The sequence below is a fragment of the Mercenaria mercenaria genome, chromosome 15 (genome assembly GCF_021730395.1).
Source record: "Mercenaria mercenaria strain notata chromosome 15, MADL_Memer_1, whole genome shotgun sequence".
Lineage (NCBI taxonomy): Eukaryota > Metazoa > Mollusca > Bivalvia > Venerida > Veneridae > Mercenaria > Mercenaria mercenaria.
Genome location: NC_069375.1, coordinates 66,977,523 through 67,121,701, shown reverse-complemented (window position 1 = coordinate 67,121,701; position 144,179 = coordinate 66,977,523). Strand labels below are relative to the sequence as shown.

At 34.2% G+C, this 144,179-nt stretch overlaps 5 protein-coding genes across 10 annotated transcripts; 4 read left to right on the top strand and 1 right to left on the bottom strand.

The window, feature by feature from the left end:
- Positions 1-10,053: 10,053 nt before the first annotated feature.
- On the top strand, positions 10,054-14,979 carry LOC123562668 (uncharacterized). Its single transcript, XM_045355288.2, has 7 exons — positions 10,054-10,111; positions 10,523-10,594; positions 12,896-13,321; positions 13,518-13,694; positions 13,813-13,911; positions 14,180-14,437; positions 14,746-14,979. Exons 2-7 carry the CDS (start codon positions 10,537-10,539, stop codon positions 14,751-14,753), a joined length of 1,026 nt encoding a protein of 341 aa, XP_045211223.1. The 5' UTR covers positions 10,054-10,111; positions 10,523-10,536; the 3' UTR covers positions 14,754-14,979.
- Positions 14,980-25,111: 10,132 nt separating this feature from the next.
- LOC123562646 (uncharacterized) lies at positions 25,112-32,716 on the top strand. The gene is made up of 6 exons (XM_045355267.2): positions 25,112-25,186; positions 30,562-31,065; positions 31,273-31,449; positions 31,568-31,666; positions 31,935-32,192; positions 32,500-32,716. The coding sequence occupies exons 1-6, from the start codon at positions 25,129-25,131 to the stop codon at positions 32,505-32,507; spliced, it is 1,104 nt and encodes a 367-aa protein (XP_045211202.2). The 5' UTR covers positions 25,112-25,128; the 3' UTR covers positions 32,508-32,716.
- Positions 32,717-35,991: 3,275 nt separating this feature from the next.
- On the top strand, positions 35,992-60,504 carry LOC123557134 (uncharacterized). Of its 2 annotated transcripts, none has more exons than XM_045348430.2 (22): positions 35,992-36,139; positions 36,437-36,538; positions 39,177-39,236; positions 43,016-43,178; positions 44,072-44,208; positions 44,562-44,753; positions 45,156-45,332; positions 45,705-45,950; positions 46,228-46,398; positions 46,674-46,877; positions 47,299-47,568; positions 48,034-48,219; positions 52,368-52,523; positions 52,669-52,704; positions 53,167-53,260; positions 54,633-54,672; positions 55,707-55,739; positions 56,427-56,480; positions 57,470-57,557; positions 58,670-58,759; positions 59,655-59,847; positions 60,108-60,504. In XM_045348430.2, exons 2-22 carry the CDS (start codon positions 36,460-36,462, stop codon positions 60,349-60,351), a joined length of 2,913 nt encoding a protein of 970 aa, XP_045204365.2. In that variant the 5' UTR covers positions 35,992-36,139; positions 36,437-36,459; the 3' UTR covers positions 60,352-60,504. The 2 variants fall into 2 exon arrangements, with proteins under 2 accessions (XP_045204365.2, XP_045204356.2); XM_045348421.2 differs by having other exon boundaries at positions 55,701-55,739.
- Positions 60,505-64,178: 3,674 nt separating this feature from the next.
- On the top strand, positions 64,179-115,532 carry LOC123557124 (uncharacterized). 3 transcript variants are annotated; one of them, XM_053525509.1, is made up of 45 exons: positions 64,179-64,333; positions 68,035-68,136; positions 70,202-70,612; positions 71,020-71,127; positions 72,851-72,939; positions 73,332-73,476; positions 76,397-76,453; positions 77,252-77,326; positions 78,535-78,642; positions 78,843-79,085; positions 79,421-79,562; positions 82,507-82,616; positions 84,585-84,748; positions 85,193-85,363; positions 85,990-86,143; positions 86,556-86,785; positions 87,237-87,444; positions 88,721-88,918; positions 89,276-89,515; positions 89,714-89,749; positions 89,994-90,032; positions 91,038-91,277; positions 91,909-91,987; positions 94,330-94,478; positions 95,300-95,542; positions 96,135-96,368; positions 96,808-97,059; positions 99,048-99,200; positions 99,673-99,837; positions 100,493-100,606; positions 101,268-101,384; positions 102,112-102,294; positions 103,335-103,437; positions 104,207-104,306; positions 105,084-105,214; positions 105,785-105,936; positions 106,254-106,391; positions 106,902-107,018; positions 107,397-107,918; positions 108,426-109,473; positions 110,211-110,761; positions 111,257-111,384; positions 111,703-111,763; positions 112,079-112,314; positions 114,904-115,532. In XM_053525509.1, the coding sequence occupies exons 1-45, from the start codon at positions 64,288-64,290 to the stop codon at positions 115,057-115,059; spliced, it is 8,448 nt and encodes a 2,815-aa protein (XP_053381484.1). In that variant the 5' UTR covers positions 64,179-64,287; the 3' UTR covers positions 115,060-115,532. The 3 variants fall into 3 exon arrangements, with proteins under 3 accessions (XP_053381484.1, XP_053381483.1, XP_045204344.2); XM_053525508.1 differs by having other exon boundaries at positions 99,673-99,843; positions 106,257-106,391; XM_045348409.2 differs by having other exon boundaries at positions 99,673-99,843.
- A 1,257-nt stretch (positions 115,533-116,789) lies between these two features.
- LOC123557084 (zeta-crystallin-like) lies at positions 116,790-142,981 on the bottom strand. Of its 3 annotated transcripts, none has more exons than XM_045348322.2 (10): positions 142,899-142,981; positions 139,088-139,147; positions 138,617-138,725; positions 137,497-137,649; positions 135,337-135,506; positions 131,280-131,337; positions 127,186-127,335; positions 126,561-126,662; positions 124,912-125,007; positions 116,790-121,813 (listed from the first exon to the last, which is right to left on the bottom strand). In XM_045348322.2, the coding sequence occupies exons 1-10, from the start codon at positions 142,919-142,921 to the stop codon at positions 121,652-121,654; spliced, it is 1,083 nt and encodes a 360-aa protein (XP_045204257.2). In that variant the 5' UTR covers positions 142,922-142,981; the 3' UTR covers positions 116,790-121,651. The 3 variants fall into 3 exon arrangements, with proteins under 3 accessions (XP_045204257.2, XP_053381481.1, XP_053381482.1); XM_053525506.1 differs by lacking the exon at positions 135,337-135,506 and adding an exon at positions 134,739-134,902; XM_053525507.1 differs by having other exon boundaries at positions 139,088-139,165; positions 142,899-142,977.
- Between the last annotated feature and the right edge of the window lie 1,198 nt (positions 142,982-144,179).

Here is a 144,179-nt window from a genome sequence, read left to right as displayed (position 1 = left end):
ATTTAAAATATGCAAGGAATCAAATGTGCAACTAAGCAATGAAACATGGGTTGGGCGGCTGGGTCAGTATAAAATTTAAAAAAGTTCTTTCGTCAGTTTATACAGGTTCTAAAATACAAAATTCAATACAAGATCAAAAGTGGTCATAACTTCTAAAGCGCATTAAACCTGCGTTTCTATGACACCATGGTCGATCAAAAAAAGATCATAACGTCCACGTCAATAAAGGTATGATAGATGATAGAAATGTTTGGCTAACGTTTTTTGATAACTTTAATAGTTATTGTGAATTTTGCGAAAAATAATGAATAGACAATACTAAGCTAAACTCCTCGGGAAGCAAAACATTAGGTTGCTGGGCGTATTTCTATGACATCTCGACTGATTCTAAATGACGAAATGTTTGAGAAAAGAAATTACATACCTGACACTTATTATTTTTGCCGTTAGGTCTATTGTGGCAGAAATTGAAACAAGAAAAGTGTTTCACCCGTCAGATGACAGTGTTTTAGTAAAATGTATACCAAAAAAAAAAAAACTAAAATAAATCTGACTCGCAAAGAATCAGAAAATATTGTAACATAAAAAGAAAGGAAACTTCCGTGGTACCGCTTTAATAAAGATTTGTTGGTCAACAGGAGAGTCAAGATATATAGTATATATCAGTATATGGACTGCTTCGAAAAGATGGACGAAACAAAGATTTATTCCAGCGACCGTTTCCTGACTGATTTATGTAAGGTTGTGTGTCATTATCTGAGACTGTCACCGCTGTTGGAGCTAACATTATACAACTTTAGTTAACAGTTAATTTCATAGGTTTTTTTCAGAAGTTTTGGTATACAATTTCCAATGCATAATTTTAACACAAACTTGACACCTAGTCATTTTGAAGGTCAAATTTGACCATGTTATTACTCGCAATTTAACCAAGTAAAAGACACATTAGGTAGATATCTGTCGTTATGTACATTCTAAATGTCTTGACATAATATATATGTTTTAGCCGTGGCCAGTGCGCACATATACTTTGATTTGTCCTTTTGTTAAGATATAAGTGTTTAAGTGTTTTATCCCACCATTTGTTTTCTCTAACAGCATTGTGTGATAGGTCAGAAAAAGGAAACAGGCAATAAATGTGCAACTAAACACAGTACGAATTTGTACAACTTTTAAAATACAAAATAACTGTTTAAACATTACATTTGATTATAAATGCTGCTGTACATGTTCGTCTACATAGCCTAGGGATCGAGGGTCCCTTGCGGGAAGTTGCGGGATCAATTCATGGCCGAGTCATACCAGATACTTTTAAAATGGTACATTTAGCCCCATTGCTTGATGCTTAGCATTTCATGGTAAACTGGTCTCATATTTTGTTCCCTCGTGACGACGGATTACATCAAGAATGACATGTTCAGAGTGCTAAATGCGTTTTATATGACTTATTTTACATTGTATCTAAAATAAATTAGTATATACCAAACAGGAAAGTATATACATTTAGGCAAGCTTAATATATTTGATACGGATTTTCTACATTTAAAGTAAAAGAAGAGCACTGTTACACCGTATATCTTTGAAAAGAAGCTACAGTACGATGAGTTTAAAGTAGTATTTTATTTTCCATATTTTGTAGCTTGGTCATCTTGACGATGTGTAACGGACAAAAACACAAATATTTCAAGTAGGCATTGCATAAAAATTACTTTTTTTCACTGGATCTGCCCATGTTCTATTAATACATGTTTTATTTTATTTTTAAAATTCTTTGCCAGGGACATATATGTATTACTGCGTTTTCTTTTCTTCCGTAATCATGGTAATAATAACTTAATAATAAACTTTTCGCAGCATAAAAGATGCAATCTAATCCATGTTATGTTTTGCCCTATCAGTTACCGGCACCAAACGCACTGCACTCTCCCCTGCAGAGTCAACAGTATGCTTTCTAGTTTCTCTCTCATTTTACTCCCTTTTGAGCTGAACGTAGGCTTCGTTTTTTGTAGATAACCTTGAATGATAATCGCGTGTAACTTGTACGATTGCTTTATTTTAGGAATTATAGCAAAGGTTTAGGGAAGTATCAGTCGGTACGTTTTTACTTAATATTTCAAAGAATTCATGTAAATCTTTAAAGCTTGTCGTACTAATCCGCACACCAAAAAGCTTTCGTATTCAAAATAACTAGAATGTAAAATCAGTATTCTTAAAATTGTATTCCTGTTTACCGACATTTTAAGTAATATGCTAAATTATGGGGAATGTCATGTTTTCGATAGCAAGAATTAGAAAAAATAAACGTTTAACTCTACATCATTTTGGTAGTGTTGCTCTGTGGGCCCCGGTTATGGATATCTAAAAATGTTTACTTACCGTTTCCAAGGACAACAGAATTGGAATTAAAACTTGTTCAGGAATCGTAAAGTCATCGCATATGCAAACAATTAGTCTTTGTGTGATGTATGTATGCAAAACTAGCGACAATACACGTTTGGTATGTGTATTAACGTTTGCAGAAGCCCTTGAGATATGTTGGCGACCGAGACGGAACCAACAATACTGCTGGCTTCAGTTCACGTGAATACACGCACACAAAAACGTGTTTTATCCTTACACTAATACCTTCATCCTGTGGTTTAAGTTATCCGGGCCACAAATAAGCAAGTCTTATATTGCAGTGCTATCAAAATATATCAAATATTGATACATGGTAAGCTCATCGGTATAATTTTAGTATCATTTGAAAGTGTATTGTATACTGAAAAATATAGATAACATGACAAAATATGTTACAGAATTATTCGTTTTTACGTTTTATAGTTTTCAATGATACTTCAAATCCAGTTATCACAGTGCAGGATATATCATTCTAACATTTTTAAGATTTTCTTTTATATAAACAATTTACTCATTGTGTTATTTTAATGTCGCACCGATACAATTATATGTCGTATGGTGGCTTTCCAGCTTTGGTGGTGGAGGACGACCCCAGATGCACACCCATGCATTATTTCATCATGTGCGGGCACCTGGGTAGAACCACCGACCTTCAGTAATACAGCTGAATGGCTTCCTCGCATGAAGAATTCAAAGCCACGAGTGAGGCCCGAACCCACATCGATGAGGGGCAAGTGATTTGAAGTCAGCGACCTTAACCACTCGGCCACCTAGGCCCCTTTATATAAACAAAGACGGGTTTTAAAGTGTATTGTCTTGTCGAATGACCTAATTTTGGCCAAGGGAAGTAATACGTCCAACTACGCCTATACCAGATTAGTATCCCTTCCTGGTGTAGAATGGAAACTGATTCTGCCTTCGTGATTAATTACGACGCATCTGAATTCAAAAACGTGCTTTATTTGCCAACAAAGCACACAAAACTAAAATATATTTCCCAATTTCGAAGTAAAAAAAAGCATGAATGTAAAAATTCGTACATAATATTCTGGTCAATTTAGATACTAATTATTGCCCAGCAGACACAACTCTTTCAAATGATACAAAAAAAAAAACAGGTCACGAGGCATCCAATCGTATTTTTTGTGGATCTCTCTTCTGGTCAAAGCAATAATGTACTGTTTTCATGGTTAAATATAAAGGGACATTGACTTTACTTTGCACATAGACATATTAACCTTGGTAATAATACTACTACATGACTGTTTATCTTTACTTTTTAAAGTATACAATCGTTTCACTTGTTTAATTTTAATTTGCAATTATACATGACAAATAATCGATAAAATAGGCAGGAGTTACCTTTTCGTGTATGATTAGGTATCACATTTTTGTTTGTAAATATATAAAAAAATATCTGTAAAAGTATCTTTCTCTAAAGTCAATCGACAATATAATTGTAATAGAGATCGTAGATTGTCAAGTGCAAATTTCTTTTTGAGGCATAATCTTAAAATAATTCGAAATCAAAGTAGTTTGAAGCAAAACCGTATTTCACAAAACTACATTTCACGTTCAGTAGGTCAGTAGACGAGTATGCTGTTTCTACATTTTTGTAACCAAGGAATGGACATGAAAATACACATTACTAGATAAATAACTATATGCTATAAACACTGTTCATTTTTACCATAACAGCAGGCAAATGAGAAAGACAGGTTAATGTGCTTGACAGTTTGCAAATCGTAATTGTGATTACGTTTTTGAGGAAAAGCACATATTCTTCAATATTGTTTTTTTTTTCTCATTAAACCATTGACGATTAAATCTGCATGTTTTCTTTTTTACATAAAAATGAATATGAGGGTCCTGGTATGCATGTTTATACCATATTGGATCATAATAAACAAGATCTAAAATTTCAAGCAAATTTGTTCGTGTTAGTTGGAATTTTAACGTGTCAACATAATTGTCTTTTTCATCTTAAGAAAGAAAGTAGTGTTGCTGTGTATACAAATGATCACATAATGACACACACATCCAGACAAATGACGTTTTACATGACTTCAGAATTAGTAAACGTGCAGAAAATTAACTAAAATGTGTAGAAGATATTTGTTTATCGACATATATCGTCACCGAGAAGGTAGAAAATTCTTTTATTATATACCTCTATAAATTTTCGTATTGTATGTGGCCGGACTACTTTCATTAAATATCCATGGGCTGACACAGATATAGAAATAACGCACATAAAAACATCACTCATTTCATTTTAACATTAACAAACATTTAATAAGAGTTCGTTCGATTACAAATAAACAAACAAAAAGATGGAGGTATATAATAAAAGGATCATTATAACAGTAGCAAGATCTGGGATATTGTATTCGGCCTTCGTTGATTTTGCAGGACGGATCACACTCGGCGCATGCGCGCCTCATGAGATCCGATCTAGCAAAGTGTACTCGAGCCGAATACAGCATCCCAGATCGAGCTACTGCTGTAATAATCTTACTATATTTTAACTCAGGCGAAATAAACAAATTTTCTTTTTGTTTTATTTCAATGTGTGAAGGAATCGATTAGTTTGTTTATAACTTGCTACCGATTCAAAAAAGATCAAAAGTTAAACGTTAAATTCGGATTTATTTAGGCTTTTTTTGTAACACCTATTTATCCGCTAAATAGCCATGGACACTTGCGCCTAGTGATATTGAATATTAGTAATCAAAAAGATGATAAAAAATAACAACAACAAAACATGCATTTATTATTTTTTTATTTATATACACTATTCACAGCTGATAGATATCGATGGTTAAATGATACCGTATGAATATCATATCTGACGGATCTCATGAGCTGATGGCTTTCATGCTACCCCAGAAGCGGGGTTCGTGTGCGACAGAAGGTCAAGTAAAGAAAATGCATGAAAAACGTAAACAACGGAGGGATAACCGGAAGGACTTGATAAACCAAGCTACAGAATTTAACATTTTGATGGATTTTATATTTAAAGCGAGGAAATATTTTTCTGGGAGCTGCATAGCGTAAATAAACATGACGCGAAACTGGGATAAAACGCAACTGACAACGCCAACGGAAACAAACCTGGTCCTGACTGGAAAACTACTTCGACGAAAATGCTGGCATATTCGGTAATAGTCGATGAGCCAGACCCAGTAATTTTGGCTAGCGGTACCATCCAAGGGGATTAAAGCTCATTGCTATTTTTGGATAGGTAAACATCTGACAATTCAGAAACTATGCGATAGCATTGCAGTGGTTGTAGCTTTTTGTGCGTTATTAGCCGTGCAGTTACCCCATCAAAAAATGGACTTTCATCAAACTTCCGTTACACATAAGAAGACTTTCTATTTCAAACTAAATGTTCTCTCTTATTTTTTACTATATTTGCTTGGAAATTGATAGACAAACAGCTCAGTTTATGTATTTTATGTGTTTTATAGAACTGTTGTTGAAATATTGCCTCTTTAGCGTTAAGTGATTGCAATTACAGACAAACATAGATCAGTGCTTAAACATAATTTAAAAAATACAAATATTGTTTCATAATATGCAGTTAGAAAGGTATTTGCTCATTCTTGAACATATATAACATGTTTAAATACATAGAGTAAAAGGTAGTAGAATTCTACAGATCACAAAATCAAGTTGTCTACCATTGGCTGTTGGGGTGCTTGTAATTTACGGCCTATTAATGTGCGTTACCTATTTGTTTGAAATTAATTAATACTTCTATAAATGATATGGAACAGAAAAGTATGAATATCGTTAAATCAAAGCAATTTCTGAACTAGTTTTGATATGTAAAATCTACAATTAGACAGTTATTCGCATGCCATTAGTTTTTAATATCAAAGTCACCATGGTGTTATTGTAATTTACGTGAAAATACACATGTAGACGAAAACATAAAATATGTTTTTTAAACACGATGTTTTACTATCTGATCTGTCTAAAAGGTGCATACTCATGCCTATTTCTGAATCAATGTTCTTATGCTTAAACAGTAAACATTTTTATGCTGAATAATACCAAATGGTACTTTTATACAGTAAAATACGTTACCATAAAATCAAGATTTTCATAATATTTCATATAAACATATTTAAAGTGGTTGCTATTTAGTATTATGTTTAGAAAAGAAATATTTTAACTAATCAATAAAATTATTCTACAGTTAGATATCAAATGTCATGTTAATTAATTGAATGCAAAAGTGTAATTTACGTGACAATATGATACCGTAATCAGTAATATGCTGCCGTTATTATTTTCAGTCATTGCCTTTCTATATTATGTCAAGGTTATTCTTTGTTTTCAATAAACCATATTTTCTATGTATTCAACATACTAGAACATTCTAAGTTATAACTCATCATCACTGTCTGAATCTTATAAGATATCGTCAATATTGGTAAGCTCATAAATCTTATTCAGTTTCACTGGTTTCGTTTATGTCAGTGCTGCACAAGTCAGGAACAATCTTTTTGTCACTCAAGTTGTACACTAACTATTGTTCGTCATCAAGTGATACATTGTCATCAAAGTCCCAGCAATTTTTATCAACACCAGGAAGATAAATGCTATTCTCAAGGGCATGTAGCCAAATATACACCTTTAAGAAAAGATCAAGGTCGTTTAATTTTGATATGAATAAGAGTAAAACTTCAAAAGTATTAATTTAATGTAACATTGTATCAAATTTGAGTCTATTATAATAATAGATATAAGAAACACTATTCAGTCTGTACTTTCAATTATATTGAAGAATCATAAACATCTTGGTCACTTGGTTATAAGTACGAGTAAAATATCTATAATGTTGGTAATAAAATCTATGTTACGTAAATTGCACTAATTTTGATGTTAACAGGTACGTGAAAGAAATCTTGTTTTAAAGCGCAATCGATTCATGGTTAAAAAAGATTTTTAATAAACTACAGAATGCACTCTTTTTTAAACATTGGCTTTGTCTCTCTTTGTTGGCATTCTGTAGGATTTCATCGTCTTAAATGTTTTAGGAAACATACATATTAAATGTCCCGTAAATTACAAAAGCCCTAACGTTCAGACGGCATTGATGTAGGAATAAAAAGCATTCAGTATGTACTTTTCGAAAGTCATAATGTTGAATATTCCTTAGGGAAGGCAGGGGAAATGGTACCTCAAGGTTTAACATCAATCTGAATAAAATCTAATTATGGACTGTAATTATGCATAACAGTTTTCCATGCAATTAAGATGTTCTTTTTAATCATTATTTTAATTAACATTTATTCAAAGAAGCAAACCCAAAAAACAAAAATTAAGGAAATATTCTATTTGTTTGTTCTTAAATACTGTTACAAAGATATCAATTATTCAATCTGAATAGCATATGTTCCATAATTCGTATGTCTACAATGGGTTTATTTTAGCTCACCTGAGATTGTATCTAAGTGTAGGCATATAACAGGATCAAATCACACCAAAAACTACCGTCGATAAATTGCTGTCACATATTATCTTACTCCAGGGTTGTATGTCTTTCCAAAAATCACTATGGGAATTAATCCCCCCCCCCCCCCCAGATGGTACCAATCAACCCTATGGCTTATCTACTATTACGTTGATTTGATGTATTGTGATAATTTACTAAGAACAAAACCAAAACAAGAACCAATTAAATGTGATGTTGCCAATATAAGCTATCAAACGAAGGTAAAAACTGAAAAATCTGACGGAAAAACAGACAGCGAATGTAATATTTCTAGAGCATTACTATTCTTTCTTAAATAGTATAGCTAATAGGTTGTTCTATCCAGGGTCGTCTCGCTGCACATGACTCGTGTACGGCTTAAATTTTAGGATAGCAATAGGATGGTCAGTATTCCATAAGGAAACAAAGGGATGTAATTATGATTGTTTGCAGGGGAGACAATTTTTTTCTCAAGTTCGGCATTGTGAGTGAGATAGGGAAATATCTCACCGATATTGTTTCAGTATTTCACTAGTTAGCATAAAGTAGAAGTATACATTCCTTTGTATGTCCTGTTTGAATTTGAATACAAATTGTGTCTTTTTAGTATATCAAAATCAGAACTATCTTAAAGAGTTTTAAACTTGAAATGCAGGATCAAATCAAACATCAAACAACAAAGGAGTTTATGTCCAGAGAATATATCAATTAATATTTTATTGACCATAAAACTGAACTTGAAGTTTCCGACTCGGACATTCAAAAACAGCCCAAAAATAAATGAAAAGATAAAAACACGGACATGACTTATTATATGTCTAATCAATTTAATATATTCAACATGTTGTTAGACAACAAAAATGGCACGTGATGTCCGCTTTTGAAACTCTTAGTTCAATAAGTCTGTAGCGTAATAATTAAGTTATTTTAAAAAAATCTACATCAGAAGATTCGCGGAATAATTTCTTGTTCCTCCAGTTTAAAAACAGCGTAAACACATTGTTCACTTATGACGTAATTTGTCAACCTTACTTGTGCTGGCGGCAAGTGATTCTGCCTTCGTCTGCACGGAAATTGTCTGCACTGTTCTTTATTCAGTTATTGAATTATCAGTGAACATCCCTTTTAATGATAAATGGTAGTGCCCAAATTGAATGTTGGACCAATCCGTTCTAGAAATTTGCAGGTTAAATGTTACATTGACTGAAAAAAGTCTAGTATTTAAATATCCTAAGTGCATAACAAAGGAAAAACAATACCAGTATCTTGCAATTATAGGCTAGCTAACTTATAACCAGGAAATAAAAACGCTCGCAATAGTTCACGTACCAGCCTAGATATCCAAGTTTTTCCTGTGCTCTTATCATCTTACAGTAATATCAAACATGACATGTTCTTGATTGTACATGTAATATATGGAAATAACTGAACAGATCTGAACTAAACCTTAACATAAAAACAAGTTCTGATTGCGAATTATTTTGGATATCGAAGGCTACACAGGTTTCCAGGTTAATTCGACACAACACTGATATTGACAAATATGTGAATTACCCCATTTTGATATTAAACTCGTAATTTTATACAATATAATATATGTCCAAGTGTGGTATGTTTTTGGACAAAGATATATTTTAGACCAATGCAGTGAAACATCTCCCTGGCATTTTTTTTTCAAGGCCTTTCCTTCGCTCATCTAGGGTAAAATTGCTTAACAGATTGATGAAAAAATATAGCATTATAAGTTCAAATTTTTAGGGTGTGGCAAAAGATAAAATAGCACAACCTAAGGATTGATTTTACTATAATAACTTGTTTGAAAATCTGTTGTATATTATGATTCATGCCGAAAAAAACTCGTCTTACGGAAACAAAATATTCTTTTGCAATTGGGTTCAAAGGCGATATTTAACATTTATTTACGTTTGTCAGAACATTAGCTCATACTAAAATTTATCTTCTTTTATTGCGCTCGGTACATGTTAAACACCTATAGACATATTTTGTCTGTGACCATATCCTTCGTATTAACATTTGAATGTGGTTTTATATCATAAAACATGCAATTTTTGCAGAATAAGGTAATAAAGTTCGTGCATGCAGGACGATTGATTGATTTATGAGACTGCATCATAACGTTTTACGGCAAACACTATATAAGGCATAAGCAATGCCTGAAGTACTGCATCCTCCACTTCTCTTTGGGCATCCATACACAAACAGGTAAGTCATTCGATTACTTTATTGCAAAATAATTCCTACAACTTAAGACGATCATGCATTCTAATAAATAGTTTGAACATTTCTTAAACTTCTGCTCGTAAATGTTTTACATCTATTCAGATGCGAACGATACATAAGTTACCTTTGGAATAGTGAATATTGGATTTACTAGGTTTAAAGCTCTCTTCTGCAAAGTTAAATAAAAAAAATGGAATAAAATAAATTTCATTCTATCACTGCTACATTTCCAAGGTATTTAATTATTATGCATATGTTATAGTGCTGGTAATATCATTGCATATACTTTCGTCAATGAGTATTTATATTTTAGATATACATGTTGGATAGTATCAAATTTTATTTTAGAGTACAATAAACTTAATATTGCCAAATACATTGTTCTTTTTCCAGAAAATTAGTTCAAGATGAGGACATTTATAATACTATCACTTCTCGTCGGGACTGCTTTGGCAGTCGGTAAAGGTAAGTCATCAAATTATTTAACTTATAAACATGTTATCACACACGCATTCCTTCACCGGGGTAAACCATTTAAACTCATTTACTGGATAGTGCCACATCCAAACGTGCATCCACTAACAACATTGCCGAATATTTCTTTTAATCGATGCCGTCTCTTCACAAAACAAAGGCTGAAACACCCTTCTTTAGAATTTTTGACTTATTCGACCGTTTTTCCACACCACACTTGTAACTTAGCATGGTGCAAGTGTTGACTACGATAGCCTCCGTTCATTGTTTCCACTTTTTTCCATTTTATTTTTTCGTTACTAGTTTCATTGTTTAAACCTTTTTCCTCCTTTCAGTTGTGTTTTAATGTAGTTAATTTAGAATTTTAACGTACCCATGTTTGAAATCTTATCAGTGGGCATAGATTACATTGTTGTTGTTTTTTTCATAAAACATTACGCTTTGCTCAATCCCTTCGAAATATTGTTGAAAACAGCGTTAAACCCATAACGTACAAACAAACAAATCATTCTTGTAGAAGTGATTTGCCTTGCAATTTTTACAATGAAGTTCTTATTTCACTGGATTATTTTTTATTAAAGTTCAGTGAATAATTCATGTGCTCAATATTAAAAAACCTGTTTTAAAATTTGTTATAATTTGCAGATGTTCATTATGTCATGAAGTCAATGATTTACAAATAGTGTCCCTTTCAATCTTAACATAAACTTTTCAACATAAGGTGCATTCAGTTATCCAACCTCTGCACATATGGAAACCGACCAACTATACTTGATAGCGAATAGATCATTTAACAAACGTGTGTATAACGTAATAATTTTATAGACGAAATTCTTATTTTCTATTAGATTTATATAATCGGCTCTGCCACCTTGAAATATTATGAGGTATGACGCGTGCCATCTAATTCAAATTACCCAGTAGTAATTACTGACCTTTCTTATGTTTTCATGTAGTGGTTTGTTTGGTTTAATTCTCCATATGTTGTACTTTGGCTATGCATTTTTGTGAGTATATTTATATTGTAAACGTTTATATGCACAAAGTTTGTTTCTGGGGCTGCGTTCAAGGATCGTAGATCGTTCTCCTTTTTTGTTTGTATATTGCTTATTGATAACTAAATCGAATATGTATTAAGATAGGAACTGTGTCAAAGTGCATTTTGTAAGAAGTTATATTTCCAAAGTAATTGAATAAATATAATTGGAAATATTTAAAGGCTCCTAATACCTTTGTACAACATGTGGCTGCCATATTTTCCGTAATGAACATTAGATACATTAATGTCGTGTAAATCCTATATGTAATAAATGTTGTCCTTAACATTCGTCGAAGGTTTGAATATTGCTGAATATATTAGAATGTTTTATTTATTCTTTAGCTTTTTATTACCTCCATTTATTGCTGTAACTATAGCAGGCCCAGCCGCTTAGCTAGGGAGAACGTTGGTCTACGGATCGCGGGGTCGCCAGTTCGATCCCCGGGCGGGGCGTATGTTCTCCGTGACGATTTGATAAAAGATATTGTGTTTGAAATCATTCGTCCTCCACCTCTGATAATTCGTTTGGGGAAGTTGGCAGTTTCTCGCAGAGAACAGATTTGTACTGGTACAGAATCCAAGAACACTGGTCAGGGTACTGCCCGACCGTTACATGACTAAAATACTGTTGAGAAACGGCGTTAAACCCAAAACAAACACACAAACAAATAAACTAACTATAACAGTGCATGTGCAGTAATAAAAGCAGTGCTTTTATAACCATGTAATTATGCATAGCGTTTATTTGGAAAGCTGTTATCTGCTTTAGGAGAAAAATTTAAAAGCATTTTAAAGCATTATGGACCTTAAATGACATTTTGACGAAGAGAAATACTGTTCATTTTTGCAGATTAGATGAACCAATTGAATTTCTGCATATCACCAGCATAGACAGTATGAAAATTGAAGCAGTGTGCCAAGCTTGGTAGTGCTGTCTCACTGGAATATTACGCCGTACACACGTGACATAATACCCCACCTATTTACAATATACTGACACCGGGCTGACCAGTCCTTGTACTTTAATCTAAATGTTGAGCGCCAAGCGAGGAAGCTACCGATATCATTTATGGCACGGCCAGGGATCGAACCCACAGCCTCCCGCTGTCGAAGCGGGCGCTCTACCACTAGGCTATCGAGACGGTGTTATTTTAAGCAGTGTACGGTAAACGTAATAAGACTTTACGATTGAACAAAAGTATACATATAACTTGAACTATATATGTATGCATGTTTTTTTGTATTTCCTTCAGGGGGTTACGGTTACGGAGGAGGATATGGAGGAGGATTTGGAGGTGGTGGTGGGAGCTCAGGCGGAGGTGTAGTAATTGTGACTGGTGGTGGTGGAGGAGCTGGCGGCGGTATTGGTGGTGGAATAGGTGGAGGTGTCGGTGGTGGAAGCATCGGTGGTGGGGGTGTTGGTGGTGGTACCGGCGGCGGAGTTGTTTTGGTTACAGGAGGCGGTGTTGGTGGAGGAAATATAGGAGGTGGTTACGGTGGAGGGTACGGAGGCGGATACGGAGGTGGAATGGGTGGCGGAAAATATGGTGGCGGAATGGGAGGCGGATACGGTGGCGGTTTTGGTGGTGGCTACGGGGGTGGATACACTGGAATGGGAGGCGGACAAGGTGGTGGCAGCGGCGGTGTAGTGATAAGTCTGTCATCCGGTGGAGCCGGTGGTACGTTGTTCGAAAATGCATATTTTGACTCTTAAGGGTTACTTACATAAAACTATAATATATTTTATACGACCCGTCCCCCAAAAAAGAATGATCTATATAGGTATTTCTAGTGCAATATCTGTTTTGTACTTTTCTTTTAATAAGATATCATGTCATGACATCCATAACTAGTATGATATCGAATATATTAAAGGCACTGGTGGCGGATATGGAGGTGGTTACGGTGGTGGATATGGGAGTGGGTATGGAAGAATGGGTGGCATGAGAAGAGGTGGAGCTTATGGAGGCGGATACGGTGGTGGTTATGGGGGAGGTTACGGCGGAATGGGTGGAATGGCTGGAGGCGGAGCTTACACTGGCGGATACGGCGGTATGAACATTTCTTTTATAAGATAAATCTAATACGATTGTTATTGATTATTAGCTAATGTATCAAACATAATCACAGGAATTTATATAAAACTGTATCCTCATATTGTATGATATAGGTGGATATGGCATAGGTGGTGGTGGTAGTATGGGAGTCAGTACTGGACGCGGAGTTATTATTGTTGGAGGCGGAATTGGAGGTGGAGCCGGTGGAGCCGGTGAGAATTCATAATAAATTATTTAACAAACCAGTCGATCGAAACATACAACACGAAAGGCTTCATTTCCTAAATTTCAAGTACATGTCGAATTATTAAAAGTGTTGCTTTTGTTATAAATTATCTGTCAGTATGAACTATTGTTTACATTAAATCTTGAATGGCCCAAATAACAGGATTGGTGATGTGGCCCTATTTGATGCATGTTTCACAAATGTCTATCTAGTGCTAATTAGTATTTCTTAAATCATATTTTTATCAAACACAGGAGCTGGAAAATATGGAGGCGGATCTGCAGGAGGATTTGGAGGAGGCTATGGTGGTGGATATGGGGGAATGGGAGGCACAGGAGGTGGCCCTGTAGTCAGTATTGTTAGTGGGAGCGGATCTGGAGCTGGCTTTGGTGGTGGAATAGGTGGAGGAGTAGGCGGGGGAAGCGTTGGAGGCGGAGTCGCTGGCGGTATCGGGGGCGGAATTGGCGGTGGCTTTGGAGGAGGTGCAGGTGGTGGCGTTTCTCTGATGAAATGTAAGAATCAAGTTTTGTGTACGCTATTTTATGTACGATCCCGCATAACAAATTTACAAGTTGCTTATTTCCTGAAGTATGCCCTGACTCTAACTAATTAGTCAATATTGGTAAGCATCTATTATAGTTTATTTTTAGTACTGTTATGTTTCTAGAAATATATAAAACATACTGCATAAAATGAAAACAATTTGAATAACATACATTAAAGTTACTACTTGTTTAACACAATTCATAGTATGAACGCATTCAACATTTTAACATGTGTTTATATATATACATATCGTAATAACTCTTTGATATTACAGCTTACTAAACTGCATTGACTTGACAACTCCTGTTATATATGGTTCATACAGATGCTCAAAGAAATATACGAAAGAACTGGATACCTACGAGATTTTGAATTTTATATACTCTTTCGCAAAGGCTCTAGTAATATACTGTGTTGAACTGCTGACTGTTGTTATTTTGTTTGTTAGAATTGCTTGATGCTTCAATAAAGCATTGACTCTTAACAATGTGATATTCTTGTTTTTGCGACATTATATAGAGGTGCTACAAAAACTCTTTCGTTGTCATTTTTTGTGTAAAGAAAAATGTATTTCAGCATTTTAACTCCAAATTTACTGGGAACATCATAAAATCTCAGCTGCACAAAAAACAACATACTTTTGAAAACTGAATAGCTTTGTTTTATTTTATATATGTTGACAGTGGATTTTTTAAATATTTGAGATGTATTCAATATTTAAACTATTCCTAGTATACCTACCTAAAAGAGTAAAATTTGTGTTGCTCTGAGTTACAACAACCAGACAGTAGGTTACGTCGCTAATAATGAAATAGAAAACATACAGATATATCCCGTTATTTCGCAGCTAATGAGGCGAGTTGTTTAGTACATTTGATTTTACATACAGTTGCTGACGGATGAAACTAAATTTCTTCTGAAAATAGAAAATGGTAAAAGATGCCGTGGGCATAGAGCATTACCAAAGCGTATGAAGTTTTTTCCGAGCTGTCCAAGAGAGGAATTAGTATACACCATTAAAGCCCACATCAAAGGTTTTATGAGAGCACTATTATAGATAATGATTAAAAAGGCCCCAAGATCTCAATTAGCACTCTAAGTAGGTGCAAGTAATACGCAAGCTTGTGTAGCCAAAACATCGTTTATAACTTTACATTACCACCGGGACAAACACTAACGACTTACACTTCAACTCTATTTTCTGCTAAAACTATCTTACTAATTAAAACAAAGGTTTTTACTCAATGTATTCATGATCGGCGCATGGCAGATACTTGATACTTAATTAGTGTGGTATTTAGTCGAAGTGCCAATTTGAAAATATATGTGCATCAGAGGGAACATATTTCTAAAATAAAATATAATCTGTAAAGTAGATCAAAACAATCTTTGAAATAATGAAAATAATTCAGTTGAGCTAAACAATATACAGTACACTTAAACAAAAAAAATATCTTACCAAACAATGTGTTGCCTTGCTCAATTATAAATGTTGTGTCCTTTGAGAATATTAGGCTATTTGGCTGGGTACAATATTATGTTAACACGGGTGTACGTACAATAGACACCCTAATAATTGTAAATTGTTGGTGTATCAAGAAATTCATTTACGAGTTAGCAAACAGCTAATATTAAGAGACACCATTGTCAGTTCTCAAGAGAGATTAGGAGATACAAGGCAAACAAACCAAAGCAAATGAATATTTTCAAGCGCTAAATATATATATCCAGGTTGAATTTTACCTTTTCTTATTATAGACTGTACATCCCTTTGACCACGTAGTTTTTCAATAGCATGTTCTTGAATCGCCAGCTTCTCCCGAAATTCCTTGTTTATTGCAATTTCCTTCTGCCATCCCAAATTAACAATTTCCAACTGTTTATAAACATCAGCAAATTTTGATTCCCAATTTTCCACGAGTTGTCCAATATCCTTTGACGTGTATTTAGATGTGTCCTCACTAGGATTAACGATATTACGCTTATTTCAAATATGTTATTCGTGTAAACGTTTACAATTAGCTAAATATCAGATACAGTAACTGTGAAAGAAAGATTGCCGCTTTTGTTTCGTTAAAATCATATCAAGATTACACTAGTATTCCTCCGACTCCTCTTGCTACTTCATAAAGAGCATAGACCGATCAAAACACATCATTATAATGAAGAAGATATTAGAATAAGATCGATATTCTCCAGTCTGAGTATGAAAACTTTGATATTCTCTATTTTTCCGAAACATGTCTGAACCCTTCCATCGACACAACTGACTTATTACTAACAATATGCCACGAACCAGACCAGTGTGACCGAACTGATGATAGCCATGGTGGTGTGATGGTTTAAATTCAGACATTCCCTGCGCTATTCAAGACGTTGTGACCTGGAAAAATCCGGGGTCAAATGTATTTGTATAGCGCTTTCCACTTCAACTAAACGTCTTCTTTTTGGCAACTTCTACAGACTCCAAAATACTGACAATCAACTACATTCTCTTATAGAAAACTGCATTCATCTTGCAGCCTCCTTAACTTTAAAAAGTCGAATAGTAGTCATTCAAAAGACACATTTGGCTTTTCGACAAAGATCACTACCAACGTTTGCGAGAAAGTATAACTAGTATAGACTGGAATACTGAACACACTAACATTGACACCTATGTTCATAATATAACTTCAGAAATTCTTAATGCATGCAAACATTGTTTTCCAAATAGACACATTATCGTTAGACTTAGCGACCCCCACTGGCTCACTACACACAGCCGTAAAATAATGCGTAGAAGACGGTGAGTATATAAAACATTTAAGCATTAACATTTTGGATCAGAGTCTAGCCTCACCAAGTTCAAACACATTCGTAATATTATTGTCCATGAAATGAGAAAATCAAAATTACATCACACATCCATCCAAGCAGACAAACTATTATCTTCTACTAACAACTTCAGGTCATGGTGTTCTATCGTGAAATCATTTATTACATCACCCGCCTCCTCTACTGGATGGAGATAATACTATAGAAGATTACACTTCCAAAGTAAATATGTTAACAAACTTTTTCCGAGACCAAACACTTCTTGACGAATTAAAGGCACCACATCTTCAAATCATAGAATCGCATTCCACATTTCTGCTCGAAAATATCCCGATCACTCAATGTCCTTAACTCACTGCCTACGGGTAAAGCTTCGGGCCCTGGTGGAATCAACAATAGAATATTTAAAGAATTATCTTAAGAACCGTCCCAACCATTGACAGATCGTTCCAATCATTCTATATCAACATCTACATTTCCTGCTTCTTGGAAAGAAGCCTTTGTAACTCCTATCATTAAATCTGGTGATCGTTCTATTGCTCTATCTCTTTGCTGTGCACCATTGGTAAGGTATTTGAAAGGGTAGTCTTCAAACACATATTTAACCATCTAAAGAACCACAGTCTTCTCTCGTAAATTAATCGACTTTTCTGTACATATTTGTACTGAAGCTGTAGAGTCGGGCAAAGAGATCAGGGCCGTGATTTGCGACATTAGCAAAGCGATCGACAGGGTATGACACAGGGGCCTCCTTTTCAAGGTAAAACTTCTTGGTTTATACCTGGTAAACTTCCCAACTGGTACCTTTCTTATCTCACTGTAAGAAACTGAAAGTTATAATTCCTGGTGCCCAATCATGTTGAAACAAACTTCAAGCCGGTGTCCCTCCCCTCAAGGATCAATCCTGAGCCACCTGCTATTTCGTTTATACATAAATGACATAATTACTGATATACGAGCAAAATCCGTCTATTTGCTGATGACACCAGCCTTTAAATTGTTGTTGATGACTCAGATTCCGCTTCTCAAATCCTCAATACCGACCATACAGAATAACAATGGTAACTCTTAGAATATGAATGACACGACATTGAATAACAATATCAAAGATACAATAAGAATAACGAAATATAGAATAACAATAATGACTTTTACCATAAGAATCGGACATACAATAATAATAACATACATATATAATTTTGCAACGTTTGACATGCCATACCCCAGCGCCATCGTCTGGCTTTTATTGGCAGTTGGGTGTTTAAATATACTCTCGATCATATATCCCTTGAATTATTATACCTCTCATTCATCAGACCAGAACTGAAGTATAAAAATATAATCTTTGACAATTGTTTCCATGCAGAATGTGAAGCTCTTGAGTAAGTTCAATACGTAACCGTTTGTACTGTTTCCTGTACGACTAAATTCAATTTGGTATCTATTAAAATCTCATATCCGAAGTAGGCTGGGAAAATCTTGAAAGTCGTTGAAAAACTCATAAACTAACTTTTGCTACAAACTTTCAAACGACATCCTTCCATCTTACCTTCTTGACCTTTGTCCCCCGCTTGTTTCTGATGATTCATACAGTCTTCGAAATACAAACAACTTTCGTATTCCAAGAACAAGGACTACTCTTTATCATGATTCTACATTTGAATCTGCTGCGCGGCCTTTCAACAAATTCCTAGAGGACAAACGAGGCTCTCCTAAGCTCAATGCTTTCAAAAGAAAGATCTCAACTTCTACTAAAATTCCTAATTTCTACTAGGAAAACGCCACAAATATACCATGTCCGTCTCCGTACAAACTATAGCTCTCTTGCTAATGATCTTTTCAGTAAAAAAAGTCGTTGATACACCTCTTTGTTCCTGTAGCTAAAGAGAGATAACAAAACACTATATCCTAGAATGCAGCCGCTATATTTCAATTAGACACCCATAAAACAGTGAAATATCACAAATATGCTCAATCCCTTCAGATCTTGCTATTTGAAAACCCTTCCTTGGACGATAGTTTCCACGGCAATATCTTCTCACAGTGAGTAGTTTATAAGAAAAAGATGTTTCCTTTTGTGAAGAAAGCACCAAACTTTGAATGTAACTATTTTGAAGTATGCTGAATTCAAAAAATGGAGGAGACACGCTGTTCGCTATCCTCAGTTAGCTTAAAATGGGGCCCCAAAAGGGACCTATATTTTATTGATCTTAATCATATATTTTTGTAAGCAACGTCAAAAAGGCTAATTTATAACCTAGATAAGTAACTTATATTGACATGATATTTATTTAGTTACATTTTAGACATATTTGATATATAGGACACTGACAAATGGCATAGATGAGGCCCTAAAAGGGGGAAAATTGTTTTAAAATTTCATTTACAGGATGACTTAATTTTTAATAATATTTTATATTATTTTTCAAATACTAATTTATTTGAAATTGATCAAGATTTCAGGTTTTAGAATCAGTCTAAATTCCGCTTTGTTGAAAATAACACTGGTATGGTATGATAGATTAACCTTTGTACGGTTTGAACCGACGACATCCTATTGATCTGACAACATCTTTACCACTAGATGGTCTCTCTCACTGAACCACTCCACAGAGCAGTGATTTCCTGCAGACACCCCAAGAACGCAAACAGTTACATATAAAAATATGTTTAAGATGAAAATATGATTCAGAAATAAAGACCAAATAGGGTTAGATGTAAATATTTTAAGGTAAAGACTAATCGATTAGAAAATAAACATATACTGAGCTATAGTTATCTTGCATTAAGCCTTTTGATAAATAACGAAATAGTGCATGTTGTGTCTTAGGTTCCAAATCGGCCCATGTAATAATATTATGTCTCTGATAAACTTAAAAAGCTGAAAGAGAAGTTATGATCAAGTTACCCTAAACAAACAACTTTTAATTTTATGCGTAACAACCCTTTTAAATTTAACTAAATCTGTAATTTGCCAGTTTTCACTCTCTAGCACACATGTCTTCAAAATGTCTAAGTACACAGGATTGGCTTGATGCATTTATATCTGACTTTGTATGTATTCTTGTAGTTGTATTGATGTGTTTACATAGCAGCAGCCAATTATGAAGCATATTGCATAATTATAGCCAAGTACCAGTTCTCTTGACCATTTCAAGTTGTCAGGATTAGCAAATGTATGCTATAAATGCCTGTCTACATTCTGCAACATATAATGTTATTTGCAACATACGTGAACATCTCTCACGGGGCTGCTCTCATTACCTCTAATTGCCTGGGAAAATATTCTCTGGCTTCATTTTGATATTTCTTTGCATGATAGAACAACCTATCCTTGCAGTTGTTAAGAGCGCTTCTTGAATCATTTAAAACGGCCTAACCATAAGTAAAGATATCCTATGCTTTGCAAACGTATTGAGCCAGTATCACAACAAGATAATGAATTATAAAAAAAATGTTAGCTTTAAGTCTACGTTCTTTGGTGTGTCTTTTTCTGTTGGATTTTTGTCCTTGTTTTTATGCCAAAAAGACGGCTTGCTACGGAATCAGTCAGCATGTACTAGAACTGTTTGGAATAGCCAAACGAAGCTACAGCTTACATCTAGCAAACTGTTTTACTATAGAAAATACCATTGTGTATCAGTGTTGGTTGCTTGCAAGAGTATCCCCTTGTGGTTTTGTTTTTATGCATCTGCGGCAAACAAATGTGTACCATGTCGCACGCATACGAGTTAGTGCACACCAGGTTGTGACTTCAAACTTTTGGAACAATACGTGGTTATGTTATAAACAAAGGTATCAAGCTGTAAGTCGGTAAATGGTGCCAGATGCCATTCTAGTTCCAAAAGGAAATAGACAACATGAAAACATCTAAATTACCTGATGTTCATATTTCTAATATTTTTCGAAGCCATGTTTTGGGAGAGACATTAAGGTATGAACATACTAAATAGCTGGCCTTCTTTATTCTGGATAAAATTGGCAAATTTCAAATGGCTACAGCATAGAGCAGGACCGTTTTAAATGTCTTTAACTTATATTTTTACATTTCCTTAAAGAATATTGTCAGTGCTAAAAAAAATATCAAAAGAAAATTTGGGCTCGTGTACTACAAACAGTCAAACAAACCAACTACAATATGGACTAAAAATGGTACCCCAAATTGTATGACCTATATTTCCATAATAAATCTGTCATGCTATCATATTATTGCGAAACTGTTTCCTATATGTCAAGGATAGATCTATTATGTGATTTCAGCAAAAAAAAAAATGTAACAAAGGAATGAAAAAAGCTCTACAGGGCAATGTAGGAGGACTTTTTGAATGCGCCATTTTGCGACTACTATGATTTGTTTTCCGCGCCAGTTTTCTATCTAGTTTCTGTATACCTTAATTGTGACCCTTGCATCGCTTAATTCTGATGAATCTGGATTGACCAGTAATGACAATTGACTTTCATTACTATATACACTTCATAGAACCAATCAAATGCCAGTGCAATAACACATTCTTGTAAATATAAATTTGTCAAACAAATGTATTAGAGAAGTATTGGAAAACCTATTACAATTCTTAGATATCTGTTGATTGGGTGTAAATATAAGCTTTTTTATGTTATGGGTTTTTGGATGAGTCAGTGGATTTGAAAACATGATTATTTCATACACATTTATGTAACATAAAAAAATGGATCATTGTAAGGCCTCTCTTTTTATATAAATTTATTGCCTTAATAAATCAAGATATATAGGTTACCTCATGGACCTAAACATGTAAATATTTTTACCTTTTTGATATTTTATTTATAAGATCCATGAATTCTATTTCTTTACTTATGTTAAGTTCAGTTATATGATATTTTAACGAATGAAATAATAATTTGCCCTTAAATTGTGATTTTTAACCATTTTTCCTTGAATGACCTCGTATTATTTTTCCAGAATCATGTATATTGAATGCGTATAAAATTTAATTGAATAATTTTGTTTCAAGGGTTATAATGGTTAAGGTAATGAAATAAAATTTTTGAAATAGTTCTAGATATATTTAATTGAAATAAACAAAAGGTAGTACCCCTTTGAGGGCCTCATGTTTTGGTCTATTCAAGCCAACAAATTGTATATGTAGTTCATTTTTGATCCAGTATACATTATAATACTTAAATACAAACTTTCATGTGTTCTTCATAAGAAACATCCTTTCACACGCAGCTTTGAATTAAACATACAGTAAAATCTGATTACCTTTTAGTATGTATCTTGAAAAATAAGAGTATTTTGGAGTAAACGTTGTATATTTGACAATACCAAATGGTTTTTTGTCTATGCTAGTGAAATGTCATCCATGTTTAGATTATATGAAACATTACTTTATAGACAAATTTAAATTTAAAGAAAAAATATTTTTCAAGGCAGTTTTTACCTCCCTTTTTAAACTGATTTAAAAGGAGGTTCGAATGAAGATATAGCGTGTCTCCTCCTCTTGTAGGATTTGAGATACCTTAAAGTAATTTCATGCAAAATTTGGTACTTTCTTCACAAACGGGAACATCTTTGCCATTTTTTGTTCCATATCTTACTCGCTATCAGCTGTTCAATTATTTATAGAAAAGTAACAACGCTTTGATAAGCAAGGTAACACTTTTTAATAATGACACCCATTATCAATCGCTTCAGTCGCTCTCCTTACTTCTGTTCTATAAAAAATTACAATGCTGTTAAATTTTGCCAAAGATCATTTTCTTGATATTTATGATGCAGCCAATCGCTCACTATTGCATGTGTTCCGTTATGTCATAAGTCGAATATCGTGAATTTTTATAGTGGAACGAATCTTTCAATAAGCAAAAGGCTTCTGGTTCAAACTCCACTCGTCAAGTTATTGTATCATCTGTAAAGAACTGTAAGTATCTTGAAATTATTTGCGAATAAATATATTTAAACTAAAATCATAATTATCATGTTACTCGGACAAAATCAATATCTATATCATTTCGTGTTGTTTTCTCCAAATACTTAGATGTTTGTACTGGAGAATTTTATCTAAATGAGTTTCATGAGTTTTGAATATATCTCCTCTTAAATACTAAGATAAAACCACTTTCCGTAGTTAATGTAACGTGACCGTTTTAAAATATAATTGTATTCTAAGATATACGAGTCCGTTCTTAAGGCATATGTTAACCGAACTGCTTTTTCTTCTTTCCTTCTTTTTGCACTAAATGGTGTATCCCTTGTTATTCCGCCTTCTACTAAAGTAGCCGATTACAAGCGTATGTTTTATTTACATGAGAGTTAGCATGAAATTTTCGCTGGTATAAGATAATCTTTGTACTAAATCATTGACAATTTATTGCCTTTCGTTTTGTTCAAATACATTGAAATATTTTATAATTTTTGATGACAGACCTGTATGAACTTCAATAATGCTTATGATAACCTTAAGGCATTGAGAAACTAGATTAAGGTCATGCCTGCATTGTGACTGAAAAGTCCTACTCAAATATCTTTAATGCAACACGAGCAGTATCTTGCAATAATAAGTAAATGACTAAAAACCAGGAAATAGGAAAGCTCGCCAAAGATCACTACAAGCCTAAATATCCATTTTTTATCACTGCACTTACCTTTTTTCAAATATACTGAACATGTATATTGAGTAAATGTAATTGCTTTGAACTAAACATCAAGCTGGGAACAATTGGAGACAGCGAATTATTTTGGATAGCGAAGGCTACACAGATTTCCAGGTATATTGGATACAACGCTGATATTGACAAATATCTTAAATACCCCATTTTTGTTATTTAATTCAATATTCTGTCCAAGATACATATATATATTGTTTCTGTACGAGTATTATTTATTTATTTATTTATTTATTTATTTATTAGGGTGTAGTAACAGATAAATAAGCACAACTTAAGGATTGAATGCCAAAGTATTGATTGCTATGATTAATGCAAAAAAAAATATTCTTACGGAAACAAAATATAATTTCGCAATTGAGTTCAAAGGCGACATTTAACATTTATTTCAGTCTGTCTTTTCATTATTGTACTTAAAGTCGTAAAAGTTTCATATCTTAAAAGAAAATATCATGTTTAATTTAGACACCCCATCAGTAGAACATTAACCCATATTAAAATTTATCTTATTTTATTGCGCTCGGTACATGTTAAACACCTATAGGCATATTTTGTCTGTGACCATATTCTTCGTGTTAACATTTAAATGTGGTTTTATATCATAAAACATGCAATTTTTGCAGAATCAGGTAATAAAGTTCGTGCATGCAGGACGATTGATTGATTTATGAGACTGCATCATACCGTTTTAGGCAAACACTATATAAGGCAGAAGAAATGCCTGTAGTACTGCATTCTCCACTTCTCTTTGAGCATCCATACAAAAACAGGTAAGTCATTCATTTTTTTTTTATTGCGTAATAATTCCTACAACTGCTTAAGAAGATTATGCATTATAAAAGATAGGTTGATTATTTCTTAATCTTAAATTTTTGCAGGTAAATGTATTACATCTATTCAGATGCACGCTACTTCAGTTACAATTGCATTAGTGAATATTACATTTACTAGGTTTAACGTTCTTTTCTGCAAAACTAAATTAAAAATGGAATAAAATAAATTCTATCACTGCTACATTTCCAAGGTTTTTTATTATTATTATGCACATGCTATATATCTGGTAATATCCTCGCACATACTTTCACCAATGAGTATTTATATTTTAGATATACATGTTTGATTTAATTTTAGAGTACAATAAACTTAATATTTCTCAATACATTTTTTTCTTTTTCCAGAAAATTAGTTCAAGATGAGGACATTTATAATACTATCACTTCTCGTCGGGACTGCTTTGGCCGTCGGTAAAGGTAAGTCATCCAATTATTTATCTTATAAACATGTTATCACACGCATTCGTGCACCGAAGTATACAATTTCAACCCATTTACTGCATAGTGCCAAATCCGAACGTACATACACTAACATCATTGCCGAATATTTCTTTTAATCGATGCATTCTCTTCACAAACCAAAGGCTGAAACACCATTCTTTAGAATTTTTAATTTATTCGACCGTTTTTCCACACCACACTTGTAACTTAGCTTGGTGCAAGTGTTGACTACGATAGCATCCGTTCATTGTTTCCACTTTTTTCCATTTTATTGTTTCGTTACTAGTTTCATTCTTTAAACCTATTTCGTCCTTAATTTCAGTTGTGTTTTAATGTAGTTACTTTAGAACTTTAACGTACCCATGTTTGAAATATTATCAGTGGACATTACATTTTTGTTCATAAAAACATTACTTTTTGCTCAATCACTTCGTAAATATTGTTGAAAAACGGCGTTAAACCCAAAACATACAAACAAACAAATCATTCTTGTAGAAGTGATTTACCCTGCAATATTTACAATGAAGTTCTGTTAAAGTACTTATTTCACTGGATTATTTTTGATTAAAGTTCCGAATTCTTGAATAATTTATGTGCTCAATATTACAAAAGCCTGTGTTAAAATATGTTATAATTTGCAGATGTTCATTATGTCATGTAGTCTAGGACTAACAAATAGTGTTCCTTTTAATCTTAACTAATGTCTTAATCTTTTCTACATAAGGTGCATTCAGTTATCCAACCTCTGAAACATATGGAAACCGACAAACTGTACTTGATAGCAAATAGTTCATTAAACATACGTGTGTATAAAGTAATAATTTTATAGACAAAGTTCTTATTTTCTGTTAGGTTGATATAATCGGCTCTGCCACCTTGAAATATTGTGAGGTATGACGCGTGCCATCTAATTCAAATTACCCAGTGGTAATTACTAACCTTTCTTGGGCAGTATTCTTATGTTTTCGTGTAATGTTTTGTTTAGTTTAATTCTCTATTATATGTTGTACTTTGCCTAGGCATTTTTTATGAGTATAATTATTTTTAACGTCTATATGCACAAAGTTTGTTTCTGGAGCTGCGTTCAAGGATCGTTGATCGTTCTCCTTTTTTATTTGTGTATTGTTTATTGATAACTAAATCGAATATGTATTAAGACAGGAACTGTGTCAAAGTGCATTTTGTAAGAAGTTATATTTCCAAAGTAATTGAATAAATACAATTGAAAATATTTAAAGGCTCCTAATACTTTTGTATAAAATGTGGCTGCCACATTTGCCATGATGAACAATAGATACATTAATTTCTTGTTAATCTTATATCTAAAATTTTTGTCCTTAACATTCGTCGAAGGTTTGAATATTGCTGAATATATTAGAATGTTTTATTTATAGCTTTTTAATACCTCCATTTATTGCTGTAACTACAGCAGGCCCACCCGCTTAGCCAGGGAGAACGTTGGCCTACGGATCGCGGAGTCGCCAGTACGATCCCCGGGCGGGGCGTGTGTTCACCGTGAAGATTTGATAAAAAAAATTGTGGTTGAAATCATTTGTCCTCCACCTCTGATAATTCGTTTGGGAAGTTGGCAGTTACTTGCGGAGAACAGGTTTGTACTGGTACAGAATCCAGGAACACTGGTCAGGTTTACTGCCTGTCGGTTACATGACTGAAATACTGTTGAAAAACGGCGTTTAACCCAAAACAAACAAACAAACTAACTAAATTAGTGCATGTACAATAAGAAAAGTAGTGCTTGTCTGACCATGTAATTATGCAAAACTATTATTAGACATTTGCGAATTAATCCGATGCCGAATCCGAATCTGACTTCGGGTATACTTTAGGGACTTTCTCAAAACATTTAGTGGTTCAAATGATAAAAATGGTTGTTGGCTAACATTTTAACGTTGAACTGTTTTTATCGATTGACTATATACTTTTATGCTCCCCGAAGGGCGAGTATATAGTTGTCGCTTTGTCCGTCCTTCCGTCTGTCCGTCACACTTTTGTCCGGTGTATAACTTGAAAAGTATCAATGGCATTTGATTGAAACTTCACATAATCATAGAGGCCATTGCGACAAAGTGCAGTGCAGTGTCAAAGAATCATAACTTTACCTTACCTAGTTTTGAATTATCTCCCTTTATTATACAAAATGGTGCATTCTAGGTGACCTTAGGTACTTTATAAAAAAAAGACAGCTTTTGTGACAAAATCAACCCAAATAACAATTATAGTCCATGTGTTATGGCTTGTCAAAGTTATTCTTGGTAAGTATCCCGGAATGGAATTTCTAAGCCCGATTTCTGAGGATTTTTATAGGGAGGGGTTACCAAGGGCTATTAGCGTTGAAATGGTAAAGAGCGTTATAGGAGCTTATAGAAACATTGTCAGATTTTTATTGTGCGAGCGTAGCAAGCGAGAAAAAAATGCAAAGGGGAAACCGGGGTAAGTTGGAACACGGGGTAAGTAGGAACAAGGGCGATAACTTTAATATGTTAATAATGTACACGATATTTGATGAGGTATAAGACTGGCGTAACCAGTACCTGCTCTCACCAAAAGTTGCAATGGCGGGAGGTCAAAACAAAAGGCGGAGTGAGAAAAGTTTAATTTTCGACTCCGTAAGTAGATTTTCGCATTTTGTACATGTTTTGTTTCAAACATCATGAGTATAGTCTAAACATTGTTTATCGTTATGCATGATTCAAAAGTCTCTTTTCTGGGCTAACATCTGAAACACTACAATTTGAATCATTGTCATCGGCGCGTTTTCACAAGACAATGACAGAAGGTAACACGTGGTTGGAATAAACTGGAACAGCGTGGTCGGGGCAAGTTGGAACACTGTTCCGACTAGCCTCATCTAGGTCTATTGGTCGTTTGGGTGTCTAAAGAAAGCGTTATTTTTCTTTTCTGTCTGCAAAAATAATTTGAATGCAAATGCAAATTAGTCCACGATAATGCCATTATTCAGTGTAAAATTAATTGCATTGACTTACGTTGGTATACTGCTGTAGACGAAACATCAGATTGTATCTATACGCTATTTTTAGTTCACCAGAACACGAAGTGCTCAAGATGAGCTATTGTGACCGGTCATTGTCTTGCGTCCGTCGGCGTCCGTCGTCCGTCAATATTTGCCTTGTGAACACTCTAGAGGCCACAGTTGTGACCCAATATTTATGAAACTTGGTTAGAATATTTGTCTTGATGATCTCTAGGTCAGCTTTGAAACTGGGTCATATGGGGTCAAAAACTAGGTCAGTAGGCAAGATCAACGGAAAATCTTGTTAACAATCTAGAGTCCACGGTTTAAGTTTAAAACTCATAAGAATTGGTCAGAATGTTTGTCTTGATGAGCTCAAGGTCAAGTTTGAATCTGGGTCATGTGGGGTTAAAAACTAGGTCACCCGTTCAATTTGTTCCAATTTACCCCTGTCCGTGTTCCAACTTGCCCCAACGACGGGCAACTTGGAACATCATACCTTGTTAGTTTGGACAAGTCTATTTTGATAAATACTCATTCAATATACAAAGCGAGTAAATATTCTTGAAGAAATTGCAATGCATTGCTAAAACATTTTGCCGAATGTGTTAGAAATACACAGAACGGTTCGATGAGTATTTTTGTCCCGACTTGCCCCTGTCTCCCCTATTATATATTTTTCACCCAGAGCAAAAGATAAATTACCTATGCGAGCGTAGCGAGCGAGGAAAAACGCATATTTTATATTTTCAACACAGAACAAAAGATAAATTACATATGTGCGCGTAGCGAGAGAGAAAAATGCATATTCTATATGTTTCACCCAGAACAAAATATAATTACATATGCGATCGTAGCATGCGAGAAAAAATGCAGATATATTATTTTTTCACCCAGAACAAGAGATAAATTACGTATGCGAGCGTAGCGAGAGAGAAAAAAATACATATATTTTGCACTTTTTTCACCCGAAACAAAGTCGAATTACCTATGCTCCGGCGATTTTAGGGTGGGAGTGGGGGGTGGGGGACGATTAACTTAAAGAAACTAAAACGTGTAAAGTTCGACGTATTTCGACAACTTCTTAGAAACATGGTGGACAAAATTCAGAAAAACATGGTAGCAATCTGTTTAATGTCTTCAGTATGACCTGCAGACAGTAAAAGTTTGCATTTATTCGGACGACAACTAGGTAAGTATGGTAGTCAGTTTAGCACAAGGAATCGGTAAAACCGAATGATGCTACCCGATGCATGTGCTTACGGGAGATAATTCAAAAAGTAGGTAAGGTAGAGTTTATGGTTATTTGACATTGCCCTTCTTGTCAATGGCCATCAATCATTTTGTGACGTTTCAATGACATACCATTAACAATTTTTAAGTAATGCTCCGGACAAGCCTTGTTTTTTAAAATAAATGGAGATAATTCAAAAACTAGGTGTAGTAGAGTTATGGTTCTTTGACACTCCACTTTCCGTCAATAGCCTTTATCATTTCGTGAAGGTTCAAGTTATACACCGGACAAAAGTGTGACGGACAGACGGAAGGACGGACAAAGCGACAACTATATGCTCGCCCTTCGGGGAGCATAAAAATGTGTAGTCAATCGATAAAAACAGTTCAACGTAAAAATGTTAGCCAACAACCATTTTTATCATTTGAACCACTAAATGTTTTGAGAAAGTCCCTAAAGTATACCCGAAGTCAGATTCGGATTCGGCATCGGATAAATTCGCAAATGTCTATTAGGAAAGCTGTAATCTGTTTTAAGAATAAAATTTTAAAGCATTTTAAGCATTATGGACCTTAAATTACATTTTAACGTTAGATTAAAAATCAAAACCAGATATGTTTGAAATTTCGGATGACGTGTTTATAATATTCGGAGTTATGTTGTCGAACATGCAAAGACAGTCAAATACTGTTCAACTTTGCAGAATAGAAGAAGCAATTGAATTACTGCATATCCCTAACACAGACAGTATGAAAATTGAAGCAATGTGCCAAGCTTGATAGTGCTGCCTCACCACTGGAATATTACGCTGTAGACACATGAAATGGTACTCCACCCATTTACATTATACTGACACCGGGCTGACCTGTCCCAGTTCTTAAATCTAAATGTTGAGCACCAAGCGATGAAGCTACCGATACCATTTTTCCCGTCTTTTTTATGACGCGGCCAGGGATCGAACCCACATCCTCCCGCTGTCGAAGCGGGCGCTCTACCACTAGGCTATCGAGACGGTGTTATTTTAAGCAGTGTACGGTAAACGTAATAAGACTTTACGATTGAACAAAAGTATACATATAACTTGAACTATATATATGTATGCATGTTTTTTTGTATTTCCTTCAGGGGGTTACGGTTACGAAGGAGGATATGGAGGAGGATTTGGAGGTGGTGGTGGGAGCTCAGGCGGAGGTGTAGTAATTGTGACTGGTGGTGGTGGAGGAGCTGGCGGTGGAATTGGCGGTGGAATAGGAGGAGGTGTCAGTGGTGGAAGCATCGGTGGTGTGGGTGGTAGTGGAGGAGCTGGAGGCGGATTTGGCGGTGGAATAGGAGGAGGTGTCGGTGGTGGAAGCATCGGTGGTGTGGGTGTTGGTGGTGGTACCGGCGGCGGAGTTGTTTTGGTTACAGGAGGCGGTATTGGTGGAGGAAATATAGGAGGTGGTTACGGTGGAGGGTATGGAGGCGGATACGGAGGTGGAATGGGCGGCGGAAAATATGGCGGCGGAATGGGTGGTGGATACGGTGGCGGTTTTGGTGGTGGCTACGGGGGTGGATACACTGGAATGGGAGGCGGACAAGGTGGTAGCAGCGGCGGTGTAGTAATAAGTCTATCATCCGGTGGAGTCGGTGGTACGTTTTTTGAAAATGCATATTTTGACTTTTAAGGGTTACTTACATAAAGCTTTAATATATTTTATACGCCCCCCACCAACAAAAATATGATCTATATAGCTATTTCTAATGCAATATTTGCTTTGTACTTTTCTGTTAATAAGATATCATGCACGACTAATGTCATGACATCCATAACTAGTATAATATAGATATATATTAAAGGCACTGGTGGCGGATATGGAGGTGGTTACGGCGGTGGATATGGGAGTGGGTATGGAATAATGGGTGGCATGAGACGAGGTGGAGTTTATGGAGGCGGATACGGTGGTGGTTATGGGGGCGGTTACGTAGAAATGGGTGGAATGACTGGAGGCGGATCTTACAGTGGCGGATACGGAGGTATGAACATTTCTTTTATAAGATAAATCTAATACGATTGTTATAGATTATTAGCTAATGTATCAAACGTAATCACAGGAGTTTATTTGAAACTGTATCCTCATTTTGTATAATACAGGTGGATATGGCATAGGTGGGGGTGGTAGTATGGGAATCAGTACTGAAGGCGGAGTTATTATTGTTGGAGGCGAAATTGGAGGTGGAGCCGGTGGAGCCGGTGAGAAATCATAATAAACTATTTAACAAACCAGTCGATCGAAACATACAACACGAAAGGTTTCATTTCCTAAATTTCATGTACATGTCGAAGTTTTAAAAGCGTTGCTTTTGTTATAAATTATCTGTCAGTCTGAATTATTGTATATATTAAATCTTGATTTGCCCAAATAGCAGGATTGGTGATATGGCCCTATATGATACATGTCTTATAAATGTCTAGCTAGTGCATATCAGTATTTCTTAAATTTTATTTTTATTAAACACAGGAGCTGGAAATTATGGAGGCGGATCTGCAGGAGGATTTGGAGGAGGCTATGGCGGTGGATACGGGGGAATGGGAGGCGCAAGAGGTGGCCCTGTAGTCAGTATTGTTAGTGGGGGCGGATCTGGTGCTGGTTTTGGCGGTGGAATTGGTGGAGGAGTTGGTGGGGGAAGCATTGGAGGTGGAGCCGCTGGTGGTATAGGTGGAGGAATTGGTGGTGGTTTTGGAGGAGGTGCAGGTGGTGGTGTTTCTCTGATGAAATGTAAGAATCACTTTTTGTACGTTAATTTATATACGATCCCGCAAAACAAATTTACAAACAGGTTATTTTCAGAAGTATGCCATGATTATTACTAATCTTTTTTTGGTGAACATCTATTGGAGTTTTTTTTTCTTTGTACCGCAGTGTTTCCAAAGATACATAAAAAGTAGAGCGTAAATTGCAAACATTATGAATAACTTACATTGAAGTTACTAGTCTTTTAACATAATTTATAGTATTTACGCATTCTGTTGTAACATGCGTCTTTTATATGTTGTTATAGTTCTTTATATATTTAATCTTACAGCTTACTAACCTGCATTGACTTGACAACTCCACCCTGTTATATATGGTTCTTACAGATGCTCAAGGAAATATATGACAGAACTTGATGCCGACGAGATTTTGAATTTAATATACTCTTTCGCATAAGCTCTAGCAATGTGCTGTGTTTAACTGTTGACTGTTGTTATTTTGTTTGTTAGAATTGCTTGCTGCTTCAATAAAGTATTGACTTAAAACAATATGACATTCTTATTCTTTTGCGACTTTACATTCAAATTGAGATGCTACAAATACACCCCCGCTTCTTTACTTTGCAAAGAAAAACAAGTAGTTCAGTATTTTGTCTTTAAATACCTTAGTAAAATCATAACAGAATAAAAACATACTTTTGAGAATTTGATAGGTTTGTTGTCACATATTTGTTGATGGGGAACAATCTAAACGGTCACGAAGACCTACCACTGTTAAAAAGAGATAAATTGTTTAACATAAATTGAAGAGAAAGAATTCTTATGACGAAAAATCCCTAGTGCCTGAGGCTTTATTCGAACCGGGGTCGCATGGGTGGAAGTTCAATGTTCTACCCACTGAGCCAAAGAGTCGACTCCCTGACGCAGGGATTGGTTTTAAACTTTCAAACTATGATTAAGCGGCCGTTACATTTCCCCTCTTAAAAGGAGTAATCATTAATGATGATATGTAAGCCATTTCGGGATAGAAAGTACCATTTTCGGCACGAGATAAAGTCCGTATCTCTGACGAGTTACGACTTCTTGCCATAATACAAATTAAAGAGGACAGATTTGTTCAATGATGAAAAGGCCAAACTGCCTTTGGTGGGATTCAATCCCGGACCATGCGGGTGGAAGTCCAATGTTCTAACAACTGAGCCAAAACGTCGACTCCCTGACGCAATTGTCAGAGGTTGGTTTTAAACTTACACGCTATGCGTAAGCGACCGTAACATTAGTTACGAGAACAAGTTGTCCTGAGTTACGGCAATCAAACATAGTAGATTCCATCGTTAATAATGACGCCGGAAGTATACGAATCTATCCTAGTATGTTACAGCTGATGAGAGAGGAGTTGTTTGGTACATTTGATTTCACATAGAATTGCTTACGGACGAAATTAAATTTCTGAAGAAAAAAGGAAATGATAACGGGAACGACTGCGAAGGCAATATTTATTACAATGAACATAAAGGATGTCAAACATTAAATTTCATCATGTGTTACTTTTTAAAATTAATAACAGAAGATTAAGAATGAACTCCTCGTCACACGCTTGATTCGTATAACTTAACGGCTACGTATCACTTTATGTTCATGTTCTATGTTATGGTAAAAGAACCTTTTTTAAAAGCTTCTGTGGACGTATGGGATGCAACAAAACATTACCATATCCAGTTTAGTCGAGGCTGTCCAAGAGAGGAATATGTATACACACTTCACGCCCATCGAAAACTTTTTAAGGGAGCACTGTTATAAATAATGATTATTAGGCTCCAGGATCTGAAGGAACAAAATAATAAAAACTCTGGGAGAGTGCAAGTAATAAGCAAGCTGGTACTACCGCCACAAAATTTATAACTTCGCTTTATCACTAGGACACACACACACACACACATATCACTTACTCTTCAACTCTATTTTCTTCGGAAACTACTTCGCTAATTAGAACCAAAGTTTTTCAGTCTCTGTATTCATGAATGGTGCATTGTAGATAACTGATACTTAAATATTGTGGTATAAAGTCGAAGCGCCTATTTGCAAATTTGTGTGCCAATGCAGCAAAAAATATTTCTTAAATAAAAGTCATCAAATGACGAAACAATCTTTTAAATAACGACATAAATTATCTTAAAGCTTGACAAGGAAAAAGCCTGACAAGAAGCTAATTTCATATGAAAGCCATTCCCAAGCCTTCCATAACACTGAAAGAATGTTTGAAATCGAGCCATTATTAAAAAGGATATGACAGTTTGAATTTTAAAAGAATTGCTGATCATGGAGGCAGCCATTTTGTGTGTTTATGACGTCATTTACACACTGCTGCATTCTTAATTTAGCTAATAACCTTTCAAATAGATCAATTTTGTAGGTTTCTTGAGTGTACTCGTAGTTTGTGAAATATGGTAATTTCTTTCATTATGGCGGCAAACTGTTTTACAGAAACTAGTAAATACAATTCAAATTCGTGTCTAGAAATTAAAAACATACTGCCATTTTGTTTTGTTTTTGTTGCCATGGAAACAAAATGGCAGCAATTTTGATCAAATATGTAGGTGCTCATAACTTTCTCATTTTTAAGTCGATTTTGAAAATTCTTTCACTTATTTAAATGTTTAAAGAAATCCCAGCAGATGTGATGATCATCAAAACAACATTGCCTATCCCTTTAAGCAAAAATCTCTGCCGCACACTTATACAAAACAAATCAAAATATCTTATAAAACAACATGCAGCCATGTCCAATCATAAATAGTGTATCCGTTGAGAATATTAAGCGGTGATATTATATAAGGCTAACACAGACGTATGTAAAGTTGTCACACTAATGATTGTAACTGTTGGTGTATGAAGTCCTTCATTTACGATGTATGATATATGAGATACAATGTTTAACGTTATTACGCTTATTTTAAATATGTTATTCGTTAACCCGTTTAAATTGGTGAAATATCAGATGCACTACAGTGAAAGAAAAAATACAGCTTAAATTTTCTTAGAATCGTATGGTGTCTCTCCAGTCATCATCAGTGCCGACTTGGCAAACTTAAGTCTTTTGTTTTTAAGTTATACCTTGTTGTTTTCTCTAAATATATTGATTTCTGTATTAGCGATGTATATGAGTCGCGTCATGAGAAAACCAACATAATGGGTTTAAAACTCCTTCACTTCATTAAAATATATGAGCCGCGCCGTGCGAAAACCAGCATAGTGACTTTGCGACCAGCATGGATGCAGACCAGCCTGCGCATACGCGCAGTCTTGTCAGGATCCATGATGTTCGCTAACGGTTTCTCTAATTGCAATAGACTATGAAAGCAAACGGCATGGATCCTGACTAGACTGCGCGTATGCGCAGGCTGGTCTGCATCCATGCTGGTCGCAAAGCCACTATGTTGGTTTTCTCACGGCGCGGCTCATATATTTTAATGAGGTGAAGGTGTTTTGGATATAACGCCTCTATAATTCCATAGTTAATGTGACGTTCCCGTTTAAAAAATAACTGTTTTGTAATAAGATGTATGAGTCCATTGTAGGCCGTTCTTAAGTGTCAACTGAACCGCTTTACCGTCTTTCCTTCTTTTTGCACTTAATGGTGTATCCCTTGTTATTCTGCCTTCTACATTACATAAGTAAGTAGCGTAATACAAGCGTATGCATCTTGTTTTATTTACATGCGAGTTTACGTGAAATTTTCGCTGGTATACGATACTCTTTGTGCTAAATCATTGATAATTTATTGCCTTCGTGTTGTTCAAATACACTCAGATATTTTATAATTTGTGATGACAGAATTTATGAACTGCAATAATGCTTATGATAACCTTAAGATATTGAGAAATAAACTAGACTAAAGTAATATCTGCACTTTGAATAGTCTTTTGTGGCAGACACATGAAAACGGAATGAAAATAATTTTGCTTCATTGAGGTTATTTTTTTTATTATTATTTGAAATGTAATTAATTTCAAAATAGTTAACCTTTTCAGTATAATATAATGATGTTACCGTTTAAGTTGCAGTGATTGTATTTTTTTCATTCGAATGGTGAATCGTTCATATTTCATGTATATTAGATCTAAGTTACTTTTCTTGGAAACCGGGAACTCAGGATGGTCGTCTGTTTCAGTTATCAATACTAATAAGAGGTTTTCTTTTTCGTCTGTACGTATAATTGAATATGATGTACTGTACACACCTGTATAGGATTTAAACGTTTGTTTAAAGCTCTGACAAAAACAGCCCCGGAAATGAAAATGATGAATGCGTGTACAGGAGTATTGCTCTACCTCTTCCTTACTTTTGAAGGATGTAAATCAGATATGGCAGGTAAGTGATATTTACTTTTTGTATGGTAAACCACCAGATTTTAATATTCATTTTAGACATGCGGCTCTAGAAATCCTATCACTGTTCTATGAATATTGACCCTCAATAACAATACAATGTTCATTGTCTGTACATACTTGCTTACCGAAAAGTTCGGGACATCTTCTGTTTCAATACAGATCCCTTAGGCATTTTGTATCGGAGAATACTTTTTCAGATGTTAAAAAAATGGCCAATTAGCCATAATTTTAATATGTGTGTTAAGATACTTTTCGAAGCAAGACGGAGGTGAAAAGGCATCAAAATGAAAACTCTAGTTTGTAAATTGGACTCAAACATGATAATCCGTGACTGCACGAGAAAATATATAATACATATTATTTATAACATTTATAAATGCGAAACGATGGTTTCAAAGTACAATTAGTGTCATTCAAATGCGAGAATTGTTTTGTATTACTCGAAACAAATTCTCTGAAAACTCTTAAACTCTTAAAACAATTTGATTTAAATAACAAAAAAAGTGAGAATGAGAAATTTTGACACAAAATAAAGGAAATACACAAAACGCAGGTTCTGTGTTGTCAATTTAAATCTTATTATTTCATTTAGGGATAAAAATTCTCTTCCGTATTGGGAATAGAATTAAATATTTTTTAAAACCTGTTATTACAATGGTTGTTATACACGCTTTTCTTTGATATTGTTTATAAGGTACCGTTTGACAACCTGAAAAACAAATATGATAATACACATTCACGTAGATGTTTGTGTCTTTAATACCATTAGATAAAAAGCATTTTTTTTTAAATTCTGCTTTCAAAGACTACATTGAGTTTATGTTTAGTTTATTGATATTGCTCCGTTTTGATTATACAAACAAGATTAATTGTTCAACACTTCATATACATCATAAATATTATTACGGATCGCGGGGTCGTGAGTTCGATCCTCGGGCTGTTCTCCATGACTATTTGATAAACGACATTGTGTCTGAAATCATTAGTCCTCCACCTTTGATTCATGTGGGGTAGTTGGCAGTTACCGGTGAAGAACAGGTTTGTACTGGTACAGAATCCAGGAACACTGGTTAACTGCCCGCCGTTACATGACTGAAATACTGTTGTAAAACGGCGTTAAACCCAAAACAAACAAACAAATTTATCGCAATATTTCCTATATGACACATTTATTGCTGTTTGTAAACATTTCACGTGACGCAGATTTATCTTTAGAAGCTTAACATAAAATATTAGGCGATGGTATTTAATTTATCAATACTCCTTGAAAACTTTCTTTATACCAATATGGCGGAAGTAGTAGAATGAAATGTTGTTTCTTATACTTTATTTATTTAAGTGTCGTTAAATAATCGTAATTTTCACCAGAAATTGACATTCTCTAAACACCTTTTTTTGTATAAACACCATAAGACCTTAAGGGCAAATAACATTCCGAACATAAAAAAAAATACAACTACACGAAAATTTGACAATATTGCTATCCCACAAAATGCAATCAGATCTTTGTATAATCATGATAATACTAAAAGTTGTATAAAAAAACTTTAATTAATATGTTTGCTTTGGCAGTCTTAACGGCCCCAGTGTCAATGTCAAAAATATCCAAATAACAAATATAATTCTATAAAAAGATGACAGGCATTTATCAAAACGTATCACAGTGTTTCAGGCGTAACACGAGAAAATCCTTTAACCGTTTCGCCTATCAACGGTGTTCAACTGGAAAGGTATAAAAGACTGACTAAAACAGAAGTATCCGGAATTTACTGTTTGGCGAGTTTTACATCACACGTGTGATATGAAACATTTTTGTATAAAAATAATGTATTCGAAAGTTATAAAATCTGTTAGGGCTACTGTTATTAAAAATTTATGAAATAGCAATGCCTTCAAGCGGATTGTCGTCTCATTGAACAAGGGTCAGATTTCTTTTGCGTAAAAATGAAACGAGAGTCACAAGGGCGTTAGCCCGAGTGGTTAAATATCCAAACATTTTGACATTCTATTATGCTAATTTGAATATTTTAATGAAGTTTATGTTGACTTCATTTACCCAAGTGGAAATGAACCGCACGTCAGGTGACAATTTGACGTCAAAAGTGACGTCGTAATTCTGTCTTACAGGTCTGCGCGTCAACTGTTGTTAATCGCAGAGATAAATATTTTGACTTTCTTCTTTGTTAAAGTGGCAGTCCAAATGAGCATTATTAGAATGCAAAAAAGTACATTATGTACTAAAAGAAATAAAACATATGTTTGTCATTGTTTCAGTTTAACTAGTAAGAATGTCAAAAGTAACAAATGAGCCGCGCCATGAGAAAGCCAACATAGTGCATTTTCGACCATCATGGATCCAGATTGTTCGCTTTCAAAGTCTTTTGCAATTAGAGAAACTGTAAGCGAACAGCATGGATCCTGACCGGACTGCGCGGATGCGCAGGTTGGTCTGGATCCATGCAGTTCGCAAACGCACTATGTTGGTTTTCTCATGGTGCGGCACAGTTATATCTACAATCGCAACAATTGAGTATCTTTCTTACATTAAGCCTGTTACATTTAAAATTGCAGGAATATGTTTATATAAATTTAGATAGACTTTCATATTACAATTTCAGGTGACCGATCAAGATATTTAATTTCACAAGAAGATAGGGAGCCCACGTGCAAATATTTCTGTAAGTAAATATTTTCATTCAAACTCGGAAGAAAACAATGGCGTATTCAATGTTATTAAAGTAATGTCATTAAAATACAATGTCAGTGGACGACTTTGCTTCTGATCGGACAGGTTTTTGCCCTTAATAGACAGATGCCACAATGCAAGTTTAATTCAAATCGGCTGTGAATATTGTTTGGAGATTTCTTCACATTTGTATACATATTCTATCTAAAGTTTGCTTAAAAATTTCAACACACGACAGTCAAAGCGTTCTGGGGATAAAATATGTACTCTCGCATCTGGTTGAGCTGTCATAAAAATCCTCAACAGTCACTTACGTTTCAGATGGAGATGTGAATCCAAAATAGGTCAAAGTCCTTTAATTTTATGCAATTAGTCCGCCTACATATTCACTCCTCGATATTCTACTTAGATGACGCATGTACTGACACAACCGCGTCCTTTCTTAAAATCTACATATAATTGGATTTATAAATATTTCACAAGCTGTAATTAATTTTCATTTTACTTATTAAGTCCACAGACATATGATTCATAACGGGTATCAAAGCTTGACGAGATGTTGGTCAACTATCATGATAACATTTAATTTAATTAAAAAACAATGTACCTTATAAATCAAAACAAATACATTAATTTATTAATACTACAATGGATATTTATCTTTAAAAGATCCTATTACAAAGAAATTATCCACATCTTAAAAGAAAGTGAAACTTCGCGAGAACCTGTTCACTTAAAACAGCAAGTTTACATTTAGTTTCATCATACCTGTTATAGCGAATACCATAGTTTGCAAAATTTACGGGATACCGATATCACGGTGACGGCATTCTCCGCGTTCTCGTTTTCTTTTCTTGTTTTTTGTTTTCTTTTTTTTTTTTTTTTTTTTTTTTTTTTTTTTGTTTGTTTGCGCTACGGCCTTAACTTTCTCTCACGGTTTGAAAAATATCTTTTAAGGATACATTTTCAAATCGAAAGAGAAATTAAAGAAACATGTTGACACGGTTTACGAATTTCTGTGACTGATACTTGGTGCGTTGTTACTAATACAGACAACAAGTCTGCGGACTGTTCATAAAACGGACCGAAAAAAATGTCTCAGTATCTGCAGACAACAAAGACGAAAACCTATATTCGGACGTTATTATCTAGGCGATTTTCATCCCCTTTTAAGCTACAAACGGATGTATTAACAAAACGCGATAAGGTGTCGGCCCGGTACAATTTCTCCTTCTTTGCTGTATAGTTAAAGGGGCACTTTTGGACATGGATTGTGAATTTCACAACAAAATTGCAGCACTGACAGCTCTGTATTTCTGAAGAGTAATACTATCCCAGTCAATATATCACAGAAAAACACCACCATCAACGATGAACTTTTTTGCTACACATCAAAGTATCTAGTCCATGTTTAAATTTCCCACTGACATCTGTCATGGCCACCAGTCTGGTGTAGTTTTTTAATCCTTCCGCACAGAAATGTAATCCTGAAAAACACACATAAAACAACTGTTAAAGACACCAGAAATGACAAAAAATGTACACAGTCAGTATCAATAAATACATTTGGAGTTTAACATGTCAAAGTAGGGATAGCGTTAAATTGGGAACTTCAAAATTTCAAAGAACTACTTTCTAGGATACAACGACCCGGAAGTACTTCTATACCGGGGTGACACCATAACTGTGGCCTTTATTTACTAATACTGGATCAACCCATAACAATGAAATAGGGAATCAGGTGGACACAATACATGACAAATATCATATATTGCAAAACTGATAAAGTAGCGGCGTGGTCTAGTGGTTAACACGTATGATTTGTAAGCTTACGGTGCAGGTTCGAATACAGGGCGGGCTACTTTTTTTTATTTTTGCGGCAGGTTTTTACCTGCAGAAGGAATACAGGTAAAACTATTTGTGAGCGTTTCATCATTGAGATCAGTGATGAGAAGGCTACAGACACTGCTAGCGAGCAGGATGACTACTCAGATACCAACATCTTTAATTAACATTCATATACATGTATGTCATAACCTGAAAAATAAATTAAATAAACAAATAAATACAAAAAATATGAAAGAAAAAAATAAACACAAAAGACGATGTAAAAGAGACTTGCAAAAATAGAATAAGTAAAAATCATTTTAAAAAGATGGGCTCGAACCTACACTATACAAACATAAAAAGAATATAGGTCCGTCATACTATCCACTAGACTACATATATCTTATGGAATTCCATCGTATTCGAGGTAAGAATACTACAATATATCAATTAATACCACTTATCGGATAATAACCTGCTTTACCTTTTGGGATGATACCAAGTACCGTTAAAATAAAATTATCGCGATCCATTAATACCTACTCAATGAAAACAAATACATTATTAAGTTACAAACGAATGAACCTTATTAATCGCTCGAGAACATAGGATAACGACTGAAAATCATAGTTTTGTTCGAGAAACCTAGATAATTGAAGGTAAACCTAGGCACACGTTCGTAAACTATGGTTCGCTCTCGTAAACCCAAGTTCACGGCCGTAAACATAGGTTCCCTCTCGTAAACATAGGTTCACGTCCGTAATCTATGGTTCACGGCAAGCCAATTATCTAATAATTACGTTCTTGGTCGAAAAACTAGGATCATCGAATACTAGCCTATATTGTTCGTGCGAAAACATAGGGAACGGGCATAATCCTTATTTTACGCTCTTGATTATGTTCGATAAACTAGGTTTCTCGACAGAACTAATAACTTGGGTTAATGAACGTGAACCTACGTTTGCAAGCGTGAACTATGGTTTATGACGTAATCTTATGTTTTCGCTCGATAGAATAGGTTAACACACTTTTACATTCGAAAAACCTTGTTTATCGATCGTAAATCCTAGTTTTTCGTCCGTGAACCTGGGTTCACATAATTATTGGCCAATTGCTATACATGTCACGTCCTTAAGCTATGGCTCACGGTCAAACCTAGACTCATGGTCGTAAACTTGGGTTCACGTTCTTAAACGTAGGTTCACGCTCGTAATCATAGGCTCACGCTCGAAATTCATTCATAGTTGATTTTATGATCCTAATATATCGACCGTAAACCATAGTTTACGTTTGATAAACTAGGTTTCTCGATTGAACTACGAGTTTTGTTTTTCGCCTATGTTTACGGTCGTTATACTATGTTTACGCTCGTGAACCCCTGTTAACGCTCGTTAACCATAGTTTACGAACGTTAACCTATGTATTTGCGTGAACTTGGGTTTACAAGCATGAGCCTACGTTTAGGAGCGTAAGCTATTGTTTACGGGCTTATCCTATGTTTTCGCCCGAAAATATAGGTTAGTATTCGAAAAACCTGGTTTATCGACCGTTCATCCAAGGGTTTCGAACTTTAACCTTGGTTCACGTAATTATTAGACAATTGGCATGCCATATACCTCGTCTCGCTTAAAATCCCGTCACAAAAATACAGAAAACTGTACTTTAGATACTTATTTTAAATGAAGATGGATTTAAAACACAAATAAATTACGGAACACTTTGTAACAATGTAACAGTCACTTTAAAAATGATACACGTTTAAGACGTTTTTAATAAGTTTTGAAGTTATTGTATATTAAATAGACGTATTCATTTAACGGCCTCTGTAGTTACCTACTCTGGAAACCAAGATACATGAAACAGTATCATACTGAGTATGTTTCGGTTCGATTTGTGAGTTCAAAACAATAGTTGAAATTGTGTATACACTTTCATGTTCTGCAGGTAATACAGTTAACGATACAGAAAGATTTGTACCACCCATGTTTATAGACAACTGCCCACCACGTGATCTTTCACAAAGCTATATTGTGCCACCAGGAAAGAATCATATTGTTGTGAAATGGACAGAGCCAGTTGCAACAGATAAAAATGGAGATAAACCACTGTATGTAGTTAAATGTGTTACATTCACAATTCTACTATTAAAGCATACTGACGCTACACATTTCCGTAGAGGGTCAGTTACAAACCTAATAATTGATTTGTTTTATCGACCACTTACTTTATAATTGATTTTTATAATTGATTTGTTTTATCAACCACTTACTTTATCGTCATTTTTATATCGAAAATGAACATTTCCGCCATTTTGAATTGCAATTCTCATGTAGGGTCACCCACTGACTCTCAATAGAAATATAGAGGGCAGCCACGTGACACTATTCAACCAATAAAAGGGCTAGAATCTGCTGGGAGGTAAAACAAAAAATAATGATGTACGATTAGATATTGGGTAATAATACAGTTTGTACATGTTACGGTATTTAATACAGAACTAAAGAGAAATCAAAGAAGTTTTTGCAAACGCTATAGTTCCAATAATTGATATAATTAACCGTCCCTTAACTTTAGAACTATATCTTCTGTACTTGGTTTATAGTATTTCTTTCTAGACAGTCTTTAGATACGATATTTGAATATAATATAAAATAATTGTCTATTGTCATATTCCCCAGGCTGCTCCGAACACTGTGAACCGAGTAGTGTTCCAGATTATTTGGAACAAGTACAAACTGTTCCAAATAAAACCTGGTGCAGACAGAACATAAACTTAATAGATATTTAAGACAATCAAATGCAGGTATTTGTTCCTATCAGTTATGAATCATCTAAAAAGATCATGGTATTAGAGTATAATTATGAGCTATTTTATGTCTTATTAAACAATTAGAAGATTACTGTAAAATGTAAGAAGCACTGTTCAAAAGGGTCAGAGGAATAGGACATTCGAAAGCCGAATCAGGCTTATATATTCTAATGTTCTTTTATATGTAAAAGAGTGAAACAGGTGATGGGAATTAAGAATGGTGCATCATTTAATGGATCAGTGGACAGACAAAGGCATTATATTGTGTACCTAGCGATTGACAAAGATGGTCTAAAAGATAACTGCTATTTCGTTTTCTCCGTGGAAAGTAATCAACATTTAATTATAATACATGTATTTGATTTTGTCGCAGATCTAAGCAACACTTGTAATAACTCTTTTTTTTTCAAATGAAGTCTGTTAACATTTTTCAAGTTGCTCTCTTGCATGAAATGAATTTCATTTTTATGCAAGCCCAAATAAATGTCTGAAAAACTATAAAATTGAGTTCTAAATGATTGGCATTATCTTAGATATGAAATACTTGTATTTAATTTTTGGGCTTTTCTTAGTTTAGATGTAAAGTCACACCTTTACTTGCAGACATTTTGTCGTTTGTTTTAAATTCACACGGTCGTTTTACCATGTCTAACGTGTACACGATACTTTCTATTATAATAGTTCCCAAATGTCCAAGCCTCGGTATTGTTGACAATGGCCATTACAGATGTACTGAAGGTAGGGCACCTGGAAGCTCCTGTATGTTCACTTGTAATGCTGGCTTCAAACTTATTGTCACGGGAAACATCACATGCGACTACAACACAACTACTATACAGGCCCCGGTTTGGTCAGGTGTTCGGCGGTGTGAAAGTATGACTATTTATTTTTAAACCAATTGCAATGAAAATTCACTAAGTATGCGTTTTACTTAAGAAGCGCAAAATTAAGATGTGTTTCATGTCATCTGCCTAGTCCTAATACAACTTAAAGAAACGCTTATAGCACAAATACAACAGAAACGATGCAACATGCCTGGAAATGCTATTATTAAGTGTTGTCTTACTTTGAGAGTATGGGTCAGGAGAAATGAGTTTTTTATTAAAAACATGAAATACAATAAATATGATAGTTGTTATTTGAAATATTATAATGCATACTGAATCCTCATTTTTGTTTATAAGAAGATGATATAAAATAATAGATATTCTATATTTAGACACATATACGTCTCTTTAACAGTCATCTTTCAAGCATTAGTTTTTATGTGTATAGGAGTCCATTGTAATGAGCCGAATGAACCAGCTAATGCAGTTGTGTCTTGTACGAACAGTACCTACGGTTATCAAAGTGTGTGCTCAGTTCAGTGTGTACAAGGGTATACACCAAGCGGGCCATTATATATAATGTGTCAGGAAGATGGATATTGGTCGGAGATGACACGATGTTTAAGTACGTTCTTTAGTAAAAATAAGTACACAGTACTTAACAAAGGAAGCAAAACAATGTTTTTGCCAGTAGTAGTTTTGGCATAATATTGATTTATTTAAAATAATGATTTGTATATATCCTTCGTGTTAATATTAATTACTTTACTTGAATATTAAATATTTAATTCTACATAGTTGACCATCTCTATTTCCGACGTGCTTTTCATTCTTGGTGTTCCTTCTTGCTTAGTTTTTTTTATTTTATTTTACATCAAATAATGCAGTCATCTTCACTTACAATACAGTTCAACATTTGTAAAATCCGTTCTAGGTTTTATTTTGCTACTTGTATTACTTCTGTGTTAGACAAACAAAAACAAAATTGCAATTTCAGAAAATGAAGCCAACGAATTTCAATGCTCTTCTGCTCAATGCAATGGCCACACTTGCATACTCAATCTCAACCAGCAAGTCACCTGTAATTGTTCCCATGGCTGGTCGGGATCGTCGTGTGATATACCTCCTGATTACTGCGAAGATAATATTTGTATGAACAATGGCACCTGCATGAATCATTACTGGACCTACAATTGTTCTTGTGACCCAGGATATTCCGGAATCTTGTGCCAGATATGTCCAGGTTGTTTCGTGATAAATTAAATTATCTTTTCTATCTAGCTGAAAGGACAGGTTCTTTTTTTTACTGTAAAGAACTCATACTCAGTCAGTTGTTTTGCTAAACATTATCTTTTCTAATCAATAACTCAGCGTAAACGTAATCATCCTTCAAATAAAAAAGCAGATTTTCATCTACAAAATGACGGGCATTTGGTTTGATAACTTATAAATGTTGTATACGCGTCTTTTCTATAAGTAACAAAAATAATTTCACGCACAAATATTGTACATGTTTACAGTGGATGGAGGCTGGTCCGACTGGTCAGTCTGGTCCAGTTGTTCCGTTACATGTGGCTCTGGAAATCGAATACGTGTAAGATCTTGTGATAGTCCCCCACCAGATCAACACGGTAAACCTTGTTTGGGAGAGTATACTGAACTCAGATCATGCAATATGGACAATTGTAAAGGTTAGTTAAATATATGGAACCTATCAAAAGAATTCTGTTGTTCACTAGTTGCAAGACGGTATGACAAATCAATTACATTCGTACTGAAATGATGTTTTAATTGCGAATAAGTGAGATATACACATAAATGATATTAACCATTTCCAACATTAATTCTAGAGGTAAAACTGTTTTAATCTGATTTGATCTGAATATTAAATACTGCAAAACAATTAAGCTTTGGTTCTCCTGTTTTGACAATTGCATTGTTAAGCTTTGTTTGACTATCATTTCAGTTTGTCCTTTGCTTGGTCAGTTAAATGAGCTACACTCCTCATATGAATGTAACATTTACGACAATTATGGCCAGGAAGCATGCCAGATATCGTGTAGAAATGGAACGATATTGTTACCACAGTTTACATACTTCCGAGAACTTCTTTGTGGTTGGCCAACTAATTATGAGTGGTTGCCTGGAAATGTGCAATCTCCTTGTGTCGGTAATTAGCAAACTTCAATATCTGTGCTTATATAATAAACAAAATATTATATACTAATGTTGAATCATTCAGAATTTGTAGTACAATTTGGGTGTGCATATAAAGCAGTATTGAAACAAGTCGTACTTGGTTAGTACACTTTTTTTCTGAATGTGTAGTTTGGTATATTGTGGTGGTGATTAGTACGTGTAAATTCTCTCACAGGCTAACGTATTATATAATAATAAACTTCTTAAGTAAATAAAAAAACAAGAGCTTGGTTTTTACTCCCAATATCATTAGTCATGTTTATTAAAAAATAAGCTTGTTTCTGAGTTACGACTTTTTCTTTTGACTAAAGCAATGAAAATATATGAGCATTGATTAAGTTAATTTACCTGTAAGTTTTAGTGAAGCATTTTTTACTTTTCAAATACGATAGATCCCGCGAATCCAGAAGGACTGAAGCTTAAAACAGAAATAGCATACATCAACAAAATACCAACAGAACAGCAAACTGCTGTTGCTGAACAGGTTTTTGAAAATTTGCAAGAGACCAGTTGCTTCACATCCAGCTTGACAAACTGCACAGCAATTACTGAGTTTTCTTCTACATCAAATCAGCTTAGAAATGTTACAAAGTTAACGATAACATTTCATATATTGTTGGAAACAGTTATCAGGAAAAGATCTTATGACAGAGCTGAAGCAGGTTGGGATAGAATCACATAAATATTTAAAACATATATTATCTTATCATAATAGCTTTATCATTTTTCATGCTTTCAATACACTTAAATTATAAATCCAAAGTATACTTTCTTGAAAACAGTGGGCTTTATTTTTGAAACAAGCGAGGAAGTTTTGACTCGACACATATGATAGATAAAATATGACTGTGGTGTCCATGGGTCTATTTTTCGGTGTGAAGATTGTTTGAAAGCTCTTGAGTAGCCTACTTTAATTCACATTTTTATGCTAAATATTTAATACATGTTCAAATATACTGCTAATCTAAGAAGATAAGTAAATTAAATGAAGACTATTTATCTAGTTAATGCTATTTAGGTTATTTAAGATTGCATATGTTATTTAAACTAGCCATTATGTACATCACTGTACATCAAACCATTTGATGCGATTTAAACAAGTATGTTTTAGTGTATCTATTTTTCAGTTGACAGTTCACTGACGGATGCAATAACGGTCCTTGAATCGACTGCAGATTACATCAAAAACTTTACGGATGATATATTTAATGTCAAGCTTGGGGGATCTTATTTTACTGCAGATCGAAAATCCTTAAATGTGTCCGCATCTACAGATTGTCGACCAGGGCATGTTCCTGTCGGTGCTGTATGTGGTGCGTAGAAAATGTTTATAACTATACATTGTCAAAAATACAATATTCACAGTTATCAGCATCAGTCCTATTTGAAAGAAATCCATATCTATTGTTATGGAAATACCAAATTGCAGAAGAATTAAAAACAGTTCTTATCTTCCTATATTGAACTTACTGTATCTGAAAATACAACGTTGTGTCTTTGTTTCACTACTCATAATGACGATAATGTATATAACCTTATCTTATTTCCAGAAAATATATTAAAAAATCGAAATGTCCAAACAGCTGGCCTGCTGAAACATCTGTTGCCAAATCAGTTGAGAACATAATAGACGTAGCCCGCCCGCTGAGCTCAGTAGGTAGAGTGTTTATCAACGGATCGCGGGGTCGTGACTTCGATCCTCGGACGGAGCGTATGTTCTCCGTGACTATTTGATAAACGACATTGTGTCTGAAATCATTGGTCCTCCACCTCTGATTCATGTGAGGAAGTTGGCAGTTACTTGCGGAGAACAGGTTTGTACTGGTACATAATCCAGGAAAACTGGTTAGGTTAACTGCCCGCCGTTACATGACTGAAATACTGTTGAAAAACGTCGTTAAACCCAAAACAAACAAACAAACATAACAGACGTAACAGTAGACGTAGCATATCCTATGTTATGTGACTATACTCAATGCTTTCCGAGCTTTATATCAAGCCCTTTAATTTGTTTCTTATGCTGCAATTACTCCAAAACAATTTAGTTACATGTTAAGTATGAAACTCCCTTACTCGCACAAAAATGAAATATGAAACACGTATATATTTTACCAGAGATTGTCAAATCCTCATCTGTATACTGTATGGACTATATGTATGTGCCGAAATCACTTTGTCAAACCAAACCCTTCCGTGCTCTGTTTTTTATCGATTACAGTTTTATCGTTTTATCAAATTAATATATACATGAAAATAGAATGAAACATCTCAACAATTAATAATTTCTTATAGATTTTTGAAACTATGTTCGGACAAATTTTCAGATTTAAATCCAGTTCCAAGTTTCCGTCTGAAATTTCCTAACTGTGCCCTTAGCTTTGACAAAACTGTTGCTCTTTAAGCAAAGAAAATGTTTCAAAAATATTCCTTCAAGTATTGCTGTATTTTTAACAAAAGTGTCTTTCCTTTTTATGGTATTAAAGAAGAGAAGTTGGTGTAATTACACATGTCAATAATGGGACTAAAATATCACTACCCATAACTCTGCGCTGAATAAATAAGTAAAAAGTTATGTAATTTTTACACTTTATCTTGTCGGCTTTCATCATACAGGAAATGTACAGAATGAAAGAATATAATTATTGGAAATAGATAGCAGAGTAATACCCCAGGACTAAATAATTTATGTTTGTACTTACTTTCAACATAAATTTATGTTACGAGTGAGATATTAACTCTGGATCTTCTGAAGGAATTTCATATTACTTAGTACCTACAAGAATGAATATAAAGAGCAACGTGATAAGTACTACTATTTGTTAACATTATAAGCTTTTCGAAGAAGGCCTTTAATGAGGTTATGCAACACTGGCACCAGACCAGAAATAAAATGCCTCTGTACATGTCGCACTCCATCCTTAAGTATAATATAAAAGCCTTGTCATGAACGGGAAAATAAACTAACACATTTCAATCGCGTATTTCTCACCTAAAACGCGCAGTTCGGTAAATGGGCTTTAAACAAGTGGATATTGAACAAGTCGTAATTTATATTCCATTGCGTACCGGTCATATTTCTTCTATATTTTTCATGCCCCCCTTCGAAGAAGGAGGGGTATATTGTTTTGCAGATGTCGGTCGGTCTGTCGGTCGGTCGGAATGTAGACCAATCCGTTTCCGGATGATAACTCAAGAACGCTTGGGCCTATGATCATGAAAGTTTATAGGAAGGCTGGTCATGACCAGCAGATGACCCCTATAGATTTTGTGGTCAGTATGTCAAAGGTCAAGGTCACAGTGACCCAGAAGAGTTAAATGGTTTCCGGATGATAACCCAAGAACTCTTGGGCCTAGGATCATGAAAGTTAATAGGGAGGTTGGTCATGACCAGCAGATGACCCTATTGATTTTGAGGTCAGTATGTCAAAGGTCAAGGTCAAAGTGACCCGGAACAGTTAAACGGTTTCCGGATGATAACTCAAGATTTCTTGGGCCTAGGATCATGAAAGTTGACAGGGAGGTTGGTCATGACTAGCAGATGACCCCTATTGATTTTGAGATGAGTAGGTCAAAGGTCAATGACACAGAGACCAGGAACAGTAAAATGGTTTACGGGCGATACGCTTGGGCCTAGGATCAGGAAAATTGATAGAGTTTGGTCATGACCAACAGATGACCCCTATTGGTTTTAAGGTCATTAGATCGAAGTTCAAGGTCACATTGACCAGGAACAGTTAAACAAGTTCTGGAAGATAACTTGAGAACGCTTAGGCTAAGGGTCATGAAATATCATGGATTGTTTTATTATAACCAGCAGATGACCCCTATTGATTTTAAGGTCGGTAGGTCAAGGGTCAAGGTTACAATGACCCGGAACATTTAAAACATTTCCATACAATAACTTGAGAACGCTTGGACCTAGGATCATGAAACTTGATAGGGAGGTTGGTCATGACCAGTAGATGACCCCTGCAGATATTGAGGTCAGTTGTCCAAAGGTTTGAACCAGAACAGTAGAACTTTTGTTTACAGTGAGCATATAATTTCTGTTCCTTGTGCAATTACTGAATGCATCAAGGGGGGCATTTCGTGTTCGACAAGCTCTTGTTATCTTAGAGAAACAATGCCTAGTTTATAATTTCATCAACGTTACAGAAAAAACTTCGATGAACTTCCCTTGTGAAGTTCCGATCTAGATTACAAAACTATTTTGATTGATTGATATAAAAATGTATGTTAGTTTTCGATTAACTACACGTGTTCGCTAAAATAAGCATAAACATGCAATGTGAATTAATTACAGTACAGATGTATACCAATGTATGACTTCATTTCAAACTCATTTCTAAGATGAATTTCATTTATCATTTTCACTTTTATTGTATAGCTGTGAATATTTTGCATTCTGCTTTTGTTGTTTACCTTTGCCTAACATGCACACAATGATGTGACCTCAAGACCGGATGTTCATTAGGAAAGTTAACGCAAGTATTTTTTCTGTAACGTTGACAAAAGCATGAAATATGTGAAGTATTTCAGCAATATGAAAAAGTGAGACAATGTGACTGGCGCACGATAAAACATACATTACCGCTTGTTCAATATGTTTGGTATACATTCATCGAACTGCGCATTTTAAGTGAGTTAAGTGAGAAATGAATGCTTTAAATGTTTTGGTGCATTTTCCCGTTCATGACCATGGTTTTGATATTATACCTAGGGGTAGCGTATAACATGTAGACAGGCATTTTCTTCCTGGACAGGTGCCAGTACTATGCACAATCAGTAATTAAGTAAGTAATTAGACCGTTAATAATGGGTGTCATTGACATGATTTTGTTAATGTATAAAAGTCTGATGCTGACTCATTTAGGCAGCAATTTGTTAATTCGGTCAGTTTGCTTTTCAACGTACGTGATTAATAATGCATATGTATACAGCCATGACGCAATTATGTAATTTCGAAACTGACAATGGTTTGTTAACAAAATTTCAATACACTTAACATACATTCAAATTGTTCTGTGAGGATATAAAAATAAGGTTAGGTATCTCGCAAAACATGTGTATACACAAAATGTATCTGGTATATATCAATGCATTAGGCTCGGTCATTTAAGAATCGGTGTGATAAATCTTAAGTTATTCCTTACCTGTGTGTAACCTAAAACATACACAGGTATAAGTCAGATACAGTTTTTGCACCTCTTTCCGGTGGTGTTATACCCAAACTGCCAATCACTGGCCAACAGCAAGCCACATTGGTGGCATCTGTCCACGAAAGTGGACCTTAAGCACTCTACCATGGAGTTCCATTAGTGAGGAAAGAGTTAAAGCATAATTTGTTAATTGTAACAAAACATTACTTTATCATAATATTGATTTCTTAATCAATTTATCGAATTCAAGTACATATTACATGTAACATGTATATATGTTATTTCTTTCTATCTTTCTACAGTTATCTGTCCCGCAAGAACATATTTTTCTGGCGGTTCATGTCAGTTGTGTGACAAAGGTACATTTCAAGATTTGGAAGGACAGTCTTGGTGTAAATCTTGCCCTGCAGGAAAAACAACTGCCACAGTAGGAGCTAGTAATGCGGATCAGTGTTATGGTGGGTTGTCTTTTGAAATATGACGGTATAGATTCAAATACTGTATTTCTCAAGTTTGACGTACATGTACCTGAAGAAGATATAATGTGTCTTAAGAAATGACAGCGTCATCAAATAAATGACTATTTTTTATTTTTATTTTCAGTGCCCTCTGACAAAGTTAATATCTTAGATGAAATAGGTAATTTGATTTTTTCTCTTTTTATGTTTTAAGTAAAGTGTACATTACTAGTACGCTGTCATTTTATCAAAGTACATTTACAGTGATACAGGCATAAGTTCGATATCTCACCAAAATAAAAATCACACTTGTGTAAATATAAAAGCCTCTGTCAGTAAAATGGGTAGTTGTCTGATTAGTTTTGTTTAAATACGCTGTCATGGTGCAATCAAGCAATGATTTTGAAAAAAGAAGAAATATTTTACGTTTTATCACAAACATGAAAATAGGGGTTAAATTTTTTTTCATCGTTATAGTTAATCAAACAGAGGTAATTCGTTGACCTAATTACGATTTAAATTTTTGAATATTGAAACCTAGAATAACATTGAAATCGTTATCATATTAACTTATAAAATCATTTATTCATAACAAAAATTATTTTTAGCAATAATTTTATATCTCAAACTTTGTGAATTTCAGAAAGTATCGTCACAACAGTAGTTGCCGTAGTAACGCCTATTGTGACCTTAATCGTAGCTATACCATCTTTTATTAAAGTTTATTTGAAGTGCAGGTAACTACATATAGCACGTAGATATTTTGTGTTGTTTTGGTTTCCGGCAGAAGATTGAAATTTCATTTATAAACAGATTACTATATACTTTATAACTGGGGCGGACCGGAGGAAAGAAAATCATTTTATATAAATGTAAAAGACTTTTTTAGCTTTATCAAATATTTGAAATATGTATATTAAATAATTAAAATTACTCATTAATATTCAAGTTGATACTAAACAGAACTTGATTGTTAATTACTGCAAAACAAGTAAAGATCGTTAAAGGGAATATAAGTTTTGGCTGTAAGCTAAGACAAGCACTTTGTACCCAATCGTTCTGTCCATCGTTTTCTCGTTTAGGGCAGTCATTACTTGAGCCGTGCCATGAGAAAATAAACATAATGGCTTTGCGGCCAGCACGGATCCAGACAAGCCTGCGCATCGCGCAGTCTGGTCAGAATCCATGCTGTTCACTGACGGTTTCTCTAATTGCAACAGGGTTTGAAAGCGAACAGCATGGATCCTGACCAGACTGCGCTGGTTGCAAAGCCATATGTTGGTTTCCCCATAGCGCGGCTCACTTTATCATGGGACTATACGCCGCTTTTCATGTTATTGCACTCCGTATCAACAATGTTTCATGTGCACCGCCGTATGAATACATCTGCAGATGTCTCTAAACTATTTTCTGATACTTTTGTGTGTACTCATAACATATGTAAATGAAATGCAGACTTGTGGTGTTCCACACTTTTATTTTATGCATTTCATATATATTTCTCTGCTTTAGTTCAAAATTCAAGTTTGCAAAAAAGATTTTTTTTCTTATATCGTTTCTTTTGTAAGGTAAAGGAAGTATGTCCAACATATTCAACAAAATTAAGAAAGCTTTCGTAATTCCCTCCTGCGAGACTGCAGTATCAAATGCAGTAAACGTCCGGATTCACGAAATAACGCTTAGCCTGAGCTGTTGTCAAATATTAACGACGGGTTAGACATTTTTTCCCATTAATGACTTTTATGTTTTGAAGTCAGACTTAAATTTTGTTGTTGTTGTTGTTTTTTATAATATATATATATATATATTTATATATTTATTTATATATATATTTGGAGATTTTACGAAAAATATATTTCAGAGTTATATATTGTCAAAATATAATTATTCGGATAGGAAACTTTAAGCGAAATAGTAACTTCGAAAAACTTTATGGTCCACCTGAACTTAGTTTTCAAATTGGAACTAACTATGCAAATTTTGATTTTCTATCGATATTTCATCGTTAAACAGCAATGGCTTTTCACATATTGTTATTTGTCATGCCGTATTTATAGAAATGCTGTTTTTGTTGCCTCGAATATTTATTTAAGCTTTTATGTATTGCAGAGAGAAAGGACGATGCAGGAAGAGTAAAGAAGAGAAACTGGTATTGATGGACTTAAAAGTTTCTTTTAACTTTTTATTTATAACTGTTTTGCCAATAAAACACACATTTTCATCATAGAAAACGCTGTTTTTTTTTTTAATATATATAACTTTTGCGAATACTTCTAACCTGCATTTGATTTTAAATTATATTTTACATCACTTCAAAAACTTTTCTGGCTCATCCTGGATAAAAATGAGGTACTAAAATATGAAAGTACAATTCGTTCATTTCAAATATTTGCGTTAATTCAAACGTGCATACATCGTTGTGGACTATACCGATTTGGTAAAGACGGTCAGTTGTTTTTTCTATTTAATAATATCAACCATAACTTTTCCTTTTTTTATCCTACAAATAACGAGATACGGAGAGAGTGTTTTGTTTGTCTAACACTATTTCTTCTTTTGCTCTCACAAGTAACTTTTTCATAGTTGAGTAATCAGCTCCTGTCGATTGAATTTTAGCTCAGTGGAGTACATCGCCTATAAATATGCTGTTGGCCATAAAATTTAAGAAGATTCTTTTGAAGCAAAGGAAAAAAATGTAATAGCAGACAGACTTGGTTTGATTGTGTTTGTTCCAGAAGGCTGTGGCATGTGCAATAGCCCTCACACCACCTTGTACTTAGTAGTGTAACTCATTTATAGTGAAATTGAACGGATTCAATAAATGGTATCGCAAGTAGCATACTTTTTTAAACATTCAAGTTCACTGAACGTTTCAAGGTGATGCCCAGTCTTTAAGTATGTATTCGAAACTTTTATGTACTGTATCGATTCGAACCTGCCCTCATAAATACGTTTTTAGATTGACTTTATAACTTTTATTAAGTATTTCTTACAAAATGTCTCTTATGGATGGGCATATAATAATCTCCGACCTGTATATGTTGGTTCTATAATGTACGTTCTACTATTTAAGAATTGATAAATCTACTCACTCGAAAATTTATTCTTGCTAGATTTTCTTCTTTCCTAAAGTCAAATATGCTAATGTATCAATTTGATTAACTTACATTGCTTTAGTTACAGGAGGAGAAAGATTTATCTGATATATCACAGAAGGTGAGAAATAAAGATAGTTGCTTTCTTATTTCCTGTTTTCTACACTAAACATGTGATAGATATGAGCCGGGCAATGAGAAAACCAACATAGCGGCTTTGTGATCAGCATGGATCCAGACCAGCCTGCGCATCCGCGCAGTCTGGTCAGGATCCATGCTTTTCGCTAACAGTTTCTCTAATTCCAATAGGCTTTGAAAACGAACAACATGGATCCTGACCAGAATGCGCGGATGCGCAGGCTGGTCTGGATCCATGCTGGTCGCAAACGCACTATGTTGGTTTTCTCATTGCACAGCTCATATAATGTTTTAACTGAAAACGTAACGGGGAGATCTAATTATAGTCTGCTTTAACGTTCAGCTTAACATGTTTATACCAAAAATCAATCTCGATTTTTTCATATAATCTGTAATAAATTAACTAATACTTTACGTTGATAGTTAGTTTGGTAGCAGTCAGTGAACAAGAAATGTATTAAATTGTTCTGCTTGAAGAGCATAAACATCTGTATAAAAAGATACTGCCATAAACTTCAGTTTGCTTTTAACGTGTTTTTGTTTACTTTCTTCTTAGGAGAAATAGAAATAAACTCTTATTTATGAAACCTTTAAAATAAATATGGAGAGCAAAAACAGTTACATTTATGACATATATGTATGTAAATATGTAAATATTGACTGATTTCAGACGGCCGACGGATTGACAGATATAAATAAAATTGCATTCTATCGTGGAAGGGAGGTACATTTGTATTTTAATTTCTTTGCAAGTTGCCTTCACTATTTATTGCTATGATCTATTTCTGTTCTAGTATTCATTATTATCCTTATTCGCATATGTTTTCGTGTCAGCCAACATTTGTTCAAATAATGTCATTTTAAAGAATTTCAAACGATAAACTCGTAGATGAGAAACAAAGCATGTCAGTAGGTTTGCCCGATTAGCTCAAAAAGGAGTTCACAGGTTAACAGATTATGGGTTTTGAGTTCACTCCCCATGGTGGGCATTTATCCTCCATGACGACATTATAGTACACATTGTGCTTGATTATTTTCGTCCTCTATATCTGGTTCATAGAGAAAAGTTCACTGTTACCTGCGGATAGCAGGTTTGTTTGAGTTCAGAATCAAGGTGGAATGGTTATACTGTGTTCGCCAATGGATGACGAAAATAGATTTGGAAAACGGTACTTCACCAAAATGAAACAAACAAATAAACGCTTTTGACTTCATTCAATATAACAAATCTTTTTCACATAGAGTACATGGACTATCCTGCTAGAGAAGAGTATTATGTTTTAAAATATGTTGTAAATGCTATAATTACACATGTAAAATTATATCAATGTTTGTATGAAATATCAAAAGTCAGGCTGCACATAATTCATTTCGTAATATTTTCAGAAGTAAAAAGCACTACAGAGTATTTATGAAACCAGTTATAATCCAAAAGATAAAATACGTTTTGGGCCTACTTAATAATCATAAATACATATATTCGAGGCAATAGCTTAAGTATGAAGCTACTGTGTCTCATAAATAATAAACAAAAAGAATAAATATCCACAAAGAGAATTAATGTTTCAAGAACGCAGACGTTTAACCCGTATAACGCAGTTTAAAATATCACTGTCGGCAGTAACACAGGACAGTCCGATATCAACGAGGGTTGTCTTTTTAAGCTTGATTTTATAGGCATATATTAAATGATCAAATGTCTTACCATTTCAGCTAAAGTTGATGGAAGGAAGTATTGTTAATGTCAAAGCAGACGCTATAGTCAATCCAACGGACAAAACACTTTTGAAGGGAGTTGTTGGTCTGTCAAAGTCATTTTCTATTACGTAGAAATGCTTATGTCATATTTTCAGTATTATGATAGTCTTTCCCTTCGATATTCAGTGACAGAGAGATCACGTTTACTGTTACTGTATACAGTAAATAAGCAAAAGATGTTCATTCAAATGAAGAAGGAATCATTTAGGTTTAGCAGTATATCACCAAATCACAGAAATGTTTGGTAAAGGAAAAAAACAATTATCAACAATCTACCAGTCTAATATATGCTTAACCTTACTGTACCATTGGATACTTAAAATATTCTCAAATGTTGTCCACCTATATATATTAATGTCATTTGTAAAACACAATAAATGTGAATAATTGTTCTAATGGATGTTAAACTAGATATGTGAAATTTAAGCACTTGGAAATTATTACAACTGCATCAAAACAAAGCTATGTAACAGTTCTTTATAAATGGCAAGTGTTTAAAGGCGTTGGACTGTCCAGACGTATGGCCCCTTCAGGCAATCCCTTTCCAGAATTCAAAATTGATGGCATTCCCTTGTATATTCGTCCTTGTTCAACTTTCCCCTTCGGATCCCCCCCCCCCCCCCCCCCTCGACCCCATTTCGCCCCTTACCATTTTGTTCCCCTCCATCAATATTTAACATAAATTAATATGTACTTGTTGGATGTTTGAAGCAACCCGTCTGATTTTTTTCCTTTACAGTTTCTTTTTGTTGTTGGCCTAGTATGTAAATGCGTGGCTCTGGAGCTGTAGTTTTGGTGCTCTGTGCTTCCGAGAAATCTACCCTTATCTATTATCTTTTGTATACTTATATATGATTTGTATACTGTTTTATATTCATGTAAAACAACCCTATCTTTCTATGGTCTTGTGATGCTCTATTTTCTTTTTTTTTCAATATCATGGATCTAACTCTTAACTCTTAAACAATTTTATAATATTGATATTAGACGGCCTCATTAGAGATTATCATCGACTTTTGAACAATGTTGAACTTCATTATGAAAATGAAAATATGAGAAGATCCGATGAAAGCATATCCCCCAACCGAACAAAATAATAGCCGATTATTTATGATAACATTTTGTTCATATAATCAAATACTATCTTTTATTCAGCTGAAGCATTGAAAAGAGAATGTGGAGATCATTTCATAAAAGGCGTCAAAAAGTTACTAGGCAAGATTGGAACATTGAAAGCATCTGATGGTAGGATTTGCCAACTTTCAATGCATACCACTATAACAATCAAATTTTTAATGCCAACTTTTCTTTCAGTAAAAGTATATACGTGTCCCTTTCATTGTCAAGGTAAATAAACATTTATCTTATATTTAAAGGCTATTCAAGACAAGCTGTATAATTCGACATCTACAACTAAGTTAACATGGTAGATTATGCAGGCAATTATATGTCTCAAATATACTTAGCGTCACTGAAAAGTTGCCACCCTTATGGCCCTTATATTTAAAAACTCGCATTGGATTGTGTTAAATGCATAAGACGGCTACATTTTGACGCAGCTGAGACGTCACTGGTGTAAAGATTTGTCAAATTCGATTAACTCCATTTGAGGCACGGGCTGCACGTGAAAAATGACTTTTTCCAGCAATGTCGACATATACGAATTTTTCTATCGCAATTCATTCATCGCACTTGAAAATAAGTCGACAGACTAAAAGGAATACGTTAAAAAACCCAGAATATCCTTGCTAAGAATGTCACGTTTAAGGCACGATCAACACCATCAGGCCATTAGCATCGTTGACGCCGAACTTTCATGTAGCGAAATTGCACGTCGTATGTGCTGTTCTCACCTGACAGTCATAAAATGGGTTAGGAGACATGATCAGACAGGGTCTATGAGTAATAGAGCGCGCACAGGCCATGAAAAAGTGACGTCGATATTGTATAAAATAGTAAAAAGGTATATATTAGGTGGTAACTTTTCAGTGACGCTGAGTATGCTACTGTCTTGATAACTTGCTTTAACGTTTTAACGTTGTTACTTGCGTGTATTAAGATGCCATCTATGTGACTCATGTATGTTACTATATTTACTTAGGCTACCGATTTTCAACATATGAAACGCTTTTGTTTACAGTTGAAATTTCTGAGTGCAAAGGTATTCCCGCTAATAACGTCATTCATGTAAATGTAAAGAATTTGGATATATCCAATTTTCCCACTGATGTTGCAACAGATGATCAGCTTAAAAATGTAATACGAAATGTGATGGATTTTGCTGAAAAAAGGAGCATCGAAACAATTGCTTTGCCGCCTTTAATTAACAAAAGGTATGAAAATACATTTTACCTGTATAGCTTGAAACTACAGTTTTGAATTTTGGAGTCACTTATGAAGTATATATATAAAGCAGCCTATACTTAATGTGTCAATATTCAGAATTAAAAAAAAAAAACACACTTTTAAAAAACTTACATACTCGCGCGCAATCAGATTAAAGCATTCATACATCCGAAAACAAGTATCACATCTCGGCAATATTGTTATTTCTTCGTTAACTTTAACATTGATTTTAGAACCTCTTTTTCAGCAATATGAGGGAGCGAGAAGCAGAGATCATTCTTAAAACTGTCATTGAATATTTTCACTCCAAAGAAAATGTTTGTGAAAGCTGTGAATATGACTACGAAAATACAGTTTGTACGGTGTGCGAGGGTGGAGGCAAGATCAAAACAGTATTTGTTGTACTTTCCAGTGTTGATGGGAAAACTGTAAATACTTACCGACATACATTTGAGAAGGAACTGACCCAGTATCAAACGTCTGGCTGCTAAAGTTGAAATTCCTAGAGTTTGTTTAATTTCAACGTTTTGATAATTGTGTACGTCAGAATTATATATAATAATATGTGTTACACATTTCAGTCAAACCCGCAATAAAGAAAAAAAACCAGAAAATGTAGTGATCATATTTAGAGCATTGCCGTTTGGCTCAAATGTAGAAGTGAGCATTTTAAAACGTTCTTGACGAAAAGAACTATTCGGCCACCCTGTGCAAGTAATTGATCTTTTTCATCAATTAGCTTTTTGAACAGATCGATCCAATATTGTTCGAGAATGTTATTCTTACAACGAAAGAATGGAACGCCAAATTTCAATTTTGCAATTTCAATGTATAATGCATAAATAACAATTATAATAGTTATTATATATCGTTCACAAACAAGTTTTATTTTGATAAAAGATATTTCAGTTTGTTTGCTTTTAGGACATACTGCCTTTTTGGCAATGTCTGGACGACGTTTTCACAATTATTGGGGATATAATGTTATTAGGCTTACTGAAAAAAATCTAAAATAAAAATATAATGTATTATGAATTGCCTAATACCATTATAATTAAGTGATATCATATAATATCATATTTTAGTTTAAACTTACTTATTTAAAGCGACTTGTCATGACGTCAAGAACTAGGTTATTACACAAAGTTTCAGATTAGCAACGTCATACAATTGGTTACGAATTTGAAATAAGATGCACAATGATACCTACTAAGACTAACATATCTATCGCAGAATATATTAATACTTTGCAGTGATATAACGTATGCATCTGGAATAATGATGTTGGTAGATATATACATGTAATTAGGATAAACAACTGTTTAGGCTACAAACTAAAACATTTTTGAGCTATGCAACGTTGTACCAAAAATTCAATATGGCCGTTAAGATGGCCATCAAGGTATACACATTATCATCGATGTGTGATTAATCAGTTATTCTTATTTTAAATAACACTAAACTGTATTTCATCATGCAACAGCCATGCCCACACATTTGACAATCGCAATCAATATATATAACCAAAATACATTTTCAGACAAAAATGTTTCTATCGTAAAAAAATATATCATTTAATGATTTTCCTCTCAGAATAATATTGAAAGATCTATAATATATAATTTGGATGAAATATGTCAAACCTTTAACACAAACAGACACATTTCTTATATTTGGAACGCAATAAGTCAAGTTAAAATTGACAGTGGAAGGCAGATGTAAGAATGTAAGACTTGAACATTAACGTAATTTCATACATGAATAAATTTAAACAAGATTTGTATACAAGGATCACATGCTTGACAAATCTTTGGCCCAAATTTAAGCAACATAGAGCGCTGTACCCGAACTCAAGAGTCAAAACTGTTTACCCTGCAAAGTTGATAGCTGACGGTTAATTAGTGTATAATGAATTACAGGAACGAAATCAATACGTTAATTCGGACAGACTTCAAAACATTAATTACTTAGGGGAAACGCCTGACATGAATCATGCGTTAAGCCATAACAGCTCACAACCGCCAGTTCAAAATCCAGGACAACTCCCACTGTTTCGCGCACAGGCAACACATGTCGGAAATGGAATTCAACTACCTATGATACCACATGTAGTACCAAATGGAATTAATCCTGTGCGACCAGAAATAAACCAGGTCAGTGGAGGTTATACAATCTCTCTCAGAGTTAAGTTAATCTTCAAATACATCAGGTAAATGGATTACCAAATAAGGTGTTTTACAAAATTCTGTAATAAACAATATCCTTCCTCAGAGAACAACTTTTCCCCAGTCTAACGTGCATACTAATTACCCATTACGAAATCAAAGAGATTTATTTACAAACAATATACCCACACAGAATAGTGCTGACCCTCAGGAGTGTTCATCGTTCACTGAAACCTCTGGTCTAAACCAGCAAGTTACTAACAGTTCAACCCCTTTATATAGTGCTGCCGCCCCTGAAATTTCAAAACCAGTGATTCTGCATCCCTTTTAAGACAGAGAAATCTCGGTAACTCAGTAGATGAAACATTAGTGGTTCAATCTGAAAAAAAAACCATATAAGTCACGGTAATATTAAAACGCCTACCTCGGGTGTAGAAAAAAAAATAATCCAAAATCATCCGAAGAATCTGAACATATCACAATTTCGAAAGGATTAAATACTCCAAACAGTCAACATTCTATTTTAAGATTTAATGCTCCAGTGAATGTCCCCACAAACAAACCAAATACACAGACAGACGGTAATCAAAACATGGGTTTTGCCCATGTTTTTTCGTGCACGTAACCGCAGTATTAGACGCACAAATACATCGAATCATCAAGTAGAGAACGGATTTCTCCAGGATCTATAAATAGATATCGACCCGATATTGTTGACCGCGACCGTGACCTCAGCGGTAATCCTAGTGGTAAAATGTACGACGGTGCGGAGAAGGTTCGCCTAAGTTGTGCATCTCTAAATGTACACGGTTTGTCAACGAAAAGAACTGATAAACTAAACTCTGATTTTTAAAGCATGTATTTAATACAAATGATTGTGTTATGTTCACATAGACTTGGAGTGGACAATACTCAAGATTTTTATGTAGAAGGCTTTGAGCATTTCGCTTTAAATCGGCGGAAAATTAATCAAAAGTAAGAGTAAACGCAATTCTGGTGGTATTGTTATTTATTTAAGAATTGAGCTGGTTTCGGAAGAGTCAAGATGACACTATTTGGGTAAAAGTTTCAGCAAATAAGCTTTGTCTTGATAAGACATGTATTGTACCAAATTTTATTCTAAATGAAAACTGTGAAGAAAGAGTACACAGTGTGGATATGTGTCCAAACAAGGCCAACACACAAGAAGGAAAGACAGGACAAATCTCTGTAAATTGCAGATTCCCACTTTATATTGTTGATGATGTATACTTCGTCTCATAAGAATTGAACGGAATCTCTAAAACTTAGAAAAAGGTGTTGTGCACGCAATATATATATGTAATAAGTAATTTTTCTAGTCTAAAAAGGGTCTGTATCTTATGAAAAATATCCAACCATGTATCGAACGTTCATTTGCAATTGACTCCATGGTCCAGAAGGACCAGAAAATATGACAACACTGAGTTTGGACACGCCCTTATGCCTATGAACGAACCCCCAGCTATGGGACAAATAGCTTCTGTGTTACCAGGATAGGGTTTCAACTCGAAACTAAAGGTGAGGTAACCCCGAAAGAAACCTAGAGAGTTGAAGACAGAGGTGCTGGGCCATTGGCACTCTCTTAACGAACCACAGCACCATGCAATATCGCTATGACTACACAGCCATCCGGCGCGTACGAGAAGAAGAAGAAAGATCTATTTACTGCATACAGTACTTCCTTATCAAGATATTATATAAAACTAATCAAGTAACTAACCTATATTGCAACTCGCCAGTTATAAGCAATTTCTGATAAGAACTTTCTTGATATCCTCAGCCATATGTCAACAAATTTCACAGACAGATCTGTGATGATGAAAAGTTCAAGATACGGTCTACTTTCTGTTGCATTATTAATAAACTGTACGCTAAAATCGGTTTGAAATTACTTTGAATCAAGTTAAGTAATTATTACCCTTCTAGATGTAGGCAGATACGAGACAATGGAACCGCTGTGAAGATGTTATTATTTTTTTTCTTTTCCAAACCTTCCGTAAATTACAATCTGTTCAAATTAATTATTATTGCGATAACTTGCTACTCTTTGAAGTTATAACTAATTCGAAATACAATAGCGAATATGTAAGGCAATACATAACTATGAAAACAGGAGCTAAACGGTACAAATATCACATATAAGTACGTGCCGCAAATGCAAATTATTCATTTTTCCTAGAACTAGGACGGAATTAACAGGGAATAGCTAGTTGCCAGAGAATAATTCGATGGAGAAATGACATGGATATGGAACGCTGGATAATTGTTTTATCTCTGACGTCTTTGGGTAATTTTATTTACTGTTATTTATTTATTTATTTATTAACTACATTATGGTAATTATTTTTTACGGCAGCATTTCTTAGAATAAGTTCTTGTACGAATGTTCTTGAAACTTTCAAAGGCCTCTGAATATTTTATCAATACTTGATGGTATAGCATAAACATATTCTAAGTGTTATCATCATGTTTTTTAGTGTTTTTGTATTTGTTTTTGATAGCTTAAATACTCAAAAAATATTTGACAACAATTTCGCTGATTATGCGAAATATATTCGATACATTGTATGTTCATTGAATTCCCAATTATTTTGAAAAATGTATTTTAAGTTGAAATAAGTAAACTTGTCTGGAATATTTACACTGGAATCCTATCAATGTTTGCCCTGCTTTAATGTGATAAATTCCTTAGTATTATATGTGCAACGTTGTAGGTTAATTTGTGCTGTCACTGAAATCAAATTAGTGTACATTTATCGTTTTGGTCAGTTCTTTTCGAAGTATTATTTGTGGACAGCTTCAAAATAATTTTGACTTAAGGTAATACTGAATAACACAATTAAGAAATAGGCAAAAGCGAATACGAAAATTTATATTTAAACCTTCTACAATCTTAATTACACTTGGGTACTTTAAACTTTATTTTCAAGAGGTATTTTATATAAGTCAATATATTTTCCTTTTACCTGTTATAAAGCGCTGATATTCTATTACTCTGATAAGTGTTAAAGAAATATAATAATATGTTGTCAGTTCGACAGATATGGATTTCACGTGATCATTATACATGTAATTATTATTATACTGTTAAAGATTTCCATTGCTGACTTTTTCACTAAAATATTTTATCTTGACATATCTATTTCAAATGTAGCAAACCTCATAAAATATAATTATCTTTACTACTTTACTAAACATATCAATTAATTGGGCATATAGCACTGCATTCATGATTAAATATCCTGCAGTAAAAGTTTGTTAATTTTGTACTCAAATATACTTTATGTAGTTATATTCAAATATTTGAAGTTTGGGTTCACTATACCTTTAAAGATAACAGTAGTTATCGCTCTTTGGTTATCATGAAATGATACACCGTTTTGAGAATTTAATAAGAGATTGATTTATTACGATATGGATTCGTATGACTTTGCCCAACAAAATATATATTCAGTACGTTTAGATCATACAGACTGTTGTTATATGTCCTGGTCCTTTGAGGTATCAAGGAGTCAATGCAATGAACATTGTATTTTTGTCATAGAATTCCCTGTTAAGGAAGTTCTTCACCTTCGGACTGAATTGTTCTCTGCAGTGTAGAATTTGACTAAACTAAGATTTTTTAAAATTTCAGAATAGACTTCAGCTAATAAAAAAGATAGGGTCGTGTGCTTTGGACGTCATGCAATTTTTCACAATGGGAGTCTATGGGAAAATCACAACGTTCATAACAGTTTCGCTAATAGAATTTCTATAATGTAGATTTTATTGCAACTTCTCAAAAACGTAAATAGACATATAGCATATATAATAGTGAAATATAATGTACAGGTCAGTTTGATGATTTTTTTAGATATCATGACCATTAATTAAATGAACCGCACATTTCAAGCTACTTTTATGACATCACAGTGTTTTAATATCATATTTTAACTTTAGAAAAGTAATAAATGTACTCACAGGTTGACATTAATTGATAAAATGATTTTCTGTTCCGTGCGCCGAATCCATGCTTTATTGTACGTTTTCCGGATAAATGACGTTACGACATTTCGACTTCCATTTTATCAAACGTGCTGAACTACTTTACATATTACATCACATCTGATGGTAAGTCTCAATCAAGCCGTACTTGCAATTACTTTGCATTGTTCTATTCTATGCGTCCAAAGAACCTTCTTATAGAATTATTTTTGATTTTTAATTAGTAAAATATCGATGAGAAGGGATAGATACATATCTTTTATCAGACTCTGCAAACCTCTGGAGTATTCTTTCACCAGCTTTAAATTGCACGAGTATGTTCAGGTATTTAAACTAAACAGATAACGTCATTATTTATTACCTGTGAGACTATCTTTATAAAATGTTTAGTAATTGGATATGCCTTGTTCAATAGGTCTGGGAATTTTACACATAAAAAGCGATGAAATTAATGCTTTATATTGTGTACATTGTTATTTTACTACGTCATCTGATCCAATAATAATATGGTAGCTTAACTAGCACGGAATGAAAAACACTTTCCCTAATAATTTTGAAATTCGTGCAAAAGTTTGTAGACGGCAAATAATTGTGTCACTATAACAGTTAAAAAAGTCATAAGATAATAGGTGATAATAGATTTCTCTGAAAAACAGAGCACCACAAACACAGCCTCAGAGCCATACATTTTCAAAGTAGGCCCACAACAAAATGAAGCTGTAGCGGAAAAATATTATAGACGTGTTGCTTTAAAAATCCAACAAGCACATTTTAATTTCATGCAAAATATAGAAGGGGGGACGATACGAATAACGATATTATCAGCTTTAAATGAGAGGATTCAGTTACGTAATTGGAGAAGGCAAGTCCCCGAAAAGATATAGCTTATATCAATTAACACTGAACAGAAACGTAACATAAGAGAGAATTTAAACGTTTCTATGATTTTACTAGTCTGAGATTTAATTCAGTCGTGTCACTTAAACTTCAAAAGATAGAAGCAAACTTGTTTGTGTCTATCTTTACGAATTTGCGAGAAAAAATGTCCTCATAAAACATTTGTAGAAAAGGATACTTAATCAAAGCAATAAACATGGACAAATTATTTGCTGTCAGATATAAATACTGGTTTTAAGCAAGAAATTCTGTTGGTTTTGTTGGTGGTGTTGTTTCAAAACTTGTATGGTTTAAAGAATAAGCAAAATATAAAGATCTTACTATATAACAGCCCACCCGCTTAGCTCAGTAGGTAAGAGCGTTGGTCTACGGATCGCGGGGTCGTGAGTTCGATCCTCGGGCTGGGTGTATGTTCTCCGTGACTATTTGATAAACGACATTGTGTCTGAAATCATTAGTCCTCCACCTCTGATTCATGTGGGGAAGTTGGCAGTTACTTGCGGAGAACAGGTTTGTACTGGTACAGAATCCAGGAAAACTGGTTAGGTTAACTGCCCGCCATTACATGACTGAAATACTGTTGAAAAACGGCGTTAAACCCAAAACAAACAAACAAACAAATACTATATAACATAAGGCTTTGCCAAATTGAATGTTTATATCACTCCACAGGGGTTTTCTGCGTAATGTAGTATACCAGGCTCACGACAATTCTTGCTTATTCGTTTTAAAATGATCACAAACTCACTGCAGATAACCATTAACAGATAAAAACTATAAGGAGATTCTACGGAACAATATAAAGCAAAAACTGAATCCAATACGGGGGACGTTTTACATTCACCACTTGGTTGTGCTTGTAGATGAAATTCGCTCCGGGAAGCTTAGAATCATAATAATTAATTTTGACTGATCGAGTCTGTTCATGTGTGAAAACTGAAAGTGAAACATCCCTAGCATTATTAAATGTTGAATTGACTCGATGATCACAGAAGAATCAGAAAAAATAACAATACAGTATCCAAAACTAAACAACTTGCCTTTTTTCATTGTAATTAACATTTGCCTTTTAACGATACATTTGTAATAATTTCTTTTTATTTTCAGTTATCGTTGATGCATTTACAGGAGAAGCTGACTTTGACTACACATTATGTAGATGGTACAACTCCAGGTGTTATCAGAACGACAAGCTGGACAACATTTACTGTAAGACATGTTTAAGTGAAAGAAATAACTGAAGGTGTTTGCTTTGTAGAAAAAAAATGTGCAGGATTTATGATAAATGGACAAAAATTAACTAGATGGCTAAAATCACTCAACATTTCTAAATGTTTCAACTTCTTGTAAAAAAAAATATACAGAACTGATTTTATTTGAGTACATTCTACAAATCCCACTAGTATATAGGTTGGGTCATATATTAGCAAAATAACTCGTTTAACGAACAAATATCATAGTTCTATCTCATCACGCAGTAAAATCACAACGACTATATAATTATCCTTAAATGGTTTCTGAAACATTTAGTTCACATTATAGTCTTGTTTTGCGTTTTTATTAAACATCGTCCTTAGTATAGGGCATAATTGATTTCTATCAGTGAAAAATTCACGTTTGGTATAACCTGGATTCCCCTTATGTAGGTTATAAATAGAAACAAATTTTAAAACGCTCATACCACAATGTTAACATCATTTCAAATAGTGTAAAGTTATTTATTGATTGTTGTATAACTATGATTTACATTAAATGATTTTAAAAAAAATATGGAAGTTGCAACACTGATATTTGAGTCATTCATATGTATACACCACCTTTTGCTTAATTTCAAATATACGTATTACTTTGATACGAATTTATAATTCTTAATTCAAATTTGATTATTCATCCTCTATCTGTAACGCACATAACGCTCAATACTAAAATGAAACTTCCATTCTGTTCCTCTTAAGTTTGTTCTGTTGTTGTTTATACAACGGTCGAAAACAATATAAAACTCTCGCTGTTTAGGCAAGTAGTATGGCACACATGAAAAAGTCTGATATCAAACTGTAAACCTAACACCATAACGACTATTAATATCAATTTAGCTAATTATTATTATATGTCTTTTAGATATGGTAATATGTACAAAATGTCATATTTCGATAATTGGTGTTTACCCTTGTATAATGTTATTATAAATGTCATGTCACTTTTTACATAATTGTAAAATGCCAGGCAACTATTTTACGATTACAGTGGCTAGTGAGATGTAAAATATAAATTTTTAATGTAAACGATGGAGCTTTGTTTAATACAGGATGAATAACTTGTTCACAAAGGAATAACATTGTTATAACAATTCAGAATATCGTGACATTTTGTCAATATATAACATCGATGAGCGATGCCAATCCAAAATGTTTCAGAACTTTAGAAATACAATATCTTAATCATAAGAATTTGTCATGTTGGCCTCAGTGATGTAGGATCATTTTTTTTGTACATTTACGAATTTTTCATACTCCGTGGGCTTGAAGAACGTTAGTTTCTAAGACAAATAAGAAAAAGCACATGTCATCGCACTCGTTTTCATTTTATTGGATATTTTCTTCATCCACTTTTTAACATGTTTTAAACATTTCTTGAATTAAGTAAAATTTAAAATGATGGTATTTCAGACAACATGCATATTCCACTTGACTTTATCGAGAGTTAAGGTCTTACATGTTACAATGCATACATGATGATATCAGTATTATACAAGCATAAATATCACTAACAAAGCTTTCTTATTTTTACATTTTGATATAATTGCCCCACCCATATCTTTTACAATCTGCAAAAAAGTCTGTAGTAAAGATTTTTAAAATATTTTACTACATTAATGATACACAAAAATACTTCAAACTGGAAAGAACCAAATTTGATCACCGTACATCTAACATATATATTTAGAAAAGAAACTACTGAAAACTGATATTTTATTTGTTCCTTTTTTGTTCCTTATATATATGTTAATATAATATATATGATATAATAGAAAGTGCTATCATCATTATATACATCAGTCAGAAAAATATCCGAACCAACCTGATCTACTTAAATCGATACATGAAATGGCAACCCCTACCCCATTGTACATCTTACATCAATTTAAGGCAAATGTCGACCGAAACTAAGAGTGAAAAAAATCGCAGCTAGTTGAATACATTTGCTTAAATGGTACATTGTTAGCCATATTTTATTTTCAAATGATACCTTTTCTATTATATGTTCAAATAAACAGCTGAAGGACATAAAATACAACTTAGTGACTGGCCCCCAGGACCATATGCCCTTCTTACACCAAGTGAAGGGTGTCCAGAATTAGGTGAAATGGGTTGGAGACGCGGACAGCTTTCCTTAATTTGGAAACGCCCACAAACACTCACATCGATTACTGATTGTAAGAACAACAAAAATGATGTTGAGAAATGGCAACAGGCGGGAAATGTAACCGACAGGTACAGCTGCTTGCGGAGAGTAACATCAGATAAGTGGCCTCATCTCCAAAGTCATTTGCTGGGACCATTCAATATATACGAATGGAGATTGAATTTCTGCTTCAAAACCGGGAACAAGTCAATAAAAGAAGATCAGAATGTATGGCCACCTGGATCTTACAGCGTTTTTGGTGACGCCAATAGCTGCCCGTCAGGTATATGTAATTGTTTTCACAGCAAAGGAACAGTAGTTAAGCTTATACATTTTGGCTTAATACATTTACATGTATTCGACTCTTTTGCTAAATTTAATGCGATTTCAAACCTCGCTTTGTATATAGAACATTTTCATATTGAAACCATTTTCACCTGTTTTGCAGAATATTTGTAGTTCTACCCACATGCCCATCCGTTCCTGATATAATGTGCGAGGAACACATTCAGTCTGTCTTTATCACAATTAGGATGGTTGACACAGTCTGAACTTTTTTTTGTGACTAAAAATCTTGTCTTTGTGACTAAAAATCCAAAAACAAAACAATTTACAAAGTCGCATAAATGGAATTTAGTATATTAAAAAGCAGTAAATCACATTTGCACTCAAGTTTCGTTATTTTTGCAGGATTTACAACTTCCGAAAGGACACTAAAGCTTCCCGCCATTACTGCGTGGAAATCAAACGGCTATCTTCCGAGTTTCTCGATAAAATCAAAGGAAACAGATAACTCTGGTAAGAAAACAAAATATTAATTATAGCAAAAACAAAATACATAGTAAATGCCAAAATGCTTATTTCCATCATTTTAATGAATTGTTTACTACTAAGAGAGAAATGTTTAACAACAAACTAACTCAATGTAAAATGTAATGTCAATTTGAAAGAAAATTGCTATTGGTCAAGAAAGAAACATATGATGTTTTTTTAAGTTCGCTAGAATGCGACATTCGAAATATTTAGAATATTAACCCCTTGAAACGGAAAGTTCAAGATTCTAAACATCTAAACATAGAATATCTAGAAAAAATCTTTGTTTGTTCGCATTTGACGTCTAGCCAAACTAACGATATACATTTACCAAACAAGGTAAATATTTTCTAACTGAAAATTTGTTTTGTTAAGTATCAACAAAATTGTCTCAAACTCATCTTGAACACCATACGTTACTTGGTATTAACGTCATTTAATGATGTGAAATTAAATATGAAATGGCATAAATAAATTTATCTTGCCTCCTACAAGTTTCTTGCATTTCTAATGGTCAATAGCCGTCACGTGGAGACAGGATATATTTCATATCCTGCTAGTACATTTCAGATATGAGTTTTGATTTTAAAAAATGGCTGCCGCTTTGTTAATTTACAAAATATTAGATTAAAGCATGTAAGTAAAGGGTAGTCAGCAAGATAAAATCGTTACACAGCTTGTCGGTGACAGAATACGGGATATACGCTGCCTCGAAAATCCATATCAGGCGAGAGAGCTTCGCTCTCGCCTGATATGGATTTCCTCGACAGCGTATATCCCGTATCCTGACACTAACAATCAGTATAACTAATAATATCGTCTAAGTGACCTATATACCAAACAGAAGTTTTTTTATTACGTTCTTTACTTGGAATTCACTGAAAAGCCTTTGTTTCTAAGTAGTACTGATGAGAGGTTTAACGCAGTTAAAACTGTCCGATTCGAAATTTAAACGTGTTTATCAAAAGTCTGTTTTGAAGAAAGAAAAAAACGCGTTACATTTTCTGGTCTAGAACAATAAAGATGTCACTTCTCGATCCATTTCCTACTTAGACGTCCAAAATATGTAGTATAAGAGAAGAAAATATTTAGGAAATTTGCGCATACCACAGGTCTGCCGATACTCAACCTCTGATGAATAATGATGACTGATTATTGAACAAAGTATTGCAAACAAAAACACTGAATGACTTTTTGTACCGGACGTGTGAAGCACGTTTAGAACAGGGCGTAACAGTTATAACAAGATTAGTAAACATCTGTAAATTCAAAAGATATAACCATTGTATCCTCATGGAGTGTTTTGAACGTTTCTCAGTTTCAACAGTTTTAAAATAAATTTCATAAGAATTTAATAAACACAAAAAAGAGATAAATATCTGATTAATACTTTTAAATATACTAGTGGACGGATTTAAAGTTGAAATTTTCTATTAAAGGAAGATTATTTAGTTGAAAAAATCGTGATTTGAAAATATCTAAGATCGGATTTACTTTAAGCTGATGAAACTCAGGGCCTCATCTGCCATTCGCCAATCTAGCCAAAAATGATTTTTGAAAGTGGCTACAAGAATTTTATTAAAATCTGGCCAAATTTCAGCATTTCAGTTTCAGCTTGGCAGTTTCTCTCAAAAAGTGGCTACAGCTTTCTGAGACCCAGTGAATGCCCTGAAGCTCATATTCTACGAATATATTTTATTTTTTCTAGCATTGCTCGTCTTGAAAATGTGTGAGCGCCAAAATGTTGCAAATAAGGCTAATGGATTCAATTTCTCAGGCTCATTCATTCTAATAAAGGTATTGTTTGTTCTTTTGTATACACTTATCCGCTTACGTTAATCCATTACTCGTTTTATCCTTCCCGCCACGATAAAGTTATGTATATAATTTAAAATTACGTCATTTCAGATTCAGCAAATGATGGCCGTGATAAATATGATTTGTTTAAACTTTGTTGTCATTTACATTCAATTACGATACTCTAAATAGGAAAATCATCCACGACACTTCTAGTCTGTCTTCTGCAGCAACGGGTATAACTGCTTCTGTTGCTTCAAGCTAGATATATTCAAAAGTTCTGAAGCTTTTCTCTGCACAATAAGAAAGTAGACATTTACAAGAACAACAACCATTTGTTTCGCATTAAGACATATAAATGGTAAATAACTCTAAGTTTATTAATTTTTCAGAATACAGATAATTCGTCATGTCCGCAGATAAAGGATATGAATGTAGAAGCTGAAGCATTACAACTTCATGCTGAGATCAACGACAGTGTTGAAATAACGAATTTATTTGGCATCTGTTATTTTCGACAAGAAGCGCTGCTAACAGGTACTTCGCTTGTGAATCTTATTAATGTATGCACTGACTGAATGACTTACCGGTCACTAGTCAAAACATTTGCCCGGTGTCCAACAGGTGCTTCCGAGAAAGCTACCCTTATCTATTATCTTTTGAATACTGACCGGCAAAACAGCTGGTACGTGTTTTATTACCTGACATCAGAAATTCATTATAACAGATTACCTCTTCATTTTTTTGCGCATACATTAATATTATTATTATTACCACATCTATACAGCATTCTGGTCATGCACATGTACACGTTCGAAAGTGATCTACAGTATATATTGCAAAAGGTACAATCACAAATTTAGGATAAAACATGAAATGCCTTTTTACATTTACAAAGCACGAAAAGAAATCATAGAGATATAACCAAACAAGATATTTAAAAAATTCAGACCTGTTCTATAGCACACAGATTTTTTCGGTGATTTATAGTCATGTAATAAAATGTAAATGATTAGAAATAAAAGATTTACATTTGTCAGAATGTATTTGTATTTTTGGAATTTATAAACAAAGTTGGTCAAATTGAACTATAAATAAAATATAGTAGAATGTAAATTGAGGTAATATACGTGTATAATCATACTCAAAATAATTGATATCAAATTTCCCCTTTATACTTAATGGCATGACACTAACTGACGTGGCATTTAATGTTCTTTATAAAAGTAATGTGAGAAATGACCCAGTTTAGGAAATTAAGTAATTAACCGCTTATTACGCGAATTGACTACCATGAAACATAACTACTGACATTATTGTAGAGTTCCGTTTCAGCCGGTTCAGTTGTTGGCGCAAGGATAGTCGTGTCAATACCGCTCTCAAACAGTATCATTAAAGCCGTTTTGTTCTGTTTTACTTCACTTGGTTGCGTTGTGTTCTTCCGAAAGACCGCCCAGTAGATTTCATCGTTGACTTTAATAATTTTAATTGAATAATAGTTACGATGCACCATGTACCATAGAAGTAAAATAAATTAACAATGAATAACTGCGCTCTTGAATGTAACCTTAAAGGCACAGTTTATGTTCATACTAGATTTAGATTTAAGCTCTGTCAGGTGGGGGCGGGGGAGGGAGGGGTTGTCAGTAATAATGTTAAGTCTTGGTACAAAGTAGCGGTAATCAGAATAATTGAGTTTGTTTATTACTCCTGATAAGTGACCTTCAGTTTGAAAAACAATCTTCTGATCAAAATAGGGAGTTGTTAATCTTCATATTTTTACTTTATTTTCAATGAAATACATTAAATATTTGTAACAATATAAAACTCAGTTGACTAGCATGCTAATTTTCCAAATCATATCAAACTATATTTGTGACATTTGTATCTTATATCTAAGTTTCTACCCCACTCCCCATTTTCTGTTTTTGGATGTGGGCGCTTAGAGTTGCCTTTCTGCGTCCGTCTTCAGTCCTTCCGTCTTCGAATTTGTGTCGTTTATAAGTCAAAAAGATAATTGACCTAGACTCATCAAGCCTCACATGATTGTTCATCTGGTACGTGAAGTTGTATACCTGGGGCCGTATTCATAAAGCATCTTAAGTATAAGTTTTGACTTAAGTTGAAGATTTTACTTAAGTTTGTGGTGATTTCAGCTTAAGTCTAAGTATAAAACTTAAGTCCTATTCATAAAACAGCTTAAACTTAAGATACGTAAGAAATGACTTAAGTCAGAAAACAAAATAGCGTCGTGAGTACGATTAAAGTGTTGTTTTACAGATAAAAGCACTTTAAACATAATTGTGCATGTTGTATCTGTCTGAAATTAATGTTTTTCTTTTTTAATGTTTTCGTCCACAATAAAAGCCAATAATTACTTATTAAGTTGTTTTATGAATAACAAATATACTGAAGTAAAATAAATTTCTTACCTAAGTAATACTTAAAGGTCCATTACTAAGGAAAGTGAGTTGGTAGTTTTTTTCATAGCCAGTGCATTGACTTCTGCAAGACACTAAATAATGAAGATTGGCAGGTCAAAATTTACAGAAGGTCTTTGGAACTCAAAGAAATGTATGTGTATTATGTTGAAATTTCAATGAATCGACAGAATGACCCCCCAGGTCTTTTTAATTTTCTTCATACTTCACAGAAAAATAATTGTACATATACTGCGATTTATTTCGAATTTCTACATACCAACTTTCATTTTCCAATAAAATGAAATAGTTTCTGTGCTTTTTAAAAGAAATTAAAATGTTCACTTTCCTTAGTATTGGACCTTTAAGTAAATAATCAATTTCTTATACTTATACTTAAGATGCTTGGTCTTATGGTTTGGTCTTGTGGTTCTGTCCATAATGCCAGACCAGATTAATGTCCCGTGACTTAATCAAAAATATATGTAAAAAGGGCATAAATGTTTGTGTCGTCAGAATCTCTGAAAGTATTTGATTAAGAGTTGAAAAACATTATAAGATTGTTATATTGCATAAGTTGTGGACTTTGTATATTTTTTTTGTTTTGTTTTGTTTTCGGGGAGAGAGAAAGTTCCCTTTGCAAGACCAGAGTTATGGTCCCAGACTAAGTGGAAGAAACGCATGACGTGCTTGAAACAATGTGTTGCATATATTAAAAAAATATTTGACTTAGAGTCACAAGACTATGTGATAATATTATTTAGCCATTGAATACTTGAGTTATAGGTTTGAATTCACTCTTCGAGTTAACAGTTGTGACACTTGACCAACATTCAAATGTTTGTGTATTTGATTAAGAGTCATAAAAAATTAGAAAAGTGTTATAATTTAGAATGTGTTTTGCATGTGACGTTCTGTATGGGACTTCACTCAGCCAGACCAGGGCTACTTTCCTTGACTTTTTAATGTTCCTGTAGCGTGAGTAATATGCTAATCTGTTAGCCACAAGTAATTTAATTGTCTCTGATTTCTTTCAGGCTTTGACAATTATCTGTACGTGCCACAGAACTCCCTGCCCTATGTCGTTAAAACAGGTATAATTGAAAAAAAACAGTCATAATTATGTTTAACTTTATGAATTTTTTTTAAATCATACGTATATTAATTTGTTAAATTTTCGTCATTTTATTTTTAGATATTTGTCTATATACAATTTTGTAACGAATTTGTGAAACATCATTCTAAATTAAAAATGTATAAGTTAGCCTTGTGTTTGTCATCGTAAAATGGATAAACAATGCGTCTCGCTTTTAACAAACTTTTTTCTCGAAATGTAAAATATTTCTAAAGGTGATTTTGCACGCTCGAATTATTGTTTACAATGTAAAGTTTAACAACATTATGACTTTCCAAAATAAAACGTTATCATGTGCTGAATATATGGGTATGATTTATTTGGGAATAAAAACGTTTCTTCGATGTAGATTAAATTGAATCTCTGCAAATTTGTAGACCAAGGTTTTCCTCTTTTTAGTCCAGTTTGCTTATTTGTGAGACAGTTTCACATGACTCAAGAGATATGTATATTTCATGCAGATTTGACCGCATTTTGTAATCATTTCACATATAAATATTTTTGTTAACATTTTATCTTCAAAAAGGAACTTACGTTGCCGTGGTCAGGTTTTGTTCATGATATCCAGATAAATGACGTTACGTAATGACTTCCGGTTTCTCTAACGTGCAGAACTATCTTATGAAAGCCGTAAAAGTTCGTTTAGTGAAAATAATAAATTAAACCAAATCTGCTTGATGGGATTTACATGTATTTGTAATAATATATTCAAAAAAGAGGAGATAGCTTAACAAGATTAGGAATTATCCGTTTTCAGATTTTTCACTGTTAAACCCAACATTGGTTTATGGAAATAAAACTTCTCCTAAAGTGAGCAACACGTTGAATAACGGTAAGTGTGCCTGCAAGAATAATTATGTACTTTTTAGATGTTGTATAAATTTTAGAATATCAAGTATTAACTGTAATGTCTCATGTGAGGAAATTGGCAGTTACTTGCGGAGAACAGGTTTGTACTGGTACAGAGTCCAGGAACACTGGTTAGGTCCGGACAAGACAGTGTCGGATGCCCGCCGTTACATAACTAAAATACTGTTGAAAAACGGCGTTTAACCCAAAACAAACTAACAAACTAACTGTAATTTCTGCAAAGGGGTATGTGGGATTTACGCATAAACCTGTCTCCAAATACAGGTCACAGGAAGAATGAACATCATAGACACAGTTACATAAAATGTTTCTGAATGACAACAAATATAGACAATTTCGACATGTTGTATTAAAACACCTAAAACCGGGATTCCATGCGAGGGAGCCATCCCTTACAGTCAAAAGCTGATAATGAATTTGCCTTAGAAAGTAAAAGCAGTTTAATATTGGACGGTCCTTTAAAAGAATTATGAAGTTGAAAGTCCGATCTTTGGTGTTTTCAAAACAAAGTGGAAAAATATCTGTACATAATGTCAACTTTGAAAAGATTAACATTTATCTTCAACTATAACTTTTATGCTTAATATTACATTTTGCAATTTTGCATTAAATTAGTCATAAAAGTAATAAAATGCAAGTTATCTGGATGCTCTTACTATTTTTTCCAAATTTCCGAACTTTGGGGCTATGTTTGTATGCAATGTAACCTTTGTTTATAGCACAGCTTTGTAGTGAAATATTAATTGTCATAACATAATTATAACAAGTACTGTTTGCCAGTGTATTCATCTCAAACAGGTCTTTATTGTACCGATCAATCTATAACTTCCTAATCTGCATCTACTTATCCCTGGTTATGTCAGTTTCACAACTTAGCATGTTAGGCAATGAATCACTGATTAACGTCTTTCAATAAATTTGAAGGGTTTAGAGCAAAAACATGATTTAAAGCAAATAAAAACATCACAAAAGTATTATCATAATGGTATGTAGCTCTATTGTTCAACGTATTTACCACATATTTTAAAAGCTTGTTACATTAACCTTATAGTTAAATGTGCCCTTCAAATGGATGTACTCAGTCATAATTTTAATCACTTATTAAGTTACAGGGTGTTGGCTTAAAACTATTTATGTTAAGCATTGTTAAATGTGGACTTAAACTTGCAGACTTTAGGAGAGTGACGTTGTATCAGAATTACGAACAGATAATGACGCCATGGTTACTTGTAGATTTTGGTAGAAATCTTATCGTTGTGGGATTGCAGTTCAAACGCCGTAAGCAGTCATTTTATATAATTAAGTAGAAAAATTATCAGAATGAAAAGTCAGGATTTGTTTCAGATGCTGAATAATATTTACTCTCGATAAAAGAAGGCTACAAAACTGGTTTTTGAATTCTAAGCGTTATGAAAACACCTGTTTGTAACCATCTTAGTGATATTTTATGGAAATATTAATGTACATTTACCATTTAGATTTTCTAACAAAAAGAGAAACAAGCAAATATACGGGTTCTTTGGATAGAACACTTATGGGATACGTATGTCAAAGATGGGATGAACAGAAACCTCACAATCATAGTTATACTAACGATGAGCAGTATCCGGACAAGACAGTGTCGGATGCAGAAAACCACTGCAGAGATCCCAGCGAAACTGGCATGATTTGGTGTTATACAGAGTCTCCTTATCTAAGATGGGATTATTGTGCCGGGGAAGGTAACTTTATTGTTAAAATTTAAATTTCGGAAATGTATTTATTCCCTTAAATCTCGTTATAATTACTGAATTGAAATGATTTAGCGTGATAATAAGTTCATGTCAGTTTTGAATTTCAGTGTCGTTCCACTCACAAATAGTAAAAAAGATTACTAAACATTTATTACACAGAGTAATTCTAAACATTTATTTAAAGGAAAATTATTTCATCGAAAACCAGTTTATTTGAAATTAAATTGTTTTGATCTATCTTCCCAAGTTCTTAATATTTTTCTTATATCCGAAAAGGAATAGGGTAGCGATAGATTCAACATGTCTTCATTTTCATACCACAGTTTACAATTTTAAAGAAGAGGATAGACCTTTTTCGCAGTGTTATATCAGTGAGGATCAGTGGAGATTAGATGACTTCGTAGGAATTTCGTGTCGGTACACTGTATCTTACAAAGATGGTCTTTTGTACTTTAAATTTCAGAGGTGAATATATCTTTCCATGTTAATGGTTGAGTTTGCATTGCAACATCCTTCTATTATTATGTATTTAAGTTACATTTAGCTTAGAGTAGGGGTATTAAGCAGTGAAAGTGTTCCATGCGTTTTTTGCGTTGCATTAAAGAAATATATGTACACTCCTCGGCTTAAAAACGTCCCATCTATACATTGGAAAAAAATAAGAATTTTATGCATATATTTATAAAATATGTATAGTAGGTAAGGGTATGTAGGCTGTAATTTTCTTTGCCAAACTAAGCTTGAAAACAGCTCATAAACTGATACTCGGTTTTTATTTCGATATATAAAATCGGTTGTCGTCTTCGGAAAGTGTAGGAAACAGTTACAATAACTCCGCAGCTTTTATCTGTATAATTGCCGTGACTCTGTCAAACTTAGGTAACCGGTATGTCTTTGTAAGATTTCCATGAAAGATTTTGGGAAACGCCTTCTATTTAGAAGACAACAGTCGATACTGAGTCTGTTTGTCAGACTTCTGTTCAACTCGCACAATTTTGAAACCAATGATTATTCAAGAATTTATTTTCATTTTCAACATGTAATGCGTGTTGTGCATTTTTTTATTTGAATTATAGCACAAGCTACAAGCACACAATGACATTGTTTTTAAAGTGGTTGTGTGTGTTAAGTTTTTATTGCATTTCCATAGTTAAAGAATTGACTATAAAAGACCGACGTTTAGAAAATAAAACAGATACGAAGGAAATCCAGAAAAGTTTTAGACAGTCCATATAAAACAGAAAAACCTTTATTCAAACATAATGCTTGCATCTGTTTCTCAAAATATTTACCCATAGCAGAAACCTACTTTTCCGGGCAGTTCATGACATGAAAGCTTCAGAGTACTCTGCCCTTGGTAAACGTTACAGAAACTGATACACTCCTGTACCACGGGCGCCTGGAGTTATTGTAGCGACGCTCTGACAGCATTGTATGTAGCAAAGAAAAGGGAGAACAAAATAAAGAAATTTAGATTTTGTGAATATGGTGTTGGTAACAGCTGCTCAGATGCAGTTGGAAGATGTTGGACATATCTTTTTCTGACTGATTTTAAACCCTTTCATTGTCCCTTTAAAACTTTCAAGTAATAGATCTGCTTGGTGCACTTTGAAATCGAAGACAACTTGGCCTTTCATGTCGAAGAAAGTTATGTAAAAACCCATTTTCAACTTTGAGTTCTTTTTGCGATAACTGGTTGTTTTTCTCTTTTCAAAGCCGCTGTTAATTGTTTAACCTACTTTGAGGTTTGAAATATTATACACATGCGTCATCCTCTGTGATTAATTCATCAAACCCCCTTTTATCTGAATTTATAGATATTTTAGATTTTTATCGTTCGGCTTTTAGCTCTTTGGTAAAAAAAATGGGGTACCAATATTGTCCTCACATTTGTGTTTAGTCAGAAATTCATTAACACTTCTCGATCAAATGCCAAATGATGTAGCTATTTGGGAAAACTATGCGACAATAACTATTACAGCAGCAATGGCATGAGAGGATGCTGTCGCTTCAGGGCGCCATTCAGATTCTTCGATTATATACCATTACCAATCTATAAACAGCGGCTTTGTATGGGAAAGAATCACTGTAATTACAGAATCTGCTTAGCTGGTATAGTCAGAGAAAAATGCATCGTTGTGTAGGATCTAATTTCTTTCTTACGTGGTGCCTCCATAACGATAACAATAAACTAACACCATTATATACCAGTGTGGTATGTTTAAATGTTTGTAACTCAGCTATAACAAAACATATGCCCCTAGAAGTCTATGAAAAATGATGCTTGCCTCTGTAATACTTCCTACGAAAACGTAGAATTTTATGATGTTCCCTCCTGTATGATTTAAATACCTAGTTGTAAATTCTTTTACAATATATTGATAATTAATTTACATTGCTATTATTTCAGTAAAAACTACATGTGAATCAACGAAAGAGTACTTTCTACTTAAACATCTTTTAAATCAGATCCTGCCTGCCAGTAAAACAACATTTACATTTGTGCTGGGAATATCGTGATAGATACTCTATGACCTATCTATCGTATGAGCTATCTACAGCTACCGGTCATTATGTCCAGGCAAAGTACGCCCGCCTCGTTTAATAAGAAGAGTGCAGATCTACAAATTGTGGGGTCGTGAGTTCGTATGTTCTCCGTGACGATTTGATAAAAGACATTTTTGAATTTTCAATTCCCAGTTGAATTTGTGGTCAGATATCTTAGAGACAATTTTAAACATGTAATTAGTGGAATGAATGGGACTGGAATTGGTTAAAATAGGGTAATACTATTCAAGTTAGAGAGCTTGTTTAAATTAAGTGGACAGCTTTGATTTTTTTTATATAGACATTGCGTCTGCTTGATTAGAATATCATTACTTTGTCGACAGTCATATCGTACTTTACTCTAATTTTCTAAAGATATATTAGACCCAATTTCATATTAGAATATTTACACAATTAATCCATAGAAACAATGTAAGCACAAAATGTATATGTCTGTAAGAATAAAACTGTACTGTGGTTTGTTATATACCTACATTTACAGTTATTGTCTACAAATAAACTTTTTTTAATTAGTGAAAAATGGAAATTGGGTGTCTTTAAAGGTATATGGGCAGTTGAAGTGGTTATCTAAGCTTATTCTAATTTCAGGCTTATGTAATAAAACACTTACTGAATGAAATGCTTGTCAATAGTAAAAAGGGTCGGATAAGAAATCGATGAACTTTTGCCCTCGACCTTTTTTATTTCTGACTAAAGCTCAAAAAGTCTTTCCACAGCCCTTGACATTTATTATTGACTTTTGAGCGGAAAAAAAACACCCGAATGCTTTACAGAAGTTCTCATCTGATGTCCTGCACTTTACAACAAAGATGTTACATTTTTTCTCCTTTTGTTGTTTCAGAAATTATGAAGGTCGCTATGTTAAACTTGTTGGTAAAGACGATATGGAAAATTCACAGTTTTATAGTTCTACGATAAAGGTCCAAATTTTGACATCAAATCGCATTTTATGTAAGTATTGTCTTAAAATTAGAGTTCGTGTCCAGATGAAACAATTAAATATTCTACTTATACTTCTTTTATAATTGAATAATTCTTTACATACATATATTGCAACCCTGTTACATATATTTTTGGACCTATGGTTAGAATACACATTGTATCGTATTAATATGAACTTAGGTGCTACCTAGACGGACGGCAGAGCCCCCTTAAAAAATCACCAGTGTCCCTTGAAAACTAATGGAGTGCTGCTGGAATGATCTAGAATTATGGATCCGTTTTAGAAAGTTTATGTTCTTTAAGATCTATTAACATTTTCATGAATAAATGATAATTCATGATTTCTGAATGAATGTCTTAGAATGCATTAAGATTAAATCTTGACATGCGAAAACTCTACAAATATGCTATATACGAACTAAAGAAAGTTACAGTTCTTTTTAGAAAGAAGAATATGTCCAACTTTAAGGCAAAATACTGCTATGATAGACCTCTGGTATGGGAGAATGAAAATTATTTACATGTACAAAGCTTGTTTAAAAACCAAAAGACTAGCCATCTTTAAAAGTTAATGATGAGAATTTTACCCAGAGAAAATCACATTTTTGCCGAAATTCTCGAAAACTCCTGTTTTATTTACTGAACTGCGAAGTTAACAGTCTATGACATTTTTATGGTAAACGTTTTAGCACAACTGGTATAGAATAGGAATGGTAGTTACTAGTAGGAGCCTTTTTGATGTTTATTGATAATTCATAGTCAGTAGTTTTTTTACTAGTAATAAACTCTGGTCAGTGATTTTTAAGCTTGGGGATGAAATATATGTTAACAGGGAGAAGAGCATTTTGTGCTTTTCACAGTTCAATGCCCTGTAAATTTTGATCCAAAAACCTTTTTTTAAAAAAAGAAGTTTTATCTACTGACTACTGTACAGACAGTACCATACTACATTGGAACCTGACATCACTAACAAAACACTTGTTAAATTTCACATGAATGACCTTATTTTTTGACAATACTTTCAACACCCATAATAAATAAAGAAAAAAACTGAAATAAAAAAGAAATTAAAAAAAGACGCTTCTGGTGAGGATCGAACTCCCGACCTTTGGACTTCAATGCGACCTCGCTAACCACTGCACCAATGTGGAAAGTATGACGTCATCAACACAAATATAAGTATATAAAATAAATTTCAGTTGTGGCAGCGTGACGAAAATCGTTTCACATTGAAAATATTGTATTTTACCTTTCTTTCTTCGTAGAAAATGTATTTAGCACTAAATTCTTATTATCAGGCGCTCATTTACATTTTTATTCAACGCTCAAAGCAGGTAGCGAAACGCTTTTGTCAACCGTAAACAGCAAGCGTCTATTGACGTCTAACTGATTAATTACTATGAGCATTGCGTACTGGAAGAAACCCGAACAACACCGATTCCAAAAACTTACCACGAATTTTCAACTCGATAGTAATTCAATACACAGTTTTATTTATTTTCTTTTTCACACGTCTAACCGTTTAGCTCTGCTACTAACATGAGTCATTTGGACAAACATTTGATTGCTACGCAGGACATGCCTTTTACAAAATGTTAAAAAACGTACAAAAAACCTTACGTACAAGGTTTTATTTTCAAAGCAATGTGTGAATAATGTTTTCAATAGCACACTGGACTGACCAACATGGCAGAAATGACTGCCTTATGTTGCAGGAATATAAGTTTCTCATAAATTCCGTCAGTAATAACTAACATTTAAAGAAACTGTATGTGACGTGAAAAAGGCGCTGAAGCCTTTCAAACAAATACAAACCATGTCTTTATATTTGTGCAATATCGGCGCTTACCAGCGCTAAATAGGGAGATGGCAATCAGAGACTTACATAGCTTCCTGCCCAACGTTTGAATATTATCTACTGTATTCATGCTTTGAAAAATAAATGAAGAAAACACCATGACACTGATTAAAATTCAGATAATAAAATGAAATGCAACACCGATCTTGGAATGGGTGATGGAAGTATCCAGGACCATCAAATATCAGCTTCATCATGGCAGTCACAATCTCCACCCACTTCCGGTAGACCATTTTCCACAGGCTGGTGCGCAGACCCATCGGACACGAAACCATACATATCAGTAAAATATCTAAGATAAAATTTTAGAAGAGTATATTTTAATTAGTCATTAACATAAACATATTAAATTTATCCCATAATCCTACAATTATGCATTAATCATTCATACAGGACAATACTTTAGAATTATTTCAACGGATATATATTTTATAGCCAATTTTAAAGGGAAATGCATTTGGGGAGATCAAAAAGGTCGTTATATACAGAAAGTCCCTGAATGCAAGGGGTTTCTAAGGCAGTTCTTACTGTACTTATAAACTATGGATTTTAAAGATAAATTTTGTATAATACAACACCTTGATCTTATGGCTTTAACATTCGCTTAAAATAATTGGAATGATGTCTGAGTTAAAAGGGATAAGGTGAAATATTCCGTACTGTAATCATTACTGTTATGTTTCTCATTATGTTTCTAACCCTTTGGAATGCATTCATGGCACTTTAGGTTGACATGATGGTTGATACAATAGTAGAAGGTATTACATTCTTCAACTGGGAATATGTAGACAGACACGTTGTCGATGGTATACACAAAAAGAAATACATGGCAGTTGGAAGTAAGAAGGTCCTGATTCACTACAGTACTGAAAATAACACGATACAAACTAACATGATGGTAAGTTTGTTTCAAAAAATATTCTTAATCATGGAAACTTTTCTTTTCGGCGGTGGCCAAGCTTCCGAGGTGGTTCTAGAAAGGGTTATAGTGGAACATAACGAACAAATCAAGTACGTAGAATATTTCTAGGGTGCGTTGACAATAACAGTCTTAAATGGTGCCATAGAATGTTGCCCCTTACTCAGTGTTATTATTTCTGACAATGGAACTCTGTTTTTGGCATGGCGGACATGCCAAGACAGCAGACTAAATAGAAAGCAGAATCTACTATAACTGTGCTTGGTAGTGGTTTCATTTTCTAAAAAGGATGTTCTGAAAATAACACAATGTCATGTAATTGCTAAAAGATTGTTATTTGTACAATGAAAAATTGACGTACTGCTTAAGAAATGAAAGCCGAAGACAAAAGAAAATGAAGGATGTTCTAAATATGTCTTTAAATATTGATATCATTCGAAGAATAAAATGTTCACAACAGCATAATTCTATCAAAATCGGTGTAAACACAAATTAAGCAGAAAAATGTAATTAGTCGAATTATCAACTCGTGCATTAGTATTGTAAGCTTCATTAAAATGCTAAAAATAAACTTGGATTTCTCATGATTTGATTTTAACTTTCAGACTTACATCTTTGACACGTTTTTGCCGATAGAACAACCACAGAGTTTTTACCACAGTCCCATCCTTGCCAGATATATCTCAGTATATATTATGGAGTCAATGACAGACTCTCCTAAATGCATTCGCTTTGAACTTCATGGTTGTAAACAAAACGGTAAGCGTTTTGAAACCTAAAACAGTATGAATATTAGCACTGTAGTAGATGCTGACAGTTTCATTTTCTGAACATTTTTTTTACATTGATAATATTTATATTGATTGATGCTATATTTGAACTGAATAAAACTTAATCATTGAATTAAATGGGATACATATATTCAAGAAATGTAACTTATTCTTAATACTAAAAATAAAATGATTATATCTGAGCCCTTCATAATAACACAAAGAGAAATAAAAATTGTATAAAGTCAAGATGATTTTACTAATACAAAGCGCACAATGATTGTTATATAATAATCATAAAGATATTTCTCAGTAGCGCTCAAACGTTTAAAGACAATAAAATATGTAATTAAAACCCATCGTGTATACAATGTATTATTTTCTCTTTTTGTGAAAAATAGCTCTTCCGGAACGAGTTGCTACCAAACGGACGCTAGAAGCTACAAGTATATCTGGTGAAGAATCCATCACGTTTAGCAACTTGAAAACCTTGAAAGAAAATTCTGTAATAAGTAGCATTGCCTTCCCAGAACATTATTCTGGGGGAGCATCCTACTCTTGGATAATTGATTTTCCAAAAGGCAGATATATTCAATTCGTTTTCACAGAACTGTCACTGAACATATATGAAGTACGTCGACTCATTTTATTGTTGGCTATTTGCTGTTCCATTTTTATTCAGTGTTGAATAGCATTTTTGTATGTCATACTATCATTAGTTTTATGTTATTTTGTAAACTCTTGTTGTCTTTGTAAGCATTCGATTTTCTTCCGAACTTAGAAGTTTGGCGTTTTTAAAAGGGATTGTGGGCATTTCTCAAACAAATTGTCCGCAGGTTTTATCTATTGCAAGTCATAATTTGTTTCCTATGGTTCAGTGTAGTTTATCGACTGTTGACATTGCTTAAACATCGCTGGTTTTTAAACTTGCCTTTTAAATATAAGGTGTTACGAGCGAAAACTGTAATCATTCAATGAATGTTTTAGCTTCGTTATTATATTATAGAACCCATGCTTGAGGTACATATCATTAAGTTGTTGTTGTTTTTTGTTTACTATTAGTTCTTATTTATAATATGCAGCCAAGTGTGTGGAACCAGTGCCAAGATAAGCTGACCTTTCTACCGACGTACAAAGAGGATAACTTTTATTTAGATGAACAGTTTAATGGCTTGGAATTTTTGGTAGAAACAAGCTTGACGTATCTGACCTTAACATTTACAACGTGCAGACCAGTTATGCAAATGAAAAGTGTTGGAAATGGCTTTAAAGCGAGTGTTCGATCTAAAGGTATTTTCTCTGGATACATCTTGTTTATGAATTTGAATAATCGTAATTTAGATGAAAACTCCGTCAGATTCTATGCTCATTTGCAAGCAAACCAAAACAACAGCTAAGAGTACTTGCGAAGGCGTATAGGTGGTGTTTTAAAACCATCTTCTTACTGTAATGAGAATGGCATTGTTTTTGATGTATATTCTTAGTCTCCTAAAGAATGCATCACCTTATGCAAAATATAGTTTTATAAGATAATTTAAAACGAGCATTATATCTTAAATATTAAACGGGTATTTTAGGTATAAATAAAGTCAAGTTAAAATCTTTTTGTAACTGTATTTTGTGTAAGTAGTCATTATTGGTAATCTATTTATATATGACGTATATTTCGAACTAACTGTCTAAAAGAAGGTGGGCAATGTTTCAAAATAGGTTAAGCGTTCGAGACACTTCACATTGATAAATAATTATTACTGGTTAGCATGTTTTGTTATTCCTCATTGAAGAAAATAAAATTTGTATAAATTATGAGCCAGCAGTTTTAAAAATAACCATAAAATTGAAATTAACAAATATTTTTGAGCTAGTTTTGCACGTTCGGATCAATTTGTTTTTTACAACGTAAAATTTGATTAAAGCCTGATTTTTAAAAAATATCAAAATATAGTAAGAAGATTCAGAAATAACCGAGAGTTTACGAGAAAATCACAATTTTACGATATTTTCGAAATTAGAATTTTTTTATTCAGTGCTGTTTTAAATGAACTTTACACAATTGTGAATATACGTACTGTCAATTATATGTTTAATTAAATTATATGCTATTTGGTCGTTTGCCTATTTCTGAGATATTTGGTCAGGATTTAAAATATTTGCACATTTTTTTTTACATTTTAGTTAAATTATCTTTATCTATGTTGTATCGTTTATGATTGTCTAACACATCCAAATGAATGATGTTGCGGCATGTCTTTAAGCTTATCGGCCGCGCAGAACTTCTTAAACTTGAATATTAAGTACACTAAATGTTTATTGTACACCTTATCATTCTTGCATGATCTTAAGGTAGAATGTAAGATAACAGTTATAATCATGTGAAAAGTGTACGTACGTCTGTATCAAAGAACACCAGTTTACAACTTGTTTATTAGATTTCATCTACGTGTCACTAATATGTTGGTCAAAAACGGACAATATATGTCTGTCAGTTCAGATTTAATTATCTTAATATTATTTAGATAGGTTCCATCTGTAAAGTACAAATATTCCATTCGTTTGTGCTTTCTAGGGATACCAACGTGCTTCTCTGCAAGACGAAACACGGAGAAGCTAGTCCTTAATTATTGCAGCCAACCAACTATGTTCCTAATGTCTCAGTCTCGGCTTAACTTTCCCGTTTCAAATGCAGCTGAGCAATGGACCATTCATGTCAAGAGGTTTTCTATACATCTGAAAATGCTTTACTTCAATGTGAGATGTGACTCAGGTACTGTTACATGTATATACATTCGTAAGATTTATCCATTGCTTATTCATGTACATATATCAACTCGTAAAGAATATGAAAATAGTAAACGAATTTCATAAAATCATAATATACTATAAACACTTACTTAGCATTTGCATATAAAACACCCGAAAGTAAGTCGACAACTTAAAGCTAGATGGCAACATTATAGCAAGTTAGGGACCTGATCACTCCATAATCTTCCTTCAGAACAATTCCTTAGTTCAAGTGAAAATGTGATGAAAAGATGAACACTGATACTTCCATAGACCATCAAAGATAAAAAATGATCTGTTATTAATTAAAAATTAATTTAAAAAGCCAGTGTATTCTCAGGCTCTTCACTGACAATCACTGATAGATTTTCTGGAAGTAGTACGTTCTGTAATCTGAAGAAGGCACCAACAGAGTGGTATTCGGATTCTGACACAGTACACATCAGATATGAGAAAGGACGCATATTAGGAACAACTTTAAATGGAAGAATATCTGCACGAGATGGTTTCAAAGCATTGTACAGGACATTTCACAAATCAATGACTCACCTGATAGATCTGCAGAAAACACACGTCAAAGGTTTGACCAATATTATAATGCTTTTAAACAATTGCAAAATATAAATATATCTAATTAATGATAAGTTCATTTAAACTGTAATGATTGTTCGTGTTAAACATAGACTATGATATATCCTTTAAATCAAATTCTATAATCTGCAACATGTTTCATGATATTTATGAAAATATTGCTTTCTTTATATTTTTGTCATTGCAGCTGTATTAAAAATTGCCGAACTTGAAAACTACTGGAGTAAGTATTATTTAATTGATTGTAATTGGATAATTTATCCGCTGAGATGTTCATAATTATTTTGATTTATAATAATAGATCTATCCTGACAATTATGTATACAACTAATTGTGTTCTGCTACATGTTGCCTTAATATCTTATGTAATTTTACATGTTTGTAATTACGGATTATGATCAAAATATGTTTCAAGGTGCTGATTTTTCAACTTCGTGAAAGCATTCATATCATCGTTTTCGTTGCAGATCCAGTATGGAAAAATGCAACTCTTTTAACATATCAAGGTAAATGTATATAATATTTGCAAATGGAATTTTATGAAAAAAAAATAATCTAAAAAGACTTGTACATGCACAGTTTCTATCAGTATTTTACGTAAAATTCTGTGGCCGGTAGGTGTCGCTGACTCCGAAATCACTGGCCTCTCAACGCTGTGGTTTCAAAACTGTGTTTGGGTATAGAGCGTAGAATTATGCCATGTGCATAAGTCGTCTTTGTGACTTTCGGAAGGTCGATCGTTTCAGTCCAAGTGATGCTCGTGCCTAAAACAATGCTCTGATGGACAGGTCGGCTCTTCCTCAAACATGTAAAGCTTGAAAGTAGCCATTTGTCTGTATGTCGTTGAACCCAACAGAAATAAAAGTCTTGTCGTATTTTTTTTTTGTTGTTGTTGTTATTTTTGTTGTTGTTTTTTATTATTTTTTTGTTTGTTTATTCTTTTTTTATTTTTTTTTTTTTTGTATTCTTACGCGTGTTTCAGGGCTAAACATGAACGATTCAAACATATGTACAATTTTTGGAAAAAAAAACAGCGGTACCTTGTCCTTTTCTGGACGATATATGTTTGAGCTCTCATCCATTCAACTTCGTTTCGAACCAGACTTTAAGGAAAACTGATTTAGAAAAATTTTGCGTGCCAAAAGATGAACATTGGGGATTTTTAATCTGTTCGGAAATATCATATGTTAAATTGGATTCATGAGGATTATGAGTAAATTAAAACAAATTCCGTAAAATGAATCAATTTTTTTTTTCGTGTTCATACATGTGAAAATCCCTGGCTTATTTACATATATAACATAAATCCCTCCGGAACAAGTTTTAACATGTGCATGAAAATCAGAAATATAATATAATCCTATAAACAATATTGTTTCCTTATACATTTTTTAGGTTGTTCGAATAAAGCCGGGAAGAGTACAGACATGTATTTCCGGGTTAACGCATCCATGAACATCATAAATATGATATAATCCTATTAAAATTATAACAATTTTACATTTTTATAGGTTGTTCAAAAAAATTTGGAAAATGTTATAACATATATTCTGGAACAATAACATCATGGAAACAGGCAGGACAAGAATGCTGGATACGCCATTCAAGACTTGTTTCTATCCACTCTGATGAAGAGCAAGAGCTGATTAAATACATATTACGAAATTTTAGATATGTTTACCTTGGAGATGACACACTAGAAACAGCCTTTTCTTCCGACAAAACTGATCCGAACTATTTTTCTCACATAGGTAAGAAAACAATCCTTGCACAGTCATCTGTTGCCAAACTCACTATTATAGACTTAAATGAATCACTAAATTAAATATAGACATTGAGTGAACTTGCAAGATAATATAACTACGCCGAAGTGTAATATTTCCCAAATAGACCCTTAGTCTACATTAAGTATTTCTGCAGAGAAATTTCGAAATTGGTTAAGATAAAAATATCTGCAGTCATTTAGCAGGAGTCCGAATCCTAGTCTCCACATTTATAGTGTCTATTACGTAACACCTAAGTCACTACTGATACCACGGTGGCGTGTATGAAAGACATTTATAATTTATATATTTACGAATATATTGATACCATGATACTAAAATGCAGGCATATTGCATCGAAACACTTGTCGTCATCTTAATGTTTAACGTTCAATGGTGTCCATTGTGCGTACCCAGGGACCTTATAACAAGTTAAGTGTGAGGAAAATGGCTTTGGCTATAAAGTCTCTAAACTGTAGTGCCTTCGTGAAGTGAAAATGTAGTTGACAATGTATACCTAAAATTGAATTATTGCCATCCTAGATACGGATGAAATTTGACGTGGTGTTAATTTATAACTTTGACTAATGTTTTTTGTACAAGAAGCAATGTCTTACAGGTCTGTCGCATGTAACGAGTGAAACTGGGATGAAAATTCACTTGTGGGAGGACGGTTCTCCAGTCACATTTTCTGCTTGGTAAGTACATTATTTAAATACGACTTTGGAATTTTCGAATACTTACTAATAGGTTTATAATGAAGATTTTGATTTTTATCCTTTGTAATGCTAACAAAACTCTTGAATGTCAAAGTGTCGTTTTATGTTTACCATGTATAAACACATAATGATTCATTTAACCGTTACCCTGCTAAAATTCAATAATAAACTAGTCCATCTTTCAATGCGGACAGTACCATTGACTGATACAAGGGGTGTCTCAAAAAGATACTGACTGAATAGTGCAGATCAGACTGGCACTGGTTGCAAAGGGAGAATAAACCGTGTCCAGCATGATAAGGGTTGAAACATTTAACGACACAATCATGTAAGATTATTTCAGTGTTGGTTTAATAATAGGCAAGGCAATTTTCTTGATGGTCAGAAATTTACCAATGAAAATTATCCTGGAATTATAGCACATCTTCTTAGATCAAAGATATAGAAGAAGATTTCTTGCATACCAGACGGGGGTTTCCGGTATTTTTACCGGTGCTGGAAAAATCCATCATACACCCCGGGGTGTAATATGACTCTCGTGCTTTAAGTGACGTATTACGAACTACGTATATGTAATAGATTTATGTAGTAATATATATTTTTTTTCGAAAAACGGAATAAAAATCCAATTCCTTGACAGTTCCTCTTTGTTCCTGATAGTATATTTCTCGATTCAAAACACGTTATTTTATCAAAAAATCATAACGTTACGCTGGAACTGATAAAACAAAACTGGAACTAAACATTGTTATTTGTCTTTGAAACGTCATGACGTATTTCCTGTTTATGGACGTTGATTTCCCTCGCTTTGTTTAAATACGCTGCTATAAGAAATAGTTCCAAAAAGAAAGCCGCTCGACTGATTTTATTTTTATCATTATATCTTGATATCCGTATGCAAGAAAAAGATTCTGTCACTGGTTATAGGTGCAGATGGGAATATTCGGCTCTCGGGTAACTGTTTTGGTGGTAACTTGGTAGGAACCTCGTTATCGCCTAAACAGTAACCCTCGAGGCCGGAATTTCCCATCTGCACCTATAATCAGTGAAAGAATCTTATATTATGTTTGTTCGACTTCCGCTGAAGCTGATGCTAAGAGACATGGAATGTTTTGCACTTTTCATTTCCTTTTATGAAAAGAATAAAACCGAGAGTACTACTTTTTGATTTGCGCTTTCTATATATTGCTACATCCAACATATAAAATATCATATTGATAAAGTGTAAGTTCCGGAATAATCGGCAATTACATGCCTGCATTGAAATCGAAATCTATCGTAACAGAGTTATTGATTTTAACAATATCCGATTAAATCTAATCTATGATATCTTTGATCATATACCTTTACGGTTTTTCGACTCCGTAAAATTGATATGGCGTCCGTTAAGATGCCTAATCACTGGAATTTTATTCCTACACTGTCGCCAAAACAAATAACTTCAGTTCCTTAATTATATTCAGCTCATCGAGTATACCTTGGGACTTGAAATTTATTTTAAAAGTGTTTTGCAATGCGTTATCAGCGTCTGAATGTCAATAGAAACATTCATCAATAACAATTACGTTCTTGATGTTAGCTTACAGGTTCCTCGCAATAAAAACAAATGCTTAAGTCAGTGGTTTTGTCTGACAGTGATCGGACGTATTATAACGCCGTCGGACAATGTTTGATTACACAAGTTTGTCTATTTTTTTATTGTTTCTATTTGATAGACTTCAGTAGTGAGGATATTATATTTTACAAACTTGAAAATATTTACTTTTCATTACGTTGCTCATGGAACACATTTTTAAGCTCCAGAGTTTGTAGCAAAGTGTCCTCCTTGCTTATAATAACGGATTTTATATTAGAATATTTGTTTTCGTTCGAACTTGTGTGTACATATCATAAATAGGGTGTAATTTCTATTGAACAAGTTGAGTATATCTATAACGCCCTATCTTCATGCACAATAAAGGGCAAACTTGAGGGAATGCTCACTGAAGGGGTAGTAATAATAACTGAAATATGTAGACCAGAACCTTAAAATGCAAACTCTAGCATTTCGCCATAATTTGAAGACATTGTGTCTAAAATCATTTGTCCTCCATCTCTGATTCATTTGAGGAAGTTGACAGTTACTTGCAGAGAACAAGTTTGTTCTGGTATAAACTCCAGGAGTACTGTTTTGGTTAACTGCCCGCCATTACATAACTAAAATACTTTTGAAAAACGGCGTTAAACCCGAAACAACCAACCAAACCACCTACAACATTCCTTTTCAAGATATTGTAATAATAACCACTTTTGTATTTAAATTTGAAACGTAAACATTTAAGGAATGAAGAGGAGCCCTCGACAAATGGAGACTGCACTCGCATGAGCTTTCATCTCTTTAACACAAACAACACTTGGGAGACCGAAAACTGTGAAATTGGATTGGCGAATTTTTTCATCTGTGAGCACCGCCTTACAGACGATATGTTTAGTAAGACCTTTTGTTATGATACAAAACTTCGAAACATTATATCTAACTTTCATAATATTAATAACAAATGTTAGAATTATTAAATAAATTAAATAAATATTATGATTATGAGAAATATTGCATGGTTTTGACTGTAACATTAACACCAAATATTCATAGTTTTTTGTTGTTGATGTTTTTTTTTTTGTTGTTTTTTTTTTTTTTTTTTTCTTTTTTTTTTTTGTGACTGATCCTCAATAAGCTGATTTACAGTTAAGAGACTGTTTGATTTACATATTTCAATATAATGTTTTTCGTGAAAGTTTTCCTAACTTTGCAAGAACAGAATGAAAATTGTATATGATTCTAGAATTACTCAGCATTAACTGAAGCAGTTGTTCAAATTTGAAAACGTAATTTGATTAAAAAAAGAATTACTGTTGTGTATATTTTTGTTATCAAAAATGTTATTCGTGAATGGAGTCGCGATATTCTTTCAATTGAATCCGACACAGATTTAGTTAAGATTTTAACGTGTACACATGGTAAATATGACTAGATAAACATCTTAACAGAATATCTAAATAAGACAATATGTAAACTAAACACGTTTAGGATATCAAAACATGAAAATGATCATATGTCCAGACTCCTTAGACAAAGGCTTTTAAATAAGAATATCAAGCGTTTTGTGTTAATAAATAAAACACGCATAGCTTTATAACAACTATAACGTTAAGAAACATTCAACCTATATCTATTTGGTGCTTCTGAATTTTGATGTCTGCTATCACTCCATGAATAATGGTAAATATTTCTTATTCATTATAAAGAACTTACAGGTATTTCAGACACTCCCCTCTCGCATATGTACAATGGCACTTTAAACGTAACTTTAAGCGGTTTGGATTGCCAACGGTGGGACGCACAATACCCACATTTTCATAGTTATAACAAGGACTATCAGTTTCCGGAACTGAGCGTTAGTGATGCGGAAAATTACTGTCGGGACCCAAGTAGGGACGGGTACATTTGGTGTTACACTGCAGATCCAGGCACACGTTACGAGAAATGTTCCGAAGAGGGTTTGTTGTTTGTTGATAAATCTATTTCAAGTCTCGGAAAAGTTTGACCAAACTTCTATTTCAGCAGAATTATTTCAATTTACAATGTATTTGCTAAAATATTTAAAGAAATTAGGAATATATCATATTTAAGCCGTAACGGTACAAATCTTCAAATCTTAAGATCTAACCGTTGTTTTTATCAGCTATATTTGGTGTACTTGTATCTCTGTACAAACACTAAACATGGAGTGTTCAGAATTTATACTGTAAAAGGGTCGTACCTTAGGGTCTTTCGCCATTATCAAAAGATTGAAAGTCAACTTATGAGCTATATTTTGTCGCTGTGACATGAACCACCACAACATTTCCCCATCCAACCAAAAATACTTCAATACTTCCACAAAGACCATTTGTTCTGGAGAGGAGACACAGCATTGAAAATAATTCGCATTTATATTTTTCTCATGTCAGTTCTGTGGCTTTAGCATTTTAGTTCGGAATTGGTTTAATATATTCATGTAACAAAATCAGTCCTATAGCACGACTTTGTTATTCAGTACATTAACCATAGTAAGGTAATTCAATCAATCACTTTCGTTTCTTTCTAAAGAGTCAGTCGAAATTCCTCTATATACTGGGAAATTAAGTAGAACATCCTCTGGTAGAACATGCCAACGGTGGGACAGACATGAACCTCATTCACATCCATACAAATTGCTGTCATTCTTCCCTGATGATTCATTTGAGGAGTTGGCGAATCATTGTAGGGACCCAGGTTATGAAGGAATTTTATGGTGCTACACGACAGACCCTAGTAGGAGATGGGAAACATGCAATTTAAAAGGTAGAAGTACACATTAACTAAATAATTTCTCCTTGATTACTCATTTTATGTATATAAAAATGGAATACTGAATTGGTAATAAAGATATTAAACTGAATTGGTGACAAAAACATAAAACTAATTTGGGGAGGGAATATTTAGTGTGGAAAATATTTTTTTCAGCATGTCAATACTACAGTGTGTAGGGTGTTATGGTTTACAAAACCATTTTTGAATTTAATTTTTTACAGTTTTCAATTTTACTAGAAATCGTTTACACCACAAAAGATCACATTTCAACCCAATTGAAAATTAGCTAATCTTAACTAAAATATGTTATCAAGTTTCAAGTTAAGGTCTATTATCGATACAGATACGACATTTGATTGATTTGATTTTGTTATAACTACTGCTATGGCCACTTTTATATTGACGATCATAAACATTCATATCATTTTAGATACAGCAGAGGACCGGTGTTACTACACACATTCATCATATTCGGGCCAATGGAACACGACACGATCTGGGATAGCGTGCCAGCCATGGAATTCCCTCGAACCACATGATCATGAACTATTTTTAGACTCACAGTTTCCCGATAGATCGGTAGCCGAAGCACATAATTACTGCCGTGACCCATATAATGAAGGATTCTTATGGTGTTTTACGATGGACCCTGCAACTAAATCTGAACCCTGTTCATTTGATTGTAAGAAACTGTTCGTGTCATCATTCAATTCATACACATTTACTGGCCCCCTGGGATCACCGAGTCCGCTATGTCTGTTTATAATTGTCAGGATACGAATTATATGACCCAGAGAAGTGCCTACGCCTTTAGTTTCTTGAGCAATGAAATGTCTCAGACTAGCTGACAAACTATGTAGAATGACCTTTGTTAAAACGTAGAGCTGGTGAGATTATATATCTCATATATATTTTTTCTGGCTACCTCGTCTAAATGATTCGTGTACAAATGATTCGTAAATGAGTTCAATTATGGGCTAGATAATTTTAGGGATTAGACAAATCACTCAATATTTCACACTAACAACCTTCAACTAATGATAATCAGCTCAAACTCCTATATACTGGAGATATTATGCTTGACTGTTCCTTTTGTGGACGTTCCCGTCAGATGATGTCTTTGAATCAACAACATACGAGTCCCATCGCACCTGCAACTCAATATGATTGCCCTGACTCCTGGTTGCGCAGCGCATATATGCCATAACATATAGCATTAAACTAGGTATGACCCTAATTCCTTTGCTGTACTTCGCCAATAACGTTGAACCTCGTCTGTAAGCTGGAACTCTCCTACTGTCTCAGTAATTTACCAAACAATATGTGTCTGTCTTAGCTGTCCGATACTAAGCCTGTATTTGCTATCGTCTATCCCGTAAAAAGGTTAACTTTAAGGCTTGACACCTAATTACAATACAGCAACTCTTCTTTAGTCAATGAACGTCAAACGTGTTCATTTTAATAATTTATCCGCCCTGACAGTGTATCTCATCAATGTACTTGGATAAATTATCAGTTGAATCCTCGATGTGTCTTCGTCAATCGCTGGATAAAAAATGAATCACTGTCATCCGTCTGCAAATTCATACCCTAGCAGAAGTGTTTGATTGGTGCTATTTAAAGAACTTGTTTTTGATTAGTCCAAATTTGTACACAGTAATTTACAACGAGTACTTTAACAAATACTTGGTTCCCTTTTCGCTATATACAATGTATGTGTTACGTTATCAATATATCAAATATACAAAATATTCTGACAATGATATATTCCGCTTAATGTTGACCTGTGCCGACTTGGTGGGCACGTGGATGCACACGGTTTCTGTCCGATGCTTCAGAAACATTGACATTTGTTGCGTATTTTTGTTAATAATCCTGCTATACTTACGTAATGTTAGGACACATACTCCCTTCTTCCAAAATATCATTTCGTATTATGATTATAATTATAAACAGTATATTTTGCTGTTTTATATACAGCTTCGTTAACTTATTAATAAACCCTGCACTTAATTGCTCAGCACTGCCTTTTTTCTAAGATTAATGATTTTTTTTTACTAAAGTAAGGAAAGGAAACAGAATGAGGCTATTAAGTCTGATTCAGTTTTGCCAAAGTAGTCACTATATGACTCCATGTGACGTCTCTAAACATGTTGCAAATGGTCTAATCAGAAATTTGACAATCGAACGCTCATTTGCTACCTTTTCCGTGGTAAAAATGAGTAACATATAAAGCAAAAAGTGGAATTTGATATTTTAGCAACTGTTAAGACTTATCCTAACCTTGAATACATAGGTTAGGTTAGCAAACGCATGAAAGTTGCTCATCTACGTCATCAAAGTAAGAAACATTATATCTATTTTAATTATTATAAGCGTGTCATCAAAATGTGAGAAATGATTTGAAGGATTTTACCATTGTAACCCTTCTATTACCAACTGGTGATTTCATATTGATTTCATCCGTCGTATTTTCCAAACCCACGACTTACAGTAGCCTAAGACATCGCTTTGACACTATGTTTATTTCAGCTTTGGTAATTTGGTTATTATTTTGTGGTGTGAACTCAAAAAGGAAGACATTTTCCGAATTTGAATTTTATTGAGGCTGTATCTTTATTGCTGGCTTATTTTTCTACATAAGATATATGTGTTTAAAATTCCAATCAGATAAATACCAGCTCAAGAACTTTACAATGGATTTAGTCAACACAAATAAGACGGCGTCGTGTAGCTATGGCGAAGATATTCCGTGGACTAATTTGTGTGATGGTATCCCAAACTGTTCGGACCTTTCGGACGAAGCTAATTGCACAACTGACGGTAACTGAACAAAATTTCAGTAATTATGGTAAAGGATCCGTAATGACAGTTGGCCATTTCCGTGTAATTATGTGTTCGACTTTCTGTGGACGTAAATATAGCTGAATGTATTCATGGCCTTTTGTAAATACCGTAGAAAATACGAAATCGCATACGAAGAATAAGTAATTTGTCGATTGTCATCATAAATCTAGTACCTGAAGATGTGTATATGTTGTATTGTACGTCATAAAATAACGCATTATATCTTTGTAAAATTTGGATCAAGCTTAAAGCATATTCGAATTATCTAGCTAATATAACAAAGAATCTAACGTTTTTCGTAAATAAACTGCAGAATTTCATTAGACAAATCTTGGAAATGTGTTGTAAGTACAAATGACAAGGCATGGACAAAAACCAAATCTATAATATTCATGCAATACTGCATTTCAGAGACTAAACAATCAATTTACTTGTTAATTTATTACAGTGCATCAGCTAATGCTGAACAGAACACTTCCCGGTGATATTTTGGATACAAAAGAGAAGTATTCACTGTTTCAATGTGAAAATCAGGAATGGGTGTCAATGCTTGCTAGATGTGACAGCGTGGTAGACTGCATTGACGCTTCTGATGAAATCAATTGTTCCTTTAGTAAGGGTAGGGCTAATTATTTGTAATATGTACATGTAGGCCTCTTTTTAATCTTAAACTGTCTTTCGCAGTTATGTTTCTTGATAAAATATGTGTCAATTCAATGTTTATTTTCGTATGTCGGGCGATGTACTATAATTTTGCTTAAATGTTTGAAATAAATTGTGAATATGTGCTTTGTTACAATGTTTTATGTTAAATTTTGTGTACACTTGAATTTAAGCTTTATATTGTATAGTTCAATTTAATTCATATCTTGAAGTATCGACTTGTAACAGTGTCCGTCTACTGTTTAATTTGTAACTTGCCTACAAGTGCACTACTTCCCCTCTGTGTAAAACCCACTTTTCATGTTTTCCAAAACACAGATACATTTTTAAAATCTTAGTAATATTAAGGGCATGCATTCGCCTTTTGTTACCATTGGTTGTATTAGCACACTGTCCCTGTAATGTCTGAACATGGAGGTGGTTGATTATAAGGTGCGTTGTATAACAAAAACAGGTTTCAACTCTATATTTGCGGTTTATTTTTGTTGTGTAGACTACAGGATATATAAAATATTGAATTAGACATTTTATGGACATTTGAGAATTAAATTTTATTCAAAGCTTAGGTTGAACGAATTGCCTTATCTTTGCTGTTCTGATTACAGGGAAATCTGTATGTTCCAAATATGAATATGCTTGTGAAGATGGCGGTTGCATACATATTAGTCAAATGTGTGACTTTATAGTGGACTGTATGGATGGCACAGATGAAAACTGCGGTAAGGATACTTTTTTATTCTTTGCTGAGTTCATCATGATGTAATATGTCTGTTTTTAATCACTTTCTTAAATAATTGATTAGTTTAATTTAATATACAAGTGTGATTGTGTGTCAGTCGTCGTCAACGAACATTTAATGTAGAAAACTTTGTCAAATAAAACAAGTCTTGTAATGTCAAGAAAATATGTGAATGACCCCAGGTTATTTTAACCTATATATAAAAAAAACATATCAACTTCTCTGTCGCAATGCTGCACACGCTTGAAATTCCAAGGATCTGATTTTTACCAAATTTATAATCTTTGACCCTGGACTTTCAACGAAAATTTACTCTGGTAAAATGTTAAATTCATTTTGATCACTATACGACATGTGATACAATGTGATTGTATAATTCATTAAGCATGTTTTTATAAGAAAATTGTTTCGGTCTTAGAACAGTTCATTGAAAAATCCTTTTAAACTATGTATCTCGAATTTCAAGGAATCAAGGGATTATACTTAGAGGTAACCAAAATTAGACTTAAAATGTATTCGAGATGGCCGTACTTTCTAGATAAGCGAGTTCGAGATTTCAACTTTCAACTGTTTTTGCATATCATATTCATATTATGATGTTCCTCCTTCTAATTGTTAACTAAAGTTAAATCAATATTTAGATTACCCACTGTGCTTACCGACCGAATACCGCTGTCGAAATCAACAATGCATTCCGGGCGAAGACAGATGCAATGCCTACGAAAACTGCTTAGACGGTTCAGACGAAGAAAACTGCGGTAAAATATGACAAAATTTGTTTCTGTATATATTTGATTTAATTTGTTGTTGCAGAAAGTCACACATTAATTAAATAAAAAGATCTGATGCGAAATGGTACGGGCCCCTTATCTTGCATAATGTGTTTTCTATTCCTGTTTTTCATACTGATTTATGTATCAAAATGGAGCACTTTGCTGCTAATGACTTAGAGAAGAACTTGAATATATGTGTGCGTGAATCCGTGTACTGACAATTTTATGTTCAGTTTTACATTACAGTTACTATTACGCGGTTAGGTTTTAAAATGCGTTTCAGTATATTAGATAATGTTTCTATATACCAGATACAGATTGAACTTCTTGTTAGGTTTCTGTGTACCAGTTACAGGTTTGATTGTTTCGTTTCGGTATGCTAGATACAGGCTTTATTGTTAAGTTTCTATATACCAGATACAGATTTAACTTATTGTTAGGTTTCTGTATACCAGATACATGTTTGATTGTTGCGTTTCTGTATAACAGATACCAGATACAGGTTTTACTCCGCATTATCGGCTGAATTGAAGTTCATTAAGGAAATTCAACTGATCAAACGTGCATACAACTTTGATACATTTTATTATTAATGTTTAAAATTTTATGTACATTGTAAGTCAATTGTAGTATTCCATTTAATAAAGTTTAGATAAACATTATGAAGCAAAAAAAAAATGAATCTGATTGTAGAACTGTTTACACACTTCAGATGTCTGTAATGACAACTCTTTTCATTGTGATCTTACAAGATGTATTCCAAAGCGACTGGTTTGTGACAAAAATGTCGATTGTAAAGATGAAACTGACGAAACAGCATGTGGTCAACCACTTCATTATTCTTGTGAAGAATGGTGGACTGCAGGTTACCAGAAAAATGGATTTTACAAATTAAGTATGCTTATATTATTTAGCACGTGCTGTAATATGTTCAACATATTGCTTGATAAAACAAACTGAAGGCAAAACTATTTTAAATCGTTACCGGATAAAGTTTGACATATTTCAAAATGTTCATAAATTTTCATTAGTAGCAGCCTTTGTCTCAATACCCCTTATAACAAGCAAATACATTTTCGGATGCACGATGTTAAAACTACCCGAAAACTGCTTTATATGTATTAATAGATGTTCAAAATGTATGTTAGATATCATTTGTAATGAATTTTGTTCTTTAACACTTTATTATTAGTTATTTACTAGTGACGAAAAGAGGTTCTTTTTCAATGTTCTCGGAATGTTTGAAATACCAAATGATGGTTGGAATTAAATTTGTTTTCATTTTCAAAAAAGCTTAAATTTCATACTACGAGTGAAAATAATATTTATTTTTTTCAATTCAACCCTCAATTCAATCTAATATTTAGAGAACTCATAAATAAAATTACGTTTAACGAACAGTAATACAAAACAAAGGAAACTTCAGGATTAAAAGCTCATTATAAAGCAACCTACAAAGGTAACATCATCAGAAATAAGGAAGACACACTTTGCAGTGATGAGATGACAATAACTTCTGTTTCAGTTCCCTTAGCCTGTTTTAAAATCCGTTGAAGAATAAATGTGCGCTAGTATATGCTTTTATGTTTCCATGATGGTAATGATACATAACTTACACCGAAAATTGATAAATATAGCATTCACATTGCTTGAAGACTTCGTGTTTAGCATCTAAACGTTTTATTGAATTCATTGAATTAATGTAGTAGTGTACCAGTACTTGTATAGATTTTTTGTGATTTTTTCGGTTAAGACCTTCAATTGCATATCTTTCAGTTTGCAGTAAAGCTGTAACTGTATCATCAAAATGGCGTCCAGGAAGTTCATATGAGACGAAAAGTACGTCAAAAGGTCGTGGTTTGTTTTTAATATACCCTAGGATATTTGTACAAACAAAAATATTACTAGATGCATCCATGTACTGAATTTTTTCAGATGAAACCGAGGTGGAATGCAATTTTGATGCAGCGAGTACAGAAGGAACAGTTTATACAGTATTTCATAATTTTGAAGTAACATCTACAAAATATAGCAATTTGTAAGTAGCTGATCATTCTTAATCAGAGATTCTTTATGTTCGAGTGCTGAACGTCGCGCAAAACCTTGCATGGAGTTTAAAATCTCTGTGAAAAACTTACCAACTGGCTAACAGAAAGTTGGTGGTTCTTAACCATGTGCCAGCCCTTGCCTGAAACAATGTTTAGAGTAAACGATGATGATTTCCACTAACAGCTTGAAACACACGATATGAAATATGTCCGCTTGAGATAGAACTAAACGAAACAAACAAACAGGCCAAAAGAGAACATAGATGATAGACCTGATTTCGTTTTTTATCTGATAATGTTTGATTGAGTTTATTAAATGTGACTTGGAAAATTATGAAAATATTTAAATTTATGTTATTTTGCACTTTTCTAAACTAAATTGTTTTATATATAAATCTGTGAAATCATTAATATTCGTGTGGGGACTATTTTTCGTTGATTTCGTGGTTGAGTCAATCCACGAAATTTAATCCCAACAAACAAGTAAAATTCCCATTCATTTTATGTTCAAAAGTTGAAATCCACGAATTCATATCCCAAAGAAATTGCCGTTTTGACCAAAACCACGAAATTTCGTGCCCACGAAATTAAATGATTTCACAGTAAGTTTTAATTATATAACTATAGCTTTTAAACCTTTATTTTGCTGGCTAGGACATTTCATTCATCAACTTTAAAACTTCGATTTGCTTAATATGTAAATTAAGATTATTATGCAGCAATTTTCATTTGCTAACTCTGATAAATTTTAAACTTTAGGAATGGTCTCGAGCAAATTCATTTCGACGATAAAGACTCGAAGAACACAGTCATAATTTCGTCACATTTTCAAAACAATAGCTACAGTTGTTTACAGAATGTAAGTATTCTACAAGGTTTTCATGTGTAAATCTTAGGCATTGTAATTTTTAACTTACCAATCACAGCTAATCTGTTCAATATAGTGTTGTATATTGTCTGAGTAGACAAGTTTGCATTCTAAAAATATGACCTTCTGTAGTTCATTGTATGTTAATGCATCTGATGCCAAGAGAGATTTAAAGAAAATTTTACTATCCAAGGCATGCATTTAAGTTAAGATTGTTATCACAGAACCGAACGTAATACAAAACGCATTACAAAACATTTCTTCAGTGTAATAATGCTTGTAACAGCATAGTACGCGTTCTGTGATTGTCTGACTTTTAAACAACAATTGACCTTCTTGAATGTAAAAGAATTGTAAAGACAAGTGTTCGGTGAAGTCACATTTTGAATAACACATTTATCCCAAGTGTTCAGGTTTTACTATTTCATCGATCAGATAATGATGTTTCTTATATAATACGAATTTAACTGTGTGGCTACATTCGTGCAAATACGAATTAATGTTAGGTTTTTCGGTATCTATACGCAGAATGCGGAAATCGTAAACTGAAAGTGACGTAAAAAAAGTTAGTATAATCACGATAATAGCTGTACCGCTATTTGAAAATTGTTTCACAAATGAGGCTGTGTTACATAACTTTTTAAAAAAAATGTTATTTCCTTGAACATGTCACATATTTACTGAATGTCTAGAAGGAAAGCACAGTGTGAAAAAAAAACATGTGTATTTAGCTGTTTTAATTCAAAACATGAAAATTTGCTCTTTCAGATAACACAGGCTTGTATCCCTGCCTATGAAGCATTAGCTAATTATGGAAATCATACTCTTGGATATGCTTCCGATACTTGTGCCTGTCTAACTATGACAGTTGCTCCTTATCGATACGATACTGTTAATAGGTATGCATCATTGGTGTTAGATTTGAGTGTTTGTGTATTTAAATGCCGGATTTCGAACATGGCGAACATTACTTCATCAGAAAGTCATATTTTCTTGTTCGACCAAGCGAATTATATATTTTCCAGTTGTGAAGCAAAGTTTGCAATTCGTCTTGCACTTTAGTCCTCGGTAGTCGAAGCAACATGCTTTCTAGGTATTTCACCTCTTTCTTTTAAATGTTGAAATATGCATCAGGTGTATTGTAAGTCATGTGTCAGCCAAACAAAATCTACAATCGCGTTTTTTTCTAATCTACCTCCGTGCACACATGTATACAGTGTTAATAATTGTATTCGAATCATAAATATATATGTATATCAATCTGATTCTTTCTGAAAATATAATGGAAATAACAAGATATGGAATGTTTCGCAGAAATATCGTTTTCGATGACTGACAATTTCAAATATATGAACAGATCGAAATGTGACCTTTTTCGGATCTATTCATAATATAATGTTTCTCTTTGGAAAAAGATGCAGTCAATAATAATTGAGTTAAATGTGTATCTTTACGAAACGTTATTTCAGTTCACTTCATTTCTGTGCGAATGAAAGACCAATGACGGACAGTGATCATAATTTAATGTTATTCGAATACTTTGAGGAACAAACACAATTTCTAGATTATGCGGGTAAACGCGGTATGGAGGTAACAGTTGGACCAATCGTTTGTTCTAATGGTATGTTGATTTCAGTTATTACGCATCTGTAAAACGAATTCAAACTATTGAAATACATTCTTTACATTAACGACGTGTAGAGTCATTCATATATATGCCATACTGTTTTGTTTTAAAATACTCAATACCGAAACTACTACTATTCTAGTAGTATCTGGCGTATATACATATACTATGTAATTTATGGAAAAATATGCAGCACAATTTTCCTGCTTCTTATAGTATGAATATAATATACAGCTGTTTTGGACAACAAGGAAAATATACAAACAGTTTACATCAAGATATTACTTATATCTCTAACTTAATTTTGACAGTAGACAAAGAGGTAATAAAAAGGAAAAACTTTGGAAAGAAAAGCAATGCACTCAACGGACCAGTGCGATGTGTGTTTGACACTGATTCTGCTGGTTTCGTAATCGGAAGTAGGTCTGGACAAAATCTACAAGAATGTGGTAATATATTTTGCCTTACACGAGTAACTTTCGGACTTAAATAACAGTTATATTAGGTTGACTCGTCTGTATTATTAGGTTTACCAGTCTGTAAAATGTTTATTAGAAACAATGAAATATTTGCAGTACCTAGATTAAAGTCCCTATCTCTAAAAAGAAGTTGTTTATCGTCGTTGATAGCTTTACGCAATTTATTTGCTATTAAATGTTTTGTTTCTTTGAGTATTTGACCTCATAGGACTTGTTTTTAGCGCGGTTGCCGTTTCCAAGCCGTCTTGCAGAAGCTCCGTGTTTCTATCCACCTGAAAGAATGTTTGGAGTGCCACAGCAGGAATTTTTCGACATTTGAAAGTTGGAAATCGCTGTATGACAAATACAGTGTCGGTTCAACAATAAACCAAACAAAATACATAAATCTGATAGAGATAATCAAATTGTACTGAAAACGTTGATTGGTCTAAAAGTAGACCTATCAAACCAATCTTTTTATGAATATTTTATTGTTTTCAGAACATTTCAGCTGTCCGATTAACACCGTTAAATGTCCAGGAAGCTTTTGCTTGCCGGTGAAGTTTATATGTGACGGAAAGATACAATGCCCTGGTGGACAGGATGAGGAAGAATGTGGTACGTTAATTAACACGAAGAAATTTCAATTTAAAACGATGGATGAAAATGTTGCATTCATGTATAAACAATGATGTTAAACATTACAGTTGCTAGCAAAAACATGAAAAGTTCAACAAGCAAGTATTTAAAGTAGGTGTTTGTAATTTTCCTTGGTAAACAAGGATGACTTCATGGGATATAAAAATAAATGAAGATATCTAACGGTTCTATCAAAAGCAATATTTTTATGTGTTTAGAGTAAGACCAAACTTTCCTGAGTAAAATGTCTTAGTATATCTGTAAATGACTGTCATATTCTTGATATTAAATTATTTCTGTGAATATAAAGGTTTGCGAAACAAATATCATGTGAATTATTTTATCATATTTCTTAAGGCTGCCAAGATGCAGATCGTGAAGTTCTCTTTCTCTACGAGGATTTTAAAAGTAAAGAGGAACATCAGAAAATAAAGAAAATGGCGACGCAATTTTATACACCTAACAGTGTTGTTAGAGAGCTTCGCTACAAAATAACAACTCGTCCAGACAAGCTAGAATTTGACCATCGTTTCCTGGATATATCTGATACAGTGATAAATCCATACAGCGCAACAAATAGAGAGTTTATTTGCAACTACTCAATGATAGCATCAGATTTTGTCAACAGAATTGAGTTTTCAAAGAAAGAATCAAGAGGAATTTTATTTTTCCAAAGCAGTAATGAGACAAACATTCTTGCAGAGATGATGTTCGCAGAAATAATGTCGAGACCAGAGTTTCTGATATACAGAATTATACAGGACCCATTTTATGAAAATTCTGATTTAAATTCATTCCCATTCGTTACTGATATCGTTGTAAAATCATGGGAGAAGCTGGCTGCAGTTGGAGCAAAATATTTTCCAGAACTATGCAAAGGTATGATATGTCATCATCACCATCATCATCATCATTACTACTACTACTATTATTATTATTATTATTATTGATGTTATTTTTGTGTATATCAAATTTTGTTCAACAACTAAGCTTACTTTTTAATAGGTAGTAACTTGAATTTTATCAAAATATGCTTATCATTATTTTCAAATTCAATGTCTTCTCTTATGCAATGACCGGAGCTTATACGCAGATTGACGACTTCACTTCATTGTATTAACAAGAAATTACGACAGTAAGTATAGAAGATACTTTGTGTAAAAAAAACAAACAAATAAAGTAACAGATTACGGAGACAACGGTATGTATGTGCCTTGAAAACATCTAAAAAACAGGTCATATTGATGACATTACTTATAATTTACTATTTTAACATTATTGTTTATTGTAAATTAGGTATCTTAGAAACGGCCATTCTTGAACATGTAAAAATCAGAGAGTAAATAAGTATTGCAATGAGTTAATTTGATGTTTTGTTGTTTTCAGAAGCAGCAATGGTGCTTTGTCCAAATGAGTATAAATGTTCTGCAAGTAAGACGTGCATTCCATTGGAGCAAGTATGTGATGGACAGGCACAGTGTTTGCACGGTGATGACGAGCGATTTTGCGACTACTCATGTCCGGAAAACTGCACATGCGTAGAGTATACGACCGACTGTAGTTCTGCTGACGTGGACAATGAAACTTTACCTTATCTGCACAAAAATTCCCGTTTGCTTGAATTAAGCGGAAACACTGGACTGCGAGAAATACTACTTAGGCCTATGTCAAATTTTCCATACCTGATATCTTTAAATCTTTCAATGTGTGAGATAAAGGAGATGACCAAAGATATATTTCGATCAATGGATAACTTGAGGATACTTGACCTCAGCTATAACAAATTAATCAAAATTCCAAGTTTTTCATTCATTGGACTGCGAAAGCTAAAAAGGCTGAACTTGCTAGGAAATAGGGACATACACATTTTTGAGCCATATTCACTTAACGGTCTATCTAGTATTAGAAAGATTGAAATAACGGGTGCGAATATTCATAAAATTTCCTCTCACACTTTCGCTGGTTTAAATCTTGATGAACTAAAATTATCTGATAACAATATACATGAAATGGAAGACAACGTATTTTCAGGTATGAATGTGAAAATCGTCGACATTGAAAATAATAAAATAACACTCTTCAATAAAGATCTATTTCGAGGTGTATCAGGAATAACTTCCTTACATACACCTGCATTTAAGTACTGCTGTGTTCGTCCGAACTATTTAGCAGATAAAGACTGTTTTCCTGAAAAAGACGAATTTTCTTCGTGTGCAGATTTGTTGCGGGTTTCTGCACTCCAAACAATGCTATGGCTTATCGGAATACTCGCATTTTTTGGAAATATCTTATCTGTTATTTACCGTTTAGTCTACGACAGAGAAAGGCTGAAACTGGGTTTTGGAATATTTGTGACAAATCTTGCTGTGGCGGATTTCCTTATGGGAATTTATCTAATAATCATTGCAGTAGCGGACGCTGCATACCGGAAAAGGTATTCTGAATATTGGTTATCAAAATTGTCCTTTAGCACTGTTCCTAGATATGGCATGTTATTTATGACATGCACTAACTTATTTACATGTTTCTGTAACTATTGCTACATGTTATTTCTTCTGTTCTGACATCTGCTACAATCTCTATCCCCTTCACTGTTTCTTGAATTAAAATTGTAGTTTTAATTACGAGACACCTGAAACTCACTATAAGATCGCATTTATTATACAACATTCCATACTTTTGACTTGTAACATTTTTAAAGACATCAACTTCTTTTGTGTTTGAACAGCTAATATTCCTACGTCGATTCATGGAGCATATTCCAAAAATGACGAATGTTAAAACAAATTAGGATAATCATGCTCTGTGGTCGCATTTGATTACACCACTACACGTAAGAACATAATTGTTTGTAGGTACACTACATTAAACGTATTTAGGGATATTTATCAATTTTTATTGAGAAATAACATAATTGAGCCGTGCCACGGGAAAACCAACATAGCGGGTTTGCGACCAGCATGGATCCAGACCAGCCTGCGCATCCGCGCAGTCTGGTCAGGATCCATGCTGTTCGCTTTTAAAGCCTATTGGAAAAAGAGAAACTGTTAGTGAACAACATGGATCCTGACCAGACTGCGCGGATGCGCAGGCTGGTCTGGATCCATGCTGGTCGCAAAGCCACTATGTTGGTTTTCTCATGGCACGGCTCATATATGTATTCTATTTAAGATACACCTTCATGGACGACTACTGGAGGAACAGTGGGTGGTGTACTCTAGCAGGATTTCTATCTACCGCATCATCAGAGGCCAGTGTTTTCTTTCTTTGTCTTATTACTCTTGACAGGCTTTTGGTAATCAAATACCCATTTGGTCAAATGCGTTTTAACACGAAAAATGCCGGGATTTCCTCGGGCATTGCCTGGGTGGTTTCAGTGTCTGTTGGACTGATCCCAATTTTGTACAAAGATTACTTTCAGGATAAGTTTTATTCAAAATCAGGCGTTTGCATTGCGCTACCGCTGACCAGAGACCGGCCGCCAGGATGGTTGTACTCTATAATCATTTTTGTCGGACTGAACTTTGTAACATTTTGTTTAATAGCTATCGGACAGGTCATTATTTATTGGGAAATTAAAAAGGCAACATCAGGCATAAGACGATCGTCTACGAGAAAGGGCAAGAGCGGATCTGGACGACGAAGAGAACTTACAGTTGCAAGAAACCTATTCCTTGTTGTGACCACAGACTTTCTTTGCTGGTTCCCCATCGGATTAATGGGTAAGAATGCTCTGTGATTCAATTAGTCATACCTGTAAGTCGTTATTATTTTTCCTAGTGGAAAACATGGCTTATCTCATACATTTACTTTTTCAGTTAAGGCACTTGGCCCGTTATGAGAATTTAAAATTTCCGTATTACGTGTTACCGTTTGCTGTTTCTGCAAACAGAAAATTATTTAAGCAATAATATATCGCAAACAATGATTTATTGTTGAATAAAATCATTGATAGGAGTTCAGATGCGAAGGCGAGGGCGCAGCTAGTGATATAATACTGCGCATCGGAATTCTCATTTCAGAGCAAATTACTTTTTGAGACATATTATGTTGGTTCTAACACGTTATCAAATAGAGAAAAGTGGAAACTTCACTGGTCGCCCAACACGAGAATTAATATCAACATCATTGATTTCAATTTAAGTTACTTAAATCTGGTTTATCAGTAAGAACAAATAATATAAGATAACATGCTAAATTTCTTTCTATAACATAAGGGATGATGGCAATGTCTGGTCACGTGATTCCTGGTGAGGTGTATGCCTGGACAGCCGTGTTTATACTTCCAGTCAATTCCGCGCTAAATCCAGTTCTTTACACGTTAACTGCCCTTCTCGGGAAAAAGGTATTGTATTGTTATTCCAACAATTCCAACAATATGAGGTAAGGTCGAATATATAGTTAGGGCCGACAGAATGAATTGTCTTAGAATTTAAATTCACAGTGTCTTCAAAAATGTAGCTATTGCAATTATCAGCTAAACTGGACTAAATGGATGTTAGAATACATGTAGCGCAGAGCAAGGAAGATAGCTTCTACTTTATATAAAATACTCGTTTCGAAATGCCACAAATGATTATAGTATTTTGATTTTTAATAAGGGAAAACATTGTTTGTACTGTTGTATAAATAAAATGTATAACATTTTATATTTCACAACCAGAAAGCACAAGCACAACAGGACACAAAAATGATGGCCTCCTCCTACAGATCGCCTATTAGAGGTTTGTTTTTGTTCGTTTCACTATATGTATTTGCAGCCTTTAGGCCAATAACTTTTTTCTACTTAAAACACACTTTTGTTTCATAGATTTTAAAATGAGTATGAATTGAAAATACAAAGCCTGAATAGATGAGGAATTGTTCTATAGGAAACAGCCATGTATATAGTTGATTTATACCACTGTAACGTACGTTTCCGAGACATGTGTAATGAATTAAAATGTTTATACATTTTATAATTTTATATAAAAAGTATGACTTATTATAATAGATTAAAACAAATTTTATACATATAACTTATTTATGACTTGTTTCAGTCCGGAAAACTCGTCCATTTAAAGGCCTGTTTCGGTATTTTATAACAAAAGCAGATGGGTTTGGCCAGACGTTCGTAAGCCTGGACGACCTAGACAATAAAGACATTACCCTTACGTCAAAGGATGTTCTAACTTGTGTCCAACATTTGTCTCGTTGTCTCTGCTTGTTACATAGAAATTCACTTATGGTGAAGCTTGATAGAAGGAGCGTCTATTTAAGCGTGGCGGATGACAAGGTAGAATAAATACACATATGTCAAAACAGAATTTTCAGTAACTGTTTTAACTCAGTCAGATACACTTCTTTTTGTTTGTAGAGACTGAGTAAAAGTTTAAGACATTGATTATTTTGATATTACGTCCTTTTCATAATTATACCCTTTTTTAGAATAATATAATCGCATAAATCCAGTATACATTAAAAATACACACAATGTCTATACACGTAAATATTATTTTAAATTAAACTGAGACAGTAATAAAATTTCAAACCAAACGCAAATTTGTCTTAGTGTCGGTCTGGTAGATTATATAATATTTAACACGTGTGACAAGTAATTTGTAAATCAAAGCTCGTGTAATGTGGAATGAGATCAGTTAGCGAACTTCGGCAGAGGGTTTAAGTAGGATTCTTGAAGAACTGCAAAAACATAACGCCGCAAACCATGCGCTATCCAAACGTCGACAGTGTCGCCGATCGAGTAGTGGGAGTATTTCATATTATTTTTTTCAAGAAAGGGAAATCAGCACTGCATTTTGCAAGTCTTTTGGAGATGAATACCATGACTTACAAAACAATAAGTATGATAAATAATTTTTAAAGTTTTTTAACGGTACGGACTGAAAAGCAATGATCAGCTGCCTTTGTAAAATGATACTTGAGTTTGAAAGCGTTCGATGCATTCCAACCTCACCTTCAACATTAAGGTGACTTGGCAGCCAAGACTAACATCCGACAAGAAACACAAACAAAGCGAAACAGCATTCACTGGTTATCTAAGCACACAAAATCATTCATCGATTAGTCGAAAAATGGTCACCACCTTTAATTGTCCAATGCCTAAAATGAAAGAAACTTTGGCGTTACAGGTGCTTGCGACATGTTAACTTCAAACTTCCTTGACATTCAATTATTTCGATACAAACCGAACGATTTTGCAACTGGACGTTCGGTTTTCCTTTTTAAGTCTATCTGATGGTACCTTTGAAAATTCCATGGACTATACTTTTTCTTGCACCAGTCTTCAGGCATGTTAATGAGCACGATTCTGGGTTACTCTTGGTGTTCTGTCTTTTGCAAAAGCATTGTGTCAATTAGAATATGATTCTTCGGGTTTTATTTTACGTGTATATTTATGTGAGCATCTCTGTGGAGGATAGACACTAAATAATTCGTAACTGAATAAACATGTCTGAAAAGGGTTGATGTTTATTAAATCTATAGAAAACAGAGGATGTAAAATCATTCCTTAAAGACGCTCGCTGCATTTATCTATGTGTGTTTTATTATACAATAAGACCTGAAATTCTATTATTATACACTTTTTAACGCCTCAAGAAAGCTAGATTCTAATATCTGAAGTTGAAAGAACTGATAGACATTTCGATAGACATTTGGGTAGACATTTGATAGAACTGAAAGACTTTGTCAATCTTCTTGAAATCAAGTTCCATTTGAAAAACAGTTTAGTTCAATAGTCACATTATCATTATGTGACAATTTAGTCACTTTAAGTTTGATGTTAGACTGATATATGCATGATTTCTTCAGATTTTCTCAAGAATGTTTTGAGATTTAACGCGGAATCTTTCACTTCCGGTTGTCTATAACGCCGAGTTTTCCAGAAATTTTTACAGTATTCTACAGTAAATCTGAGGTAATCATAATTTCAAGGGTTTTAAGTAAGGTTTCTACCATCATTTTGTCAATTCAACTTTTACTGTAACATATACTATAGGATGTTTTCAGATCGATTCTGCTCGAAAGTTGAGTGAGCGCCATAGTTTGAAATGTCTTTCGCTCAGTTCATTCGTGAAAGACATGTCTTTCGCCCTCTACCTGATAAAATAAGCAGTTCTGCCAACCTTAACTTGCATGGATAAATTCTTTATATTCCAAAGCATCCATTTGTTTCATGATAGATAACTTTCAACTATTTACATTTATGTATTTTATCACTAAAGATATTTCAACTGGGAGATGTCTTTCAAGATGGCGGCATTCTGACAGATTTGCCAGAGATGCTGGCTGTAACGGCTCATTTAATTGGTCGACATTTTTAGACCGCGTTATTTCATTGGTGTTAAGACTTTACTTCCCAGACTTTTTTTCTCTATAAATATAAGTGAGCCGCTGGAAAAACCTTAACCTTCACGCCTACGTAAAAAGTATATTGAAATTAGACTACTCTTTTAAACTGCTACGCCACTAGTAAAACTTAGTCGTGCGATATTGTATGCCTGATAACTTAATACACCTACATTAATGAGATGTACAGTCTAATTACCATGGTTCAAAAGAATCAAACGTTGTTTAAATAGTAATGAACATCTGATTACTATAGATATTTTGAGCTGTTTTACATCAGAATTACGAATCTGTGATGTATTGCTAAGGACTACTGAATCAGTTATAAAGTTTATTAATAACTTTTAGCAATCTATATTGCTCATTACAACCATGAACTTAAAACTGTGTTGACTTTAATTTCTTCCGTCTGCCATTACTGACTTAGCACCTACAGGTGTTACAAATATAAGGTTAAATATATTGTGATTTCATGCTCAGCTGCGTTGTCTTACATCTTTGTAATGGTATATTGCAGGTTACAGGAGACATACAAGTCAGACAGGAACCGTCAGAGTGCTTAACTAACGAGATGAAAAAGGAAAACATGCACCACCTTGGACAAGTTGTTCGACGTCTCCTGGTGTTATCACAGAGTACAGGGAAGCATCAGGCTAAATGTAATGAAAAATAAAGTGATGGGACTGAAGATCAAGACTGATTTCCAGTTTTTTTTTGTTTTTTTTTTTTGTATAATTTAAAAATTATTTTATTACATTAAACATTACATTTTGTAAATTAGCTTACGTTTCTTGAAAACTTAGTGGTTCATTGTACTTGAAGATTTTGGAGCTTCATAATTATTCATAAACTAGTCAAAAATTTGAACTGTACAAAGTCAATGTCTGTACTAACATGTTACATGTGTATTTGCCTTCGTGCTAATTTGTATGAGAATGTTATGTGAAATACGGTTGCCGTGACAATTCATATTCTATGTAAATGTACTTGTCTTTTGTTGTGTATGCTTATAAATTTAATGTGTATACTACTAACAATGATGACATGAGGTTTAAAATATTTTGTAATGTAAATACATGTAGTTCTCATAATAACATGTGACATCAATTTTTGTAATATCTTTACTAATAAATCTCTATTTGGATACTTTCTTTCAAAATTATTATTAGAATTGGTAGCGACATAAATTGCATAAACCAAGGGACATAACTGCACCAATGTTCAAATAAATTTGGTTCATAATCGTAACTGTGCGAGATCTCATGAACACTGTACTAATTTCGATTAATATGGAAATTTTACCATCTCTTTATCAAGACGATTTGTTTGTTTGTTTTGGGTTTAACGCCGTTTTTCAACAGTATTTCAGTCATGTAACGGTGGTGGGGGGGGGGGGGGGGGGGGGGGGGGGGGGCAGTTAACCTAACCACTGTTCCAGGATTCTGAAAAAACAAAAACATACCATGTTTGGTCTATATGTCTCACACAAGCTGAACCTACTGGGCAAATTTAGATGCAATAACTTCGATTAAAGCACACTAAATCAAAGAAATACGCCTTGTTTCTGTGAGGCATCTACCGATTATATTTTGCAATACATCTCATTCATAACTGAAGCAACTGAGCAAAAACATTTCATAAATTTTGGGCAACAAATCAAACCTAGACCAAAACAAGCCAGAAGGTCTCAATACAAGCTTCCCTACAACAATTAAACTTCTCACAAAGTTTATTCAAGTTCTCCGAACATTGTCTTTGATATGGTCATGGCCAACCAGAAGGTAGGAAAGACACATCAAAATTATATATCCATCTGTCACCTTTCGAAGGTGGAGGAAGACTCAAAGTGCCTCTGCGTGCATTATTTCATCATGAACTGGTACCAGAGCAGAACCACCGACCTTCCCTAAGGCAGCTGCATGGCTTCCTCACATAAAGAATTCAACGCTCAGATTGGGGATCTGATGACTATAAATCCTATAATGAAAATAGCACAATTGCTGGTGGAAGAACAACACCATTACCTATAATCTGCCTTAAGGAAAGAAAGTAAAGAGATAAACCATTTTTAATATTGCTAAAAGCGATGCTAATCCTGCATGGAATTTAATTACTGGGACATTATTTAATGTGCATAAAACCAGAGACATGCATCAGTTGTTTGAAAATGGCGTTTTTAAAGGCATTGGGCTGTCTGGAAGTGTGGCCCTTTATGCAGTCATTTGCTTTTAATAAGGCATGTATCAGTAAACTGACAATCATTTTGTATAATATATAATTATGGTTCAAATGCTGTTTCACTTTCATGTAACCAAGTTTTTTTTCAAAGTGTTTGTGTCAGATGTTCACATTTCTTGAAATATAAGATTTCTGAACCTTAAACAAAAAATAAAACAAACAAGATATGTTTTTGTCATATATTTCAATAATGGCAAACATTTTTCTGGAAAAATATATTTGTAATAGTGTTCAATGTGCAAAATACTAATGTATTTAATATTTCTCGTTTAAAATACTAGAAACTGTTTTTAGAAAAAGCATGTGCCTCCCTGTAACGCCCTATTTAAACAGAAAGGTGAATTGATATGCAATATCCAGCAATATCACAAAGACGTTCTGTAATACAAGTTTCGTTCTTTGGCACAAAGTTAAGGAAACTACCAAGTTTGTATCAGACATTGGTTGCAATCATAACTTATCAGCAAAAATTAAACAAAAGCGGTTTTTAAAATACATATACCCCACACGACAGTCCCTCAGAGACTACTGCACTAATGTAGATATTAAGTATGCTGTCAGCTTGACAACTTATCTTTTCATTGATGTTTTTTATTTATGTTTCTACTACTGTAACAACTCTTGATGTGACAGAAAGATCACATCTAAAATAACATTCAATAGCTGAAAACAATTGTTTAAAACTATTTCATCATACTTTCTGCGACTGTCACAATGTTTCGGCCAAGGGCACTTATCAAGGCAAATGCACTATATTTCGATTACATATTTTGCAAATTCTTCTGGCTAACAAAGTTATTTCTTTATATAGAATCACAGAAGTGACATGAATGTAAACAATACCAGCATTGTCCCCATCAAAAAAGGGCTTTACAAATGGAACACATTTTCTTTAAAAAAAATGCATAATAAACAGAAAAAGTTGGTTCCTATAATTAGACCTAAAATTAATAAATGATTTTATTTATTTATTTATTTATTTGGTTTGTTTGTTTGTTTGTGTTTAACGCCGTTTTTCAACAGTAGTTCAGTCATAACGGCGGGAAGTTAACCTAACCAGTATTCCTGGATTCTGTACCAGTACAAGCCTGTTCTCCGCAAGTAACTGCCAGCTACCCAGCATGAATTATCAGAGGTGGAGGACTAATGATTGCAGACATAATGTTGTTTATCAAATAGTCACGGAGAACATACGGCCCGCCCGAGGATCGAACTCTCGACGCCGCGATCCGTAGACCAACGCTCTACCTACTGAGCTAAGCGACGGCTTTATTTATTTGGGTTTAACAGCGCACCAACACAGTATAGGTTATTTGCGCCAAACAGGACTACAAATTTTGGTTCCACATCTCATTTACATCGAAATAAAAACATGAGGTATGGAATCATAATCTGCATACCTGCTGGAATCACAGAGTTACTGCAAAACCAAGTGTTAAGACCTTATTAGACTCCTCTCACGGTCATGCTGGGTATGGCAGTGATTCCAATTCTTTTCATACACAGATCGTCCCAGAACCACATGGGGCAATAAATGATTTGTACTAGTCTAAGATTACTTATACAAAAATATATACTTCCTTCATCTTATAAATTTTCCAAAAGTCTCTTGTATTCTTACTCTTTTAATTTATACCGATTAATTAATCCAAAACTCACTCATTTTAAATACAGTTAACAAATAGTAATTCTAATAGCATTATAAATATAGAACCATCCTTTAATTATTCAAATTCTTAATAATCTAAAGATAGAAATGACTGTTAATGTAACAACTGAATAGCAAAAACTGTACATTTACATTGAAATAACTTCACCAAAATATATTCAACCCTATAACATTGTTAAATGCCAACAGCATGCAAAACTATCTCCTATATTGAGCATCAATCAAAAAAGTTTGCTAAGCGACATTTAAATATCCTCCATAACTTTAAAAGCTTTGCATTCACTGTTCTGTCGTAAGTTTGAATATCTATCTTCATTTACAGAATTTGAAAAAAAAAATAATTCTCTGGAAGAAATACAAACACGATTTAAAACATCGATATGATGCTTAACTTGTATGCTTTTCAAAGTGGTACTTTAAACAACTCATAAGAACACTGCATCAAAGGCTTTATTTCAACAACTTTTGAGTGAGGGAAGAACAGATCAAGCCTCTCTGAATACATGAAATATTTTAATTTTGTGGTCAAGAAATTCTTTTGGCTTTGGACAAATTGACGGATTTCATTTTTTTGACAATTAAATTAATGGAAATTTTGTTTGTTTGTGTGGACTTCGTTTTACGGATTGATGTATAATGTAGCTATGATATCAATGAAAATTAGTCCTCTAAAATATTAATGATTTCACAGTATACATGTATAGGACTTCCATGTGCATTTATGCTATCTCTGTCAATCTTTAGCGCATGTTGCAAATGTGATGACAGTAAAATATCATCTAATATATGAGCCGCACCATGAGAAAATCAACATAGTGGCTTTGCGACCAGCATGGATCCAGACCAGCCTGCGCATCCGCGCAGTCTGGTCAGGATCCATGCTGTTCGCTAACAGTTTCTCTAATAGCAATAGGCTTTGAAAGCGAACAGCATGGATCCTGACCAGACTGCGCGGATGCGCAGGCTGGTCTGGATCCATGCTGGTCGCAAAGCCACTATGTTGGTTTTCTCATGGCACGGCTCATATCTATTTCCTTCAACCAAAACTTGACTTGTAGAAAACAACATAAACATATATATACAGTTTAAAGCAAGTAACAATCTGCACAGCAAAATAAATTCTTTTTGAATGCATATTTATTTTAAACTCACAGTAAATGTACCTTCAACTGAACACATAATAACAATAGCGAAATGCCCACAAACCTTATCATGTTTAATACCCACACACAATAACAAAAAAGTAAAGAATTCCCACCTAGAGTTTAACGGCAATAACATTGGCATAAAAGCAGAGCTGTCCACATCCACAGTGCAAAGGACAATTAAAATCACATGTAACAACACAATTTCCCTGCAGCAATTACCGCCCCTTACTTTCACAAACATTATATGTGATGAAATTTAATTCATTTCATGTTATCCTCTACATTAGACATAGTTCACTGCAAAATATGCTAACAAGTATGATAACAGAAATCTTCAATCAACCAATAAACAAGGAATTGGTAAAACTGAATGATGCTCCCCGATGCAGGTACTTGTCCCAATATACATGTAACATATTAGAAACAAACAAAAAATGGAGATAAAAAAAGAAGAAAATTGAATAAAGGGAGATAATTAAAGCATTAAGTGTAATTTTAGCCTCTATCATTTTGTGAATTTTCAATTAAATGCCATTAATACTTTTCAAGTAATGCTCCGTCAAGCCTTATTTTGTATAATAAAGTGAGATAATTCAACAAGAGCTGTCCATAAGACAGCCAACCTCAACTATTCGAAATATTGTCCCAAAAGCAGGAAAATATTACCCAAAATGTTAAAATATCAAGAGTTTTAAGTTCAAAAGGGGCATAATTTGACCAAAATGCGTATCAGAGTTATGGGACTAGTTTTGTAACTGGAAGGCACATGTAAAGTTTCAATTCAATATCTGCATTAGTTTTGGAGATAGTAACTTGCATGTAAAACTTTAACCAGAATTTTCTAAGTCCAAAAGAGGGCATAATATGCCCAAAATACATGTCAGAGTTATGGGACTTGACCCAGTGAGGTTGGTAATTGATATAGAAAATGAAAAAGTAAGTTTCAAAACTATATGCCTTTAAGTAATAGCTGTATGTACTTGCACGCAAAACTTTAACCAGGATTTTCTAAGTTCAAAAGGGGGCATAATTTTGCTAAAATGCAGGTCAGAGTTATGGGACTTGGTGCTATCAACTAGTTTTATAACCCCGAAGACACATGTGAAGTTTCAATACAATATCTGCATTAGTTTTGGAGATAGTAACTTGCATGTAAAACTTTAACCAGGATTTTCTAAGTCCAAAAGTGGACATAATTTGCCCAAAATACATGTCAGAGTTATGAGACTTGACCCAGTGAGATTGGTAATTGATCCAGAAAAAGAAAAAAGAAGTTTCAAAGCTATATGCCTTTAAATAATAGCTGTATGTACTTGCATGCAAAACTTTAACCAGAATTTTCTAAGTCCAAAAGGGGGCATAATTTGGCCAAAATGAAGGTCCGAGTTATGGGACTTGGTGCTATCAACTAGTTTTATAACCCTGAAGACACGTGAAGTTTCAATTCAATATCTGTATGTAAAACTTTAACCAGAATTTTCCAAGTCCAAAAGGGGGCATAATTTGCTCAAAATACATGTCAGAGTTATGGAACTTGACCCAGTGAGGTTGGTAATTGACCTAGAAAAAGAAAAAATAAGTTTGAAAGCTATATGCCTTTAAATGATAGCTGTATGTACTTGCATGCAAAAACTTAACCAAGGTGTGACGGCGAGGGCGACACCAGGGTGAGTAGAATAGCTAGACTATTCTTCGAATAGTCAAGCTAAAAACAAGGTAAGGTTAAGTTATGGTTCTTTAACACTGCACTTCCCGACAATGGCCTCTATCATTTTGTGAAGTTTCAATGAAATGCCATTAACACTTTTCAAGTATTGCTCTAGACAAGCCTTATTTTGTATAGTAAAGGGAGATAATTCAGAAACTAGGTAAAATAAAGTTAAGGTTCTTTGATATTCACTTTGTCTCAATGGCCTCTATGATTATGTGAAGTTTCAATCAAATGCCATTAACACTGTTCAAGTTATACTCCGGACAAGTGTGACAGACGGACGGAAGGACTGACGAAGCAGCAACTATATGATCCCCCTTCGGGGAGCATAAAAAATGGTCAAATTTTTGACAATGTAAGGAGAGATAAATGCAAAGAAAATTTGTACCAACAGCCTGGAATACAATGATCTTGAATAAAATGGTTGTCTCCTGTAGTAAACGACAAACACAAGATTGTCACTGCCATATCAAACATTGTCAAACAAACTGCATTTTTTTTATAAAACAAAAACTCGTTTTCCCAATGTTCCTTGGTTATTAATAACTTCATCATGAGCAACTGGTGCCTCCTCTAGCTTATATTCCTTACAGATGTGAGGAGCCAGCCATCCTGCCTTCAAACCCTCTGATATTTCAGCATGCATTTCTGCCCATTCTTCCTGAAAACATAATTACATAATGTGATAAACTGGATACTGTGAAATCATTTAAAGGTATGTTAGACCCAAATTTCACATTTGAAATCCTGAACAATTCCTACATACAGTTTATGTAAATATATTAACAAGTTTATGTATATTAACCATAAGGTTTAAAACAGTACACACTGTATACATGTATAGCTAAACAAAGTACAAAATTAGTATGTACAACTGCTACACAACTGGAAGTTTTTTAACCTTTAGCCTGCTGGGCGGCAAGTGATTCTACCTTTGCCACCAGTACGGACTAAGATCAGCATGCACATGGTCTGCACTGTTCATTTTTCAGTCATTAAATTTTTAGTGAACAAATCTTCGAATAATAAATGGTACTGCCTAAACAGAATGCTGGACCATTTTATCTTAGAAATTTAGCAGGTTAGAAGTTAACAATTGGCTGTTACTGCATGATGTTTAATTATGAATGTAGATCTGCATACACAATTAATTTACATGTTTAGTAAAGTTAAAGAAATATTAATGAAGAATTCCTTCATTTGAAGTAAATATCTAAAGATAAAATATTTTAGCGAAAGATGGCCATTGGATATCTTTAATTTTTAATGCAAATTTCCTCTTTTGGGCTAAACAGCTATTATCATGATTATACTGGGATAAAAATTCATGGATTTAAAATGTAGAACATGAATGAGAATTTAATTGTTCAATGGGATTTAATTTTTGTGTATTTACTCCATCACAAAACTTATGAAAACTAATCCCCACAAAAATAACTGATTTCACAGTGTATCAGAACAGGTTCGTAGTACATACTTTCTTTTGTTTTGTTTCATAATCATTTATGTCATTTTCAAGCGGCAGTATTCAGTAATACCCTCCTAATTCAGAAATGTGTCCTTACAAAACACATGACCATGCAATGTAATGTTAAGACACAGAAGTGTGCCCTGTGAGGACAAAGAAGTGAATGTCCTGCCAGTTACACAACTCTGAAAACAGAACACATAGACTTGAGTCACTTGACCCTAGCAGTGATCTTTGAGCTAGGTGTCTATGTCTTACAAGGGACATGCTGTCTTGTTACAGTGAATGTATATTCTGAAGTTACTTAAATATAATGTACAAAAATGTAATAAAATCTTTGATTTCTCTGACCTTGACATTTCATCTAAGGATCAGAATTTTACATGTGGCATATTACTGTTTTTAAATTAGCTTCTTTTTCAGCCATTACGTAGAGTAAAGCAGAACCATTTGAACAAAACTGAGAAAGTCTGTTTTGTTTGTTTTGGTTTAAACGCCATTTTTCAACAGTATTTTAGTCATGTAACGGTGGGCAGTTAACCTAACCAGTGTTCCTGGATTATGTACCAGTACAAACCTGTTCTCCGCAAGTAACTGCCAACTTCCCCACATGAATTATCAGAGGTGGAGGAGGAATGATTTCAGACACAATGTCTTTTATCAAATCATCACGGAGAACATACACCCCGCACGGGGATCGAACTCGCGACCCTGTGATCCATAGATCAATGCTTTCCCTACTGAGCTAAGTGCGCAGCCCAAAACTGAGAAATATCATGCCCTGAATACTACAAACCAACTTTTGTGAAGGTCAGTTACATGATTTCAGAGAAGAAATCAATAATTGAGCCGTGCCATGGGAAAACCAACATAGTGGGTTTGCGACCAGCATGGATCCAGACCAGCCTGCGCATCCGCGCAGTCTGGTCAGGATCCATGCTGTTCGCTAACAGTTTCTCTAATTACAACAGGCTTTGAAAGTGAACAGCATGGATCCTGACCAGACTGCGCGGATGCGCAGGCTGGTCTGGATCCATGCTGGTCGCAAACCCACTATGTTGGTTTTCTCATGGCACGGCTCAATTATTGTTTTCCTATTTTTAGCTCTAATTGCTACAAAGTGCACTCAAGCAGAACATTTTTTTTTTTAAATTGCGAAAGGTCATACAAGGATGCTTCTGACAAAGTTTAGTGATCATTCATCAACAACTCATGAGAAGAAGCCGGTTACAGGTTTTTCTATTTTTAGCCACTGTAGCCAATATCAAAATTTTTGCAGTCAAGCGGAGTCATTTGAAAATATGAGAAAGGTTTACCCTAGGATTTTACAGAATTAATCAATTTTGGAGAAGATCCATCCAAAGTTTCATGAGAAAAAGTCATTTTAAGGTTTTCCTATTTTTAGCTCTTGTGGCACTTAGTGCAGTCAATCAAAACTGTTTAAACATACTTAAGAAAGGTTCACAAAATGACGCCATACAGACCAAGTTTGGTGAAGATCCATTCATTCGGTCATGAGAAGTTTTTCTATTTTAAGTTCTTGAGGCCTTTATGTTTAGTCAAGCATAACCATTTGAACAAATATGAACGATGCCAGAATGCTGCAGACTAAGTTTGCAAACTCTGACCAGTAGATTCAAGTGAGAAGATGTTTAAGTAAAAGTTCTGATGCTGACGGATGGTCGACAGATGTACAATGGACAGCGAGCAATCATAAATACTTACAAGCATTCAAGTGAGCTTACAATTCATATTTGAGCCGCACCAAGAGAAAACCAACATAGTGCGTTTGCAACCAGCATGGATCCAGACCAGCCTGCGCATCCGCGCAGTCTGGTCAGGATCCATGCTGTTCGCTAACGGTTTCTCTAATTGCAATAGGCTTTGAAAGCGAATAGCATGGATCCTGGCCAGACTGCGCGGATGTGCAGCCTGGTCTGGATCCAAGCTGGTCGCAAACGCACTATGTTGGTTCTCTCATGGTGCGGCTCATTTGATTTTAGTAAATCCATATCTGATTTTAGTAAGGAAATGATCAGAGAAATTCTACTATAGAACATCTATCTAGAAAACTGATCCTGGCACTCTGCCATTCAACAGAACTGGCTCTGTACAGAGAACAGCCGTCTAGAGAATCGGTCTTGGTAGTCTAGACATCCAGTCATGTAGGTCAGCTGTCTAGAAAGTCTCACTTTTGTAACCATTGTCTATCAGCAATGAGAAAAGAAGAAATATGAAAAATTTACTACTAAAATGTAATGGTGAGTTAACGAAAACTGACAAAAACCTACCGGTGTTGCATTCATTAGAATCATTCCTGTTACCAGAGATTCTTTCTGCATGGCAAGTCTGGGGTTTATTTCTATTGATCCACGATTACCCACAACCTAGAAAAGTCACCAGATAAATGTCATATTTATTATATATTTCTTTGCAATTTAACCTTTTTAATTTCAGATTTGTTTAAACTTTGCAATCCAGTAATTCTGATATTATACTACAATAAATTTTACATTATACTACTGTAATTTTATGCTGCTTTGCAACAGAGGACGTCAATGGTCAAGTGGTCTGGGTCATCGACTTAAAATCACTTGCCCCTCACCACTGAGGTATTCCAACCTGGTCTGTGAGTGAAAGGAAGTCATCACATTGAATTACAAAAGACAAAGAGCTATAAAAATAAATAGATTGGCAACTTGAAAGGCATATAGAGCAAATCTCGCCAACCTCCCGTGACAAAAAAACGGGATCTCGTTTACCGGAAGTGTCGTTTTCTCCACGCGCCATTTTGTATGCAAAAGCAATTATTCATCGGTAAAATAATTATCACCGTATGACCACGCTTCTTTCGGTGGCAAAAGAAAACGTGTACTTCGTGTCTTAAGACCATTTCAAATTAAACTAATTTTGTTTTAGAAGCTAACATGTATTTTAAATGTAGTTTTAAAGGTACAAATTGTAACTCCATGCTCGCCGATGTTTGTTTTTAGTAAGATAACGCCGAATCACGCTCTGACACGAGCTCACGCGAGATTACAGCCAGTTGCCATTCTGTGTATTTATACTTCTTTGCAAAAGATTAGTGGTTTTACCAAGATGCCCAAGATGCCTTCTGCTATACTCTTTCTCTACCACTAACAGCTGGAAAGTGACTAAATCACATAATATTGTGTTTATGTAACTTAAAAGCCAAGAAAAGAAATTGTTTGCAGACTGATTTCCTATATACAGTAGTAAATTAGTCTGAAGAATCTACAAAATTTATTTAACACAAAGTTTTTTTTAAATCCGTGCTTCACTCTGTTTGTACATATTATTGAAAACAAGAGCTGTCACTATTAGTGACAAATGCCCCCTAAGTGTGCCCAAGAATGCTATAGTTGTCTGCGCAAAATATGCCAGAATAGTTTAGGTATGAATCATTTTGTGACCTTGACCAGAGAGATCAGGGTCATAAGCGCAACAAACCTTCTCAATATGGTTAACATGCCAAGTAATTTTAAAATCACTTGATAAATGGCAGAGTTATGGACCAGACAAGAAACAGACCATGTTAACCTTTGACTTCTAAATGTGACCTTGACCTTGGAGCTATGGATTTGGGTTTTATGCATGACAAATTGTCTCATTATGGTAAACATTTATGCCTAGTTATTTCAAAATCCCTTAATGGGTGGTACAGTTATGGACCAAACACGAAAGAGACCCTGTTAACCTTTGACCTCTTAAGTGTGACCTTGATCTTTGAGATAGTGGGTCTGGGTCATGCACATGACACATTATGGTGAACATTTATTCCAAGTTATTTCAAAATCCATTTATGGATGGCAGAGCTACAGCCTGGACAAGATTTTACACAGATGCACGGACAGTGCTTAATAAAACCAGCGCAATATTACTAATTCAACAGTATATTTTTTCACTAGTGACTACTCACCACTATTAAGCCCCGTCGGTTGATTATTTTCAGGTCAGTCTCCAAGTTAACATTTGCTAACATTTCTACTATAAGGTCAGGTCCTACACCTCCAGTAGCTTCCTGCAAAACAAGATTATAATCTAAACAAGCTTGGCATATTCTGACAACCTGGATAAATATAGTTTTGGCCTGGTCATACACCACTATTTTGTCCAGAATGAAGACAAACTATTCACAGAAAGCTTTTATAAAGTGAACAATTTCCAGCTATACACCAATGCATCTGCAATGATATAAATACTATTGTATAATAAATATGAAGACCAAATAAATTCAGGTAACAAACTCTTTCAAACTTTGCTGAAGGAAAAAAACACTCTATCTAACTTGAAAAAAATATTCTAGGTCATACATCACTATTTTGACAAAGACAAACCAAACATATCTACTATTCATTTAAGAACCAAAAGAGAATTGAAAAACATTTTGATTATAAATGTTTCATTTTCAAAATGGAAAGAAACACAAAAAATATAAAACATAATTCACTATTCTAAATAGCTGGATAAATATTAATTAAGAATATAATTCTGTCCCTATATATAACAGCTAATTTAAATAAGATATATTTCGGGTCACATACCACTATTTTATCTGCATATCCTTCCTCTCTATGATTGAACACAGCAGTGGCCCCTTGTTTGAGCACCAGATCAATACCTTCCTGTGTCCCTGCTGTACCATATACTTTAAGACCCCTGGAAACTGCGATCTGAACACATGCTAGGCCAACCTAAAATAATGATGTCACACAGAGCTATAGATCTTATGCAGTGTTCTCTCAGAGCTGAAAATTATTAAATGTGTTTATTCTGTGTTAAGCACCATTTTTTCATGGTGTTTACTTTATGTAATGGTGGAACATTAATACTAAAAATACATTTTGCATGCCCACGGGCAGAATGTCAAGCCTGCCAGCACCTTTGGCCTCTAAGTGTGACCTTGACCTTAGACCCAGGGACCTGGTTCTTGTGCATGACAAACAGTCTCATAACGGTGAACATTCATGCCAAGTTACATCAAAATTCCACCATGCATGAAGAAGAAATGCTCTGGACAAACTTCAATTTGACCTTTGACCTCCAACTGTAACCTTGACCTTTGAGATTATAAGGAACATGGGGTTTGCACATGACACTCCTCATTGAGGTTAACATTCATACCAAATATAAACAAGATTGGTCCATGCATATCAAAGTAAGGCTCCGGACAAACTTCAATTTGACCTTTGACCTCCAACTGAAGATCATTCCAGAAATGGTAATACAGTTCACGATGTACTAGAGACCACCTCTGAACAGACACCACCTGCCTCTAAATACCATTACTTTCTTTTCTGATCTTAACATTAAAGGACGAGCTGTGGTCTAGTGAGCAAGGTGTCAGCCGCTCAAATCGGAGGCTGTGTGTTCAAACCCTACTGGGGTCATGACCACCCCTTCTCTTATGACATCGGTACTGGTTCTCCCAGGAAGCGGACTTGAGAGTGGTTCAAATAAGCTTGAAGCTTTCATCACAATCGAGTTGAAATAAATAAGTTTAAACTAAATTCCAACATTTTGTACAACAACTTGTGAAACAAATGCGCTCGACTATTCGAAGAATTGAAGGAAGTATGGGGTCAAAATATTACAATAGATTTTCAGAAAAAAGGAAAAAAATAGAAAAGACAAACAAAGTACCTGTATTTGTGGATTTGGATAAGTCTTGCACTATATGGCAATGTGTGACCATGATGGTAAGCAAGTGTTCAAAGTTTCAAAGCCATATATCAAACTGTTTAGACAAAATATGGAATGGTAAAAAAATACATAACTGAGTTAAAGTCCTTGTTCTAGTTATGTAGTCTTGCCTACTTAAGTAGACTATAATGGTAAACAAGTGGTCAAAGTTTCAAAGCTATATGATGAACGGGTTAGGCAAAATATGGACTTTTATGAAAAATTTAACTGATTTCCAAGTCCAACAAGAGTGCCAGAAGTTCACAATATATGCCCGTCATAGCAAATTTTACACTAGCACCTGTATTTGCAAATGGAATTTTAATTCTGTGGTTCTGTAGTAATTGTTTTATTTTTCTAAATCCACAAAAAAAACTCCTTACCAGGTAGATATACCATAAAATACACCTAAAATTTGAAAGATACATCTATGTTGTACCTCAGAAAAGTCTGACCTTTGGACTCTAAGTGTGACCTTTACCTTAGACCTAGGGGCCTGGTTCTTGTGCATGACACATCGTCTCATGGTGGTGAACATTTGTGCCAAGTTATATCAAAATCACTCCATGCAAGACGAAGAAATGCTCCGGACAAAGTTCTCATTCTTGTATCCTTTGACCTCTAAGTGTGACCTTGCCCTTAGACCTAGGGACCTGTTTCTTGCGCAAAACACTCCGTCTCATGATGGTGAACAACTGTGTCAAGTTTCATCAAAATCCCTCCATGCATGAAGAAGATATGCTCCGGACAAAGTCTGTGGACGCTGCCTGCCCGCCCATCCGCCCTCCAGGGGCGGAACGTTCCTATAATACGTCCCGTTTTTCAAATGGGCGTACAAAAAGGGCCATAATTCAGCCAAAATAGTTGACAGTGTTATGTTTTCTTGCCTACAGATAGAAATCATGATGATAAACAAGTCTTCAAAGTTACAAAGCCATATGTCAAGTAGTTTTGACAAAACGCTGACTTGTACGAAAACTGAACCAATTTCCAAGTACAAAAAGGGCCATAATTCAGCCAAAATAACTGACAGAGTTATGTACTCTTGCCTACAGATAGAAATCATGATGATAAGCAAGTGTTCAAAGTTTCAAAGCCATATGTCAAGTAGTTTTGACAAAACGCTGACTTGTACGAAAACTGAACCAATTTCCAAGTACAAAAAGGGCCATAATTCAGCCAAAATAGTTGACAGAGTTATGTACTCTTGCCTACAGATGGAAATCATGATGATAAGCAAGTGTTCAAAGTTTAAAAGCCATACGTCAAATAGTTTTGACAAACATGGACTTGTACGAAAACTGAACCAATTTCCAAGTCCAAAAAGGACCATAATTCAGCCAAAATAGTTGACAGAGTTATGCACTCTTGCCTACTGATAGAGACTGTTATAATAAACAAGTGATTAAAGTTTCAAAGCCATATGTCAAACACTTTACACAAAATACAAGATTTCTAAGTTAAAAGGGGCCATAATTCAGCCAAAATCCTTGATGGAGTTATATACTCTTGCCTATAACTGGACATGGTGATGGTAAACAAGTGTTGAAAGTTTCAACGCTTTATCACAAAAGACTTTGTCAAAATGTGGACTGGTACGAAAAACTTAACCAAGGTGTGACGCCGACACCGACGCCAACGCCAATGTAGTATAGTAGGATAGCTCTACTTATTCTTCAAATAGTCAAGCTAAACAAGAGGGTCATGATGACCCTGGATCGCTCACCAGAGTAATATGAGCTACATGTTTCAAATGTCAAACTGATGATTTTTAGAATTTTTTTGGAAGATTTTCCGATGTACAAACAAGTAATCCCTGGGGCGGGGTCAATTTGACCCCGGGGTTCATGATTTGAACAAATTTTGTAGAAGTCTACTAGGCAATGCTACATGTCAAATATCTAAGATCTAGGCCTTCTGGTTTATTTTAAGAAAATTTTTGAAGATTTTCCTATGTAAAATCAAGTGACCCCTGGGGCGGGGGTCAATTTTGACCCTGGGGTTCATGATTTGAACAAATTTTGTAGAAGTCTACTAGGCAATGCTACATGTCAAATATCTAAGATCTAGGCCTTCTGGTTTATTTTTAGAAAATGTTTGAAGATTTTCCTATGTAAAATCAAGTGACCCCTGGGGCGGGGTAAATTTTGACCCCGGGGGCCATGATTTCAACAAATTTTGTAGAGGTCCACTAGGCAATGCTACTTGTGAAATATCTAAGCTCTAGGCTTTCTGGTTCATTTTTAGAAAATTTTTGAAGATTTTCCTATGTAAAATCAAGCGACCCCGGGGTCATGATTTGAAAAACTTTAGTAGAGGGCCACTAGGCAATGCTACATGTCAAATATCTAAGCTCTAGGGCTTCTGGTTTTTGAGAAGAAGATTTTTTAAGATTTTCCAATGTAAAATCAAGTGACCCCTGGGGCGGGGTCAATTTTCACCCCGGGGTCATGATTTGAACAAATTTGGTAGAGGTCCACTAGGCAATGCTTCACACCAAATATCTAAGCTCTAGGGCTTCTGGTTTTTGAGAAGAAGATTTTTAAAGTTTTTCCTTTCTGTTGCCATGGCAACCAGAGTTCTGCATGGAATTCAATTCTTTGAACAATTTTTGTAGAGCTTCACCCACGGAACATTCCTGTGAAGTTTGGATGAAATTGGCCTAGCGGTTTATGAGGAGATGTCGTTTAAAGTAAAAGTTTACGGACGACGGACAACGGACGACGGACGCCGGACGGTGACTGATCAGAATAGCTCACCCTGAACCTTGGCTCTGGTGAGCTAAAAAGGCTATCTGCCTATAAAGATAACCTGCATACAAAAATTACCTGCATAAAAAAATCACTACATTTAAAGATCATCTGCATATAAAGACCACTGTTTTTCACTCCCAACAGTGGCCTTTACAGACAGGTATCACTATACAGATTAAAGTAAAGACTTAGTTTAGACTTACAGCTCCACTAGCACCATGAATGAGTACACTGTTTCCTGGCTTAACTTTCTCCCTTCCTCTGAAACAACAGATACAGTACGAAATTACTTAAAACATCTATATTACTCTCCTTACCTTTATCTAAAGATGTAAGTATACTAGGTTTATAATTATATGGTTTTACTCTTTTTCTTCTTCGATCTGATTAATTTTATGTTTCAGCTATGCTGATTCTGTAAGAATATACTACGGTACCAGACTAACTTCTGAAGTTTATCAGGTTTTTGGTAACTTAAGTGCTTTAATAATAGTGCTTTTGCCTTTAAATATTTTATACTGTCTTGATAAATTACTTTAAATTAGTAATTAACCTTAAAATGAATTTATGATCGTGCCATGAAAAGATGCATTTTTTATTACACTGAATTATTGAAACAAAAGAGTGAAATACTTGATCATCACATTGTGATAATTTCACAGTAAAAAATATCAAAATGATTTCCAGTGAAAAAAATATCTAATACAATGTATACAAAATTTGGTTCAACCCATAAAAACATGAAAATCAAAGAAAAAGAAATTTGTTTTACATTTAATAGCAAATACATTTCACTTGCGAACACCAGATCTTACATTTTTATGAAAATAAGGCATCTGATGTTCACTCGGTGAAAGCTATTTTAACCTTACACTATAACAAACAAATATCCCATCTATATATAGTATAGTCTTTTCCAACATTTTGAAACCTGCACGCTGTTAAATCTTAAATGACATATCACATGAGGATCCTGATTTTACTGATTTGTGAGCGCAAAAAATGCATATCATCCAAGACATCTCATGGGCTGAGCGCGAAACTATTGTAACTGTATATAAATAAAGAACAAGATACAATAGTTTCGCTCTCAGCCCTCGATCTGTTATATGGTTAATACAGTAGATTTAATTGTGTTCAGCTGACCACTAGAGAAGTGTCAAGTGTCACCCCAACTGCTTTTGCCCTGAGCACTCTACATGACCATTACAAGCCAGGAACTAGTCAACTCTTCCTCAGAGAGGGGTATTAGAATTAAACTCTTCTGTCAGGAAGGTACGAATAGTATCAGCAGTTCCTAGAGTCTGTGAGATAAACTTGCTCTGAGTAAATAGTGAATACAGTTAAAAGAGTATGGAGAAGAGTTAATAGATTAGATTTAATAGAGTATAGAGTTAGAAGAACAGACTTCAGTAAACAGAAGTTTTGCTTTGTACAATACATGAATTGACAGAAGTAATATCTAGTTTGTAGACTTTCTGCATGACATATTAAATAGAATAATTTTGTTTACATAACTGGGAAACATTATTTTTTTTCTATCAAATGTTACATATTTTATACCATTTCATCAAACATTCTTTTAAATAACAACAAATTAAACACAAGTGCCTTACCTGACGTCAGAAATAATCTTTTATAGTTTTTTTTCTTCAAGTTTTAACATTTGCACAGCAAATTTAAATGTTGAATCACAGATTAGTCAATAACACAAACTACAGAGAGGCATTTCATATATGAAGCAATGAAAAAACAAGAGCTGTCTGTCAGGCACATACGCAATTGACGGCCTCTTGGAGGCAAGTGGGAATGTAATTTTTGTATGCTGTGATATTTGACCAAATACTTAATACATGTAACCTCAAAAACTTCGGGGTTACCTATTTACAACAGGTAACCATCCTAAGAAGGTTGACAGTGGACGTGTTCTATAATTACAGAGCTTAAACATTTTCAGTCTCAATGTCACTTAACCTTGAATTTTGACCTACTGACTCTAAAAACTTTAGGGGTCATCTTATGACTGCAGACAATCACCTTATCAAGTTTGAAAGTCTTCTTTAGTTACTGAGAGGAAACTGTGACCTTGACCTTTGACCTACTGACATCCAAAAATACTAAGGGTGATCTACTAGCCATAGGAAATCACTTTACAAAGTGTGACCATGTAAGACTAAGCAATCTGCAGTTATTAACTGGAAACGAGAAAGCAAAATGTTCTACCAACAGACTGATATGATTTGGAAGTTAATACTGTATTCTCTAACATCTATTAACCCACAATAAATGTGTGATTAATTTAAGCAGGCTATAAAACAGACTTTTATTAATAACATGTATTAAACAAAGAACAGAGTCTTCTCTAACAATCAAGCCAGCATGTAGACACCCAACAGACATACACAAGTCAAATGTTCTAAATACATACCTTAAAACTTGCAGTTAAAAACAATTTCTAATCTGGACTTGGGCTTGGTCTAATAAACGAAATAGGAATGTCCAGTAGAGTTTACCCATTCATCACAATAAAACGTTTAAATAGTAAAATGGTCATAAACAATTGTCAGAAACTTACTACTGTTACAGCTTAATGCTTAATCTAAGAAACAGAGATGTCTGAGGTTTAAAATGTAATAATGGCATTACGTATTCCCTTCCTAAATTCCATGCATTTTTAACAATTTCTGTTTCATGCTTTGTATCCAACAAGTGGGTCACAATGACCTTATATCGCTCACCTGTTAAACTTGGCCTTTGAATCCCCAATATAAACATTCTGACCAAGTTTCATGATGATAGGGTCATGTTTTAAACTTGGCATAGGAATCATCAAGATAAACATTCTGACCAAGTTTCATAAAGACAGTAGGCATAGGAAATAGAGATCAATATAATTGCACCTTTACTAATCCTACCAGGTGTTCTGTATTACAAAAGTGGATCTATTGTGACATTTTGATACAAGCAAAACTGTATTATCTGCACTATTATTTACCTACTGGTACTTCGTTTTATTATTGGCTTGTTAAAAGTTAATTTTTTACCATATGTAAGTTGACAGAATCATAGGAACCATGTCTTGAGGGGTAAATCAAACACAAATGAATAAATCTTTAATGATTTTGTTGTGCAAAAAAGTATGATATTGTGTCTTTCATTTTCCACTCAATTGTGTAATTGCAAGGGAAGTAAACTAATAGATCTCTACTTATAAGTACTAGCCCAAGGCAAGAGTTGTCATTCTTTGTGGATCACAACTTTAAATTAAAGAATAAAACTTCTGTTATTGATATTAACAAAACTATCATAAACTTCACATTTGTGAAATCATTTTTGGTTATTTCAAGGACTTGGAAATTAATTTCTAGACTTTATTTAATGTAATTCTATCACTGAAAATTTTAAGGCCTATCTCTAAAGACAGGTTCATAAATGTGGTCTCTAGGTTGTTAACAAGCTTTTCCTTTGATTTGACCAGGTAACTTCTTATTAAAGTTGTTTTGAACTCTAGTTCCGCAGTATATATGAACTAGCAATTATAGAATAAATACATGTCTGAACTTGGATTATTACTTCCTCTATTATTTATGGTCTAAAAACTTTGTATTTAGAACATCTGACAAGTGTTAACAGGCTGAGGAGAAAAACTGAAATTCTCTTACTTTATACACACAGCTCTAAAAGCTGTGTAGCAAGCTATCCCTATTCCAGCCCCTTGTTGAAAAGAGAGAGAAGTTGTTAAATGTCCCATCATGTTTTCCTCGACAGTTGTGTATTCTGCATAACCTCCGGACACATTCTTAATCACAAACACACGGTCTCCTGGCTTATATCAAACACAGTGGTATCAGATGCCTTATGGGTTCAAGCAGTAATGAGAACACAAGACTGGAAATCTACATGCATAGGTCCTAGGTTTGATCACAAGGAAAGGCAAATGTACACCAAGTGAGGAAAATGTTATTGTGATTATCTTGCAAATTACAGAATACTTGAAGTGACTGACCCTGTACATCTGATTAATATTCCTAGTCCCAGCCCATCATACCAACAACTTTTCCACATGACTCAGAGCTAAAGGAGAACTGACTTCAGACACACTATCTTCTGTCAATTTATCTTTATGGAGAACAAATACTACACCTGGGATAGAATTCATAACCTGTGACGTCACAGTCTTGTGCTCTACCTTTACTAAGCTAACTGGGCAGGCCGTCTTAAGTGTTAGTACTTATATTGCATGCTAACAAAGTTGCTTACAAGAAGCAGAGGGCTTTGAAGGCTGTGAAGCAGGGAATGCCTATGCCAGCCCCTTGTTGGAAAGTGGCATTCTCGGCCAAATGACCAATGTCTGTTTCATCTGCGGTACTGAATTCAGCGTACCCTCCACTTACATAAACCTTCCGGGATACGTACACGCGCTCTCCGGGCTGCCAGAGTAAGATACATTCTGTGTTAGCTCGAAATTCCTTAACTTACTAGCAGTTATAGATTAAATCACAAGCAGAGGTCAACTTTTTTCATACACCAAGTAAATTTAAATATGTTTTAGTGAGATTTTGAGAAAGAGAACACCATGGTAGTTGTAAGACTATTATTCAAATGTTAAATGGTTTAGTTTTAAGAAACGTAACTTTAATACATGTATCCTTCAACACAAATTCTTATCTACTGGACTGAAGAAAATATATGTTAATACAAAATTGAATGTGCTAAATTGTAAGGGGCACCATTTTACTATTTAATTCTTTTTAGTGATGCATACTATTGAGATATCACCAATATCTTCGACAAATACTTTATATGACCTATAGATTCAAATAAGAGATATCACCTGAATTTAATGTTTAATGGATGTTATCACTTTTAAGTTAGTGATACCAACTATTCAACAGAAACAGGAGATATCAACTACTCATCACTAACGGATGATATCACCAATCAGAATAGGTGATATCAGAAAAGGGAACTCAATAGTAAAACAGTGCCCAGTAGTATTTTTACGTCAATACTGAAATATCCTACTTGAAGTTCTTTGAATTACAGTAACAGATATTTACTAACACAACAAATGTAGAAACTTGACTGAAGATGTTTTCATATGTTGAGGTGGATAACCTAAGAATATATAGAACATATATTAGTAAATGGACAAGGCAGTCTGAAAGACAGCTAAATCCCCCGCCACTGCTATGGATAGTGAAAGGGTAAACCTTTGATTTTAGCTGTGACCTTGACCTTGAACTGACATGGCTGACTCATGAATTCTGCACAACGTCTTGATGAGGTGATCATTTGACCCAAGTTTCATGAAAATCCTTCAAGGGGTTTAGGAGATACAGAGCTGAAACCTTTGACCTTGAGTTGCGACCTTGACCTTGAGTTGACATGGCTGACTCATGAGTTCTTGATGAGGTGATCATTTGACCCAAGTTTGATGAAAATCCTTCAAGGGGTTTAGGAGATACAGAGTGGACACAAAATGGAAGGCTCAAACCTTCGACCCTTAGTTGTGACCTTGACCTTGAGTTGACATGGCTGACTCATGAGTTCTTGATGAGGTGATCATTTGACCCAAGTTTTATAAAATTCCTTCAAGGGGTTTAGGAGATATAGAGCGGACACGAAATGGAAGGCTCAAACCTTTGACCCTAAGTTGTGACCTTGACCTTGAGCCGGCATGACTGACTCATGGGTTCTGCACATCGTCTAGATGAGGTGATCATTTGACCCAAGTTTGATAAAATTCCTTCAAGGGGTTTAGGAGATATAGAGCAGACACAAAATGGAAGGCTCAAACCTTTGACCTTGAGTTGTGACCTTGACCTTGATCTGACAAGGCTGACCCATGGGTTCTGCACATCGTCTTGATGAGGTGATCATTTGACCCAAGTTTCATGAAAATCCTTCAAGGAGTTTAGAAGATATAGAGCGGACACAAAATGGAAGGCTCAAAACCTTTGACCCTAAGTTGTGACCTTGACCTTGAGCCGACAAGGCTGACTCATGGGTTCTGCACATCGTCTTGATGAGGTGATCATTTGACCCAAGTTTTATAAAATTCCTTCAAGGGGTTTATGAGATATAGAGCGGACACAAAATGGCAGGCTCAAACCTTTGACCTTGAGTTGTGACCTTGACCTTGAACCGACAAGGCTGACTCATGGGTTCTGCACATCGTCTTGATGAGGTGATCATTTGACCCAAGTTTCATGAAAATCCTTCAAGGGGTTTAGGAGATATGGACCGGACACGATTTTGTTACGGACGGAAGGACGGACAGACGGAAGGACGGAAAGACGGAAGGACGGAAAGACGGACGGACGAGGACCATTCCTATAATCCCTCCGCCACGGCGGGGGATTAAAAAACAGCTGTAACAATTTGGTTATAGATGTCAGTCTCAAGTGCTTTAAATACCTTAAACTTTGTAACATTTGCTCCTACGTCTTTCACGATACCAGCCACATCCGAACCTGGTGTAAAAGGCAGCGGCGGTTTAATAGCATAGGTGCCAGACCTTATGTATGTGTCCACAGGATTTATTCCAGCAGCCTTCACTTCCACAAGCACCTGAAAATGTTCTAGATCTTCCATATATGGTCAAACTTCATTCACTCTAACTTGGATTATTCAAAACTATCCATGGCTCAAACTCATCACCTGGTGACTTGATTTACAGATAGCTCGAACAAAATTCCGCAGTCCTGTCCAGTTCGAGTGAATGAAGTTTGACTATATGTGTATGTGTGGGTGTGAGTTAGAGTTTTGCAGTGTTTTCAACCAAGTATAGTTAAAACTGGTACTGGTTACTCCTATAGCAAACACTAGCAGAATATTTTAGTAACTGTTGTCTTTTTCTCAGACTTTAAAAGGTAATACAAGATAAAAACATGAGCTGTCATAGGACAGCAATGCTTGACTATTCAACAGCCTTGTCAAATAAATGAATGTAAGTCAAAAAGGGGTATAATTTTGTATAAAAAGCAGAACAGAGTTATTGGACCTGTGCAATGTAAGTCAGTTTATCACAGTAAATAAGTGTGTGAAGTTTCAATCCATTCCCACAAGTGGTTACTGAGATACCAGCTTACATACAAAAGCTTAACACAATCGGGATGCTGACACGGACGCAGACACTGACGCACAGGTGAGTCCAGTCTACCTATTCTTTGAATAGTTGAGCTAAATATGATCCAATTCCAGATTTTGAGGCATTCATTGAAATTTTAGAATGCAAAGCGTAAGGTACCCACTCAAAACCCTGGTCTGCAGTTATAATTCCTTTTCATATGATAAATTGGGCTATTCCATTAGTAAAAGTCAAAATTGAAATAATAAAATATTCGTGAAGAACATTCTTTTACCTTTAAAATCTGAAAACTCAGAGATATAATTTTCATTATTTCAAGACTTACAATGGTGTTAAGTAAGTCACTGAATGTATTCAGGGGCGCAATGGTAAGAATGCCGTGAAAGTAGAATGACGTCGTCGTGCACATTGTATATTTTATGTTACACAATAAATTATAATGTTAACCTGTGACTGTGTAGGTACAGGAACTGGTACATTTGTTTCCACTTTCAAGACTTCTGGACCTCCGAACTGAGCCACTCTTACTGCCCTCATAAGTTGTTTTCCAGCCATCCTATACAAAGATCACCATCAAAACGATTTGAAGTTTAAATGACAAATTAACAGTTTATTATTGTTCAAATATTTAGCATCTCGGTCTTTCTCAAGATATAAAAGTAAAAAATAAGTCATGCATTACAGTAAATAATGGAGTTACACCTGTACAATACACATATATTTCATAGTCAACATAGTATTATAGAATCAAATCTAATATTAAAAGTATTGCATATATTATATTTTTTTTTTCCTGATCCTAAGGTGAGTGTGCTAATGAATTAGTGAGTTAATGTCAATACCATATATACATTTTCAGTTCAAGTTGATTAAATGAATCAAGATTTAAATATTAAGAATTGCAGTCATTTATAATACCTTTGGTTTTTCTCAAGAACACATCCACTGAGAAAGATCAGAACTTGAAGTGCCAAATATCTTTAAAATAAAACAAATCTGAAAATAGAATGTAGGACAGAATTCCAAACAGATAAAATCCCAACACCCCTCCCCCTTTCTCCCCCACCAATCTGATTTTGTTAAATACTAGAATTGTGTCCATAGGACAGGGATGCCCCCACATACTGCACCATCCTCTAAATAGCAAGAAACAGCCATCATTCTAGATCAAGAGCTGTCACAGGAGCCAGTGCACTATACTATTTCGATGCTGGATAGTGAAACTGGGCACATCTGAGGAAACTGGAGCTGTCAATGGAGTGTTTAATGACTCCAATGGTGGATGAAGATACTGCACAATAGCTTGAGTCTGTGTCAAAAATACATGTATCAAGTAATAAGAGAGGTAAAGATGAAGTGTATCAAAAACGCTATATAAGTATAATTCTAAGCAAAAAGGGGGCATAATTCATAAAATATTGGTGCAAGAGTTACGCACCTTGTGTCATATGAGGGTGATGCTGTGTCAAGAAGACTTTTTAAGCTTTTTCCTATATAAGTTTATGTAAAACTTGTGACCTCCAGGGCGGGGTCTCTTTTTTCACCCCTGGGACACAATTTGAACAATCTTAATAGATGACTATAAGATGATGTCACATGCTAAACTTATATCAAGCCTCTACGCCTTGCAGTTTTGGGCAAGAAGATTTTTAAAGTTTTTCCTTTCAGTTGCCATTGCAACCAGAGTTCTGCATGGAATTAAATTCTTTGAACAATTTTGAAAGGGGACCACCCAAGGATCATTCCTTTTGGTGTAATTCTGCCCAGTGGTTTTCAAGAAGATCTATTCCTTTTAGAAAATGTTGACAGACAGACGATACAAAGCACATGACTCAGACTCACAACGGATGACGGACATTGAGCAGTAACAAAAGCTCACCATAAGCCTTTGGCTCAGGTGAGCTAATAAATCTGAAAACTATAATTATCTATAAAGTGGTGTAAAGTGGTACTTTAATTAGGCCAAATATCCAAACACTTTAGAAATATATTTTCTCAATTATATATAAAACAACAGTAAAATGACAAGTTAAGATTTAATTCACATTGTTTAAGAATGGTAAGAGTCCACTAAACTAGAGTTATAAAGCTTTTTTCAGTGTTAGCATTTTTCAGGGTTGGCATTAAAGCGGGAAATACTCATATTTCCAGGACGGCGGGAAATACAGGGAATTCCCGGGAAATACTGGGAATTTCTGGGCAATACTGGGAAATATGATTCAGGCCAATATATTTTATTCTTTAGATAAGCTATACCCCTAAAATATTTTCAAAATAGCTTCATACCAATCCATTTGTGTTAACATAATCATTAAGGTGAGAAGTCAGTAACAATACACTCATTAGTTGGACACTCATTAGTTGGTAGGGATCAGTAACAATAATATACTATGCCTCAGGCACTGATGCTGACCAAATCACATGCTACAAACAACTTAATAGCGTAGTCTTGCTGACTCAAAGTAAATATTTTAGTCTTATGGTCATTTTAACTGAAAGAAGAAATCCAAGAAAACATGATATTCATCCCTTCAAATACATTTTTGTTCCGACATAATTTTATCATTATAGTGAAAATGCAGCCTATAGGTTCTGCATGAATGTTTTTAGATATCATTGAGTCTTATGATGGTTGAACTATGTAAAATTGAAAGTACATTTCTCAACAGTGAGCTATGTTATATGTATAAATGTGTATACATGTGCTTAGTACTTTTATGTATTTTTCTCATGCAAGTGTTCATTTAAATATTAATTATCACTTAGATATTAATTTTGATGTTTTTGTCACAAAAAAGCAGAATTTTCTTTGAATTTGGAGTCATTTTTGCAGTATTTCCCACTTTTTCCCAGTATTTCCCACTTTTTACAATTTTTGGAGTATTTTCCAGTACGGGAATTCCCGGTAAATACTGCTGGGAATTCCCGCCCCCGGGAAATTCCAGCCAAGCCTGGCATTTTTTGTCATTTATTTCTGAATACATATAAGCCGAATAACACATTAAAATGAAATTGTACAAATCTACTTTTGATAGTGTCACATAACTAATATGGTTCATGTGGTGCAGGATCATGTGTTCTTTTACCAAGTGTAGAACAGATGGAATTAAAGCAGCCAGTTTCTAAATTGGCTTCAACACTAGAATTCCTCTTAAAGGAGCAAGCAAAATACAAAATACCTCTTCTACAAATATTTTCTGACAGCCACTCAGTATTTGGGATGTATACTGGTTTCCCAGTAGTTTCCGGACCGAAATCGCTATTTTTTGCCAGCAACTTTCAAACAAAACATAGTAGAAACATAAAATTTTCACAGAAAATAGCTAGGTTCTTCGTTAACACCATGCAGAATTCGTATTACACTTGCGTTAATAACACAAATGTAGATGAGGCCTCAAACGGGGCAATTAATTCCATAAATATTTCAGTTAGTCCGAGTAGTTTTCCGGACCTTTCATTGTAACAGTTTTAACTTTTCTGTAAAAGCAAACATTTCCGATTTCGTTATATATATTCAAAATTAAAACATAATTCTAAGGCGTGATGATGATTTGAAAAGTTTATTTCAAGAATTTAACAAATACTAGATTTATAATACGCTCATTACAGTTACGTCTAATTCATTTGAATGACTTTTGCAACGTCACGCTAAAATGACGGGACGTATTTAGCGGACTGGTAATATTACAAAAAAGAAATTCTGAACTTTTAATATAATTAACAACTTTTTTAAAAAAAAAAAAGACCTAGACCGGTCTCAAAATTGGTAGTCTAACACCCTGACCACTTGGGCATGGACACTGCTGCTGAACATTTGACTGATAGACGGTATCGTAGGTAAATCACTGTCTATTTTGGTTCCTATTTTTTATCGATAATTTAATGCCGTAGTATAGTGAGTAGGTCGATTTTTTCTGACTTTCATTGTTTTATTTTATTGCTATCGGAATGTATTTACTGTATCGTCTGTAAATGGGAGCATCAATTGAATGAAGTTTACCTTGAAGGGGCATCAATTTCTGCGCATGCGCACTGTAACTGGAATTCCCCTGCAGTTGACAATCTCTTGTGTAAACATTACATCGAAGTAAGTTAAAACAACCGGGATGTTCAAATAATAAATAAGTTCGGTAATGCTAGATTTTCGCTGCTATGTAAAGGCAACAAAAGTCTAGATGATATGATATTGTTACCCAGATGCTTTACGACGGCGTAAAGTCTATACAGCACGAAATGTAAAAGGTCCGGAAAACTACTTGGGTCCGGAAACTACTAGGAAACCAGTATAACTTTAGGATGGGAAAACAAATTACATATTAGGGCTGTTCAAGAAGTTAAAAGCATCTGGAAAGCTGTTGAGCAGGGTGGAACCACTATAAAACTTGACTGATCACCATGTTGTACTGAAACTGCTGGGAATGAAAGTGCACATAGATCAGCGAAGGAAGCTGCACTACAGGCTGAAAATATGAAAGGGGAGACACAAGAGCCCATCACACAAGGGTATATAGAGAATGCAGCAAAAGAAACAGTAATAATGCTGCACATGGCAAAGAAGATGATTGGGCCCAGTAAGTCTAATAGACATCGGACAGACCTGCAATCCGTCCAAAAAATACAGTATTTTCTTTAAAAAATTATGATATCCAAACTGACAGTTCCTGATTAACGAAGCGTGGATCTCTGTTTTCTATTCTAAGTTATTTCTACATGGAAATATCATCTGTACCTGATGTTTAAAAGCGTTATCATTAATTTTCTGTTCCAAATCTTGCCCGTTCCAATTTTTGTATCTCGGACAGTCAGAGAATATCCGAATGTTATACGGTCAATTCTGGGATGAACGCACTAAAAGCTGGTCTTCTTTGTTCCATATAAAATTGACAAATTTCCACTGACTGCAGCACACATCAGGAATCGTTTTAAATGTCTGTTACTTACATTTCTTGAAGAATATTGTCAGTGCTGAATAAACATCAAAAGAAACGTGGGGTCATGTTTGATCCAAGAAAAATATTGTCAGTCACATACACAAGGGACGTATGTATTCCCTGGAAAACCCGGAAATATATACGGCTAATTCCCGGAAATCACGTACATGGCCATAAGTTGATTGTTGTTTAAATTTAAATGTAAATGTCAGAAATAATGCGCTAAACGTTAAGTATAACTGACTGTCAAAATCAACATTTGCCGTAAAATTGCCATATTTGGGAAACCAGGAATTAGCTTACATGACCATAGGTTTCTTATTCATTGTTTAAACTAAATGTTGTTATATGATATCTTCTCTGAACATCTACTCATGGGTGTAGCGTAGCCGCTCCTTAAGTCCTCTGGATTAATAACTCAATACACTGTTTTTTTTGTTTCTATCTAGTTTATTTTCCATCACTAATAGTATAACTTGCATGAGACTAACTGACAGAGCTAACAAAATTCCATCTAGCACAAATAAGCCTTTAAGCATTTCATAACTCTCTGTCTCCGTCTTCATTCGTTCTCAGGCTGTGCACAGCGCAAGGCTTTAGCCCTGGCCTGCTTCCGAGCCACCACGTGATTGCTGTGTGAGCGGGCGTCCCCTTTCAGCTTAGTCTAACAATACACATTTTGTCTCCATATTTATACAGATTGGTCAAATACATAATTTACATAAGCAAAATTAATGAATTCTGGTATAAACCGAAAGTAATGAACAATAAAAATATTTCTCATAAAATATAGATAAATTGTCACTAAAGTTACACCCAATGTCCATCATTTTACTGCAATATAACACTTATATGACCTGACTAATAACTTTAGATGCATTTTATGTGCACTTCGTGAGAAAAACAACATGTTTTTCTATAGTGACGCACTTGTTAATTAACCTAGATCTTAACCTGTTTAGTCTCGTCTTTTTGTAAGAAAAGTGTTTCTTAACTTATGAAAAGATATAAGGAGAGTGTGCTTTCTTTCAACAAAAAGAAATTATATCAATTTCTTTACATGGGCCGGGGTAGTTGAA

What these genes read in the sequence shown, in the direction of transcription:
- LOC123562668 (XM_045355288.2), top strand. Translation starts at nt 10,537, where the DNA reads ATGAGGACATTTATAATACTATCACTTCTCGTCGGGACTGCTTTGGCA. An exon ending in TGCTTTGGCAGTCGGTAAAG is followed by an intron (nt 10,595 to 12,895) that starts GTAAGTCATCAA and finishes TATTTCCTTCAG; the next exon opens with GGGGTTACGGTTACGGAGGA. An exon ending in AGGTGGAGCCGGTGGAGCCG is followed by an intron (nt 13,912 to 14,179) that starts GTGAGAATTCAT and finishes TATCAAACACAG; the next exon opens with GAGCTGGAAAATATGGAGGC.
- LOC123562646 (XM_045355267.2), top strand. Translation starts at nt 25,129, where the DNA reads ATGAGGACATTTATAATACTATCACTTCTCGTCGGGACTGCTTTGGCC. An exon ending in TGCTTTGGCCGTCGGTAAAG is followed by an intron (nt 25,187 to 30,561) that starts GTAAGTCATCCA and finishes TATTTCCTTCAG; the next exon opens with GGGGTTACGGTTACGAAGGA. An exon ending in TTACAGTGGCGGATACGGAG is followed by an intron (nt 31,450 to 31,567) that starts GTATGAACATTT and finishes TGTATAATACAG; the next exon opens with GTGGATATGGCATAGGTGGG.
- LOC123557134 (XM_045348421.2), top strand. Translation starts at nt 36,460, where the DNA reads ATGAAAATGATGAATGCGTGTACAGGAGTATTGCTCTACCTCTTCCTT. An exon ending in CATTCTATCGTGGAAGGGAG is followed by an intron (nt 56,481 to 57,469) that starts GTACATTTGTAT and finishes TTACCATTTCAG; the next exon opens with CTAAAGTTGATGGAAGGAAG. An exon ending in ACTTTTGAAGGGAGTTGTTG is followed by an intron (nt 57,558 to 58,669) that starts GTCTGTCAAAGT and finishes TCTTTTATTCAG; the next exon opens with CTGAAGCATTGAAAAGAGAA.
- LOC123557124 (XM_045348409.2), top strand. Translation starts at nt 64,288, where the DNA reads ATGGATATGGAACGCTGGATAATTGTTTTATCTCTGACGTCTTTGG. An exon ending in GAACTATTTTTCTCACATAG is followed by an intron (nt 91,278 to 91,908) that starts GTAAGAAAACAA and finishes AATGTCTTACAG; the next exon opens with GTCTGTCGCATGTAACGAGT. An exon ending in AAATGGATTTTACAAATTAA is followed by an intron (nt 102,295 to 103,334) that starts GTATGCTTATAT and finishes GAATTTTTTCAG; the next exon opens with ATGAAACCGAGGTGGAATGC.
- LOC123557084 (XM_045348322.2), bottom strand. Translation starts at nt 142,921, where the DNA reads ATGATAACGCTTTTAAACATCAG. An exon ending in TTCATGGTGCTAGTGGAGCT is followed by an intron (nt 127,336 to 131,279) that starts GTAAGTCTAAAC and finishes TCATTATTTTAG; the next exon opens with GTTGGCCTAGCATGTGTTCA. An exon ending in ACCGACGGGGCTTAATAGTG is followed by an intron (nt 125,008 to 126,560) that starts GTGAGTAGTCAC and finishes TGACTTTTCTAG; the next exon opens with GTTGTGGGTAATCGTGGATC.